The 144,179-nt window shown below is 37.7% G+C and overlaps 5 protein-coding genes across 7 annotated transcripts in view; 2 read left to right on the forward strand and 3 right to left on the reverse strand.

The window, feature by feature from the left end:
- spec2c (protein) overlaps nt 1-5,364 on the reverse strand; it is a 15,830-nt gene extending 10,466 nt beyond the window's left edge. Inside the window, 1 exon segment of the mRNA NM_214604.1 lies at nt 5,254-5,364. Within this exon segment, the coding sequence (NP_999769.1) occupies nt 5,254-5,256 (3 nt within the window). The 5' untranslated portion in view covers nt 5,257-5,364.
- Nucleotides 5,365-37,467: 32,103 nt separating this feature from the next.
- Nucleotides 37,468-47,881, reverse strand: LOC105441899 (60S ribosomal protein L13). Of its 2 annotated transcripts, none has more exons than XM_030975311.1 (4): nt 47,877-47,881; nt 42,140-42,393; nt 40,830-41,003; nt 37,468-37,917 (listed from the first exon to the last, which is right to left on the reverse strand). In XM_030975311.1, the coding sequence occupies exons 2-4, from the start codon at nt 42,383-42,385 to the stop codon at nt 37,690-37,692; spliced, it is 648 nt and encodes a 215-aa protein (XP_030831171.1). In that variant the 5' UTR covers nt 42,386-42,393; nt 47,877-47,881; the 3' UTR covers nt 37,468-37,689. The 2 variants fall into 2 exon arrangements, with proteins under 2 accessions (XP_030831171.1, XP_030831170.1); XM_030975310.1 differs by lacking the exon at nt 47,877-47,881 and adding an exon at nt 43,761-43,799.
- Nucleotides 44,005-62,653, forward strand: LOC587005 (probable leucine--tRNA ligase, mitochondrial). Its single transcript, XM_030975309.1, has 19 exons — nt 44,005-44,097; nt 45,530-45,696; nt 47,036-47,131; nt 47,741-47,869; nt 48,502-48,593; nt 49,063-49,123; nt 49,820-49,960; nt 50,580-50,672; nt 51,088-51,198; nt 54,103-54,280; nt 55,065-55,273; nt 55,651-55,815; nt 56,320-56,605; nt 57,177-57,350; nt 58,210-58,392; nt 58,939-59,102; nt 59,879-60,112; nt 60,683-60,766; nt 61,335-62,653. The coding sequence occupies exons 2-19, from the start codon at nt 45,580-45,582 to the stop codon at nt 61,509-61,511; spliced, it is 2,694 nt and encodes an 897-aa protein (XP_030831169.1). The 5' UTR covers nt 44,005-44,097; nt 45,530-45,579; the 3' UTR covers nt 61,512-62,653.
- A 7,309-nt stretch (nt 62,654-69,962) lies between these two features.
- Nucleotides 69,963-101,596, reverse strand: LOC105445128 (zinc finger protein 423). Of its 2 annotated transcripts, none has more exons than XM_030975352.1 (5): nt 100,740-101,596; nt 81,404-81,508; nt 78,443-78,511; nt 75,241-75,462; nt 69,963-74,555 (listed from the first exon to the last, which is right to left on the reverse strand). In XM_030975352.1, the coding sequence occupies exons 1-5, from the start codon at nt 100,819-100,821 to the stop codon at nt 70,279-70,281; spliced, it is 4,755 nt and encodes a 1,584-aa protein (XP_030831212.1). In that variant the 5' UTR covers nt 100,822-101,596; the 3' UTR covers nt 69,963-70,278. The 2 variants fall into 2 exon arrangements, with proteins under 2 accessions (XP_030831212.1, XP_011678573.2); XM_011680271.2 differs by having other exon boundaries at nt 75,241-75,489.
- Nucleotides 101,597-106,341: 4,745 nt separating this feature from the next.
- Nucleotides 106,342-106,677, forward strand: LOC100890501 (protein PLANT CADMIUM RESISTANCE 3-like). Its single transcript, XM_011680417.1, has one exon. The coding sequence runs from the start codon at nt 106,342-106,344 to the stop codon at nt 106,675-106,677; it is 336 nt and encodes a 111-aa protein (XP_011678719.1).
- Nucleotides 106,678-144,179: the final 37,502 nt, after the last annotated feature.

A 144,179-nucleotide genomic window follows, 5' to 3' on the forward strand; every position in this document is an offset into this window, starting at 1 on the left:
AATCATTTTGTCGCATACAGTGTCAAAAATGTTGCCAGTGTATTATGCGTGGGGGAGGGGGGCTAAAGTATTTACGATCAGGTAGAGCAGGCGCGGATCCAGGATTTCTTAGGGGAGGGGGCCCAACTTTTTTTTTTTCTTGCTCCCGAAAATTTGAAAATCGCGCCGGCCGAAAAGTCGCTCAATGGGGGGGGGGGGGGGGGGGGGGGGGGGGGGGGTGGTATAGAGCACAATTTTTTTTTTTTTGCTCCGAAAATTTGAAAAACGCGCCGGCCAAAAATTCGCTCAGTGGGGGGGGGGGGGGGGGGGGTAGTGAGCACATTTTTTTTTTTTTTTTAACCCCCAAAAAAATTCAATTTGCACCCCCCCCCTTGAGCGCCAGGGGGGGCCCAACCCCCCAAAATCGTAAAAATCACGTGATTTTACATGATTTTTTTCTCAAGGGGGGGGGGCCCGGGCCCCCCCCCCCCCCCTGGATCCGCCACTGAGGTAGAGACACCACGCTGTGTGTGGGATGCGAGAAAGGGGAAACACAGATGTAAATTGACGTGGGGTCCAGGGGGTGGTCGACCCCCGGAAGCTCAGTCAGATGTGCATATCTTACCTGATTGTTTTAACAATTATTTTATTTTTAATAGATATATAAATCAATATAGTACTAAAAATTCAAACAAACTTTTTGTTCCTTCATTTCGCTATAATTTGTCAAGAACAGTAATACAATATAAAGGATCCATTATTTGGAACAACTTACCAGATTCTCTCAAAGTATGTCCGACATTGTCTAGTTTTAAGCGTAATTTTAAACACAAACAAATATCAAGTTACAATGTACTTTTTTAGCTTTTATTAATGCTGCCTGTCCTTTGTATGTGTGTATGTATGTCTTAGCTAATGTAATGTCTATATTGACAATATTTTGCTTTTAATTACTGAAGATTTTACTTTTGGGGTTGTAGAAAAAGGGGACTAGCCTAGATAACCAATGGCCTTTTCTGGTCCTCACATCCCTACTCCACCCATTAATCATGTTTAGTGTTTAATACTGTTGTTGTTGTATTTGTTCTTATCAAATTTTATATATATTGCATTTTATATAATTGTATTTGAATGTTATAATGCTGTAAGTTTGTTTATTGGATGTGAAATAAACTGAACTTGAACTTGATATATTGATACCTCATTTTTGACACTGGCAGGACACTATATTTTTGTTTGATGACGGAAATCATGGTCTGAAGCAATATTTCATTCAAATGAGACACTTGCTAAAGATTAGAAAAATTCAACGTTGACTCTTAATAGTAATGAGTACATTTATAAGGTGAAAAATAAATTAAAATATAATTCACGCGAGTACCGTATCATCTCTTCCTCTCACATATTTCTAAAGTTTGTGGCAGATTCGTTTTGTAGAGCAATAAATATATAGAAAAAGTTGCTTTTTTGAGTCCCAGACTCACCAAAAGCCAAATCTCACGCACAAATTTTGCAAAAGCAGTGAGTAATTGCGTCTCCCAGGTTGGTTTCGGAAGCTGGAGAAGAATTATTTTCGCATCGTATACTGATTATGATTTAATGATTTACACATCTATCCAATCTGTCCATATAGTGTAACATTAACGACGCATCTGTAACACTAATAAACAATGTGCATGAGACTAATTTTGTTTGGTATAATTAAGCGCAGATTGAAGAAAAAAAAATCTAAATGTTGACCGACAGTTCGTCTTCTGCTCACCCAGTCGCGGATCCAGCCGGCGGCAGGGGAGGGGGCCAAAGAGGGGGCCCAATTCGTGAGAAGATATTGAGCTGCGAAAAAGCCAGCCGGTGAATAAGCGGGGAGGAGGGGGGAGGGAAGGAAGGACCAATAATTTTTTTAATTTTTTGTATTGCCCTCGAAAAATTAAAAATCGCACCCCCCCCCCCATATTATCCATGTTTTCAGGCTTCCTGGATTAAGATTAGCAACATTATTACATATTGCACATATATGCTAATTAGATTATTATGCTTATTAAGCTAATTATACTACATCTACATGGAATATCTTCACATGAATTAATTATTAGTCTTTCAAAAGTGATTTACAATGTTGCATTGCACCATTTTTAGGCTTTATAGATAAACAATGACAATGAAGTCCATATATTGTATGCATGCTTATTAGCTCATTATGCTCATTGTGCTATTTAAGACAATTGCATTACTTGGAATCAAAACCTGGTGTCATAAATAAATTCCTCGTCATAGAAAACCCTTGAAAAGTCATATTATCCATGTTTTCAGGCTTCCTGGATTAAGATTAGCAACATTATTACATATTGCACATAATGCTAATTAGATTATTATGCTAATTAGGCTAATTATACTACATATACATGGAATATCTTCTCATGAATTAATGATTAATCTTCCAAAAGTGATTTACAATATTGCATTGCACCATTTTTAGGCTTTATAGATACACAATGACAATGAAGTCCATATATTGTACATATTATGCTAATTATGCTATTTAAGACAATTGTATTACTTTAAAATAAAAATTGGTGTCATAAATGAATTCCTTGTCATAAAAAAAACCTTGAAAAGTCGTATTATCCATGTTTTCCGGCTCCCTGGATTGAGATTAGCAACATTATTACATATTGCACATAATTTTTATGCTAATTAGAAGATTATGCTAAAGGCTATTGAAAAAGTTGCTCAAGGTTGCCAAGCTGCCAACCAAGCTGAATTTACTTCAATACCCACCTAGAACACAAATCAACAAAAAAACCTTGTACTTATCAACTTTTCCAGGTCTGAAAAACTTCTACACTCTACAGGACTACACATGATATCCGAGCCCCTCAAAAAAAAATCAGGGGGCTCCATGATGTTATCCGAGCCCCACAAAAATATCGGGGGGCTCCGTGATGTTATCTGAAAATAATTGGGGGCTGATGATATTTGAGCCCCACCAAAACAGGGGGGTCAAAGATATCTGAGCCCCCCCCCCCCCCCAAAAAAAATATGGGGAGGGGGTGGTCAATGATATCAGAGTCCCGCTAAGAAAATATTTGGGGGTCTCATTGATATCCGAGATCCACCAAATATATTTTGTGGGGGTCAATGATATGCGAGATCCGATGTCTGAGCCCCCCTCCCCCTCCCCAAATAAATATTTATAAAATGTTTATATTTGAATGGTAAGTCTGTAGATTATAGGTATACATGAGTTTCATGCCTAGAATATAATGATAGGGGAGGAGGGGGTTAATGATATCCGAGCCCCGCAATAAGTATTGGGGGCGGCTCAATGATATCTGAGCCCCACTTAAATATTGGGGGCTCAATGGTATCTGAGCCCCTAAGGATTCAATGATATCTAACCCCACCACAAAATTGGGGGCTCAATGATATCTATAAGCCCCGCCAAAAACGTTGGGGGGGGGTCATTGATATCTGAGCCCCCCCCCCCCCCGGTTCCTAAGCCTATGTCTGCGATCACGACTGTATCACCATGGTATCACCTATCTCTAGCTAGCTCTAGCTATAGCTATAGAAATAAAGATCGGTGTGCATTTCTATGGCATGCAACGATGGGTATGATTGGTCAACATTAAACTAACGGTAGTGTGTTTTACTGACGGTACTAAATTAGATAAACAATTGCGTTAATGAAAACTAAAGAGTTTACGTAAGTAAAATAATGGTAAAAATAAGTATACGTTAGCTTTATATCATGTTAGTACCGTAACTGTTGAGTAACGCAAACACTACTATGCAAAATCATTGGATATTAAGTGTACGTTATTGTTTCCTTAGTGATTACCACTATGAACATGACTGACAAAGAAAGCGGACAAAATATACAGTTCCTCAGGTGGACAAAGGAACATTCCTTCACTGCTATTATGTAAAAAGGTGAATATGCATGTGACACCTGTTCTACACATTTTTACATAATAGCAGTGAAGGGATGTTCCTTTGTCCACCTGAGGAACTGTATATTTTGTCCGCTTTCTTTGTCAGTCATGTTCATAGTGTACGTTACTAGTTAAGTTTATGGCGGTGATGGCCTTCCATAACAGTCCCGCAGTATCCGTGAACGCCTTCCATTGTTAAGTCCGCGTCAGTACTTTGCATAAGAAAGGGGTTACGAGGGTGTAGACCCCTTATATGCTTTTCCGTGTAAGTGTCTACGATATAGTTAGTCGACAATGTCAGCAAAATACAAACTCATAAAATGATGATTCGAAATAGATCCATACCTTGCTATAATTGTCGTTAAAGGTACTATGTCCCATTTGCAGGCCAAAAAATGAAAAAGTTAAATTCCAACTGCATTTGAAAGATAATACTTATTTAGAACTTCCCTAAAAAAGGTGGGGCTTGAAAATGTCTTCAAGTGGGAGAATAATGACTATTAGTTGTCAAATCGACTTTAGAGCTATAGAGCCCAAAAGTAATAGTCTTGTTTTTCAGACAATTGTACCAAATGGTCATACGTTTTATGCTGCGCAAAGATTCAATCAGTTTAATCTTGGCCATCACAAGAGGTGGGTTATTGATGTAGACAAACGCTCAGGTACCCTTTACAACTCTTTTCATGTATGTTATTACCAAAGAAGAAAAAAGCCATTCATTCACTCAATAGTGTCTGACAGTGAAGTCTAGCAAGTAAACGGGTTTCCTTGCATAATTTAAATATGAGGACACTGCTAACGTTTAAATTTCACAGATAGGACATACATGACATATTCATAATTCCTGCAAAGTTCTACAGAATTCGAGGTTGGCTGCAAAAGGGACATAGTACCTTTAAATAACAAATATTCCAAAAATCTTCAGAAGAGATTGGCAGGAAATAGTGCAAAATAAGGTAAGTTTGTTCACACCACAAGACACAACTGGCGACAGCTATACAGCGCCCTTATAATTGTAGTTAATTATGTAAAACATCGATAATTCTCGGTATCGTTTTTGTCTGGGTCGCACAGTATATTGCAGCAGTGATCGTTGACCAGATCCGTTTTGCCCAATTACGTATCAACAACCAATGTATGCTACTGGATTCCAACCACAGACAAGCAGTTATGCCTAATAGGTGAATAGAATGACCAGGGTTTCGAGAGGGAAATATGACTAAATGAAATTTGATAAACAGGTGTATTAATACCTCCTAATTATTGAAGCCCTCCACTGTAGACAAGCAACACATTTCAGGAAGGGAAACAAAATTGAATTATGATTTTAACAACTTACCATCTTTAGAAATTGGGATTGGTCCGGCAAAATTGAAGATAGAAAGTAAAATTTCTCTGGAGCTCAGGTACCTATACCTCTCTTCTAGTCGACTTGCTTTCAAGGAGTGGCAAGGGTGGAGTTGTTGTTGTTGGGTTTAATGGCGTTTCCACAGGTCAGTGCGTTTCCATCGTCATTCGATGATCATTCGATGATTTCCGCCAGGCAATGTGAGAGGGCGTAGTTACTGGTCCTCTCTTAATACTTTTACTGTTGGATCGACGAAAGCCTATAATAGCGTTGTGTTGTGCAATTAACAATGTCAGTAAATTGTTAGTAGTTATTTTCTGTATTGTTATTCGGCTTGTTATTTTAAAGAATTCATTAGGAAAGAAAGGATGAAGTGGTTGAATATTAGTTGCGATCAGTTCATTACGTTAGGACGTTAGTTAAAACCTCTCTTCGTATAATGAAGCAATTTATACAATTTATACAATGAAGCAATTTATACCGAGGATAGTACCACTGTCACTAATAGATAATATAGCAAAACGTAACTAATACTCGATATATACTTAATTAATACGTAATTAATGTTTATAGCTGAGCATCACAGTTCATTGTACCTTCCACTGCCTTTTAAAAAAGCTACCACCTTTCCTATATATTCCTCATTTCCTAGTAAGTGACCTAGATTTGGATTTTGGGTTTTTAGTGCTCTATACATTCTTCTTCGTTGCCTTTCATATTTTGGACATGATAATAAAAAGTGCTCAATTGTTTCTATCGTTTGGCATTCTACACATAATCCAGTGTCGTGTTTTCTTATTAAATATTTATAGTAATTCAGGTTACATTTACCAAGCCTGAATTTGTGGATTAATCTTTCGTCCTTTCGGTTCAAACCTTTGATTTTAAAAACATTATTTACATTTTTATTGATGCTATACAAGTGTCTTCCATTCTCTGCTTTATCCCAGAGGCTTTGCCACATGGATTTATAAAAAATATCTGATTCACTTACGAACTCACTTTTGTTTTGGTTTACTATTATATCTGTGTGTTGTTTTTTTTAAGCTTGTTTTGCCAACAAATAATAATAATAATAATAGCTCGTTCTTATATAGCGCTTTTCAGGACCGGAGGCTCTTTCATTTCCTGGTAGGCCGCAGTGGGCTGGTACCCATTCAAGGTTAACATCTATCCCGAAGGAGTTTATAGCAAATAATTTTTCATCAATCTCAACATTTATGCTGGATTCTTTCATATTCTTTATGGCTTCTAAAGCTGATGCTGAATCTGTTAAAATAACTACTGCAATTGGATGATATTCATCTATCCATTCAAGTGCCATTAATATAGCTACCAATTCTGCTCTCATGATGGATATATTGGATGTTTTAAAGCATTTACTTACACTCTAAAAATAGAGTGCAAAATTTTGCTGTGCGAAATCGCTGTTTAAAAAAGTTGGGTAAAGTATTACCCAACCTTGTGCCAAACACCAAGTCCCTAATTCGAAATTTCATTGCACTTGCCATAGTGTCATATCAAAATTCGACTGTGCGCATTTCCGGGGTAAGAAAGTAACGATGCAGATTAATATTTGAACCACGCGTTGGGTAAACACAAGTTTTGACACCTAAACGTGGGTATTATGACACAACTGATGTTAAAAACTATGATTGAAGCGCTAGCGTGGTCGGTCGTTCCGAATTAGCTGTTCATCGAATTAATCGTGTTCAAGATCGACAGAGGATGGACGACTTTGTTCGAAATAGATACGATCATGCACTTGTGTCTTTCCGCAGCATTTATTTGCATGAATGCGTGTAAATCTTCTCAATATGGACATGAAATTCCTCATAATTCTGGACAACACATTATTCGTATGGAGAATGTCATCCGCGATGCAGTCACCTACTGCGAACACGCCAAGCGAAAGACTGTCTAGCCAAGAGAGAGAGAGAGGTCTGCTACTTATACACTACACTACATATAGCATGTACTTTTCCAGCCAACTCCTCGGACAAATTTTCTTTTTATCCAAATCTGTGTAAAAATAAAAAAAAATCATACAATAAGGTTGGGTTAAAATTTTACCCAACTTTTGGGTAAAAAATTACACAAGAAAAAAGTAAACGAGTACCCAGGATGAGTTGGGTAAAAATTACCCAATGTTGTGTCAAAAAGGGAACATGGTTGTCGTTGGGTAACATTTTTAAAATGTTACCTTTTACATTGGGTCAAATATATTGCACATCAGTTGGGTAAAACATTAAACATTTGCTGGGTAAATTTTTACCCAACCACCCCTGTGTCAAATGCATGTTCCCTTTTTACCCTCGTAAAGTGTAAGATTTTACCCAATATTGGGTATCTTTTTTTTAGAGTGTAGGCTTAGTTTTGGGATATAGTAAGCTGCTCCTGTATATCCTTCCTGTTGTTTTGAAGCGTCTGTATAGATTCTTAAACAGTAATTCCATTTTTTCTTAATGACCTCTACAGCATAATTTTTTGATTCTATTGATGAAGAAAACTTCTTAGAAACAAAATCCTTTATTTCTGTATATATACTTGGCATCTTATAGTGCCAATAAGGTTTAACCGTCATGCATTCAGTGAGCTTTTCAATATTCCCTATTTCCAAGTTCCTCAATCTTTTGACGAAAGGACCTTGGCCCATTTTCCAAGAGTAACTTTCATATTGCCAACACGGTAATAAGACTTTTTGGTAGGATGGTTAATTTTAGCTGCATGTAAATAATAATGATATTTATCAATAAACATATTCCTCCTGAGTTGCAATGGCATTTCCCCGCATTCAACTTGTAAAGCCTGTAATGAAGTTAAATGAAATCCTCCAGTTATAATTTTAAGAGCCTAGAATTGTATGGTGTCTAATTTCTTTTTAAGAGAATTACTCGCGCCATCATAGGCTTCACTTCCATAATCTAACACAGAACGGATTAAGCCTTTATAAACATAGTGAAGTATTTCCGAGTTATTGCCCCATTTGGTACCAGCAATACACCTCATAAGATTAAGTCTTTTTTTGCATCTTATTGAAATTTCATTTATATGTTTACTCCACGTCAAGAGTATTATTCAAGAAAGAGTGATAACTCCCGAAATAAAGCACGTGACCATATGCTAGGAATGTTGTTGCTGTTATTTTAGTTAAGGGCGTGTCTGCATATTTGAATGAGATGGAATGTGAAATCTGAGGGCTGTTTGTGCTCCCTGGGGGCGGTGCTATTAACATTTCAATGGATTAACTAGAGTTGTTATCGCTCACAATGGCTATCCAGGGGAAGGCTAGCCTCTTGTCGATGGCCCTCGATCGCGTTGTTGGAGTCCGTAAATTCTGGCGAGCGAAGCGAGTCAGAGAAACCGAGCGCGAGCGCTGACTCGCTTCGCTCGCCAACAACGCGAGGGCCATCGACAAGAGGCTAGGGGAAGGTGGACCCCTGAACCTCATTAATAAAAATAAAATTGGTTTCCTAGAAAACCCGCTGTTATATAAAATCGTCTTTAGGAGAGAATGAAAGTTGTATGTAGTTTAAGCTTCTAACAACCACTCCTGTGGACTTTTTTTTTGTATCCGTTACTCAATTTCTTGCTTTCTGCTGTCTCGAGATCACTGGAGCAAAGAAAGGTAACAATGTATAGCAAGAGACTTATTCAGTGAAGGATTAAATCCTTTTTATCCAGATGGATAACTCAACAATGTGGGCATCATCCCATAATATCAAGCTGTGTCCATTATTAAAGGCGTGTCTGCTATTTTTGAATGAGATGGAATGTTAAATCTGAGGGCTTGTTGTGCACTTTGAAAGGAGCACACAATGGGGGCGGTGCGATTAAAATTTTCAGGGGATGGATTAGAGTTGTTATGATGGCTGGAGAGGGCTATCCAGGGGCCCTAATAGTCCGGGAGCCAGGGTGGAGATCAACCTAATTATAGCTGGAAAGGAAACCAATTTTCATGTGCGCAGATGTAAAGATCGCATGATCGTAATGAATGGAGATCCCGTCCAAGAGGCCCCTTTGAGGCCATCCGTGGCACCGCGTGTCTTTTGTTTCCCCTACCGTAATCCCCTTAATCCCCCTCCGAAACCATACAGCTTCCTAGTAGCACTACGTCCTCCCTTTCCACCCACAGCCCAGCCCAGCGAGCAGGGCGGCTTTTGCTTTGCCGGCCCGTACTTGGGGTGAATAGTGGTGATAACAGTCTTGACAACTTCTAGCCCTCAATCAACAAATGCGCAAACATGCAACACAATTTTATTTTGTTCTTTTATTTAGGGAAATAAACCTTTGGACTACCTTCCAACTATGTACAAATTTCGGAAATTTTCGGAAAATGTCAACAATTAGATGAGAAAATCATGATGATGAAAATCTTTCATTCGCTCTAACTCACGATTTCCTTGGTCGATTTTGCTGGTTGAAATGGCTATGTCTTCAGTAGAGCTATCCGAGAACGGAAAAAGCATTTGATAACTAACAGAAAGTTGCATTGGTCATAATGTGAGTTCTTTATTCTATATGTTATAGCTAAATACATCTTCACTGAACATGACCTAATTTTTGCGGTGCCACGCATGGCTTCAAAGCTCGATGCTTGCATATTTTTGCAAAATAGGGAATAGAGAACTTAGGTAAGCAGATGGCGTTGGGTAACATTTCGTAATATTTGGAATGCCAGAGGGGTACTGTGCATTGATATGGACAGCTGTTGATGGAAATGATAGCTGGAGAGGGTCAAATTTATTTTTGTGAAGCCAAGTTATATATAATCTTGAATATTTTTCCCTCGGAAAATTCTTTCGAGAGGATATCTCCATTCATTACAGCTTCCTGGTTTGTCCTACGTGGTGGGTGTGACCAGAGGGAGGCCCCAAAGGGGCCAATAAAATTGAGCTAGATCAGCTGAAAAGGAAACCATAATGGAACCCATAATGGAACCCATAAGAGAAGATTTGCTGTAGTCTCGAGGAACACGAATGGACAATGCCAGACGTTTTATGCGGTGGAAGGTGCCCGACAGACGCCCCCAAAGGGGTCAAAACATGGAGCTAGATCAGCTGGAAAGGAAACCCCATGAAACCAATGGGAAATTGTTCGGCAGAGTCCACAGATACACAAATGACCACTGACAGACGATTTATAATAATAATATTATTAATTACAGTGCTTTTATAGCGCCTAACACTAACTTTGTCAGAAGTCTCTAAGCGCTCTACAATAATGCAGCATAATTACCCTGGTGGTGGGGAGTGCCTGCCAGACGCCCCTAAAGTGCCCCAATCCCCAAAATTGAGTTAGATCAGCTTGAAAGGAAACCCAATGGAACATAGATGAACAGATTCTCCTTCTCCTTGCGGGACTAATGTGAAAGACATATTATAAGGATTAAACGTCCCTTTCCTGCCCTCCTTCCCGATATGAAGGCCATAAAAAATAAGAGCTCCCTTAGGATTAATTCTTGTGCTACTGTAAAAGTCAATGACGATCTTTTTCAAAATCTATCTATCTTTACCCATGCCTATATAGTACTTATTGTTATTGAGTTATTACAATTCACAAAACAATGTCCAACCAAATGCTTTGTGCAACACCTTTAACAACTTACTTTCTGAAGGCAATATCAGAACGCAACACATATGTTTTTACCATTAAGGAAAGATCCATCTGAGATCAAACGAAACAATATTAAAACATGTCCATTTATAAAACGTAACAGATAATTTTCCAGAAACATTGTGCCTAGTTGAGTTGGATAGTATACGGTTCATAGCCTACATGTAATTCGCTTGAAATGATCCGTTGTACAGATAATTTCCTCATATGATGCATATTTTACGTATATTAGTGATTCTAAACAATTCGAAGAGAGGAAACCAAAAAGTCATACATTTTGGCGGGCGGTATCTGAGTTTCAAATGGAAAATCCCATTTCTAGAAAGTTCATTTCCTGCCCTTTCATAATTATGACGCCTCAATCAGGATAAATGAGACAGGGATAACAAAGTTCTGTTTGTTTAATGTAATGCTTGCATTTCCATAGTTTGATTAAACGAATTCGTTTTCCCTGGCTGCCTGCTGTAGCAACAAACAAAGTTGACAAAAGACTTAACTCCGTTTCGTTGACAATCAGCCATGCATCAAGTCTTTCGTCTTTGTTGTGCATGGCTGATCGTTAACGAAACGGAGGTAGGTCTTTTAGAAATTTGATTTTCTCTTTGAAATTCAGATACCGCCCGCCAAATGACTTTTTGGGTCCTCTCTTCAAATCGTTTTTAATCACTTATGCGTGAAATAAAAAAAAATATGCATCATATGAGTTGATTCACATGAAAGAGGAGGATCTTAGCTTTATAAATATGTGTCATTTATTAATTATAATTGTGATTAAGTTATGATGAAAAAAATATCGGATTCGTTTTTTCTGGGACGTACTGTATATAGCACATTTTACTAGGTTGAACTTACAGAGTATTACAAGTCATGCAGATTTCCACTTGAGAAACTGCTGATATAAAAGCTAAGCACACTTAGCATATTGACTTAATTTTCTTAGCTGCCCATTTCCTGGCAATATAATATTATTGTAAAGAAAAAAAATCTAGCCTGTTACTCCTTTTCGAATTTCTTTTTTCAACCTATCCAACTCATTCACTGTGAAATAAACATAATGCTTTAAAACAATATTTGTGACCGAATATTCAAACACAGTTGAGAAAAAATGTATCTATACAAATTGTATTAAATAAGTTAAAAGGAAATAGGTAAAATACATCCCATGCTTCGGGTCACTTTATGACTGAAAAGTGACGATCGTATTAACAGCGTATTACGTTGTATTGTTTCGGCTTTTATGTATAATAAGCAAAATTATGATGAACAAGTATTCCTATACATGAAAAGAACTTGAGCATGTTTTAAGAATGTTTTTATTTCATGTGAAATTTATTATACTGCAAATATAATGAGTTGATACGTATGATATCAACCAGTCATAATTACGTCATTCATGTTGATACATTATAGATAACCCACAGACCATCTTGAAAATGTCTTCAAATACATTTACTTACATGCACAACACACTGTGGTACTGAAATACCTTCACTCTTACCAAGATTTTTATGGCCATTTTAAGGAATAATGACATACATGTATTACTTGGTATGGATATATAACACAATATCTGACGATTTGATCACCTTTTCCAGTCTGTACAGTCATCATTTGCCATGTTTTTCTTTATAAATAACACTTCTATCATGTTCATGCTTTTTGGTTTCTCTAACTTGGTGAAGTTGTATAGGTGTCAATGATGAAATAAATGTAACAGCTTATACATCACATATTATGATGTAATCACATTGTAGTAGTTGTTGTCAACCTCTGACAAATAAATTCTACCTAAATGTAATGTGGCGTATAAGCATCATGACTACATGTTGAAAAATCCTATTTAAACAATTGTTTTATTTTTATCCTGTAATAAATATAACACTGGTACTTATCATCATTATTAAAAAGTATCAATTTTTTTTTTTTTTTTTTTACTAAGATGTGACAGAGAATCTACGTGATGATAAAGTACAGACATTTGAGACTATATTAACGTTACAATTTCCGCGGAGAGAAGACATTATTTTTGAACTTTAAAGTCTACAAATACCGATTCAGGTGCCTTGTTTTAATGTTAGTTAACCTTTCAAAACTTTTCAAAACTTTCAAACTGCAACACTACATGTATAAACGAAGCCATTCACTGTTACCCTACCCGTAATTCCTTGAATTTTCATCTAGTCAACCCGAAATTACTTATTGCCCATAGATCCATAAGACACCATGGTCCAAACCTGTGGAACTCTCTCCCAGAATATATTAAATTATGTTGCTCCCTCTACTTATTTACGGCCAAAGTTAAAACGATGTTATCTCAATTCAATTCATTTTCAACTCATTTATTTATTCAACCATCAAAATATATATACAATCAAAATAAGTTACATCAAACATTTATCAGAACACAATGATGGTTTGGTGACCCCGGAGAAAGGGGCCACCAATTGAAATAAATAAACAGATCAACAATACTTATACCAAAAAAACACACCATCGAACATTGATATAAACAAGGAAAAAAGAGAAGTACACTTCTTGCAGCAGCAGCAAGATCTATATCTACATGTATATATGAGGGCAAAGAGAGAAGAAGAGCGAACAAGAATATTTTTTCTGGGGCTGTCGTATTATCAAGCAATCTGCTTACAATGAAAGTCCTTCTTCCGCAAATATTTTTATAATGTTTGAGGAAATTTAGTGTTCTTGAGTGTCATTTCATTTTTGAAAATAACAATCGTTATATATATTTGCTTATTTATGATTCATTGTCAGGAAAATACTTTATATTATTATTGTTATAAAAAAAAAGTGCTAAGGTTTATAAAATGGCCCTCAATGTTAATCCACTGCAAAATGCACAAAACGATATGACGTATTGACCTTTAAAATCGGAAAGGGGTTTTAATCTACAAAACCTCCAGCACCTAACGTTTGCTAGCTAGGCTCGCGCTAGCCCACAATGTATGTCATCACATCTACACTTATAGATTTTTGATGTGGCCATGAAGTTTAAATGTATCTTTAATACTTACAGCGAGACTTCCTCCCTTAAAACCAAAACAACATACTAATCCTTTTTATGCATCATAGTGGGGGCTGTTAGGGATATTTTGGTGCAAAAGCACCAAATTTGGCGTAGAGGTAGATTATACCATATTATTACGAACTCTGCCGGACGCCAAGAAGGGCGCTCTCTGGGACTGCCATATTGGGCAAATCCAAAATGGTCGCCATCTGAGTTAACGGTCAAGCGTAGTTCCAAAAGGAAAAGCGCTTGTATAATAATAGTTTATATATTTACAGGGTTGTGGGGGTCAGAGAATCTGATTATAATGTTCTTTCATTGATTTGAGGTCTCCTTGGGGCTGCCATACTGGTCATATTTGGCAAATCCAAAATGGCCGCCATCTGATAGTTATACAGGTCATGTGTAGTTTCGAAAGGAAATGGGCTAGAATGATAACAGTTTATATATTTATGGGGGTTTTCGGGGTCAGAAAATCTGATTATCATGTTCTTATTCCAATTTGAGGTCTACTTGGGGCTGTCATGCTGGTCATATTGATCAAATCCAAAATGGTTGCCACCTCTGAGTAAAAGATCAAGTGTACTTCCGAAAGGAAAAGGGCTAGTATGATGAAAAGTTTATATATAAAGGGGGTTTTCGGGGTCAGAGAATCTGATTATGATGTGCTTGTATCAATTACAGGTCTCCTTGGGGCTGTCATGCTGGTCATATTGGCCAAATACAAAATGGCCGCCATCCGAGTTAAAGGTCAAGCGTAGTTTCAAAAGGAAAAGGACCAGTATGATAATAGTTGATGAATTCATGGGGTTTCCGGGGTCGGATAATCTGATTATGATGTTCTTTTATCAATAAGCGAGTTCGTAATTGCACACTGCACACTGCGCATGCGCCAAAATCGGGAACGAACGATTCCAAAGGTCACATGAACATAAAGAGAGCTGAGAGAGGAACTGTAATTTGTTTGCGTGCTGGCCTTTACTTTGTGAATGATCACATCTGACACATCAGTCACCGAAAATCATTTCTAAATGTCGGAATAGGTTCTTTCACTATGAACATGACGGACAAAGAAAGCGGACAAAATATACAGTTCCTCGGGTAAACAAAGGAACATCCCTTCACTGCTATTATGTAAAAAGGTGAATATGCATGTGACACCTGTTCTACACAATTTTACATAATAGCAGTGAAGGGATGTTCCTTTGAGTACCTGAGGAACTGTATATTTTGTCCGCTTTCTTTGTCAGTCATGTTCATAGTGTTTATAGTAAAATTTACTTGGAATCTGGTCATCGTTGAAGTATTATCGGCATTATCGTGATCCAAGTCCCCAGGCACTCGGATCCACGGACAATTTTTACTCTGAAAAAACATTTCCAAAATTGTATCCACCAAAGCGCGCGTTCAATGGATTATTACTTTAGTCAAGCCAATTTATCTAGTAGGTCTATATGTCATTCACTATTTAAATTAAAGCAAACTATAATTTAAATTTATTTACTCAAGCATTGATTAGGCTGAATAAAAGAATATTATATTTATCAATTTCACATTGCCTTTAACCATTATTGAAGACGAAATATAACTTTCATTAAATTTTGTTTTAAATGATATTACTGATTTATTTAGTCAAGCAAATTTATCTAGTAGGCCTATTAAGAGAAACACTATAAAACTGTCTACTTATTCTTCGTGGTGCGAGTCCCCCTTGCGTGTTAAGATCATCAAATTTCCCATAGGAGGGGACTTACACAGCGGTGGATCCAGCCGGCGGCAAGAGGGGGGGGGGGGGGCTAATTCGTGAGAAAATATTTAGCGGCGACTCAGCCAGCCGGTGAATAAGCAAATTTTTTTAATGTATTTATTTATTATTATTACTATTATTATTATTATTGCCAGTGGGGGAGGGGCGGGCCCGTCTAACACTCTTGTACACGTCATGTGATTCCTGAATGAACTAAAGGTTTATAATTATGATTGCAGCATGAGCTAAGTCCAGCATTTTGTGTGCCAATATCTTAAAAAGAGAGTGCAATCGCCGAAATTTATTGTAATGGTATGTTAATTGATAACAGACATTTTAAGTTTCTCTTCGAATTCTGCGATTTTGTAAGGACTATGGTATTTTTGTTTGTAGCGCTCCTAAATAAGCGATAATATGAGTAGTCGTAATAGTAGCGTTTCAAAGTTTCAAAATTCAATCAAAATTGTCTAGGTTAGTGCAAATATCAAAATACTTCTTTGTTATTCAATGATTATTTTTATTGATTCTTAATGATTTTAAAGTAATAGATCATTGAGTTTTTTTTTTAAATAGGGCCAAACTGGACTAGTTACATAACAAAGAGATTGTTTTTTAAGGATAATACAGTTTAAGCTGTCTGGGTTTTGAAGATAATGCTTTAAAACAAATCGAACAAACTGTTTATTTCTTTATTCATGGTCTATTTCTACTGTTTATCTATTTTCATTGCCAACCCTCGAAAACAAATTTATTATGCATTTCACATAGGAAAGTTTGAATAGGAAAACTATATATATATATATATATATATATATATATATATATGTATGTATACATTATATACGAATTATTTATTGGGCTTAGTTTGCTTTCCAATAGATCCGTACAATATGGCACAGCTTTAGGGGCCTGGTAGAGCCCCTGTCGGGGGTTCCGGGGCGGAGCCCCAGGATGCTCTCGAGTTTATTTGACTTTCAAGAGAAAGTGTCTCTAAGATATAAAGAGAGGTTATTTCTTAAATGAAGTGAAAGGACTCTTGAAAATTAAATAGCCCTTTCATTTCATTTTTGAAATAAACTCTAATCCATCCCTTGATATTTAAATTGCACTGCTCCTACTGTGTGCTTTTTTAACACTCTCCCTGATCTTTAAAGGGTGCTTTCCTTATTTGATCCTCAACAGAAGCAAAATGCTAGGCCACGAACTTTTCGAAGCCCGACCAGATTCAAAGTTTGCTTAAATGGGGGCATTGATGTATGTAGAAAAAACAGGATTAAGATCCATGCAACGCTTCGAAATGTAAAAGAAGAATAAGACAAAATAATAAAGTTGAGATACGACCTTTATGTCTAGACGTTGCATAATGTCAATTCGTATTGGTATTTTATTCCATCTCAGAGTGATTATAGACGTTATTTTTAAGGATAATACCGTTTAAGCTGTCCAGTTTTTTATAAGATAATGCCTCAAAACAAATCGAACAAGCTGTTTATTTCTTTATTCATGGTCTGTTTCTACTGATTATCTATTTTCATTGCCAACCCTCGAAAACAAATTTATTATGCATTTCACAGAGTAAGTTTGAATAGGAGAACGATATATCGATATCTATATATGTATACATATATAATACAAATTATTTATTGGGCTTAGTTTGCTTTCCAATAGATTCGTACAATATGGCACAGCTTTAGGGGCCTGGTAGAGCCCCTGTCGGTGTTTCCGGGGCGGAGCCCCAGGATGCTCTCGAGTTTATTCGACTTTCAAGAGAAAGTGTCTCTAAGATATAAAGAGAGGATATTTCTTAAATGAAGTGAAAGGATTCTTGAAAATTAAATAGCCCTTTCATTTCATTTTAGAAATAAAGTCTAATCCATCCCTTGATATTTAAATTGCACTGCTCCTACTGTGTGGTTTTTCCACACTCTCCCTGATCTATAAAGGGTGCTTTCTTTATTTGATCATCAACAGAAGCAAAATGCTAGGCCACGAGCTTTTCGAAGCGTGACCAGATTCAAAGTATGCTTAAATGGGGGCATTGATGTATGTAGAAAAAACAGGATTAAGATCCCATGCAACTCTTCGAAATGTAAAAGAAGAATAAGAAAAATAAAGTTGAGATTCGACCTTTATGTCTAGACGTTGCTTAATGCATTTCGTATTGGTATTATCTTCCATCTGAGAGTGATTATGGACGTTATTTATATGGATAATAAAGATAAAGCTGTCTGGGTCTTTGAATATAATGCTTCAAAACAAATCGAACAAGCTGTTTATTTCTTTAGTCATGGTATGTTTCTACTGTTTATCTATTTTCCTTGCCAACCCTCGAAAACGAATTTATTATGCATTCACAGAGGAAAGTTAATGATGAAACATATGGGCGCAGGCCAAGATTTATACCCACTTAAGTGTGAATTTGGCGCATCTTCCCTCATCTTCTTCAACCAGGAAATGGACTTCATTGTAGCCTTAGGACAGGATGGTGACATAAAATTGATAAAAGAACATCATAATCAGATTATCCGACCCCGGAAACCCCATAAATTTATCAACTTTTATCATACGGGTCTTTTCCTTGTGGAACTACGCTTGACCTTTAAGTCGGATGGCGGCCATTTCCTGTTATGACCAGCATAACAGCCCCAAGGAGACCTGTAATTGATACAAGCACATCATAATCAGATTCTCTGACCCCGAAAACCCCCTTACTATATCAACTTGTTATCATAATAGCCCTTTTCCTTTTGGAACTTCACTTGACCTTTTACTCAAAGGTGGCAGCCAGTTTGGATTTGACCAATATGACCAGCAAGTAGACCTCAAATCGATAAAAAAAAAAATCAGGATCAGTTTCTCTGACCCCGAAAACCCCATAAATATATACACTTTTATCATACTAGCCCATTTCCTTTGGTAACTACATTTGACCTGTAACTCAAAGGTGGCGATCATTTTGGATTTGCCCAATATGGCATACCCAGAGGGCGCCCTTCTTGGCGTCCGGCAGAAATCATAAAAGTATGGTATAATCTACCTCTGGGCCAAATTTGGTGCTTTTAGAAGAATCTGCACCAAACAACCCCATATTTAGCCCTAACAGCCCCCACTATCATGCTTGGTATAGTCGACATAACGAAGAAATAGTCAACATGAGGAAGGGAAACTATACAGCAGAGAACACTCAACCACATGGTACGGTACCATTTTACCTTACATCATTGCAATCAGGCACTACTTTTCCTCATTTAACATATGTGTTTCTGTAAAATAAACTAAAAATTATACTAAATTATATTCAATTTGACATGGTTATAATGCATTTAATGCTAATTACCTGAATACAGCCGAGATGGAAAGATACCAAATACATTGCATTTCTCCTCATAATTCATTAAAATGATTAAATGTACAGATATTGTAGTTTATTCTATATTATCGTCATTAACATTATCATTTGAATATAATTATGTGATCCCCAAGCAAGCATTATTATGCATTACCATTTGCCCTTAATTTTATTTTATTTAACAAGTTTTTTTTTTTGGTTGGAGAAATAAGTCCACATGGACACCTGCTCATGCTAAATATGAATACAAATTCCATCATCTGTTTAAGCGATAAATGAGTTCTGTTGCAGAGGGCGCTACAAAAAAAAAATTTTGTGAGATAATGAAAAACTGAGTGTCAAATTTGAAAAAACATGCTTGTAATTTAAATCACAAAATCATCTTTTTTTTTATCAAAATCGGTTCAGAGACGGCTGAAATAACAATCAATATAACGATTTATATTGACTTGTGTACCACCACAAATATTAGATAATTTAAAAAAGCCGTTGAAAAAATGAAATAGCGTTTTTTACGTCGTATTTCAGCCAATGCCGATGTTGGCTTTTTTGTTGGCATTTTCGTGTTGGTTATCTTAGCACAACCAGCCGGCCCATGTATTGTTATTTTTCAATTAATTAATTAATTAACGGTCACCGTATTTTTTGTTAAATGGAGCTAAATTGGTATGATGGCGTATTGGCTAAATTTCACACATTTTGAGGTCTAAAATTACCTTCATAGCAATTTTAGGTCCTAAAAGTGCACTAGAAATGTCATAGATAAGAATAAGAGCAATAAACATGCACTTTGAAGGCATTTGTGGTCTGAAAACAGAACTCAATTATCCCTATAACATTATTTCTCCAAACATATAGAAATAGTACAGGCGGTTTTAAAAACAAACACATAACACCTGAAATTCAGGAGTGTTGAACCACCACCTGCATGAAACTATTGAGGACGGGTACATATTGTTAGGTACTCTTGAATCCATTCTCTTTTTGTGGTGTCTGGCATCAGTTATTGTTTCTCCACATAAGCAGGCTGATGTTTACAAGCTTCATATCAATCATATTTTGTTTTTGTAATACATCCATACCAGGGGCGTACGCAGGGGGGGGGGGGGGGTTGGGGGTTCAAACCCCCCCCCTTTGGTATTTTTATGTATGTAAACCCCCCCTAAAAAAACCTAAACCCCCCCCCCCCCCCCCCTTTGGTTTTTATTTTTTTAATTTTTTTTATTATTATTAAAAATAAAAAAAAAAAATTAAAAAAAATTATACCCACGGCTAACCTAAATAAGGTGACCTTACCCCCCCCCCCCCCCCCAACGACAAAAAATGTCAAATTATGAAATTTCGAGACCAAAAAAAAAAAAAAAATGTATCACATTTTAGCGATGTAATCGGTGGTCCCGCTACCCGAATCTGAAAAATCTACTTTGTACGCACTAAATTAAGCCTTAACTTGAGATTTATTTGTCACCCATACTGTCACGAAACAATCTTGAATTAATTCGTTTTACATCAAATAACAAGGATCTAGGAGTTTCGTTGTATAAAACAATGATGCAAGATCATGCATGTTTTCATTCGACACGGCTTCGTGCGATACAGTAGAATCTATACACTATGAACATGACTGACAATGAGAGCGGACAAAATATACAGTTCCTCAGGTAGACAAAGGAACATCCCTTCACAGCTATTATGTAAAAAGGTGAATATGCATGTGACACCTGTTCTACACATTTTTACATAATAGCAGTAAGGGATGTTCCTTTGTCTACCTGAGGAACTGTATATTTTGTCCGCTCTCATTGTCAGTCATGTTCATAGTGATAGTTAAGTTACACACAGCCTCATCAACTCGAGTGCGGATATCGTAAAATGAACGCATGCATCATTTTGTATAATAATCAGAAGATTCAGCCCACGAATCCAGTCATAAAAATCATCGTTTAAAACCATATGAATAATTATGCGTACCAATTTTTCACTAGCTGCAGTCAAAACTCTTCTGAATCCAAGATATAAGATGGCGACGTCGCGTCGTCGATCGGGAATTCAAATATGGCTTGAGAATGCGCATTTTGGATGACGTCACGAAAGCATGCGCGCGCATGCATACAGCCTCACTTTCAAGTTGACTCACTTTTTTCTTCTAAAATGCTCTTATGTCGATCTTGACTCATTTTTTACGACCATGTGAGTCAGTCGAAGCATTTTGCAAATGCGTCAGCTCATGATTGACACACTGGTGAAATATAAATGAGTCAATAGAGACTCATTGGTTGTTACTAATGAGTCAATTTACACCTGACTCACGAAAATTATGCTTAAATGTGTCAAATGACTCACTTTTTGTTGTGGGTGTGGTGATCGGAATTACTATAACAATAAGAAAACGATGACGATGAGGTGATTGTGATAGTGAAGATTATGATGATGTGATTATGGGGGAAGAAGAGAGAGTCAGAGAGACGGATAGAGGGAGGGGATTGAATGGAAGAGCAGAGAGAGGGAGGGAGAAGGGAGATAGAGAGAAGAATTTAGAAGAGGTGCTTAATATGATCCGTAGTGCGATAATACTATCATAATGTAATTACCTATATAAAGTAATGTCGTATTTTTTTAAGCCGTGGTGTCTGCAGTGGAGACGGGACATGTGTTAATTTAAATGAGTTAATTTAAAACCTAAATTTATATCAGTACAAGTTTATCGTCTAGTTTCACTCTGAAGTTGGTTATCATGAGTAAACTTTCTAATCATGTTGAATTCGATGATAAGTCGAAAAAATGGGACAGCATCCAGCGCTTTACCTGAGTCAACCTTGTAAATTTATTAATATTAATAATCAGTGATAATAATAATTATAACAATGATAATAGTTATACGAATAGAAACGAGTTTGATCAGTATTTCATTGCATCACTCTTCACCAATTATCATGAATTTCCCATTATTTTCAAATGAGAGTGATTGTCCAATGTCTTTTCTTAGGTTTTTATCGTAACGTGTTTTGCACTTGTTAAGACAGGTATTTCATTATGGAGAAATCACAAAAGGGAATATTTATATAACAATATCAATGACAACTATTAGCATTTATTGTACAGGAAAACCAGTGCTAGTCTTTAGTAATCAAACTAACCGGGTATAAAGCACTCAGGAAATACCATAGTTTCTTTGCTGAACGGTTAACCTATTGCTTTTGTTCTCACTTTCTAGAGATGAGTGAGTTTCCTTCAAAAATTGTGTAACTTTGTAACAGAGAGAGAGAGAGAAAGAAATACAGTAAGAGGATAACTTATTATTATATGATAATTGATAATCAGCTTATTTCCAATAGGGTCCTCATGAAGAGAGCTTGACCATGAGATCCCTTTGGCATACACGATCGAAAGCCCATGTTATGTCATGGGTAATAACTCTCATTTCTTGTCGTATTGGAAGATGATTATATACTATGACTTGGGGCCATGTGGAGATCTTTTACCCAAGCCAATTATTACCAGGGGCCGTAGCCACCTCCTCCTGGGGCTGAGACCCCCCCCCCCCCCCCCTAGGGAGCATGGTCGGCTAATCAGGGATTTAGCCTCCCCAGTGTAAGTAAGACAAATCAATGATTTTAAAAATGCCATACATTTTATATTTAATTACACAAAATTACTAAGAATTGATATGAATGAATCCTGTTTCTTCTTTTTTTCTAAGAAATTACTTTCCACTTTTTTTTCCCTTCTTTTTTCCCCCTTTTAAAATATTTTTATATCCGTATATTTATTGCTTTTGATCAATAAAAAAAGCAAAGTTGAAAATAATGAAGTAAGTTAGAAGAAATATTACTGCAAAAAATACAACCAAAAACAAAAACAAAAACAAAACACGGAGAGCTAAAATAATGATAGCCATAAAATAATGAGAAAAGAGAAAAGAAGACAACAAAATAACATTAAGACATCAACAAAGTAGACGTTTTCTCCCCACGCCTCGCCAATATAGTATCATTATATCCCTTCTATTCTAAGCAGCTTTTATATTACGCTGATGAGACAAGCGTGTTAACATCTCACATGCATCGCAAACTTTACTGTTCATCTTGTGAAGCTAGCAATTACGGTAGTGTCATTAAGGAAAGTCGTGTTTGCCCCTGGGACAATGTCGCCCTGTCTAGATAGAAAGTAAGCTCTTTTCAGACCAATTTATCAAGCCATCTATAATCATCATGATGACCTAGCTTATAAAAGTAAGCATGCATGTATATCTTACGAAGAGGCACTGTGATATGTACTGGACGTAGTTGAAACACTGTGGTAGATTAGTGAGGGCTATAATGACTCTCATTTTGAGAGGTATAGATTCAGCCCTTGCTTGACGCGTACATCTTATAGGAAGAAAAATCAAATACTTTGGTCATGTTAAAAGGCGCCTAAGCCTCTTAAAAGATGTATTGGAGGGAAGAGTGGAAGGACCTAGACCGAGAGGGAGACCCAAAATCAACTGGGAAGAGAATGTCAAGAACTGGAGTGGACTAAAACTGCAAGAGTGCACCAGCATGGCAGAAGATAGAGTGGAATGGAGAGATGTTGCATCAACCTCCGAACCGGGAGAAGATACTCAGATAGATAGACCTGGCAATGGTACTGATGGTGCAGTTACGTACTAATAAGTGTAGGGCCCATTGGAAGAGCAGTTTAATACTATATAGGCTACACTGAGTAAGACCACACATAATAATTCACCATGCATATTGTTATTACCATCGTTATGTAAAGACATGCACGGTTTATCTTTGAGATGAATTCATGTTCCAGTTAATTCAATATTGCCCCTGACATTACCATACTAGTTCGAGACTTTTACACAAATTTGGCCAAGTCAATATTGACGGAATTAGAATGAAAATTCGGTACAGTCAACTCCACTAATGTCAGTTTCGTTTATCAAACCAAACAACGAAACGGCATTATAATCTTCATAGATTTGGTATACGTACATAAAGAGGGAATTTAATAATCTATAAAGCAAATTCAATTAGTCTAATTTTTCTTTTCTCAGTTTAATGATGTCGCCTCATATTCAGTGCATGAAGTAATATGACTTGTCTACTTCAATTATCATAATATAAATCATCTTTGTCTATAATTAAGGTTCACCTTTAACAAAAATCAAGTACATTGTCTTCTTCTAAAAGCCTGTATGTCAACTTTTATTTAGATCATTCTAATATCGTTCACGTTTATAGTATGCTTAAGATTCCGCAAAAAAGGGGGAAATACTACGTCATTGTATCAGCCTGAACGTTAATAAGGTCTGTCAGCTCTAAATGGAAAATTTACAGTTTGATATATCACACAGAAGAAAGGGCGGGAATAAATTCATTCTAAATTTATCCAATAATTGTTCCCCGTCTCCGTCTAGATTATAACCATACTTCGTCTCTGTGTATCGACTGATTGAGCTAAATGTATTTTGCATGATAATTATTGTGCTAAGTATAGTGAAGTATATCAATATGCAAAATTATCATCTCGGCTAAAGCAGTTTAAATTTGGTATTGCTGTTCCAAACAGAAATGTACAAGCCTATAACTACTTCGAAGTCGAAGTCCGTAATAAAAACCGTAAGTAACTCAACGTGGTAAGAAAGCAAAGTATCAGAGTTTAAAGCTTGTATTTTAACAACACCATCTATACGTGTACGTGAACATCAATATCATATTGTTTAAATTACATAAAAATGATATGCCTATGAGAAATTAAGATTACAAAGTGCTCAAGCGCTCCCTGACTTGAAACAAATGCCATAAACCGATTAATGAATAAAACAGTAAATCTATCTACCATCGGTGTCTGTACCGAGGGTGGAACCGTGTGTAGTATAGGTAAAAGAATGAACTTGTAACAGGATAATAATCATACCGACAAATTGTTGTCTTTCCTTTACTAAAATTGTCCTATATACATGTATATGCGGGATACCTCTCTGTCCATTTCGATATTAATTTCATGTTCTATTTTCTCTTTTTTACCTCTTCTATACGCGACACTTTTGCCACAAGCGTTAGTTTGCTATTTAGAGAAGTTGCCACCTGTAAATCATTTTCATTGTTCATACACGAACATGCCCCAAAATCAGAAAATAATTGTTTACTTGAAAAATATATCCTCGCCGTTTACCGCCATTCTCATAGAATTTCCCTTTATACCCGCCTATTATTATTGTTATTTTCCGTTTCAAACTCTTCATGGAATTTTCCCAGGTTCCCATTGACTTTGAAATCTCTCTAACCATAATTTTCCTTTCTTTAATTTTCTCTATACCTGGATACATGTGTCAAATGTACGCAACTTGAAACCACAAAGCTTTTACAAGACAAATAACTGACAGCTTTCACTGAATTTTTTTAAAAAGTTTATTAAACTGCAAAAGATTTAAAGGAACTGTTGTGCTCTTAGATTATCGCACTCTGCAAGGTAGTTAAACAGAAGATGATATTACTATGCATACCAATTCAATGTAAGTTGTTTTAAAGGCGACTTGTAAATTTGCCCCCTCTCTCTCTCTCTCTCTCTCACTCGCACACTCTCCCTTTATGTCTGTCTCTGTCTCTGTCTCTGTCTCTCTGTTTCTTTCTCTCTCTCTCACTCTGTCTCTCTTCCTCTCTCTCTCTCATGACTGAATATCAAATTTAAAAATGCCTCCAAGAACGTGAGTCTAGAATCTTATTACACATGTTCTTTCATTATAAAGTGCTCTCTTTCTTTCTTTTTCCATAGATCTATAATTTCCTCGCTTTACCCACGGATAATACAATGCGCTATATGAGAGCGATTATTTCTTCAGGTAGTGCCTTATACGGTACAACAAATGAAACATTACAAAGTATTTATAGCGAGGTATGTGTATCTGATATCGCTAGAATATCCAGTAGGCCTATGTAGAAAAACTAGAAATATAAAAACATTAATACAAAGAGAAATAAAATATGAAGATGGTAAACAGTTCTTCAAGGGAACATTAACAAAAGCATTGGATGAATAAAGATGCTAAATTCATATAATACCTCATATTCTATGATCCGATCACCTGATATTTAGTCGAATATTGCATAAACAAAGAGGATGGAGGTCCAAAACTGAATAATAATGACGGCTCGCCCCCCCCCCCTCCCACACCCTCCAACATGTTTAAACCATGTATGCATGACAAGATATATATACTATATATTTTTCCTTTCCTATTTCTCGCAGCCAATTCATTATGAAGATGAAATTTGTAATGCATATCTGTTTCGCTCGAAGGTGTAAAAATGGCAAGAAGAAGAAGTGGTCCTATATGAGGCACTCACGTTAACATGTGTCAGTACGTCACGGTCTATGTATAAATACGAGAGATTAGATATTTTTGTTTGTAATCCTCTTCGATGAATTTTGGATTGGGGTGAAGCGAATTTTTTAAACTCCTAAAAGTGACCCGTGACAAGCATAAAAAACAATGAAAAACGCTGATCTAGTAGACTAAAGACTGGTGCCCATTTCACACATTTTTAGGTCTAAAATTACCTTCATAGCAATTTTAGGGCACTATAAATGTCATAGATAATAATAAGAGCAATAACCATGCACTTTGAAGGCATTTGCGGTCTGAAAAGAGAACTCAACTATCCCTTTAACGCGACTTTGGTTCTAATGATAAGTTACAGAAGAACGAGTCAGTGATTGACTGTATTACGACCGCAATAAACACTCCCCCACCCAACCTCGGATTGAAGATCCGTTCTCACCGTCAACCCCTCCCCGACCCCCAACCCCTTTCCGTGTTAAAATATGTTGTAATTAAAAAAAATGATAAAACAGATTGAATTAATTCTATAACAAACCTATTTTTTTTACTTCTGTTTCTGTGTAAATCTCCTTAAATTCTAAATTAAAGCAATGAAAAGAAATCCATTGCTAACATGTCAATTTTATTAGACCTAGTTTTGACCACTCAGAAAAAAGGGAGGCATTTTCAGGTCTGTGCCCCCCCCCCCCTGAAACCATATGAGCATGCGTTAAGAACACACTACAAATACCCCCACTTTCTTCGGCATTGTGCTCCAGATACTAATGACCTATTTCTCACAGTTTATGTTTGATTATTAGTGTAGTGCGTTATTCAATATTCCAATGTAAATCACAGTCGTGCCATACGTAAACTCGATCTGGGCCTTCAAATTCCGGGAGGGGGGGGGGGTAGTCGCACGCCGAAATCACCCTATGCTGGATGCGCCCCCGCCACTCCGCAACAGTCGGGTCAAGAAAATTATTCTGAATAGTCGGTGCACGACACAAGGGGCCCAGATTATCTACATAAAATAAAATAAAGGGGGAAGAAGAAGGGAAAAAAAACATAAAAACCCACACTTTATATAACACGTTTTCTTCGTTACTTCCAAGTACGTGCAGACCGATATCAGAATGAGCTTTCTTCACGGGCGTGTTATTAATTTGTCCAATCTAAAGGTTTTGAAATTTCACGCTTGCCTATCAGACTAGGAAGTACAGCGTGAGAAGCTGGAATAACGAGATTGCTACACGAAGCATAATAGCTTTGAGAAAAATACAATATTGCACTTTTTACATGCATGTACAGCACAGTACAGGTAAATAGAAAATGGAAAGAGGACTGTGAGATTCAAAACAAGATAACATGAAGTCAATACTGAAAGGTTGAATAGAAAATAGAAAATTTCCAAGAGGCAATCCTGTAGAAAAAATTGAAGGTTTCAGTGTAATACATGTAACTGGTAAAAAAGTACTATAGCCAGTTTCAAACCTTGCCGGTTTGATAGCTCCAGGGGCGGATCTAGGGGGTGGGGTTCGGCGGTTTAACCCCCCCCCCCCCCCCCCTGGGCGGCCAAGTGAGGAAAAAAAGGGGGAGAAGAAGAAAAAAAAAGTTTAAAAAGTAAAACAGAAAAACCTGGATCCACCACTGCATGGGTCAAAGCCTCCCCTTGGCAAAAAGCTGGATCCGCCCCTAAGCTCAAGACTGACCCGTTTCTCGGAGGGGGAAGTCTCGGTCTCGAACGTTCAGGTTCCGGTCTCGGTCTCCGACCTTGAGGTCTCGACTACAACACTGTGACAAAAGGTTTAGCAATGTATTGTAAAGACGAATGATTGAGTGATCACGATTGTACAGTCAATTATTGATTGCACATCATGTTCAGTTGCTCCCCCAAAAGTATTAATAATGCTTGTTTTAAAAAATTAAAAAAACAAGAAGCAAAAGAGCGATTCATTGCCAACTTATCTTTGTGTTATGGTGCCAAGGTATGATCTATACTGCCCTTCCATGACAAAACAGCATAACTGACATTTTTTGCAAAATTAAGTTATTTAGTGAGGGCGACTCAGAGCGTCTAGTTACACATGTTAAACTAAAATTTAGGGTTAAAGAATACTGTAAATACCCATTTTGATAAGTTAACACTGAATCAAAACATTAGAACACTTCAGCAAATTGAAATGCACATTTCTTCCTATATCTCAGAAACACACTAAATTAAATGTCCGTTATATGCTATATGTGCTACACTTCCTTAAAGGTAATGCAAAGTGTTGGGAAATTTTGAAAAATTGGATTGACAGTAATTCTTTAAAATGTTGATATATCTTGATGCCTCTATGGATGGATTATAAGCACTAAAAAACACTTCTGCTTTAGAGAAATTGAATAGTCACAAATTTACCGGTGCTCCCGGTAAATTTCAAATATTTCAAATAATGCCTAAGGCCATTCCATAGTAGCTGCGACCATGACAATCTCACAAAATGCATTTATGATATAATGTCCAAACGGGAATAGCAAATCGGTCGATTGTAGTAAAAAAAAAAAAAAAAAAAAAAAAAAAAAACATTGTTTTACCGCGAAATTAATATCAGGCTTGAGAGGGCGCTATACAACATAAAGAGTGTTTCATTTACAATTTGATCACTTTAGACTCAATTTTAACCGCGACAACGATCATTGAATATTGTAAAATCGCATATGCTTGGTTGAGTGAACCAAATTCATGACCCCTTACCATAACTTTGTAATACCTAAAGGTAATACAAAGTTTTGGTATGGGGTCATGAATTTGGTTCAAATGAACATATTGGAAACATATGTGAGCCTACAATATTCAGTGATCGTTGTCGCGGTTGAAATCGAGTCTAAAGTTATGAACGTGTCAATAATAAACTCTTTATGTTGTATAGATCCCTCTCACGGCCAAGGTATTAATTAAGCTATAAAACAATGTTTCTTGACTAAAATCGACCGATTTGCTATGCCCGTTTGGAAATTGTATATCACAACTACATATTCTGTGACTTTCATGGCCGCAGCTACCATTGTACGGCCGTAGGCGCTGTTTGAAATTTATCAAAATTTACCGGGAGCACCGGTAAATTTTTACTTTCAATTTTTCTCGAAAAGCAGAAGTGTTTTAGGGGCTAAATTTTTTATTGCCCTTAATACATCCACAGGGGCATCCAAATATATCAAAATTGTAAAGAATCACTATCCACCCAATTTTCGAAACTTCCCAAAACTTTGTATTAACTCTAAGAAAGTCGATTATTGCCCACATGGGCCTCAATCACATGACCCCCCCCCCCCCTCCTCCCTTTATCAAGTAAAAAAATGTATAATGTCTGTATATTGATCTGTTTACTATGAAAAGCAAGATAAAAATTGTACCTCATTGGAGTACAGAAATTGATCAAGTGACAACGAGAAGTGGAAAGGAAGTGGACTTCTCTCTGGATCCATGAAATGCCACTACTTGAATAAAATTTAATGAGGATTTTGTTTAGGAAAGAGTCAGTCTATATCGTAAAAAAATACCAGGAGGTACGTTTCTCCTATCCTTCTTTCATTTCTTTCTTACTCCAGCTCTCATTTTTATTTTTCCTTTTTGTTTGCTTAAAAAAAGGGGGCATGGTTGATTCCAGCCCCTATTAACATTTACTCAATGCAGTGGCGGATCCAGGGGTGGGCCGAAACGGCCGCGGCCCCCCCCCCCCCCCTATTGGCGAAGCAAAAAAATTGAGAAGGAAAAAAGAGGAAGAAAAAAAAGAAGGAAAAAAAGGGGGAAAAGGAGAAGATAAAAGAAAAGAGAACAAAAAGTAAAGAAAAGAGAGAGAGAGTTCAAAAAAGAGGAAAGAAAAAGAAGAGAGGAGCCGGGGAGAAAGCAAGACAACGAAATGGCACTAAAAATTAGTGACAGTAACGACGAATAAGGGAAAGACAAGGGGAAGGGGGTGCGTGAAGGCGGATGCATTAAGGGGAGGGGGGGGGGGGTGACTGGCCGTATTCTTATTTTTAGGTTATGCGAAACTGAGTCGAAATTATGCTTCTTTTCAAAACAATCTTAGCATGCTTGTTTATGTTAAGCCGGAGTGCATGAAAAGGTTAGTGTAGAAACACTTCTGAAAAGGCCGCGCCCGGCCCCTCCAAAGAACGGCAGAATGGTAATCTATAAATTATGGGGTCATTCTTGATGGCTTGGGAGTCGTTATTAAGGAGGGGGCCGGCCCTATATACTCAAATGGTTGTGACGGTAACGATGAATAAGGCAGAGGGGGGGGGGGGTCGAACCCCCCTCAAATTTTTGTCAAGTTGTCAAGTTGGTCCTGATGTGTATAATGCGTAGACCAGGGGTTCTCAAACTTTCTCTTTGACGGTCCAGAAGCGATTTCTATGAAAGCTGTAAGGTCCGAAATGACACTTGTATACTGAAGATAATGAGGCTTGTTTTTGGTCTATATCTGATCCAAGGAGAATTGTTACAGTTTAAAAAAAAACAGAACCGCCAGTGCTTCCACTCATTTAAATAGAGTTTCCTGAAAAAGAACACCCAATATCCTGGAATTTGAAAGAATTTTCTTAAAACATTCAAAATGCCTCTTACGTGGATTTCTTATTTGGATGAATCGCTATGACGTTTTAATATGTATCAATTATTGAGTGGGCTTATTTTGCTTTCTAATGGATCCATACAACGTGGCAGAGCTTGAGGGGTCTGGTAGAGCCTTTTCAAGAAAGAAATTGTCTTTAGGAGAAAAAAAGAGGTTATTTCTAAAATGAAATGAAAGGGTTATTGACTTTCAAGAGAGAAAATTGTCTATAAGAGAGGAAGAGAGGTTATTTCTAAAATGAAAAGAAAGGGCTCTTGTCAAATAGCCCTTTCATTTCATTTTTCTCTCGAAATAAACTCTCTTTCTCTCTTATAGACAATTTTATGAGATGGAATCTTCAATCTGAAGCCTTTTTGTGCTCTTTGAAAATGGCACACTGAATGGGGGCAGTGCAATTTAAATTTCAAGGGATGGATTAGAGTTTTTATCGCTCTTGAAAGTCAAATAGCCCTTTCATTTCATTTTAGAAATAAACTCTAATACATTCCTTGATATTTAAATTGCGCCGCCCCTATTGTGTCCTCTTTTTAAAGAGCACAACAGAGCCCTCAGATTAGGCAGCAAGTAGCAAAACAAACCCGTAACACTGGACACAACATTCAATGGGATGATGCCCATATCATTGAGTTTGAAACGCACTTCTGGTCAAGAATGGTAGAAGAAGCATCTGCATAAAAAGGATGAATCCTTCACTGAATAGGGATTCTTGCTATACACTTTTACTTTTGTGTAAATAATAAGAACTCCACGGGCGTGGTTCTTGGAAGCTAAAACTACATATAACTCTCTCCAATTTTGCAGGGGGAGAGCCTTTGTCGGGAGTCTTTAATAATAAAAGGGATAAATCCTTCACTGAATAGGGATTCTTGCTATACACTTTTACCTTTGTGTAAATAATAAAAAGTCCACGGGCGTGGTTGTTAGAAGCTTAAACTACATAAAACTCTCTCCAATTTTGCAGGGGGAGAGCCTTTGTCGGGAGTCTTTAATAATAAAAGGGATAAATCCTTCACTGAATAGGGATTCTTGCTATATGTTACCTTTCTTCGCTCCAGTGATCTCGAGGCAGCAGACAGCAAGAAATTGTGTAAATAATTCGCTGTTGCCGGGAGTCTTGCATGGGGCGGAGCCCCAGGAAGTTCTTGAACTTTAAAAAAATTAGGAAATTCCAAATAGTCGTCATGAGCGATAGAAATTGTAATTTCCTCCTTGAGAGTCGCATACCCCCTTTCATTTCATTTTAGAATTTAACCTCTCTTTCTCTCTTAAAGACAATTTCATATAACTTCTGTTTTCGTATTGTTGTACTTTCGTCCGCAGACTACTTAAGCACATGTCGAGCCAACTCAGTCGGAAATGTAATATGTAGGCCTAAGTGTAAAGTTAAGTTTCATGTTCTTCCTTTTTTCTTTCTTTCTTTCTTTCTCTCCCTCTCTCTGTCTCTCTCCTTTTCCTCTATCTTCTTTTAAAAAAAAAAAAATCTTTCTTTTCTTCTCATTTTTCTGTGTGTGACATGCGTTGCGCGTACGTCTATCAATGTCTTAATATGGTAGATTTACATTTTGATGTTTCCCTTTGTAGGTGCACCTTATATTCTAGAAAGTGCCCTATTTTGATGGTGCCCCCCCCCCCCCCCATGTATTGATCTCGATAAAAAATAAATTTCTCATTAATTCTATTTCCAATATATCTAATACTTGCACTAATCTCCAATTAAAAAAAAAATCGTCTACTTTCTCTCAAGACAACATTATATAAAGGATTCATTAATGCAAGGCTATCACGCGAGTAATCTCTCAATTTCTAACTTCCTGCTTTCCTCATCTCCCAGTCTCCCTTGCTTTAATATTCCTCGTTACTTCCTTCCAATTGAACTCCAACTTAATTGATGTTATACACTGTATCTATTCTTCAACTACAGGTAGATGCAAATGTTACTCAAAATCCATTATATAAATCACACTCAGGATACAGCCAATCGACGAGAATTGCTTCAATCTATATTTTACATGTATCATTAATATATGGTTTTACAATGGCTATGGTGATGAGTTGTCTAGGTAACATGTTGATGTGTTTGTTAAAATGTATTACCATGGTGCACCTTCTTGGTTACAAACAAATTATGTGTATGTATTAACGTAAGTTCGTGCCTTTACATATCACAGTAGAAATCAATGTTTTATATTTGATGCAGAATAATATTAATATTTGGAGATTAGAAACACAAACAGTTTCCATAACCGTTCAAGTGTTTCAAGAAAAAGTTAAGAAAACTTTCTCCTGGATGTTCATTGGAATTAATCGAGAAATTCCCCTCGCTAGCGTGTAAATAAAAATACGCCGGCCGGCCATACGTAAATGGCAGTGACGGTAACGACGAATTAGGAGGAAGTAGGGGTGCATACGTGAACTACAAGCGTATTGGGGATGATCATACTATCATTTTAGAGTGTGCAATCTGGGTCGGAATCCAGCATAATATATTTATAAAAAAAAGAGGTTCACATAAAAGCACTCATGATAAAGCCGCGCCCGGCCCCTACAACATCATTTTGGATTTTCAGATGATGGGCGGGTGGCAGGGGTAGGGGGGCAAATTTCGCCCCACTCTTCAAGTACCCCCCTCCCCAAAGGGCCACTTTTACTTTGTAAAGAAGTGCCCCTTCCCCTTTTTAACTCGGATAAGCGCACATTTCATCAACACATGTGCCCCCTTTCCTATCTGATAAGGGCTATTTAGAAAAATGAGGCCCTTCATAAATAAAAAGTGTCCCTTTTCATCTCTGGTAAATGACCATTTTCATATATGAGAAGTTAATTCTTTTCACTTCAGTGCGCTCTTCACCTCCGATAATTGCCCCTATTCAAATCTGAGAGATGCTCGTTTTACTTTGAAAAGTACCCCTTCCCCTCCTGATAGGTACTCTTTTCATCTATGATGAGTGCCCATTTTCACCTTTGCTAACTGCCCTTTTATTTTGAATCGTGCCCCTTTTCCTTTCTATTAAGGGACCTATCCCCTTTTCATAAATGCCCCTTTTCACCTCTGATAAATCAATTTCTGATGGATGCCCCTTTTCCGTCGACAAATGCCCATTTCCCATACTCATAAGTGCCCAATCTCATTTCTGGTGAGTGCCTCCTTTCAGGTGTAAGAAGTGCCCAGTTTAAACCTTGATAATTACTCTTTGTACCTTGACACATGCTCCTTTTCTTTTCTAATAAGTGTCTTTATCCCTTTCGATATGTGTCCCCTTAACCCCTCATCATCAGGCACGTAGGCACAGGGGGGGGGGGCACGTGCCCCCTAACCTGCTCATCATTAGTCTTGCACTAATTTAAAGCGACTAAGAGTAATTTCCCCTAAAGCTTGCTCGCTCGCTCGCATTTATAGATGATACAATTATATGTCACTTTAAAACAAATGTTTTTTCAGTCTTCCGTGATGCTTATAACCCCATCATGATTTGGTTTTTTCCTTTTTATAAGATGTAATTTTTCACTCTGCGACCTCACAGATCTTACATTTTTTCTCGCTCGCAAATGAATATTCAGACAATCACACTCAGCCGAAAGTGTGATGCTTAAGCAATAACTTGTATGATATATAAAGAAAAACAAATATTGAAATCGTCCCTGATAATGGGATCACAATGAAAGGGTATATACCAATGTCTAAAAAAATGTATATTTTCGCCTTGAGATTTCGCTTTGTAGGTGCCCTTTTTTGTTGGTGCTTTCCACTTTGGAAATAGCTCCGCCGCCCTGCTTACGCATTAGCGCCAGCGTTAATTTCACGCTTGCGCGCACAGGGGGTGTCTCTGTGCGTGTGTGTGTGTGTGGGGGGGGGTTCCTCTCTAGCTCTGAAGCTGATTTTTTTTTTTTTTACCTAGATTCGTGCGATTCGGTTAATACTTTTAGAGGGAGTCTGAGGGGTGATGTGCCCCCCTCTGAAGCTGACATTTTTTTGGATTTTTGAAACTTTTTTGTCCCCTTTCCAAAATAATTGTGCCCGTTTGTAGGTACCAGTACACTATTAAAGTACAGTGCTTCTAATATGACCTTGTCAGTATTGGTAAGTTTAAATAATGGTCTGCGCGAATTTCGAATTTCCGGCCCCCCCTATTGGAAAATCCTGGATCCGCGCCTGCAATGCATAATGTAATGTCTGACCTTCACGATCCTTTCCATAGAAATGTGAGGCACTTAGTAAATGATAATCTTGTTTTCAATCCCCCATCCCCTCTTTTTTTCCTCCCTTGTTTCAAGTTCATTCAGTGCAGACCCGGAATGTGTTTTCCATCATTTCCTGTCATGTTGCAAAACAGAAATCTCAAAAACGTGAGGGGGGGGGGAATGGTGTCAGTTGCATTTTCCTTGTTTGGGACTGCAAAACAAAAAAAATGTATTATTCAGGGCGGTGTCTCACAAGTCCTTGAAACGTTTCAAATTTAAAGGGACTTTGTAACATTGTTCAGATGAAAGAAAATGGTGCTAAAGTATTGACTTCAATGCTAGATGTACAATCAAAGATATATGAAAGTGTGATTAAAACAGACCATTATAAACGATAACAATTGGGAAAATCTGATCTGATCGATTCCTGAATTCTCCCAACTATATCATTATAATTTAATTTTAGGTGAATGTAAATTGTCACAAAGCAATGAATTGGCTATACCATTCCAAAACAATCAGTGTTGAAAGATTTTAGAAATTCTGTTTTATATCTCATTTTCATGAAAAAAAGGTTGGAAAAAAATCTTTTGTGGGTCGAGAATTGTTTGCATGTTAGAGGGTTAGTACATTAGAAGGATTATAATAAGTAACAATTTATACAAAAATTACGCAAATTTTCATCAACCTTCAACAATGTTACGGGTTCACTTTAAATATTTTCACGGGAAGTCCATGAATATACACTTTCAACCAACGAAGTGGCAAACATACATGCAAGGTACTCAGGGGCGTACGCAGGGGGGGGGGGGGGTTTGGGGGTTCAAACCCCCCCCCCCCCCCCCTTTGCTATTTTTATGTGTGTAAACCCCCCTAAAAAAAACTAAAACCTCCCCCTTTGTTTTTGTTTTTTGTTTTTGCTTTTAAATTTAAAAAAAAAAAAAAAAAATTATGCCCACGGCTAACGTAAAGTGACCTTACCCCCCCCCCCCCCCAACGAAAAAAAATGTTAAATTTTCAAATTTCGAGACCAAAAAAAAAGAAAAAAAGTGTCCGCTTACCCCCCTTCTTCTTCTTTGGTAATAACATACATGAAAAGAGTTGTAAAGGGTACATGAGCATTTGTCTACATCAATAACCCACTTCTTGTGATTGCCAAGATTAAACTGATTGAATCTTTGCGCAGCATAAAACGTATGACCATTCGGTACTATTGTCTGAAAATCAAGACTATTACTTTTGGGCTCTATAGCCCTAAAGTCGATTTGACAACTAATAGTCATTATTTTCCCACTTGAAGACATTTTCAAGCCCCAACTTTTTTAGGGAAGTTCTAAATTAGTATTATCTTTCAAATGCAGTTGGAATTTAACTTTTTCATTTTTTTGGCCTGCAAATGGGACATAGTACCTTTAAAGGTAATACAAAGTTTTGGGAAATTTTGAAAATTGGCAGAATAAGTGATTCTTTACAATTGTGTTATATTTGGATGCCCCTGTGGATGTATTATAAGCACTAGAAGATTTAGCCACTAAAACATTTCTGCTTTCGAGATAAATTGAATATAAAAATGTACCGGTGCTCCCAGTAAATTATGATAAATTTCAAATTATAATGGTAGCTGCAACCATGAAAATCTCAGAATATGTAGTTGTGATAGATAATTTTCAAACAGGAATAGCCAATTGGTCGATTTTAGTCAAGAAACATTGTTTTGTAGCTTAATTAATATATTGAACTTGAGAGGGAGCTATACAACATGAACAGTTTATTATTACAATTTCATCACTTTAGACTTGATTTCAACCGCGCCAACGATCACTGAATATTGTAGGGTTGCATATGCTTCCAATATTCATGACCCCATACCCACACTTTGTATTACCTTTAAATGATGTCTCAAAGAGTTCAAGAGGTATTTCATGTATGGCATGCATCTCTTACACCTCCACATCACTCTCCATCCCTCTCTCTTCATCTCTCTCATCTTGACCCTTTTTCCTCTCAAACCACCTTCCATTTCCTCTCATTCAGCCTCATCATGCTGTTGTCTCTCAGTCTCTTCACTTCTACTTCAGTTATTTCTTTGTTACAGTTGAACCTTGAGAACGAGGAAAACTGCCTTGCAATCCACTAAACAATTTTTGTTAAATGTTACCTATTAGTAAAACAAACATTGATTTGATTTCAGTGACAACAAATATTTAACACAACATCATGACCCAAGGCTTCACCATAGTTATTTAAACCATAACCATAACTATTTCACTTTCAATCAGGCAAATCGTAGCACGTTTCCCACACTGAATCAACTACAAACACATTCCCACACTGAAAGACAACGCAACGCATACATTTTTGCCAGTGTATCTTCTGTTTATTGAAAACTGCAGGTCTCAATAAGGCAATCTTGTTATGTACACTTCTTGGCACATCTCCAGTGTGAACGTCGAATAATGTGATCGAATCTCACTCGACAACAGGATTTCACGAGGGCTAAGTATATTTGGTGTGAGTTCAATTGTGTTTGGAGTTAATGGTGTAAGTAACCAGTGATGATGAGGAGGGGGAGGGGGTTTACTTCTTGCCCTTGGGCTTGTTCTGGGCTTCCTCGGCCTCCTTCTCCGCCTTTCGCTTTACCCTGAGTCCAAAGAGCTTCTTGTTGGAGCGGGCCATACGCAGAGCCTGGTACACGCTGTGCTTCTTCTCTTCGTCGCTGATGGCACGGGCCTTCTCGCGCTTGGTGACAACCTTGATTGGCATGACGGGTCCCTCCAGTTGAGTGGCCATCTTAAGCTCGGCCTCCTGTTTATGATTTTTAAAATAAAGAAAAAGTCATGATTAATGTCTCATTTCAGATGAAAGGTTGAAGTCTATTGCTCTATTTATATATCTTTTTTAAATCGGTTTTCAATCCTACCATTGGCACATGGAAAACAAAAGCAAACCTGCGAGAAAAAATTGGTGCATCAAACTGTCTAAAGTGAGACCTTTTTCTTTTGATACCCTTTAATTATTTATGTGTACCAATCACCTAATACAAGGGTACAGATAGAATCTATAATATCAACTTACAAAAGAAAAAGAAAAAAAAACTTTTATCTGGCACTCTAATTGCTTACGGATAAGGAACATGAGGAAAATAAAGAATAACGCAAAAGAGTGCACATGGAACCCAGGTTGGGATTGGGTTCTCTGCAGGCTGTTGGGTGGGTGCTTCGAGTAGTCTACTCACAAGTCCCTGTTATCTTAATGGAGTGTTTTGAAACTTGCAAATCTCTTTACAGAAGCAATATTTGTGGCTCATATTTTGAATATGGGTCATTCCATGGGGTTGGGTCAATTTTTGTGACATACCAGAAGTGAGAAACTAATCCCCTTCTCTCCTGTCAACTGTAAAAATGTTTGCTAAAATTGAGTTTAGCATAAGACTAGATGGAATTCGACTGCGCGCAGTCGAAAATGATGCCTCCGTCATAGAGCAAATTTACAAACCGAAACGGAAGAAATTTTTCAAATTCAAGTTCAATTGTAATCCATTAACATGTTCTCAGAATATCGTGATTACAAGCAATTTCTCATATACATATATGACCCTTTGATCTTTGACCTCATGACCCTAAAATCTACTCAGTTCATTGACTCTGCAAGATTTCCTGAGTTAAATAGTAATCCATCTGTCAGTTCTAATGAGAATGCGTCCACAAGCTATTTTTGCATACATAATGAGCCCATGACCTTTGATCTTATGAACCATTCATTGGCTCTGCAAGATACATAAATGATCTAAGTTTGGCAGGAATCCATCAATCTGTTCTAATGATAATACGATCACAAGCTATTTTTGCATACATAATGAGCCGCATGACCTTGACCTTTAGCTCATGACCCCAAAATCTAATCAGTTCATCAGCTCTGCAAGTAACATACATGACCTAAGTTTGGCAGGAATCCATCAATCGGTTCTTGAGATAAGGCGATCACGAGCTGTTTTTGCATACACAATGTGCGCTGTGACCTTTGACCTCGTGACCCCAAAATCTAATCAGTTCATTGGCTTTGCAAGATACATACATGACCAAAGTTTGGCAGGAATCCATCAATCGGTTCTTCAGATAACGCGATCACAAGCTGTTTTTGCATACATAATGAGCCCTGTGACCTTTGACCTTTGACCTCGTGACCCCAAAATCTAATCAGTTCATCAGCTCTGCAAGATACATACATGACCAAAGTTTGGCAGGAATCCATCAATCGGTTGTTCAGATAACGCGATCACAAGCTGTTTTTGCATACATAATGAGCCCTGTGACCTTTGACCTTTGACCTCGTGACCCAAAATGTAATCAGATTGTTTTCCTATAGTGATACACACTATCACTAAGTTTGAAGTTTAAATCTCCAGTGGTTCTTGAGATATCATGATAACAATCTCAATGTATGGAATTTCATAAGTTGACCTCTGTGACCCTTGACCTTTGACATACGTGCTCCAAAATCTAATCAGATCGTCTTCCTATGGTGATACATACTATCCTTAAGTTTGAAGTTTAAATCTCAAATGGTTCTTGAGATATCGCGCTAACAAATTCAATACAAGGAATTTCATAAGTTGACCTCTGTGACCTGTGACCTTTGACCTACGTACTCCAAAATCTAATCAGATCGTCTTCCTATGGTGATAAATACTATTCCTGAGTCTTAAGTTTAAATCTTAAATGGTTCTTGAGATATTGTGATAACGGTCAAACGGGACGTACGGACGGACGGACGTACGGACGGACGGACGTACGGACGTACGGACGGACAACCCGAAAACATGATGCCTCCGGCACCACCTTCGGTGGCGGAGGCATAAAAAGCATAGCCAACTATGATTACAAGTACTCAAGCTTCATGGTGAATCAATATTATAGACCCAAAGGTTATGTAATGTTCAAGGTTTTACTGTACAACCAAATTTGACTGATTTGACTGTAATTATAAGTTCATTACTGAACAATTTGAAATTGGCTATCGATAGATAGAGGGATCTCATCTTTACAACATTCATAACTTTCTTATTACATATCCGATTCCTTTCAAACTTGTCCAATCCTAATACTCTTTACTTTTTTGCTTTCATAGATCATACAAATTAACTTTAACAAATGTTGGAATGCCCTTTACTTGCAACCTTTTAAATATACATTGACAGGACCGAACCATAGAAAGGATGCAAGATATTTGTCCTGTAAGAGAGATTTTCAAACTGTCCCTAGATCTACACATCAGATGGACGAGTGTCCGTCAGTGTTACCCAACCTCTGTTTGACAGTATTCTTCTGATGTGCTTGTAATTCTAGCTTCTAGATAATAACTGATAATGTAAACTTACAACTACAACTATCAGTCAACTACCCAATCATTCGACAGCAACACTCACATACATTCCAAATCTGTTTACCCACATGTTGTGTTCCTGGACAGGTTGGGTATCCAGACAGTTAATTTCAAACAGTAATTTGAAGAAGTTTACAAATTACAACCAATATTTCCTGAAGTCTTTCAAGACTTATGTTAGACAATCTTATAAAAGCATGAAGAATGGTTGGTGTTGGTTGGTGTTATTTGATGCATGATTTTATTTATTTTTTATCCAAAGGGAAAAAGGAACTTTATTTTTGTAAAGCAGCTGAACACCCCACCACCCCCCCCCCCTCCCACATCATACTTACATCACTGTCTCCCTTCTTGGGTTTGCTCAGCTTCTTGGGGAAGAGGATGAGCTTGGATCTGTACTCCTTGAGGCGCTGGACGTTGGCCTGGAGCCCTTCGACTGACCTGTTCTTCCTCCTGTGGTCAACAGAGATGCCGATGGTTGGGGCATACTTTTTGTGGATACCAGCAGCCTGTTGAAAGATAATTGCAGAGGGTCCAATTAAGCAATCTAAAAAATGATGGGTCATTCTCTGATAAGGGCAACGAATATCATAACGCAACACATATGAACAAGCTAACTGATAAATAATGCTTCTATTCATAGTTTCCTAACTTTATGGAAGAAAATAAATGAGGAAAAGAAGGTAAGAATCAATTACTCCCGTTATTGATCAAACTAAATTTGGCTGTGATGAATGAAACCGAAAGGCGCGAGACAATTCTAATCCTACATTTCTAAACAGTATGAAGAAAGACTGAGGAATCCAAGATGAGAATCAACGATTCCCCTGATTTCAACCAGACACAAGTGGTCATGATAATTTGTGCTATTCACATTTACAATGGAAGCTTGTCGTGATAAGGTGAAAATTAAGTAAGGCTATGCACAACCGTGTAATGAGGTACCCGAGTACACTCCCAGGCTTACAAGCGAATACTCGAATATTCGGACGCCATGTTTTGGGGGTGTATTGGGGGTGTTTTGGGGGTGTTTTTTTTGCCCCAACCATACTAAGGGGACCAGTAATCCAAGTCCGTCTCCGAAAACTCACGCAATTTTACTTCGAGTTGCAGTTGAAGGCACCGATTTAATAATAATAACACATACATGCCAACATTTGAAAATCAGAAATCTGTACAAATTATGCTATTTAAAAAAAAAAAGAGGAACAATCCTAACTCTCCTTTTCAATACTACAGACAAATTTGTACAGGAAGAGGAACACCTGCATTAAAATGATAATTATCTTCTCCCAAAAAGAGGAATGTTCCTCTTTAATCTGAACAGTTGGCATGTATGATAACAGTAAACAATGCTGTTTTAAAAACCAAAGATGGCAGAATAATCCATTTTCCTCCGAGTCTAAACAGAAATCTGGACATTTGGTCCAAGTTTGAGTTTGACAGTGATTGAGCTTGGAAACATTTTTACTGACGGTACCATGCCAGCGGTCGAATATTCGAGTACAAGAAATCGTACTCGAGTAGTTGTCAACAGTGCGGGTACTCGAGCATTCGACTACTCGTCGCAGCCCTAAAATTATGTGTTACACATGATCTGTAAACTATCTGTCTCGATGAAGAATGAATCTAAAAATAAATTTACCTTGAGCTCCTCAAGCGTGAAGCCACGTCCCTCCCTCAACTTGGTGTGGTACTTGAATGTCTGACAAGTAACCTGGGGTCGAAGAGGTCCTGCGATGGGTCTAGGGGCGATCTTGCGGGCCTTCTGGACACGGTTGTTGTGTCGTCTCTTCTTGCGGGCTGGTTGGTCAAACCACGTCCTGACATAGTTTTGCCATTCCTTGCGGAAATGGACGTTTGGTAGCACTCCGTTTCCCTTGGGACTCATGGTGAAATCTGCAAGGTAAATGAATAATAAACAGATTGTAACATTTGAGGAACTTGTTACATGCTATTTATTTGTTAATAATTACCATATCTGCTTTTTTAAATAAGGTTTTTTTAAATAAGATTCACACACAAAACCAATGCCATGGCCTCCTGATCATAGAGATGCAACAAACTGTTGTTTACATTTCTTTAGGCCTTTTGGGAGACAGTCTCGCAAGAACATTTTCTTGTTATTTTTGGAGTATTTTTCGGAAAAATGTTGATAATAGTATACACTTTTTCACAGGTTTCATGGCAAACCGCTGCACAATACAAGTAGATCTACATACCGATGGTGGGTTGCGGGCGGGCGCGCGCCTGTGTGAAGTTATCTACCGTAATGTCTCAGATCCTCATGACAGTAGATAACTTCACACAGGCGCGCGCCCGCTCGCAACCCACCATTGGTATGTACTTGTGTTGTGCAGCGGTTTTACCGTGAACCCTGTGAAAAAGTGTATACTAATATCAATGTTTTTCCGAAAAATGCTCCAAAAGAACAAGAAAATTGACACAAAACGGGTAATGAACATAACAACTTTTAACTCATGATCTTTATTAGGTCAAGGACATTTAATGAATGTTTACCTTCATTTTGAGTATGTTTTAGTAGGGTATCCCCACGCCGAAGTTATGGGTCAAATTTTGGATAGGTTTCTGAACAAGTACCCCCCCCCCTTCCAAAAAAAAAAAAAACACCCACAAGGGCAGGCCACAGACACTGCCAAATGCAGTTTATTCAGTCACAGAGATTTCATAGAGTGGGGGCTTTTGTACAATTATTTATGATGATCCCCAATTAATGCTCTAAAACATAATGTTTAGGCTATGTTAACACGAGATGGGGAGTCATTAAAAACAGTCAACACAAGTGTGCACATGCCCGTGGCTGAACACCATCACAAGTTTCAATTATGATTCATGTCGTCACTTGTCAGTCTGTCTCGGACAAGAGGTTCCATGATTCATAAATGGCCTGGGCAAGCTAGACTTTTGTAGTTATGGACTTGGTTATGAATCTCGGAAAAACTACATTTGAGAGGCGTGGGTAACGTGTCAATCGACTGCTTATTCTCACTGCAGGGGATGGGATCGGACAGTAAACTCGTACACATAAGTCAATGTATACGCTCAATCACCAACGCGATCGAGCAGTGGTGATACATGCCTATGTTTCGTTAGATTTAGTCCTTTTCAAATAGTCATATTTCACACTAAAATATGATTGTATGTTGATAATAATCACTGTATTCATTTAATGTAAGATCTTAGTTAAACTCATTAGATTGATTTAGATTTATAACGATATTCATAGAATGTTTTTCTCAACTAACCCTGCAATACAGCAGTGCTCACAGAAAAGGAATCGGAGTTAGGCCTACTTGATCCACAATTAAGATAATTGTTGTCATTCTCATTTTTCCTTTATAAAACAAAATTTGATATTCTTATCATAATTTAATATATTAAATAAGTACTAATACAATTTATTCAAGAATTATTAATATTGAATTTTATTTTAATTTGAGTTATAAATGAATTGATCATTGTTTCTAAAATTCAAATTGGCACTATATTAAAAATGGCAGCCTCCATGAACATAACTTAAAATCGTGTCGAGAAGAAATACAAGAGCTTATTTGTTGATAGATTTCACCCAACGCAATACAGTATGTATAGTGTATACTATGAAATGTTAAGAATAACAAAACATGAAGAGGTCCCAGTTCCACTTTTGTACATTTGGAAATAATCACTCCTACAGCGATGGAGGTGCTATATAAATGGCCTTTGTTTCCCCTTTTCAGAGAATACTTCCACCTGTGTATCATGGAGTGCACTGAATGTGAATGAATGAATAATGATTAGACCTACATAACTTTCATGAGCATGATGTACGTATCCAGTATTTGGTCTCTGTGTATTTCAAAATTTATTCTGCAATGACCTTTATCTGCTCATGCTCAGCTCAGACTGCAACCGTGAACTGGCTTATAGGGTTGAAGAGGTTATCAATTTAAAACATATTAGGCCTGGCGTAGGAATAGGATAATATAATTGGCAGTGTGCATGCATATGTGTGGGGATCCAGGGCTGCGTCTCACGAAACCATCATAGATCTAAGTACAAGTTCAACGACATCCTATTGAAATACGTGTATTAAGTTTTACACGCATTTCAATGGGATGTCGCTGAACTTGTAGTTAGTTATTACAGTTTCGTGAGACGCAGCCCAGGCTGCCAATATTCCAGGTTGTGTTATTTTTTTAATTAAAAATTCTTTAGACGTCTTTCTGCTTGACGTTGGACTTGGAGGAATTTTTTCTCTTTTGACTTTGGTAATGTTTGACTTTGAGCTTTGGTGCTCTCCTATTAAAGCCTAAGGATTAGTTATAATTGGACCTCATTACAGGAGTGCAGATCAGCTCCTCCACTCCAGCTCCAATTCTGATTTCTGTGAAACTAAGTACCAGTAAGACTCGTAGTAGTAAAAGTAGTAGTCTCAGCAGAGCATATCCCTGAACAGAATGAATAAACTTTTTTCTTTCTAGTTCGCTATGTTTATTTTGCACTAGAGCAGCAGTGAATTTGTGACACATTTCTGCATATGTTTGTTCACATGAAAAATTGCAAACATTAAGTATAAGTTATCCAGTTTAATGTTTAGCAATTTCCTATTTGCTAGATAGTATGCATGTATTTTGTTTAAGGGCAAATTAAATTGTTTAGCTCTGCTGCATATGTATTGAGATTGTATTTGCAGTGCGAACAATTTCTTTTTACAAGAGCCACTAAAAGCAGCTTATCTGAATCCCGTCAAAGCCACTTGGGTCAACGTGGGAGTTGGAATCAAATCTACTTTGATAGATCCACCCTCCTGTCTCCTGTGCAAGCAACAGGCTGGTACTGTAGATTTATTGGATTAGAATCCTGTACCAGCCCACAATAGATCCAAAATGGCATTTTTTATTGTAAGTAATTAACAAAAAAATAGTGAAGATATTAGTCAATAATGGCACAAAGGATGTTAACTGTAACTTCATATCATCATAGGAAGGTCAAACTTCCTATAATATCTTGTTATAATTTGTTTCACATCTGATCTGAATCTTTTGGAACAGCAGGAACATCTACATTGCAACATAGACCTACATGTACATGATGTCACCCTGGTTGAATTTCAATTTACGACATTTGGTCCAATCAACCCAGAGATCGCGATGGCACAAGAAAGTACTGAGGTGCCTCTATTCCAAAACAGGGGTTTGGGTAAGAAGATATACTCTTTTGATTACTAAATATGTTCATAGTGACATGCATATAGACTGAAAGAGGGATTTAAAAGTCAGAGGTTTGAGGGAATTGTTATGGGGGAGAGGGAGAAACTTTGCTGAAATAAGGACAATGTTTATTCAGGACTATTTAACATTTTGCACTGTAAAATGATGATGATTTTAATGAAACTGGTACACAAATATGTGTCTCAGTTTTAACCCATTTGACACAATTCTTTGTCATTTACAATTTATTTCACATATAGTTTCATTCCTGCTGAATAATCAAAGGATTGATTCTGTCCCAGCAAGACATTTTACTCCATCGATGTTATAATGAAATACATGTGTAATAATAAAAATAACATTTATTTAATATTTAATACTAATGTTTCTCTGTACGGCCTGTACCTAGAGACTTCTACTGGAAAGTATCTGTAAAACTTACCTGTAAATATCTGATAAAGTTTCTAGAATTCCTTAAGTATGTTGACAGAACATTGGAACATGACATGAATATTGACAGATGGAATATAAGGAAGATATCACATCTATACTGTTGAGGTCCAACATTTTTCTTGATTTAAAGGAAATATGTCCCATTTGTAGGCCAAACAAATTTAAAAGTTAAATTCCAATAGCATTTGAAATATAATACTAATTCAGAACTTACCTCAACACAGAAGGGATTGAAAATGTCTTTTTGTGGGAAAATAAACAAGACCGTTAGTTATCGACTCGAATTTAGCTAGGGCGCTCGTTTGATTAAATAGTCTGATTTTCAGATCCTCGTACCGAACGGTTGTAAGTTTTGTGCTGCGCAAAGATTCAAACAGCTTAATTTTAGCCATTACAAGAAGTGGGTTATTGATGTGGACAAATACTCATGTGCCCTTTACAGCCCATTTTATTTACCGGTATGTTATTAGTTTATTACCAAAGACAAAAAAATGTCAATTAGTCACTCAATAGTGTCTGACAGTGAAGTCTAGGAAGTAAGCAGGTTTCTTAACTTTCCTTGCATTATTTGAATAATAGGACAAGTTGCTAACATTTAAACTTTAAATTTCACACATAGGACATACCTGACATATTCAAAATTCCTGCAAAGTTCTACAGAATATGATGTTGGCTGCAAAAGGGATACACTACCTTTAAAGAAGCACATGGTGCAATTGTTTGGTTTGTTTGGTATAAGATTATTTCTCTCTTTGTGAAATGTGAATCATATATGAAGGTAGACAATGAAATCTGACTTCCACCTTTTTACGACGAATGCTGAGAAACAGTGATTTGTTTATCCTTTTTTTCCCCCACAAAATTTGATATAAAAGGATGGTGACTTTACGATTGAAACAAGAAAGGAGCTGGAGAACTACTGGAGGGACCATCTTGCTCTACAAAACCAGCAATCCTCATTGAGTAAACAGGTGAGATCAGAATACATTTTGAAAATGATAGTAAGAAACTTGAAGAATAGTATTTTACCAATAAATTCATACTTGTGCAGACTGCCGAGTTGGTATAAAAAACAAAGTCAGTTATTTTTTTAACATCACAGATTCTCTAAGTCACTTACTTAAAATTCAAAAATTATGATCACGCCTCCAATCTCTCTCTCTCTCTCTCTCTTTCTCTCCCTCTCTCTCTCACCTGAATCTTACACCTTGACTGAGTTAGCTCATGAGTTATTTCCAATCCACTATGCCCTCCCCTCTCTCTCCATCTAGTCTGCACACACAAACCCTTGTCAGTCGCTGTGCTTAACAGTGTCTGCTTGGTGAGACTAGGCCGACTGCATACTGGATAAGCTCTGTACTGTAGCAGACACAGCCAGAGACTGGCAGAGCTGCAGTAAAGTGTCACATTAGAGTCTGTGCCTGCAGACTACTCTCCATCCCCTTCTTTCACTCCGTATTACTCTTCTTTTTCTCGATACATGAACTCTCCCAGCTTTTTTCAACTTGCCAGTCAGTTAATGATGTACACTCTCAAGATTTTAATATTCACCATGTTGTCTTGTTGGTTCTTTGTTATAGGATGACCGGGACAAGTTCTACGTCTTGTCCATGTTCCCGTACCCATCGGGAAAGCTTCACATGGGGCATGTTAGAGTGTACACCATCAGTGATACCATAGCGCACTTCCACAGACTCAATGGAAAACAGGTAATACAGATCGGAAGATTAGAATCTTTAGGGAAAACCCAGCATGAATATCAAAACTAATCACTTTTGCTTTATGTTAACTTTTCCCTCTGTATAGTTTTGTTTGTGGTGTTTTCAAAATATAACTACCTACCATCTATCGGGTGCCAGAAGGGTATTTATAAGAATATGGCTCTGAGGAGTCTGTAGAATGCTTTTAGTCATTTTAGTGACATTTTATTGTTTAAAACGTAAAATGGAATGAAAGTGAAGAGAATGATAGCCACCTTTCTTGAAAGTTCTCTGAGAAACTTTCTTTAATTTGCCTACAAGTTTTTTTAAATCTCTACCTGATGTAAACATTAAATGATCAAACCCTATATATTTCATTTAAAGCCCGTCTGTACTAGTTTGGCTAGGAGGGATTAGACCACCCAGGGTGGTCACTGACATGTGGCTATCTCATCATCTCAGCTCTCAATTAACATAAGAAAAAGAGGATCATAAGGGACCAACAGGCACCGCTGAGGCATTGTTTTCTATATAGAGGGAGCAAGTAGCTACAAGTAGTGCAGTGGGGCTTTAAATGATCAAATTTATATATTCCCCCCCCCCCTCTCTCTCTCTCTTTTCTCTCTCCATCTCTCATCAAGGTCTTACATCCTATGGGGTGGGACTCGTTTGGTCTTCCTGCAGAGAATGCGGCAATTGATAGAGGGCTCCAGCCTGCTGACTGGACACACAGGTAAAGATAAATACTACAGAAATAGAGATCATGGATTGGATTACACATTTTTGAAATATTTTAAATATTATTTTGCTCTAATTCATGCCTTAGTGCATGAGAAATGAACTAATGTCCTATGATATTATTAGATATATCAGAAAATTGGACCCAGTGTTTAAAAGACAATAACAGATATTCCAAAGAGCATTGGTAATCAATTTTCTAATTTATCTATACTGCATATGAATGTTAGATTATATCCTTGTTTATGTACATGTTTCTAAAATATGCTCCAAAAGTCCAAATTTTCACTAATGAAAAATTTCAAGCCAGAAATGTATTACAGTATATGTTTTCAACATTTTGAAAAAATATGAAGATATTAGACACTGATAAGAAATATCATGACCTTTTCATTTCAATTTGCTGCTATTCAAAGAGCTAAGGAATATTCTATTTACCATTAATACTGTTTTTTCTTTATTAGTAACATCGACTACATGCGGAGGCAACTCAAACAGCTGAGCTTTTGCTTTAACTGGGAAAGAGTAAGTAGTAGTACTGGCATTCAATAATTTAAAAGATTATGTAACATACAATGGAATTATCAATAAGTGTATGAAGATGAACTTTCTGTAAAAGGTTTACAGAAAGGAATGCTCCTGATTTATTTCATTCGTAAGATCATAGAGTTCTGATACATTCAAGACCACTCTTTATGATGCCATGGATAAAAGTTGATGTCTTTAAAGACTAAAAATTCTGTTGTTGTACAGTTTATTTATACAGTTAATAAGGGATATTTTTTTTTACCCAATTTTTTTTACCCTCCAACAGGCCATTTTATTGAAAATAAATCTTTGATTAACATATTTGAATACATGCACAAATGAATATCATATAATACTTCAAAATAAGATATACATAATGAATATCAACCATAATAAGCGATGACTGAAAGCATAGCATATTGATAATACTAATATGATAATAATAATACTATACATACAGAACATGAAAATACAAAATATTTAAAACATTATTTATTTTTATTGATGTGTGCAAATGTTCAGCTGACGAATCCATTTTGTTCTATTTAAATATGTGGAAATAACTCTTTAATACTAGACTGAAGCATCATGAGAAATCAGGTATTGGTCAAAATCTTTATTAATGTCCTTCTTGATTAAATGGCTTGATTAAAGCTTTATTGTGCTTTTCTGAAACTGATGTGATTTATTCAGGAGGTCACAACTTGTTTACCAGACTACTACCGCTGGACTCAGTCCATCTTCGTAAGGTTGCTTGAAGCTGGTCTAGCCTACCAGAAAGAAGCCGTCGTCAACTGGGATCCTGTGGACCAAACAGTGCTGGCAAAAGAACAGGTAGAAATTAATAATTTAAGTTAGGAAGTTATGCTCATTTACAGAATCATTATGCAAGAAGCAAATATATGCCAAAGGAATCTTAAAGATTTGAGTTTCGCACGGACTTAGTGATCTTATATTTCAAACATTCATAACTTCTTTACTATTGGTCCAATTCATTTCAAACTTTTGCCATTCTGTTTTTGTTATTTTTCTGCTTTCAAACAAATCAACTTATTACAAGGGTTGGATTGCCCTTTAATAATTTTATGACATAATGGTCGCGACGGGGGAACTATTTCAAAACAAGAGTTGTTGCTAGACATTATGATGTAGGTTTAGCTTGGAGGTTATAATATTTAAATTGCTCCTACTTTAGAGCTGAGATAGAACCGAGAACCAGTTTATTGAAATAATATATGAGTTGATATTGAGGTTATATTCAAAGATTTCTAACAAAGTATATTTATTTAGTTTGGTAAACAGTTCTGTATTTCAAGGCAACAACTCAATGCAGATGAGGTGAATATCCAGTCTAGTGCAATGCCATATCTAGTTTGTGAAATCATGTTGAGATTAAGTGCCAACATAGATGAGATGCTTGTATTTTAACTTTTTAATCTGTTTCAACGTGCAGGTGGATGAGAATGGTTGTTCATGGCGGTCTGGGGCTAAGGTTGAACAACGACTGCTGAAGCAGTGGTTCCTCAAAATGACACATTATTCCAAGGTAAGGATAAACAAATTATCTTTGAATAGACCGGTTTACTAAAATACTATACGTATATTTTGTAAACTTGACGACCTGCCAGCTTTCCCAGTGCTTGCCTGACATAGCAAAAACTAATGTATGCATACTAGATTCCAAGTCCAGGAGTTTGAAAAGGGTATCTGGTAGAGAGTTATTGCTTGAATGATTTCAGTGCCTCCAGGCACCTGGGCTAAAGCTAATGTAATTTCAGTACTTTGTAGACATATTAAACAGTAAGGATCCCTTTGGATGAATATATGCACAAATATAAATGTAGCTCTTAAAGCGACTGCATCACTTAAAGAACTAAATGTGATCATGTATGTGCATGGTGAAGAAAAAAAATTTGCCCTATAATCAGGACTCGCTGCTATTTCTGAATTTAATTTGACAGTCTCTGCTCGAAGGTTTGGATGATCTCCCTGACTGGCCTTCGGGAATCAAGAGTATGCAGGCTAACTGGATGGGAGATTGCTCTGGGTGTGCCTTCAGCTTCAGACTACAGGTGAGATGAAATGGTGATCCTGTAAGAGGGGGCAGGTGGTACGGACTCTGAAAGGGTAGAGGTGGGAACTCTGGACCAAACACTTGCACCATGTGCTTCTTTAAAGCATAACTTCTTTTATACTTTTCTCATTATTTTTTTTCTTCAAATCAAGAAATATGTTGGACCTCAACAGTATAGATGTGATAAAAACACAAGGAGTTGATGTACTGCTATTTCTGTGTATTGGCCAGCAGACAAGCTACCATGCTGATCTTTGTATCACATGACACCTGCAGCACCTCCTAGTTGGGATAAGAAGCAGAATGCAGGGCCTGGCTCAAAAAGCCTGCTTGAAATCAAACAACTCACAAATGTTCACAATACCTACAGCACACAATTTAAAATAATACAAGAACAAAATAATGGATGATGATGACATAAAAGCAGGACTCTTCTTATTTCTCCCTTTACCTTTACTTCCTCTTACATTATATCTACTCAGAAGTAGATAGCAAAACTTCCAATATAGATATATATATATAGAAAGGTTTTATTGAACAAATTCCATTGTCGCAGTCTTACAACTGAATTGCCATTGGAATACAATTTAAAAGTACATGTATTTACAAGTTAAAAGTACAATAGTCTTAGGACTATGACCTAATATATATAAAAAATATCATATTAAAACTCTATATCAAAATTTAATGAGTATGGAAAGAAAGAAGGGGTGAATGAGGAATAGGAGCAAGGAGCAAGAATCAACAAAAGGTGAGAAAGGATTGAAAGGAAAAGAAAGGAAAGGTAAGTAAGAGGAATATATCAAGAAAGATGAGGTGAAAAACATGTGTAATGAGCCTTCTATTAATTAACTTTAAAATGTACAGATCCTCATGGCTTGTACTAACAACCAATATATAAAACATGTATACAAATTATTATACTAAACTTTTGACAGGAAACATCAAGTATTGTAGTATTGTAGTTATGAAACATCTCCAGGTGGTCAAATTCAAACATAGTACAATTGTGAAATTAAGTATGATCAAAGATATCAGTCGTGCTAAACGTACAGTGAATTAAAAAGACTTGAGGCTAGTGAATAGAAAGTCTCGAAATAGGCGGAGGAGGACATTAGGATTAGATTACAGTGTAAAGATTAAAGCGTTCCAGTAGGAATTTAAAAAAAAAAAAAACAAGCAACCTGCATGCTATTTATACTGTCCATTTCTTTTGAAATTCATTTCATTGTAATAACTATTTATATTTGAGTGTAATCAATAATCATAATTAAGTCATTCATCAAATAATGTTTCACTCGGAATGACGATTTATCAGCCTAACAAGAAAAGGCAGAGCACTGTTTCTGAACCTTTCCGTTCTGCATTTGATTTCTCTCAGTCTATTGCTACGTCGGAGACGTTGGTTTTGTGCTTCAGGCAACCAGTCTTTGAAGTTTCTTTGAAGCGATTCTGCGAATTTTAAGGATAGTTTGTCCCTTCTTTCACTCAGTGTTGCAAGCTCAGTCTTCTGGAGGGCATTTCTGTAGCTCACATATTGGTCAGAGAGAATTATGCGAAGAGCCCTTTTCTGGATCATCTCTATGTTATTGCTTTGCTGCACGGTGATACCAGAGTGCCACAGAGGTACGCAATACTCCAATGTAGGTCGTATGTACGAGGTATATACTGTCAGCAAATCTTTCCTTGGAGCATTAAAGCGCTTCAGAGATCTAATCAAATAGAATTTCCTCGACGCTTTCTTGATGATTTCGTTCACATGACTATTCCACCGGAGGTTGGCCTGGATAATAACCCCAAGCAATTTCAACTCCTTGACTTCTTCAAGAACATTGTTACACAGCTCAATGCGTGGAGAGGTGATGGCCGCTCGTGCAAATGACACTTGCATCACTTTGCACTTTGCTGGATTTAGTCGTAGTTGAGTGTCGTCACACCACAATTGGAAATCAGTTATTGCTGTTGCGATTGCGCTTTCATCACGCATCTTGCGACTCTCGGCTAAAGTCAGATCGTCTACATACTTCCATCTCCTGGCCATCGGCGTTGTGGCAAGAGCATCGTTTATCAACACCAGGAAGATGAGGGGGCCAAGTCGGGTTCCCTGTGGCACACCTCCACTAGGCATCAAGGATGTTGACAGAATACCATGGTATACAAAACAAATTATTATAGAAACACTTTTACATTTACACATTTACACATTTACATTTACTTTTGAGTACTGATTCTTGTTGTTTCTAAGTATCGATTGTAACAGTAAATTCTTTATTTTTTGTTTTGTTACGTTCTCTAAACTGATTTGTACCAAAATACTTTGTTTAGCTGTTTAAGGGGTTAGGCTCGACTAGCACATGTATGTGCTATTATCTGGCCCCTTTTACCAACCCCAATAGTTTCTCTTTCTGTATATGTAATTATTGTATAAAATGTGTGGAATGTATTGCTGTTGGTAAATAAATCAAATCAAATCAATTTATATATTTTGTTATAAGTCTCTAGTTACCTGATGCACCAGCATTCAAAAACAGAGTATTTATCTCCTCTTTAATTTGGCCCATATAACATTCATTATTATTAATGATGCTAAAAGAAAACTGCACATCATCAGGTTTGTTTTCAGTGAAGTTGTCAGTTTTTTCTTTCTTTTAAAGAGTAGTGAAAGGAGATACTCTCCCAATCATACAGCCAGGTTTATACTTTAGGAACAGGATAGATTGACAGAAATGATAAGGTTGATGATCGAAGAATGGATAATGATTATGGTGGTGAATGAGATCCGAGATACAGAATAGAGAGAGAGAGAGAGAGAGACACTGAGAGAGAGAGAGAAAGAAAGAGAGCAAGTGTATCAATAAAATATACTTTGTTATGTTGATGTTGTTATGGTTTTCTTCTTCAGTTACCAAGTGCATCAGAAGAGTCGATATCAGTCCACACCCAGTATCCAGAGCTGATCTATGGGGCATCACATGTCATCTTAGCCCCTACCCACACTCTACTCAAGAAACCTGAATTCATCCAGAATCTCACAGAGGAAATCAGGACCAAGTTAGAGCAGCTGGAATCTGAAAGAACAGGTAATGCAGGATATAGTTCAGGGACAAGCCTTCGATAGGCCTTTGGCCTTTGTTTGCCCCCCCCCCCACATTTTGATACTTCTGTTCTGCTTTGTTATTTGTTGGAATTTACTTTGTATTGTGTATGTTTGTAATTGTGATTTTTATTAAATGTGCAAATAAAATTAATTGAATTGAATTGAACATTCATTTCATACCTCACAAATGAATAAATTCATAAAATACACTTTTAGAGTCTAATCATTATGACATTTGCTTGTTTGATAGTGCATTATTCTCATGAGACAGTCGCCAGTAGAAGCAGTATTTTGTAGTAATTCCCATAATGAATACAGACCATGTACTTCATGTAGTAAAGAATGCACTATTCGTCTAATAATGGTGTTGAGAAGACATGTACTCTATATGTTTGTAGGTACAGAAGCAGTAGACCTACGACTTGAATTTCTGCCCAAGGGATGTGATAAATGATAACTATTGCCTTTCCAAAGGGCATTATCAAATAATTTTGTTGTCGGTCCTTTGATCACTTGATCATGAGACCACTGCTTTTCCACTGAGCCTTTGTGCCTCCTCAACAAAGGAACATGAATATGTCTATGAAAGTAAAAGAAAAAAAAGGGGGGAGGTTACAGGATGTCAGGGTGAGGCTGTCATATCTTGTGCCATGATCCCTTTCAGCATTAAGTTTGCTTCCTGTTGTGAAGATCTAGGGCTTTAGATCTTATTTTTGAAGAGTTGTATTTATCTTTAGCTATACCAAAATGTTCTTACTCCTTTACAGATGTAGATCTTGGCGTCCAAGTTCTCCATCCCTTCACACAGCAGCCGGTGCCACTGTTTGCCTCAAGTCGTAAGACCTTTGAGGAGAATGTGGAATCCCATCTAGGAATCCCTTGCAGCGGAGAGGAGGAGGATGTAGAGTTTGTTCATCAGCATGGCATCAGCTATGAGAAGGTCCTTGATGGTGGGAGGATTGTCAACTCCGATCAGGTACCGGTACCTTAACTGTCAATTTTTTCTTGAATTTCTTTTATGGTAGATTTGATAAACTTGATCCAATTAATGAAAGTATAATTACATATAGACTATCTCTCTCTCTCAGAGGTATCACAGAGAAAAATACTGCACAGGAAAGATTCATTTGATGAGTAATCTTGATTATAATCATTGCTATTGAAATGGATTCTTGACTGCTAGATTTAAAGCTATGATAAAGTATGATACATTCAGCTTGCCTACTTGTTTTAGGGGGATTTGAAGGGCAACATTTTTCTTTAATTATCTTGTCTACAGTACAGTTATCCTCTTCTCTTTTTCTCAACTTTATTGCTACCTTTAACTCATTCTTATTCTATTTCTTGATGTAGCTATCAAGGTTGTCTAGGGATGAGGCCAGGTCCTCCATCATGGAACATGCCAGAGAGCTGGGTATAGGTGGTCACATGACCAGTCCCAGGCAGTTTGATTGGCTGATATCAAGGCAGCGCTACTGGGGTACCCCGATCCCTGTCATACACTGTCCAACATGCAAGGTAAAAAATACTCTGCAGATACTGCTGCGTAGGTTTGTCACAGTGGATTTAACCTTCAGTTTTGAACACAAATTTGGCACATCACACATTTCACATATACTCCAGCTCAAGAACTGTAAGGTGTAGTATAATCGTTATTTGACGAGTTAATAACAAATTGCTCATTTGTATTCACATAATATATTGAATAAAGTAGAGGAGCCTGGTAATAACAGCAGCTGAAGCCTCCAGTAATTGTTCCATTTACTCATTTAAAAGAGTTGGTAGCTAGGTAGGTTTAGGTCAAGATGTTAACCCATGATTACATTGACAATTTTGGGTGAATTGGATATGGAGTAATTACGCAGTTGGCTAAGGATTGAATTACATGGAGAGACATTGATTGGAAAGGGATGGATAGATCATTATCAATGGTGAGATAAATTGCTTTCAGTAAACATTAATAGATATAATTTGAATACAAAACAAGGAAAATCATAATTTATCATGTCATATTTCTTTCAGGCTGTTCCAGTTCCACACACCGAGCTTCCAGTGACCCTTCCCAAGCTGGACTCCCTCTCAGGAAAGGGCTTGTCCCCACTCGAGAATCAGGCAGACTGGATCAACACACGGTGTCCAAAGTGTGGGGGAGCAGCGAAAAGAGAAACAGACACCATGGACACATTTGTGGATTCTTCCTGGTACTACCTGAGGTACACTGATTCAACCAATCAGAAGGAAGCCTTTGGAAAGGAGAATGCTGATTGGCTGCTGCCTGTAGATGTCTATGTTGGAGGAAAAGAACATGGTACCTGTTAATATTAGTTCTTTACATAAGATATTACTCTTGTTCCAATTCTACGTACTTACTTGTAATAATGAGCTCAAGAATCGAGAGAAAAAAACACACGGTAAAACAAGAGTATTATAGATAGTTGCTGCTTGTATCTGTTCCCAAAACTCAAACCTTTTTTCTCGGACCCAGACCTTAGGGAGGTATCACAAATCTGTGACACTCTGAATTAAAGAGAAACCAATTTGAAATAAATCATGCAGCTGTTTAAGAAATTAAGGCAAGATAAAATATGACATTTTTGCTTCTTTTCATTAATCCTCCAGTAGAATGTGCATTTTATGGAAAAGGCTAACCCCAAGCAACAACAAACAAGTTTTTTTTTAAAAAAACGCATTTTGCTTACTTTATCCTCAGTATAATCTTTTACCTAATTAAATGATTATGTGAGAAGAAAATAATATATAGCAGGCACAGTAGAAACTTCCTCACAGCTGGAGGGGGAATTTATCATAGTATACATCTTTGTTGTTTCATAGATAATTTTTACAGAGGTATCACTTATTATCTCTCTCCTGCCATACAGCTATAATGCACCTGTTGTATGCTCGGTTCATCAACCACTTCCTGCATGACCAGGGGCTAGTAGCCCACAAGGAACCTTTCAAGAGGTTACTTGTCCAAGGACTTGTGATGGGGCAGAGTTACAGAGTGACATCAACTGGGAAGTATATCACGCCTGATCAAGTAGATCATTCAGGTGAGTAAAGTAATACAATATTATGACATTTTAGACTCAGATGCCAAAGCAAAGATCTATCTAGTCAGCTTTAAGCAAATACATCGGTAAGCTTCTGAATGTGTTTGTAGAGAGCCATTTTCCCTTGTTAGTGCTTATCATTTTGTGCATGAACTGATTGTAATAACAGTAGTATTATATTTGTCTATAATAATGCATAGTCTCAAACTGGACAATTTCTCTGTCTCTGTGCACCGGCCTTCAAAGTACTTTTGGAATCATCATATAGCCAAGCTTTCCTGATACATTATTTTGCAAGTTGATTTTACATTTTTAAAATTTTATTTAGAGTGCATCTTAGCTTGCAATATCTCTTCATCGAAGATAATTATTTGAAGCTGATATTTGAAAATATTTTCCCGCATGAAAGCCTGACTTACAAGTACAGAGCAAAATACTTTAATATTTGTGTTTGGTCCCCATTCGAATCACAAAGGATAAACTCCACAGTGATTTAAATACAGTGAAACCTGTATATAAAGCCCACTCAAGGGAAACCTGAAAAGTGCTTGTTATAGAAAGGCGGTCTTTATGTACAGGTTTCTCTAGTACAGATTTCAATGAGAAACCGTATTAAAGGAAAATGAGAAAAAAAAAGTGACCTTTATAGACAGGTGGTCTTTCTATACAGGTGGTCACTAAAGCAGGTTTGACTGTAATATGATATCACTCACTTCACCCATGTACATGGTTCAATGAGAAACCATATTCAAGGGAAATGAAAAAAAATGTGGCCTTTATAGACAGGTGGTCTTTCTATACAGGTGGTCGCTATTAAAATCAGGTTTGACTGTAATAGGATATCACTCACTTCACCCAGGTTCTGCACCAGTCCAGAAGGGTACAGGGGAGGAGCTGGCCGTCAAATGGGAGAAGATGAGTAAGTCAAAGTATAACGGGGTCGACCCTGAGGGCGCTATAGAGGAGTTTGGCGTAGATACTGTCAGGCTCTTCATCTTGAGTGGTATACCACCAGACCTGGACATGATGTGGAACGTAGAAGGTACATAAAACATCATGGCTGCATAATTTGTTTTAGCCTTTTATTCATTATCTGACACATGTATAGTTAAAAGTTATGCAGATTCGCGTAAGTTTCATGCTTCAAAATAATTAAATGACAAATGACACAAAGCTGATTTGGGGGGGGGGGGGAGTTTACAGGATGATGACCTTACCATGAAATTAAGTATGTTTCTAAGGAACATCACATTTAGTTTGTTTCTAAAAGGAACATCACATTTAGACGGAGTTGCAAAATTATTGAATATGGCGAATACAATAACACTGATTGTATAAGCATATATCATTTTGTTGTAGCAAAAGTGCAATATTTTGGAATTTCTTTTTTCTGGAACTACAGACTATATTTATATATAACATCAGAGGACCTTGAGAAATGTGACTTTTACCAATCATTTTATGTATTTACTTGGAAACCATTTACCTAAAACCCTTGATTGAAAGTAAACTTTACTTTACTAATCTCTATGTATGTATGTATGCATAGATTAATTTTAAAATGAATCTCTGTGCTTTTGTCAATTAGCAATAACCGGAGTGGTCAGATGGAAGAACAGGATGTGGGGACTGGTGACCAGGTTTTATGAATTGAGAAGTGACAGTGAGAGAAATGATACCAGTCTTGACAAAGAGCAGCATGTCAAATTAGAGAGAGATCTTGAAGTCCAACTCAACAAGGCCATTGAGGATGTGAGTGATGTCTACAGTAATAAATTTGATTTACTCTTTTAATTGGAGGTGCGATAGTTCAGTGATAAATTTGGTTCTTCCAATTTTTGCCCAATATAATTTGATCTTGCTATGACGATATTGTAAATTTTATGGTAAAATTAATCCGTCCTTACTTTTGGCAAAGACTGGCAAAAATTAGATCAACAAATCTGATTTTCCTCCTAACATTGTTAATTCCTTTATTCATGTTCCATATTTTATTCTTGATTAAAATTTGTATCACTATCTCATAGTAGTTCACCTTAACCTGAGTTTTAATTGTCAGTAAATAAGTTAACATTTTCATTCGAGATCTATTAAGAGGGTCCGAAATCGACATTTAAAGATAAACTTGAGTTCTGGTAAAAAAAGAAAATGAATTCTCACAGAATCAAATGAAACTTACACTGAATGTTCAAGATTACAAATAAATGTCATTTGCCAAACAAATTTGGTAGAAAGTGTATACTGGCTGAGTATTGAGCATAGAAAGATAAGGAAATCAAGGTAAGTAGGCCTGACACCATTTGTGTAGTCCCATATATATCTTTCTGTGTACAGTGCTTGTTACTTTACCAAGACTGGGTCAAATTTATTATAATTTTGATGTCTCAAGAACCTTGCAGTACACACCAATACTTATATGCTCCATGATCAACTTTTTCTGATCCATTTCACACCGTTTCTTTCACAATGCAATCGCATGACCAGAACTCAACTTTATCATACCTATTGTCATATCCACCTTTTACCAGGTAACAACCCATTTTGGTTCCGACTACATGCTAAGTGTGGCGATCAGTCGTCTGATGACCATGACCAACCAGCTGAGAGCATACCCTGATGACTTCATCAAGAACTCTGTAGCCTTCCAGGATGCTCTAGGATCCCTCTGCATCATGGTAGCACCCATGGCTCCTCTCATAGCCAGTGAGATGTGGCAGGGTATCGGTGGGGCTGGTTACGCCAAAGACAGTAGGTGGGACTGGGTAAGTTCAGAGATTGGCAAATAAAATGTTACAATTGAATTAATTGACATTCTCTTTGGATAAGGATTTTATTATCTTATTTTCATGAACATTTCTAATAAAAAAAATTCTGTCGGTCTTTATTTCTAAGAAAGACTGTTGTTAGAAAAACTTTCAAATGATAACATTTTGAGGACTGTTGACTTGAATTTAATAGATAACCTTTATTTATGGATTTATGAGTGTTAAATGGTAAAAACTTCATTTCACACTCTACATTTTTCCTGTGATTATTCTTTAAGTATACATATTAGACAAAAAGTGGGACACATTCTTTTAGGTTCTGAAAAAGTTCCTTGCCTAGTGTATCAAGTGGATGAGGTTTGCCCTCCTCAACAAAACTGCATTGTATATAGTCTAAAATACCAGCATACCTCTTGATAGGACATAGATGAATGAATCCAATTTCAGACTTTCTAATATATTGGGTTGCGAAATTGCAAAAGCAGTTGCCTTGAATATTCATGTTTATAAAGCTCAATCATTTTCAGAGTTTCATGGACTGGTGTCACTTATATTATGTTGATGTAGACAAAGACGGTGCTTGAGCAAAGATGGCCATCAGTCACCGAATGCAACCAAGTCAGTTTGGATACAGTTGAACTTGTAATTAAGGTGAGTATACTCTATATATGTGTGAAATTGTTATGCTACAGACGTAAATGAATCAAATCTGATTATGTACATTTAGGAACTGATTTTGATGTCACTATCCGCAAGATATGTCTTGGATTTAAACGGGGGGCTGACATAATCAATTTGTAGGCAAAGACAGAGAGCTGACCTCAAGTCTAACACTTATATCACTAAAAGATGCCCTCATGTATGTGTATTAAAAGAGAGATACAACCTGTACTAACTTAGTTCAAATCAACATAATTTCTTAGTTACTCATCATTCCAGTAGCAGAAAAAATGCATCATAAAACCATGAAAATATAATGTAATAGAAGAAGATCCACTTTGTCCTCTTTGGAAGAAAACACAGATACTTTTATATAATGGATATTGATCACAGAGCAAAGATTTTATTGATGAAAGATTTCTCTATAATCAAACAGGATGTGCATATAGCCAATGGGTACGAAGCACCAAAATTTGAGGAAACATGTTTATGCAGTGAAAACAAAGTTGTCTCTACTAGACCAATACTAAGGCTTTTGTGTTGTTTTTCTCTATGCCAGATCAATAACAAGACGAGCGGGAAAGTTTCTGTTCCAGCATCTCTGTTGGAAAACAAGGAAGAGCTAGAGCGTTTCATACTGGATAGTGAGCTGGGAAGGAAACAAATGGCTTCCAAGACTATCAACAAGATGATTGTTGCAGCTAAAGTACCCCTTGTCAATTTCTTGACAAGGTGATGTTCGGACCAAGAATATTTTTGAGAAGTTATTAAACAGATATCTAGAAGATTATTGAAGCAGCTAGCTTCAAAAGCTGTTCTGAAGATGGTCACAAAATTTAAAGATCCTCATGTTGATGTTAGGATGCCACCGATGTCAAAGACTATCAAGAAGGTGAATCGTGCAGCTAAGGTACAACTAATCAATATCTTGACCAGATGATAGGAACTGACTTGCTTTCAAAGCTATCCAGAGACCATTGTGGGAGCTAAAGAAAGTAAAGCTTTTAGCAAATTTCTTGACAAGGTGGTAATAGAATCTCACTGAATTGAAGAGCTATATAGCAATGAAAGTGCCACTCGTCAGTTTCCTGACTAGCTTGTGATGGGACCTGACCGATTTCAAAAGTTATCTGGAAGTTGATTGAAGCAGCTAAACTTCTTGACCAGTGTGACAATATCATGGAAAGTTTGTTTGTTTGTTTTACCTGACTGCTAAGAAAGCATGTGTATGCTTGTAACTTAAGCAACCAGGGGATGATGGCTTTAAGTCCTCTCCGAGGGACTTGGTGTGAGAACTAATGCCTTACCAAAGGGCACTAGTGCATTGACTTGGTTTCGACTCCGGGACCTCCCGGTTAAGAGACCACTGCTGTACCACTGAGCCTCCTCCAGAGGACACTACAGTTGGTCAAAAAGTAGACACAAATTTTCCCGTCATTGAAGTTTATAATGTACAATGGCTCTTCCTACCCAGGGAGCATTGGGGGTTGGATCAATTGAATCGAGGCATTCATATATGTTGCTTCTTTAAGTTTTCTTTCTACCCAGGTATCCAAGGTGATAATAAATTAAACTGTTTTATATCACAGTTATTTTCGATCGCAGGTCATTAATAAATGTCTCATTTAAACTATTTCTCTTCGGCAAGTACTCATGGTCGCTATTTTGAGTTTCACTTGGACACAATGTGCCAGGCAGCTGTATCCAATTTCTCAACAATTGTTTCTGAAACATTTAAAGCATCATACAAATAATGCATTGCTCTGTTTGCATTTGTTAGAATAAGGGAGTTTACAGATAGCACATGGTACAAATGACCCCAAATATCCACAGATCTTTTACACATGGAGAAGTTCCACTTTGAGCATCTTGGAATAACAACTGCCAAAGTCCTAGATGTGCTTCATGAATACCTTTTGTTTGACCTCTTGAAAAGAATACTTCCACCTGCGTATCATATAATGTACCGTTGGTGCATAAATGAATAATGTTACATAACTTTCATGAGCGCATATCCAGTATTCATCTCTGTGGGTTTTACCATTTTGGTACAAATGACCTTTATCTGCCCATGCGCAGATTGTATCTGTAAACTCCCTTATTATTACATGAGGCTAATGTTGATTGTATCTGCTAAATTTTGTTTGATTATACTATTTCTTATACAACTATGCAAGAGGTACAAACAAATAAATGTATTACATTTCCTGAATCTTAATGTGTTGCCCAGTTATACAGTCACACTCCAGTGTATGTAATTATACTATGCAAATGCACACTATTTAAAACTTACACTGTGCAGTTAAGCATATCACATGACTCACAATCAATTGTTAGATAGGAATTCACATAGCTATTTAATGATATAATACATGTGTGTCCAATTTCGTCCTGCACTGTAATTTGGGTGTAGAAGGTTAGGTGAGGCAGCATTCAATTTTCTAGGTTTTCATGAAGAAATTGTGATGTTAATGATAAAATTACACTGCCTGTGACAAAGGATTGTAGTAGTAGCAAATGGTTCACATCTCAAAATGTTTAAAACATATGCAAATGCATATAATACATTCTAAAGAATTATAATAATATATTTATTGGTTCCAATATATCTTGAGGTCCAACATTCGCAATTTGTATATGAACTACTTAATTAAATTTGTAGAATCTGCAGTCCTGGTTAAAGTAAGTAACGGGCTGTGATCATTAGAACTTAATGAAAGTAATGATAGCAACAACCACTTACATGTTTATTTTGTGCAATATATATTTACCCATTAAAGAGTAATGTGCTTCCCAGGAACAGAAAATAACAGTTTTTGTTTTAAATATAACCATTGCTTTGTAATTGTTTTTTACTGACCTATTTTTTTCATGTCACAGTATGTTTAAAAATGATGTGGTGAAAATCATTTTTATAATAAAAAACACATTTCATATCTTGAACAATGTTTTCATCTTTTCTTCATTTTCTCTGCGAATAATATATATATATCACCTGAGAAAAGAGTATGAATTACATGTTCTATATGTTAGCGGATGATTAAGATATACACTGTTATAGTAAAGGTCATTTGTTCAGGTGTTTTGTTTTAGTCTGCCCGAGTTGAGTTGTGTCAGAATCATCCCAGTTTCATCTTAAATAACAGTATGCCCTTCCCTAAGCTTTTACTTTTTCATTTTGCCAAAAGTTATCAATTTCTTTTAATTTTGAGATATATATATATATATTTAAAAGAAGAGGGTTAACAATTTCTTACTGATTTACTTTAAGCTAAAGATGTGATATATCTGTAAATAATGTTTTCACCAACTTTGTTTAATAATGCTTGAAAACGGTATTGAGGCCCTTAATAAAAACAGTCACCATCTTTCTGGAGATGAATCAAAATATGTTGGCATTCTCAACAGACGAGATCCTCAAACAGTTTTTCCGAGGGTAACAAATGTCTAAAAATCTGGGGGGGAAATCTTTCCTCCTTTTTGGTGATGATGTCAGACCGGCTAGACGGAGATGGGTTGGGCATGATGTGTTACTATGTGATGCTACTGTCACAGGAAAAAATAATATTGTCGTGCATCATCTAAGATGGGATATCTGTACTTTCACTTCTCCTTGACTAATCTCCATGGAAAACATGTGGGTTTTATAGCGAATCGCGTTAGGACGATGTAGAGGGAAAATGAAAGGTATATACACACAGAGCGGCATTGACTTGCAGTATCTACAATTAACCCTCCCCTTTCTCTCTCTCTCTCTCTCTCTCCCCTCTCTATTTCTCTCTCTCTCTCTCTCTCTCTCTCTCTCCAACTACTTACCTACCTACACCATAAATTTTACTTTTACATATCTCACAAAGTATCCCTCAGAAAAATATATTCATTCTGCCACCGCCGAATTGACGGGACATACTAATGGAGAATTAGAAAAAGGAAGAAAGAAAGAAAGTGTGTGTGTGTGGGGGGGGGGTGTCGTTGTTTAGCCTGTTACTTCCATTCATACTTTCTCAGGTTATTTTTAACATTAAATGCCCGAAATAGAGAAATACTAATGAATAGTTGTATATAGAGGGAAATTACTCAATATCATAGTAGCTATTCTATATATACATACCGCGCGGTACAAATAACAAACTTATAGTTATGGGATAATTTCAAAGTAATTTAATATCTTTAGGTCCACTCCACCCCCCTCTCCCCTCTCTCTCTCTCTCTCTCTCTCTTCCTCCCCTCCCGTCATGTACTACGCCAGTGTATTATTAATCAGGCCAAACGTGAAGCCCCACATTTTCTTGAAAGAAAGAAAAAAACTATTTCAAATGGAAGAGAAAAGGCTCCTCATATTTTCAAAATTACCGAAAAATATATTAAATGTGTGACAAACAGCTAGGCCATAATTTTAAAGGTCATCACTTTTTGCATTTAGCCGACGAAACTTTATCAAATTTTTATAACAGAAGTTTAAAGGGGAGGGGGTATTTTAACAACCGACACACCCCTTCTGCGTCGCCCCTGTCTACCCATGGCCATCTTGCTATTATTGAGGCAAGCTATATAGCCAAGTCGAGACAGATAGCCTTTCGAACGCCCAGCAGAGAGATCAGTAACAATAGTCTGGGACGCCTGTTTTTTTGCGAGTCCCGCGGGATCCGGGATAAATGACATCCAATTTCCCCCTTCTCTCAAGTCGCGGCCGGGCCCTCGGATCGAAGGAAATAGATCTTAATACCATCCAGACAAAAGGGGTTTAGGATGACTCTGCTATCACCCACTGGGGTCGAGGTTGCTTGGTTTGAGGGGTGTGCATTCTATCAGTCTTCCCTCCCTCCCTCTGTCGAAATGCCCCCCTAGTATCAGCCCCCACCCCCTCCCCCCCCCCCCAATATACACACACCCTCTATGGGGAGTTCATGCTAGGATCTTGATGAGACGCCCTTGGACGCCCACAGGAGTTTTAGCGATTTTCTTTTTAGGTCAAGTGACTCTCATTTCAAAACCTTTTCCCTTTAATGCTTTATCATAAATCCTCATGGAATAGTGATGATGTTGATTTCCCTTCGATTCACTACTATTCCCTTAAGTTTTGAAGGTCAAACACTCAAAAATACAATCCAATTTATGGACTTGCACAAAGTTTTCACAAGTGTAATTTCCGAATCGGTTCTTATTCACTCTGGTATTAACAAATAGCCATTTGAACTAAAACGGGTAAAACACATGCACATCATAGTCAAAAAGGTATGTTTTGCAAAGGAGAATTAACAACATATGAATAATAATTATCCTGAAAGTTTAACATCAGTAAATCTGCGTCTTTTTTGTTAAGTCATTGACATTAGAAAGTGATGAGATATAAAAGCGAACTAGAAAATACCAATAAGGAAGACTGGTCTTGTATATCAAGCGATCGCTTTACAATGAAAAGGTTTCGGGTTCGATTCTGAGATAATCATTTTTCCTATATTTTGTTATATATTCCTATATATATTATTATATATTCCTTTGAGATGTATAGTTGGGTTGAGTTTCTTTGTATTGATTATGTGAACTGAATGTGTTCACAGTGTTTTCACATCGTGAGAAGTGACACACCAAAATGTGGATTTGGAACACTTTGATGTTTTTTTTTATTTATGTGAACAGATATGCAGTTTACACATTCTTGAACATAATTACGTGATCGAAATGTCTAAAAAGAAAGTATCGATCTTCATGTCTTGCTCTCACCAAAAACTCGTATGTACTAACATTTAGAAACATTTTAATCTCATCCATCTTTTGCTTAATTCTTAGTGCTTTACTCACTCACACGCATGAAAGAAATATGAAATCACCATTCCGTCGTGCATTTTAGAATTTTCATTGCAATGAAAGTAATTGTCAATTGTAGACATATTTAGACATACCATCACCGAATGCTACAATCGTCATAAGGTTTAATATCCATGTCCATATTTCTATTCATCTTGCGTCTTTCCATCTTGCGCGCTTACTCCGTGGGGAGTCGGTGCTGTATACAAGAAGCGGCTTGGGCTGCCATTCAAAATCCACCATGCATAATTCAACATGGGGAGCCATGGTGTAGCATGATGCAGCAGTTTATTGCTAAATTGTATTTTATTCGTTTTCTCGCTCTTAAAATGCATTTCTTTTCCTTCCTAAGAAATTAAAACGAGCCAAGAAGTAATGCGTCCCAAGGGTGTGATCTGCAGAAGGGACTAATACGCCTTGCCGAGAAAGCGAAAACATATATAAGGATCTTTATTCTATACCCGAGCCTTTTATCGTCATCTCGTCATGTTTTCTGTCTTTCCCGTCATTTCTTGGCTATTGATCTGTTGGGACCACTGATAGGTTTGTTGTGAGGGGAGGGAAAGAGGTGGCGCTCGGGGAGTCCCGCCGCGTGCATTTGTGTTGACGTAAATGTCAGCTTTTGCATATTGCAGCCATATCTTTTTTTAAATTTTTTTCGCCGTCAACATATTTCTGGCGGGTTGGGAGATGGAATGGACAGAATTGTTTATAGGAGAATAAAAATAGAATAAAATAGAATACACGATGGAGAAGTGTATATATTGACATGTGACGGTAGAGAAACAATTTAAAATCCGACTTCCGGAGTTTCGTATGTTTACTTTCCTTTCCTTTCTTTTGTTTTCTACATTCGGCTAATCGGCTTTATATATATATTTTGGTTTCATACCACGGGTTTTGTGAATATTACATGTGTCAGTGAGCAATATGCTGCACCTTGTATGATACATTGTATTGATATTCATAAGAAAATACATGTACAGTTCACAAATAAAGTATTCATGCCCTTTGTAAATTTTATGTTTATTGTGCTTTTCATGAAAGATGCTCGATTGGTTAAATTGGGGCCATCGTTGGAATACTTTTAAATGTAAGCTTTTTTAGGTCGCATTCTTAAATATAAATCGAGCCAAATCAATTTTTTCACATACATATATATATGTAACTTAAAAATTACAAAACTTGTTAAGGATACGAATAATTTAGTTGTGAACTGTATATACACTCTTCATGCCTATGGAGACCGTTTTCTAATTTGTGGTTTATTATTCATGCTTAAAAACTGAAACCTTTGTTATATATAGTGTATCACAGTCGCAATAAAGCTCTTTTCACATTTCTCTCTCTCTCTCTCTCTCTCTCTCTCTCCCCCCCCCTCCTTTCTGTGTATGTCCCTCTTCTTTCCTCTTACCTCTCTGATCTTGCTAAAGACCCCCACCTTTCTTCATATCTCTCCTCTTGCTTATCATGCTAACCTTTATCTATTTACATGCACATGTTTCTCTGGTCACCATTACTCTTTATATATATTTATTTTTTACAATCTCTCTCCTCTCTTGTCTCATTTTTTTTATATATATATTTAAAAGATTGTATGTCGTTCTTTTTCTCTCTCTCTCTCTCTCTCTCTCTCTCTCTCTCAGTATTTCAATGTTTCTCTGTTGATCTCAATGTGCGTCTCTCTCTCTCTCTCTCTCTCTCTCTCAGTATTTCAATGTTTCTCTGTTGATCTCAATGTGCGTCTCTCTTTCTCTCTCTCTCTCTCTCACTAAAATCATTATGTTTCTCCTCTCTCCCTTGGCTATTCATCTCTCTCTGTTATCTGTTACATTCCGAAAAGGAATGAATATATTCATTCAAAATTAAAAAGACGAGGACTTATACAAAAGCAGGCATAATGAATAGTTGTAACATCTTCTTTTTTTTTACTGACTAGTAAACTTATGCAACACCTTTTGTCAATAACAGAAGTACATGTACATGTATATTGAATACTGCCTGTCTTCAGTCCACAGTGTAACATTATGTGAGTAACGAACATTTGTGAGTGTATAACTCACGTCAATTTACCTAAGAAATTTGGGAATATTAAGAACCATATTTAAACAAAACTCTGATATACATTAAACTATAAGGCATTATAATCTTTAATGTTTACATCATGACCTGATCAAGTACACAGATTCCACTGATAACAAAAATTGTTATACACGGTATTCCTTAAGGTCATCTATCTCAAAACTACACGTCTTCAATGTTGAATTGATCAAAAAAGCAGATTATAATGATAATAAAATTGTTATATACGGTGTTCCTAAAAAATATATAACCAAAGTTCAAAGGTCATAAATGCAACCATGATTTTCCCTAGGTTCGGGAAAATCAAAAGTTGGGGAATTAATGTCAAAATTATTCATTTGATTCATTATCCGTTCAAAATTTAACGAATAGGCGACATCTGCCCTTATCTCCTTCGACCTTTTCAACGTGCCAACCTCCACCCTCGACCCACAACTGATGACTTCTACATGTCCAGTGGAGCTCTTCTCCTTTCACCAGAAGTCGATATGCAGAACATCTCAACATTTCAGCAATTCACACATTGAAAAATGTGAGAATAGCTATCAAATGTTCCTTGTTTTATAGTCGTGTGCTGGATACTGATTATGTTACACTACATAACGTAACAGTATACTCATCCAGAAGTCTGCCTATGCATATTAGGATGTGTGGAATGCCATTCATCTCAGCAATTCATTCAGTCACACCACATTTGGAAAGCGAAAAACATTTGAGAATTATTGTTGAAATGACATGGACTCGGTCACAGTGTGACATGTGTAACCTTCAATTTTACATAAGGAATTCAGTCAAACCAAAGTCTTGAAACAAAAGGTGGGTTATGTACGTCACTAATGACGAAAACAATTTTTTTTCAAAGTTTCAAATGAGAGCTGAATATTTATTCTTTACTTCTGTTTAACACTTAAGATAAGAAATGTGCATTTTGTAACAATAAACGACTTTTTAAATTTGCTTACCTATTTTAGGAACACTCTAACCAATAACCTGAGAACGTTAAAAACAAAAACATAATAGAATAGAAAAAAATATACCAAAAACAAACCACCACTTTTCTAAATCATTTTAAAACTATACTATAATCTGCCAAATTATGGTTTCATATGAAATTATTTTTATAATCAGAATACGGGAATACGTGTATATTTGGGGTATCTTGAATCGTCCGAAAAGGGCGGAAACGAAATATCTCCCGACATTATTTTGTTCAAATAACATGCTTTCAAGACTTTCTCATAATAGGGGTAGGGGAGGGTTGGACTATGAAAAAAAAGTTAAAAAGCTAAATTGTCGTAGTATTTTATTCAATGACGAAATGGATAACTCCGGCTATTTTTTGCTCTGAGCCTCTGAGCATTAACATTACGATATGTCATCAAACCTTCTGAAAGTTAGGCTAAAAATTTTAACAATTAGCAGTATAAACACAATTATATAAACTCTTTTTGTCTCTCTTACAAAATACTCCGACGGAAATAATTGTTTACAATATGTATAAATCTCATACAACTTCACCGTCGAGCATCACTGTTGTTTAAAAACAACAATGACAGAACCAAGTATACTACACAACGATTAATTAAAAACATATTACAGCTTCAGAAATCAAACTATTCTGACTGGCCGTGCTCCACTGATACCATGGCAACATCTTGACTACTACTGACTTCTTGTTCCACCGCCCCGGACCCTCCTTCACCCATGCTCTCATCCATGAGCGCTTCCTCTTCTTCGTCATCTAGATTATCGGGAACGATGGTGGGTAACAAACTGCTCTGGATCTTGTGGACCTTCTTGAGGTGACGCCGGAGGTTCTTGGCCAGGGTGAAATTATCCTGGCAGATCTCGCATTGGTGCGTGGACGTCATACGAGACTTAGAATGGGTCCGCATGTGAACCTGTACGTGAAACTTCCTGGAGAACATCTTACCGCAGTGAGGACACATGAACGGGCGGACGCCGCTGTGAGACTGCATGTGGACCTTCCGATTCTCCTTGCGTGCGAATCTTTTGTCGCAGATTGGACATTGGTAGGGTTTTTCCCCACTGTGGGAGCGCATGTGTATGGTGAGGTTCCGGGCGAGCGCAAAGACCTTGTTGCACTCGCCGCAAGTGTATTTCTTCCCCTCGTGGTGGATACGCATGTGACCCTGAAGGTTGCTCAGACACGGGAAGTTCTTCCCGCACTTGGTGCAGTCATACGTCTTTGGTTTCTCGACTACTTCGGCCTCAGAGTGAACACGGAAGTAATGGTGTTGCATTTCCAGGACGGACTGGAACACTTCCGGGCACACTGAGCACTTCACTGTCGGCTTGTTGAGGTGAAGTTTCATGTGGTTACTGAGGCTGAAAAGTGATGCAAAACTTTGTTTGCATTCCCCACAGTTGAACTTGCTCTCCTGGTGGCACTGTGGATGCGACTTGGCATGGTTCATCAGTTCCGCGGGAAAGAAGAAAGACTGGTTGCAATTCATGCACTTGTGGTGTCTACTGTCCATTCCATGTTCGATAGCATGTGCTTGAATGTCGTTGGCACAACTGAACAAAGCTCTGCATATTGGACAACGGTACTCTTTATCTGGATAAGAATGTTCTATGAGGTGACACTGGAGTTTAGCAGGAGAATCAAAGACCTGGCGGCAGAGTTTACACTCATGTAGGACACCTTCTGCGAGGACATGAGACGTCACATGTAGTTGGATCTCTGCCTCAGTGGCAAAGGTCTTCTGGCATTTGATGCACTGATATGTTTTCCCGGTGGAGCTGCCGACAGCACTTGTATTAGCCTCTCTGTTGGATGTTGACTGGCTGTGGACCTGCATGTGAATCACCAACTCTTCCTGTGATTCAAACTTGACCCTACAAACAGTACACCTATGCACTGCTACAATTGAATCAGGGGTCATTTCTCCGTTGGATTTTGAAAACTGTCCACCAAGCTGATTCATCGATTGCCCTAGCTTTGTGACACCATGAAACTGAGCTTCAAGGGTTGTTTTGACACAACGCATACAACTGAAACATGGCCGACCATCACTGTCCAGCTTTGGTACAACATCAGCTCTGCTTGCGAATGCCTTTCCACACAGATAACAAGGATACAGCTCTTGACCAGACAGCGATGATACAATCTGTGTGTGATGGCGAGCGTGCAGTTGCAGCTCTACCAAAGACGTCAACTCCTGAAGGCAAACTAAGCAGCGAATTCTCTCTGAACCTAAGGATAAGTCAACATTGTGTCTCTGGGTGTGATCAAGGAATTCTGCTTCAGAGCGCAAGGACTGATGACACACCTGGCAAACACAAGGTTGCTGAGGGCTTGCAGAACGAGGCGACATTGCTGGTGATTTTGATCGAGCGATTTGGGCTAAGGTTTGTTTCTCCTGCATACTGTGATCATTCAAATGCTTCATCATCTCAAATTTATATTTGAACTTCTCTGGACATATCTGACACGAAAATTTGCCCTTGATATGGTCGGCAATATTGATTGATTGAGTCATCTCCATTTTGATAGTTGCACTTCTTGCCTTGATGTTGTGTTCCTGCTCCCGATGCTTCTCCAAAAGTGATTTCAAAGGAAACATGACATCACAGATCTGACAAGTAAAACATCCAGCCACTTCATCGGTAACAATGTCTTCTTTTGTCTTTGGACTTTTTGCACTGCCTTCTGATTTTATTGAACTTTTCTTTGCACTATCAACCGAGGTCCTACCATGCGCTTCCTCAGGAGTCTCTGCTGGTCCATCAGGTTTTGCAAGAGTACTGCTTCCACCGACATGGTCATGTGCTGCCTGTAAGTGGATATCAAGAGCCTCTTGTGATCGGTAAGGAGCATTGCAGAAGGGACAGCGTAACTGATTTGAGTGTGTAGTGAGGTGGCACTGGAACTCAACATCGGATGCAAAGCTTTGGCTGCAGAATATGCACTTAAAGGGATGCACCATTTTGAGATGTTCTGCTTTTACATGATTCAATAGCTCTGCTTCAGCATTGTACACCACCCCACATTTAGTGCAGCTGAAGATCTTGAATTCATTACTGTGTTTTACAGCAAAGTGCACCTGAATAGACACCTTGGAGTCAAAGACCTCTTTGCAGAGGGAACACTTGAAAAGATGATGAGCATGAATTTCAAACAAATGCTTCTGGAGCTCATCAGGCTTTTTAAAAGATTTCCCACAATCTTTGCACACATACTCCTTAGACACAGTCTTAAAGTGGGTCAGGACATGAACAATAAGTTGTTCCTTATTAGCAAATTCATTGTGGCAGGTGGGACAAGATGCCTTTGTCTCTTCAGCGGTTGATCCTTCACTGCTCTGAGATTGGCGTTCTGGATCTTCTGGTGGTGAAACTGAGATGGAAACAGGAGCCGGTAAGGGGCTGGTCGCTGGCTCTTTCTTCACCACTCTCATTTCCTTTACATCCTTGGTCACTTTGAAAGATGGAATCGAAATAGGAGGCGGTGAAAGTTTGTCAAGGTTAGATTTCCCACTAAGCTGATCTTTAAGGATACTTCCAGAGCTTGAGCTACAAGTAGATTCTGAGTTCAAGTAAACAGGAGTGTGAGAGCTCTTGTGGAACACTTCAATGTGAAGCTGTAGCTGCTCAATAGAGTCAAAGAGGTTTTGCTTGATGCAGTAGGGGCATGGGTACTTCATTTTGTCTAAAGGTTTACAATGGCTTCTCTTCATATGTTCTTGGAGGTATCTTTCATTGGGGTAAGCCTTGGTGCAATGAGGGCACTGAAGCTTGGAACGATCCTTGGCATTGTCAAAAGAATTATGGACATTCCGGAAATGGTCCATGAGAGCTACCTCACTAGGAAAAGCTGCGTTGCAGTATGGACAAACAAGTTTGCCATCTTCCCTGTAAGAAATAAGTCCAGTCATAGAGTGCACACCTTTGACATGTTCATGTAGCTCTGTCATCGTGCTGAACTTCATTGTGCAGTATCCACAGATGAAATTGCAAGCTTCATCCCCACTTTGCATGTTTTTCGCTTCATTCTCATGAAGGGCCGAGATGTGCTCTGTCAGGTTGAACAGACTTGGGTACTCCTTTCCACAGTAGTGGCAGACATAGCTCTGGGGTGTGGAAGGAGACTTGATGTGGATCTGCTGAATGTGTATGCTCAACGATTCTGCACTTGGAAAATCCGTCCAGGAGCAGTGAGGGCAATTCAAGGATGTATCTGGTGTTCCACTTTGACTATTTGGCTGGGATGAGCTGGAAGGCTCGATCTTGATGCTGTGATTGCTGCTTTCCTGCACATCCAACACACTTGGTCTCTTGGATTTCATGTCACCATCAGGATACTCTACCACCATACCGCTGCTACTGGCATGGTGAGCCATATGCTCATCCAGTTGTTCTTCTGATAAGAAATAGACAGAACATTGATCACACTTGAAAGCAAGATCTTCTTCTGGGCTGGACTTACTGCAGGTGTTCTGATGGAGCACCAGAGCCCTACTGGTTAGAAATCCTCGGTTGCAAGTTGAACAAAGCTGCAGGCTGGCAGGCCCCTGTTTCTTCACGCTTCCTTTGATATGAGTCTGGATATGAGTCTTGAGGTGGTCGCTACGGGCGTAAGCCGCCTCACAGTAAGGACAGTGGTACTTCTTGAAACCGGTGTGAAGCTTCACATGCCGATCCAGACTCCTCTTGTGCTTGAAAAGGCGAGCACAGTAAGTGCATTCAAAGCGCAGCTTGTCTCTATGGCTCTGCTCGTGAATCTTCAGGAAGCGAAGCCTTGAAAAGGACTTATCACAGTACTGGCATGGGTAGGGTAGAGAGTTATCGACTGCGGAGACCAGTCCCTTGTGTTCAAGTCGATACTGGGCATCTCCCTCAACATCACCAGCAATCAAACTGTCATCTGTAATGACGAAATGTAATCAGAAGAGATGTTAAAAACTACTCATGGCATTTGGTGATCTTATCATAATTATGCTCCCAATGGAATCATCATATCTGTGATCTAAATCTGTGTACCAATCAATGGAAATATATTCCTTTCTGGGCAACTGAAGACAATTCATCTCACTCGGTTGGCCATAGAGGAATCCCTCGAGAAGTGACTCATGAAGAAATCACGTTCTATATTCATCGAAATGAGTTACCAAGATGGCTTGGTGTCATATAGAAATCAATAGATAAATACAGCTAGGGAATCGATTGCTGAAGTTGACCTTATTCAACAGCACAGGTGAAAAACAACACGTGAAATGCAGGTAAGTAATAAGTATATCATTCATATCAACTTGGGTATTTAACACATTTTCTATTACTTTCCTTGATTAGATACGGGTTAGATAACTTGTTTTCATGATAATAATAAAAAATGAGATGAAGAAGAGAATGTGAAAATAGGCAGATTGACAACCAAATTGGGTGCATCACAGGGCTTTAATGAACACATAATACTGAATACTGAATACTGACATAACCCCTCAGTTAGTATACTGGTCTATAATTATGAAAGTCTACTCGGACCAAATGATGCCATCTTCTGAATGATTTAAACAATCATCATCAAATAACAATTCATATTTCAAGCCTACCTGGTTTGCAGTCTTTGTTCCTATGATCCATGAAGTCCGTGATGCTGTTAAAGGTCTCACTGCAGACATCACACTTGTAGATCTCTTCCTCCTCATCGTCGTTCTCATCCTCGCCATCTTCCCCGTCGTCATCATCCTCATCCTCCTCCTCCGCTGTGTCACCAGCTTTGTCCGCCCCATCAGATCCACCATCCATCTCCATGGTAACATCTACTGCATCTCCTAGCAACCAGAGAGAAAGAGTGTTCCCTAATGAGTCGAATTTGTAAAAAGAATATACATGAAAGTGGAAGAGAGATTTACTTCTCCTAACTTGGCATCACTCCTCTTTCAATAAATATGTTAATTTCTCTCCTCTAATTAATCCAGATGGTGCTTGAATTGATGTCAAATAATTTTGATAGTTTCGTTCTTTTTTACATCAGGTAATACCAGACTCTTTCTTTTTAAATCTGTCATTATTTTGCAACCATCCAACAACGAATAATTACAGCATTCTGTTGGAATATATTGATCACAAATTGTGACTAAACTAACGTTGTCATAATATTAAAGAATTTGAGCACGGCAAAATATCAAAAAGTACCCAAAATCATATGAAACCGATTCAACAAAACAAACGGCGTTTAATCTTTCTGTTGAATGTGTTCTTGGAGATTCTATATGTTATTTTTTTTATTCGATTGTGCAACTGTCGCATTTTGCTTGCGATCCTTCATTTGTAAGAATATTAAGAAGGTCAAAATCGATATCGGAAAAGAAGCTTCAATATCATTGGGTGCCCTCGCGCTCACCAACTTGAGATATCTCTCATTATCGCATTATGATTACTGAAAATTGGGGCTGTGACAGGGCTTGGCGAGTAATAATTCATATCACTAATGGCATGCATCATCATTCCAAAACATCAAGCAAAATATCGTTCAACAATGTTCCCATCATCCCATCCCCCCTCTTGTCCCCTCTTTCTGCATTCTCATCATGTCGCGTTGGCTCTAACTGTCTTGGGAGACGTTTTCATCAAAATTCAAATCGCCTTAACCAAGTTGAACGTTTTGGAGCGGGATGCTGCATGAGACATGCAACTCAGCACTTCTATCAAACACTATTATTATATCCCCCATAACTCCCTAGCGATGAGCGGAAGTCATATCTAGAGTGGTTGATGCCTCTACCACATGACATCATCTCACATCTCGTATCCCATAATTCCCTCGCTTTCTCCTGGGAGATCGGTCACTGGGGTAATTTGGTTCAAGTCATTAGACGTGTTTGCGGGCTGTTTTCTTCCTCACGGGAAAGGCGAGTGGGAGGCACATAAAAAGGGGACAAGACAAAATCACCAGCTCTTTCTTTCTGTCTTCTAATCGTTTGATGTGTATTCGGAGATGACGATTCACTGAAATGCATGAGGAGATGCTAGGGTTCGTACGACTGTAAGTTTTGCGCATCCCATCGCGCTTGATCAACCTGAAGAAAATCATTTGGAGGTGGGCGCAAGATCGAAAGCATTGATCATACTTCTGACATTTTGCAAAGAGAATCACATGTTTTACTTTTTACTTCGCTGCTTTGGGGGAATTTGTTAAGGTAACCCTTCCGGAAGGAAGGGAACATTCTAGCATTGTTATCCGGCGCTTTCTCTCTCTCTCTCTATCTCTGCACGCCTTCCTCGAAAAAATGATTAATTTGGAGAATGCTATACCGGCGCAAGGCTAAATTTCCCAATGGACAGATAATAAGAACCGCGTTAGCATTTGAGATATTAAGTGATAACATTAAGTATTCTATTATTTTTCATCGAACTGAATCATGAATCAATTTGTTTTCGCTCTTTCCATCAAATGTGTTCTTTAATCACGGCTTATCTGGAAAGGATGAAAGTTTTTGAAAAAATACACCAAGTAGTAAGTTGAGTGTGCCCTTATTGTTGGACCGGCATAAATAATTGTGGAGACTTATGCTTTGAACAATAACCAGTTCTAAATGAGCAAAATTACGCCCAAGGTTGATTGATATACATATCATTTTGCCTTCGTCGTGGAACCTTTTAAACAAGGCCATGTCTTGCAAAGTGTTTCGATTGGTCCAAATCGATTGCAAGTCCCCGAGTCAATGCCACATATACATTCGCATCTCTTTTCTATCACACTAGAGCCAAGTTGCGATCGAATCGGATTGCTAGCAACTGTTTACAAGACAGTGCCTGATATAATAAGTATCATGGTGTATTGCGTGGTGATTGTAAACCGTACGAAGGTAAAATCTGGATATTGTTTAAGGACAATTAAGACAAAAGCTTAGTTTTGTTTAAAGTGGTGGGATAACATGTGACTGGTGCAGAAGACTATAAATATTGCAGCTTGAAGCTTGCAAACACGGTCGCCATAAATCCCCCGACCCTTAGAGACCCGTGCCCTACGCGGCACCGGACGAGGATGCCCTCCCTCCATCAGTATAAGCAGCATCACCCAGTGCGCGCGCAGAGGCAAATACGCCACTGGAATGAAGAAGTGGCCACGAGGAGTCGCCCTCTAGTCTCAAGATTCCAGATGTTTAGAGGTGATTTTTTAGAATGGATACATCTATCTTCTTGACACAATGCGAGAAGGCCTATGACCTAATGGAATTCCCCATGATGACTGAGTATCATTGGAATTTGTGACGTCTCTTAAATACTTTAAGTTTACTTCTTCAACATGTAATGTCATTTATGGTTTCGATTCTCCTCCGAAAATATCAAACACTTAGAATTTCCATAGCATCAATATAACAACACTGAAAAGGGGACATTCCAATGTGTCTTAACTTGAACCATAAAATTGGTGACCCGTTAAGAAGTATGTTCTACTGACAGTAAACAGTCTTTGCAATCATTTTTTAAATAAATTCTTTAATGATTCATTCAGTATGCCCCCCCCCCCCCCGTCAAACTGCCCATTCGCTTACATTCTTTTAGGCCTCATACATGCAAACTGATATTCTTTCAAATTACAAAAATACATCTGTACCTCCAAGACTAGTACCATAATTCCCACAATTCCCGTGGCGCTTCATCTCTCCTGGGTAACGACTGATCAAAATGGAACCCGACTCTGACCAAACAACGTGCCTAAAAATATAATACCCATCGTTCATGCACTGGCCAAGCAAGACAGTTGGTTGGTTGGCTATAAGATTGGCCATGCAGCTATACACTTACCCGCAATCGTATCGTTGCCTGTTGGTGATTCATTTGCCGGGTCGTCGGGGAGTTCCCCTGGGGTTCCTTCTGTAAGAGAGAAAGAGAGAGAGAACAGTCCCAGAGAGGGTTAGCAAGATGGCCTCATGTCTCCCATTAATGGCATCTGAATCATGCATTATACACCGAGTGGACTTCAATCCATGGAGAGGGAGGGCGGCTGACACTATTTCCTAATGGATGTTCCTTTGCGTTTTTATCTTCCCGAAGAATCTAAGGAAAACAATATTCTCGTTTGAATAATGATACAAGATGACTGGATGTCGTGTAGGTCCACTCCTCAAAACTGATGTCGGTCTTTACGTTGGATGATCAGTGGGGGTGTGCCCGTTGGGAATTTATGTGCTGAGATGTCATGTGATTCATACTGACAGAGTGGAATTATTCAACAAATTCTCTACACTTCCGAGGCGAGAACAGACAATATTAGTATGTTGGCTGTAAGACGGAGAATACCGAGTTACATGCATGCTAACTAATGATGAATTCAGACACAATCGGGACATTAACTCAATATTGCTGATGAGCCTTCGGGTGAAACAGACTGTACAGCACTTACTAATAAAGTTGAACCTTTCCAACTCCTATATATGTATTTATACTGCTGTAAGACAATATTCGTCCGTAAGCTTGTTATTATGTTGCATTTCTCTCTATCTATTAACAAAATGTATGGATCTATGAAAACGAATATTATGATTGTTCTTGAAATCTAAACGGCTCACTATCACGTTTCGGTCTCACATTCTACTTATCAACTGAAGTGTAGCGAAAATTATGCGACTACCTGTAAATGTTATCGACCCCTCTAAAAATGCCTATATCCTGAATGCATGTAACCTATTATGTCGGATGGCCCTTTGCAGATCCAAGGAGGAGAAGGGAGGAGGAAGAGAGAAAGAAGAAGAAGAAGAAGAAGAAGATGTCACACCTGGCCCATCTGGTATCCCCAAGAGGCTGCATTCGACCCCCACGTTAAAATCAAACATCCATAAACAAACTTAGCTTTGTAAGGACAGCCTTAATCACATAATAAACCAAAATATGTCTGATCTTCTTTAGGGGAAGAAAAAAGAGAGAAAGAATAAGAAGAGGAAGAAGATGTCACACCCGGCCCATCTGGTATCCCCAAGAGGTTACATTCAACCCCACGTTAAAATCAAAAAGCCATAAGCAAACTCAGCTTTGTAAGGACAACCTTAATCACCTAATAAACCAAAATATGTCTGATCTTCTTTAGGGAAACTGATGAAGAGCAGAGGAAGAAGTACTCCAAACATCTTTAACGTGGGATGAGTCAAGGCTCGGAAGCTGCCAAGATTCCGCATCCCTAGAGACGGGACGAAATGTCTTTTCTGGAGGAAGATGGGGAGCTAGACATCCCAGGAGGGATCAAACCCTGTCAGCTTCGGGCTTCGAAAGGAAGGAAATATCCACTTAGTTTCTTTTGACTCACAGATAATGAGAACCACTCACAAAGTCTCTCCCTCCCTGGCTCGAAACACCCCCCTCTGAAACTTTCAGTGATGTTCTTGAGGCCTTTGTTTCCCATCTAGACTTGGATGGGTGTGAGACCCGTAAGGAGGAACCCCAAACAGCCTGCATCTTCCTCCGTTGGGCAAGCTTAATTGTTGAGGTTTGGTAAACAACAGTGTATTGTTTCCATCAGGTTGGTGCTGGGATTCATTATGCTGTATCCAGTGGCGACACACCCAAGTAATGACCCAACGATCCTTCTTTAAAAATCCCATTTATCACACGATTTATATATATTTCTTGTTTTGTTACAACAAAAATTTGATCGATACATATTTAGCTAGAAAGCACCCTAAATTTTAAAAAAATTATTCAGTGCATAAATATTTGATAAACGAATAATCAGTAGGTGACTATAATGTTACTACAGAAATAAAAACAAACGACGATCAATATTCTCATAATTTTTACGATTTCTAGAGGACCGTTTTTATCGTCAGGATTCTGTTGGGTCATTATTTTCTTCGATGTCTAATCTAAGGCACCTGCATTGCTTATATTTCTTTATTTAATCAATCAATCAATCACATTTATAACAGCGCTCTTGTGAGCATGAGCGACTCGGTCTTCAAATGAAATAATAAGACAAGATATTTATCAACACTTGACAATCATAAAGAGAAAGAAAAGAAGAAAAAAACACTCTGCAGATACGGATTACGGAATCAGCAGGCCTCATTTGCATGCTTGTAGTTTTGTCCAAGATGAATTATTCACAACAAATCGCCCTTGTGGGAGACATTCGTATGCTGTGCATTGATCAATCGGGTGTGGTGGGCAAATATCAATATAACCTGCCATATCTCATAGTGCTTTGAAACGGCGGTGAAGTTTGTTCAAATGTTGTCTTTTTCTTTCTTTTGCGGCGGGGCAGGAGGAAAAGAGAAATGGTGCACGAATCCAGGAGGAAGGTGGACTGATAACATGGATAAGGGGAAAAATAAAGGTGATGGCATCAGTGAAGTTTCATTTTTGTCACGCTTATTTTAAAGGAATGCATCAAATTCAATGTTGATGCATTATACTCGGTGCAATGTTCTTTTTTGCCCTGTTTGGAAAGTTACAAAATTTGTGAAATCATCCCTCGGAGGTAACTAGTTTTTTTTTTTTTTTTTTTAATTTCGGGTAATGGTTCTGAAGCTACCAAAGAAGTAAAATTTTATTTATTTATTTATTTATTTAATTTTGTTGTTGAAAACTAGATGACATTTTTACTACACCTTGTCAATATTTACTTGTAATATATTATGAAGTTTACATTGCAAGTCCATTCTTTTATTCAGAAAAGAGAATATCGAACTGTTAGTATCCAACACGAGTGTTTATTCCCTATAACATGAAAGTTACATTACAACAAAATGTGTCTCCCAGTATATATATACCCACCATCCTGACTGGCAGTCTTTTCGATGGCAACATCTCCTCCGTTCTCCTGATCGCATCCTGTTGCATCCTCCAGAGATGGTTGTTTCTCATCTTCACTCACTTCTCCTGAAGAGAAGAGACAAACAGAGGGAGAAAATAGAAGTGTTAGGTATTATCATCAATTCTTAATCACTGCGTTCTGGTGCTGGTGAAAACTAGGTCGAAAGTAGGTGGAGAGTCAAGAGGGCTGACCCGATTGGCAATTTTGTTCCACTAGTAAACAAGTCGTTTAGGAACACACATGTATCTCCACATTGATGAAGCACGAACACAACCTTCTCTGTCAAAAGCTACATAATTAATCATTTAGAAAAAACAAGGATTTTCGTACTCAATTAACGAATTAAAATTCGTGATGAAGCACGAACACAACCTTCTCTGTCAAAAGCTACATAATTAATCATTTAGAAAAAACAAGGATTTTCGTACTCAATTAACTCCCCCCCCCCCCCCCCCCTCCCCTCCCCACTCCCCTCTAACACGAAACGGTATAGCGGCTCCATTAATTTTGTATCTCACTTTTCATGAGCTGAAACCTTATATATCTTCTGCCCTTATACAGATAAAACGATATCATACACTATAATGGCGGTATTAAAATGTAGGAATGTCTTTTAACAAGATCACTTAGTAGGGAAAAAACAGGTCGGTTCATGATTGATGGAGTCGTTATGACAACATTTTAAGTAAATAAACCCTCTACGTGCGAAGAATAAAGTCTAAGATCTATAGTGCGATAATGAAAGCAGAAGATGACATGGATGGGGTCTGGGTTTCAGCATAGTTCAGTCAGCGTCCAAAATGTCCTCTTCAATCACCACCTCGCGGAAAGTTTATCAATCAGTGGCGTATCCAGCATTTGGGTAATGGTGGGGTACTTGCCCCCTCCCCATTTGAGGGCCAAGAAAAAGAAATAACTTACAATGGGTCCACGGCACGCGATGCTCCCTAAACATTCCGCCCTCCTCTTCCCCCCCCCCCCCCTCCCCCACCCCTCACAAAAAGAAAAGTGTGAGCAATCCTGCCCCTGCTCATCAAGTTCTGGATTATCCTATAAATGCCAATGATCATGATGATCAACATTTTCCATCAGTATCTCTTACCTCGGGTTGTGAAATTCAATGGAGGATAGATAGAAAAATTATATAATTTCTTATTTATTTTTTAATTGTATTTATTATCTATTTATTCACTTCTTATATTTTTAAAGGGGAGCACATGTTCGCCAATAGTGGTGGTCTTCAGAGAGGCCCTGTTTTGTAATATTAGAAATACGATGAAGTCACCGCATTATTTTCATGGCTTTTTACAATCATTAATCAATCAACTATCAATCAACTATCATGAAAGCCATATTCTGATTAAGTTCACAAATATCTTTCAAGATATTTACATTTATGTTATTATTACTTTACTAATCTCTCAAGAATTATTTCAAATGCAGAACAAGAAAAACCAAGGAATCAATATTTTGTTAGAAGAGAATCCAAGGAAGATATCTACTCATCAATCATACACTATTTGGCATTCAATCTTACGTATACATCATACGTATTTCTATTATTATTTCCAATTTTTATTTACCTAACCAAGCTACGGGCCTATATATCTTTGCAATGCCTCCGGATATAGTTAATTAATATGCAATAAAACCGTCTTTTCTTAGCCCTAAATATATTCTTTTCCTCATCTAGATTCTTGAATATGTTGTATAAGGTTTTTATTATTCTTTTCAAAATATTTTTTCTATAAAATAAATAGATGGATATATTTCATCAATTATATTGACTTGATTATCAAAGAATCTCCGATTCATTCTGAGATTAAAGAGAAGGTTGAGTTCTGGGAAGAGGTGAAAAATAATTTGTGAGCGTTATCATTCTTATTATGCAAGTGTGGAAGAACATCAGATAAGACATGTTCCCTGAAAAGCATGGCTCTTCAAATGCCTTCATATTCTAAATATGTCATGTACATCGTAAAACTCGGGGGTAGGTTTTTTACGCCAAGTGTTCGTGTAGTCCCATATACATCTTTCTGTGTACAGTGTTTGTAACTTTACCAAGACTTGGCCAATTTCTTATCATTTTGATGATTCCAGAACCTTGCAATACACACAAATTCGTATATGCTAGACGATCAACCTTTTCGGGTCGATTCCACACTGTTTCTTTCACAATGCAATAGCATGACCAGAACTCAACTTCATCTTTAATAATTATATTAATGATGATAATAATAATAATATGTCTTGTTTACACAGGGTAGCCTTAATATAATTAATACTGTTCTCCCTGACCCCAAGCCCATATTTCTAATTCTTTCCAGTTTCCACAATCTGTTATTCTATTTTCTTTATGACTCTATCCGACCCTGCCTAAACCCCCCCCCCTCTCTCTCTCTCTCTCTCTCTCTCTCTCTATCTCTCTATCTATCTCCTCCTGTCTCTCACTTTCTCGTATCCTTGGATCACTTTTTATCTCCTTTATCTCTAAACTTATACTTTTGTTTCCTTTCAACGTCTTCGTCTAACCATCTCCCGAGTATTGAAGATAAGATGAATTTCATACTGAATTATTCAAAAGAAATATAGATATCAGATCATCTTTGACAAGTGACGGATAACTTGGAACTTTAAGCGGGAGAAGGCGTAAGATTAAAGAGGAACGTAATGTCTGCCTGGAGTATACAGTAGTCACTCAAGGATGACGTATTAAGCTGTAATCATAAGGACAACGACCAAAAAAAGGTAGGTTAAGACGTATATATGTCATAAATCTATGGTCAACGATGATCTTTAGTTTAGATTACAAAATAAATTTCAAAACTTAAGATTATTTCTGAAAGAAATGTCATCGCTAACAACTTGAAATCTTTGTTTTCAAAAGTGAATTTAACACGTAGACACTGATGACAAAAACAGTATAATTTAATAAGCAAGAAATTATATCGGCTATACAAGTTATCGTACAAAAGTCGACTTTGTAACAACTGAATTTCAATTGTTATATCATGGACCTACGTGGTTATATCAACCGATCAAAAGAATACCATACCTTACTGTATACGTTAAGAAAGAGTAAACATCAAACAAACATTGGATATGAGAAAAAGCTGCTTTCCATTGCGACATTTATACCAAAAGAATCCTTCGTCTCTTTCCAAATCAATCTTCATTTTTAGCTGAAAGTTGAAAAACACCTTTTGTTCATGATACAATTCATTGTAATTGTTGACACCATTAGGTCTTTTTTTTTTCTTACAAAAAATAGTTTCTTATCTACATCATCACGAATCCGAGGCAGGCCCTCCCCTTTACCCAGCATGTCGCCATCTCACAATGCCAGACCCTAGACGCAAATTAGAGCAATTATTGTGCTCTTTCTAGCAGCCAGTTTTTTAATGTCCTTTGTAATGCCCCAGTCAGACTGGCTGACCGACTCTGAACATCGACCAATTCTTGGCCATTCATGATGATGTCATATTTTGATCGGTCTGTTGTCGGTATCGTTGGTGTGTCTGGGGCTAACGGGAGGTACCCCTGCGGTGCCTTTTTCCTCCCTAGCAAACAATAATCTCAACAGGTAGCTTCACAGGTGTCCAGATCGCACATTGTTGTTGATTCCGTTTCTTGAAGTTCAGAGCATTTGTATTTTTCGGTCTTCTTCGCTTTATGTATTTCCATTATGTTTCGCGAACCGCCCCCCCCCCCCTCTCTCTCTCTCTCTCTCTCTCGTCTGAATGTGTCTGTTTCTTTCTCAGCCCCTACCTTTTCGCTTTCTTCATACAGCTCTCTCTCTCTCTCTCTCTCTCTCTCTCTCTCTTTCTCTACCACTCTCTCCCTTTGAATTGCACACATTTTCCATAGCCCCATGGAAAATGAAAATGTATTTTAATCATTGTCGTTGTCTGAAGCCCACAAAGCACCGACTTAACTGATGAAGATTACTGTGGGGAGTGGGGGAGTGGAGGGGGGGGGGGCAGGAAAACTTGAAAGTATATGACAATGACAGATATTAGGCATAAGCCTCGACGTATTGCCGATCAGAACTTTTATTATGTCACAAAGGTAATAAAAATTACCCCAACACCCTTTAATAAACGTCTTATTGACAATATCATTTCTCAAGGTCACAACAGTTCAGTTTATTCATGGCAGTTTTTGAGGCCTCGTTATTTATTGATTAAAAATAGTTATAATTTTACTTTTTTTCCAAAAATTAAAATGAAATAGAAAGTAACACCTCGCAAAATTACATAAACTGTCTTGAATCGCAGACTACGTCACACAGAGGGAGGCAGGAGCCGCTTGCAAGACATATTTCAAAAGAGCTCACACTCCATAAAATATAAAATCTCCCCCGCCTCTTGTTTTCAGGTGTCCCACTGCGAGCGCTCAACAGCGTGCTGACAGGGTGCCCCAGGAACGTTCCACTAGGTCTGCATGGGGTGGCAGGTGCTGGGCGAGGGACCTCGCACCTCGGTGGACTGAGGGTGTCATGAGCAGCGCTTACAGAGGGTGAATGTCTCTTTTCGGTAAATTTCCATTTTATTACCCACACTTCAAGAGAGAAATTCATTACAATTTGCGATACATGACCTTGAAACACAATATCCATTAGCGTCATACAAAAACGCTCAAAGAATCATTTTTAAAATTCATACAGTTGCAGAGTTCTTTCTTTTTTAGTGAAAGCGGATATTTTCTAAGTTTCTATTGACATGTTCAGCATCGCACTTCTAATGCTCGTGTACACTGTACAGCTGCTAAAATAAACAGTAATATTTTTTTTAATTCGGTGAGAAAACATCTGTCTGTGTCTCACTTGTACGTTCCTTACATGAAATCGAGACGAAATTAAAGTACATTTATTTAATGAACTTGAACCTGATGTGCTCCTAACTTCACAGAAGCCCCCCCCCCCCCACACACACACACACAGACACAAACACACACGCACAACACAAATAAAACACCACCAAATTAACTGTGGGACCCTTTCGGGGTTGAGCCTTGAGGGCTTTGTTAATCTATTTTGGTATAATTCAAACAAAATTAATGATAAGAATTTAGAGATTTATTGTATTTCAGTCCACATTATTTTGCTCTTTTTGTTGGAAGACAATACCTATGTTGCACGACAATACCTATGTTGCACCCCACCCCCTCCCCCAATTTCTGGAATGTAACTCGCTAAGAAGTATCGGAAGGGCTGAAAGACCTTTGACAAAATTCATATACAAGTCATGTACCAGGATAATAAACCTTTTCTTTCAAACCCTCCCTATTCTGAGGAGACCTGGATCCGCCCCTGATTAATATATGCCTCCTAACTATACAGAAATAAGTATGCTTAATCGTCCAGTCTCGAAACCCCCCCCCCCCCTCCTCGTCCCCTCGACAAGACCTGGCTACGCCCCTGTAATGCCTCCCAACAATCTGCATCATCTGGTGATAACTGATGGTATCGCGATGGGTGTTCACCGTCATCAATCTATCTCCCACCTGGATGCTCGTTACAAGGGGAGCTCATTAGCGGATGAAAGAAATTGATAACGATTATCTGCCTTAATCTTTGGTTGGTCGCATTATCATGAAGATAATCTTTGGTTGGTCGCATTATAATGAAGATTATTTTGTTGTCAATGTGCGCACTATTGTCTTCCCATTCAAATGAGCAGACCCCCCCCTAAAAAATACAATTCTACGATAATGTTTCAGAATGATTGGATATGAGGAGAATACATACCGGTTATTAACGATTATCCAGCTTATTTCATATTTCATATCTCATTTGTTTATTAGTTTGTTGTTGCATGTTGGAATTACGCAAACTTGTCGGTATACAACCTAAATCAAGGCATCCCATTTCAGTTTGGATTTTGCTTCCTCAAAGAGATGAAATGATTTGACAAAATATGGAGTATACATTTCACAACAAAATGAAAATAATCAAAATAACAATTCGGCTCATGGGGAAATGAAACCTTTTCCACTGCCCATTCTGCTTGTCATAAACATTTCATCCGTCGTTTATTCAATCATAACGGATTTCACGTTCTAATTGGTCCCCAGTATTTACCCTGGGTATTGGGTGTTGATCACAGTTGTTCTGTAATTCAGTGAAGAAGTATCAATTAGAGGACGACACCACTTTTATAATTATGTTGAAGAATATTAAGGTAAATTAGAGCTAAAATTAGAACTCATATACGTATCAGACCCTTTTGCCACAATATTTGTATTTTGTACACGTATCACGTGAAAACTCCTTAAAACGGTTATCAAAGCATTCAATAACATCGAAAACGCCCCTTCACCCCCCCCCCCCCACAACCAACCCTCCAGCTACCCCTCTTCTGCATATTTATTGCACTATTCAAAGTATTCCAACAATGTTTCCACATACATAACGGGACGTGGCATCGTGTTTCCGTGTGTAGAAGGTAGGTATACCTTCACCTCTATAGTACCTATCTCACAGAGCTACCGTCCCCCGCCATCCACAGGGGCGCCCCCATGGGGCTACACACAAAAGGGCACAACCACTCACGCTAATCCTCACCCTTCGTCCCATGGGGGCTGAGGGGTCGTCGCCAAAGCACACAGACAAGACCCATCAAACCTTCTCGATATGACTGTATTGTACACGAGAGTCACTTGGCCTATATACAATTTTCCACCCCACATGCACGTTCGTTTTGGGATGTAAAGAAAGGCAGTTGTCGCAGGTCCAGCAAACATTGGTTCGTGTCCCCTGTGACGTGGTGGAGTTGGCGAGGGGAAGCAGACCGCTCCTACCCTCTCGAAACCAGGGGCTCGGTTTCACATCACATTGCCATAATTTGGCGTTTCTATTGTTGCTCAAGTGCGTGTGAAATGCAAGCGCTGATTTAAACAAATACAACGTCGGTGCTTTGTGAAGCCTCGTCCTTTTTTATATTTTTCCTTTTATTAGAAGCGAGTGGTGGATATGGGAATGTGTATTTAGGGCTTCAGCACGATTAAATGTATTCCTGTTAAAATTTCTTGAATCGTAATAATGTTATTTATACCCGTCAAAGCAAGCAGGCCTATGTCCTACTTAATAATTATCGATTTAAGAGGGAAAGGGAAAAGATTAGGGTTTGTCCAAAACGCCCCCTGAACATTTTCTTTATTTATATTGCCCTTATCATACTGTACATAATGCTAATTCCACGGATAATAGAACATTATAATCCGTTAAAGTAATACAATTTTCTAAGGGGCAACTCAAAAACCATTCTTCAATAATATTTCACGTGATATAGACCATACGATAACCTATAGCTCAAGTATAAACCAGCTGCCACTTCAGTTGTCGCATAAACTTGGACAGGAAAAGAAGCTAGAGCGGGGGGGGGGGTGTTCGGGGACAAGAAAATCACTTCAGCATCTATATTTTTAATTCAAAAGCAGGTTTTTCTTTCTTTTTTCTCCCTTATTTTCGAATGGTAGATCCCTGTCCAGGGGTGAGAGTGAAATGGCAGCAGCAGCATCGAGAACGGCTCCTCTGGGACTCCCATTTCTGGGGACCCCATTTCCATCATCCAAAAAACATCTCCACTCTCCCTCTCTTTCCAATATTATTTCCCTACTTCTAATCAGGCCCTCAAGGCGTGCATCAACTCAGGTAGCCGCCACGGGGGCTTTAGGACTCCCATGGGGGGCGTCTGTTGCCAGGTAACCCTCACATCTGCCTGGCACATTCGGCCTCGCACGTAATTTGGTCCGTTACCGCTGGGACCCGTCGGAATGACGTTGGCAACTCCGCGGGGAAATCTTCCCCAAGACCCTCGCATAGCAACAGCCCTCCATTATTCAATCCTGCCGACTCCCTGTGGAGATTAGGGCTTCTCTCACACAGTGGAGAAAGCAAGAAGAGAGAAGAGGAGGAGAGAAGAGAGAGACAGAGAGGGAACTCAGGCGAGCAAGCAAGCAAGCAAAGTCTTGGCGGGAGAAAAAGAAAACTGCAATTTAGATTTGATGTCTTCCCAGGGGAACACCACGATAGAATTCATCCATTCCACTTTTGAGTTTCCCATTTCTCCTGATCTCCCACCGATTCCCCTGGCGTGGTTGAGAAAATGTAATTTGCAACAGACTGAGCAAGAGAAGAAAAAAATAAAGGACGGGAAAAGAAAATGGATGGAGAGAAAAGGCAGATACCACACTAGGTCAGGTAGAAGAAGGTGAGTTGGAAGAGAGAGAGAGAGAGAGAGAGAGAGAGAAAGATTGAAACAGCAGGAGTGAACTATGGGTTGTTTGAAAGCCTTGGCTGTAAGGAACCCCCTGGGGAGCACAGCAACATAGCTTTTCCTGCCTGTCTTTGGTACCTCTCTGCGGGTTGTCTGTATCCACCTTCACTGCATAAAGATAATGGGCCTGGAAAACACATCGATGTATATATTATATAGCACACGTTGAGCACTATACAAGACCACGTCCACGACAATATAACAGAAATGCATTACATCATCAATGTAACAACAGAAAAATCATTCCAAATGTTGTACGCCAACGCCCCCATTATTACGAAGCATTATGTGCCAGTGTCTGAAACAGCAACTCAAGTAATGCTCATAGTGTGACCGAGAGAATGCGGAATAAAAAGAATTGTTCCCGTCAGCGCAATGGTGGACCATGGGTTTATACATTGTATGTACACCCTCTGCAGGCAAGTATTAATCCCAAGTATTAATCCCAAATGATATAAACCAAAATGCACAAGTTATAATATCACAAGATTATTATTATTAAAACAGAAAGAGATGGGACATCAAAAAGGATCACCCTTGATGAAGAGCACGGAATTTGAAAGGGATAGGGTAACTTTGTCTCAGATTCTGAAACAAAACGCTGGATTTAGCTCATGCTGCAATGATAATTATAAACCTTTACGTCAGTCAGGAACCCCAAGAAATTTAGAAGCCGATTGCCTGTCTGATTATCAAGATATTTATGATTGGAAATCGAAATTTAAAAATTTGTTTTCCTAACGGTTTTCATAATACTACAGTCTATTGGGGGAAATGAGTATGGTAAAACCGGTCACTCAAAGATTTTTACTTTTTTTGAGGCACTTGATGATCATTTTGAAGCGCAATTTGTTTAGGGCTTCAATATTACACCATATCACAGACATTAACACGTAGGGCCATGCATCTCAGATTTAACTTTGTTAAACGATGCCTTTAAGTGCCCAAAATCTATCAAAACTTCCTGTAGTATCTTGAACAACTGCACAATTAGCATTCCATACTTTCTGGTTGTCATTGGTTACTCGTACAAGAACAATGTATAGTGTATTGTAATATGACCTGTACAGAAGTTGAACAGAGAATACACACACGTTATCAACCATGTAATTGAAGGCTGTTGTGTCGTCCTTTCGGCTGTCTAAATAAGGACCAAAATATTACATTTGGCGACGAAGATGTGTGATTTCGTCATGAACCTGAACTTTCATGGACACAGTCCCTCGAGTCACTGCGTAAGTTACTTTGAGAACATTTCAACATGAATTTACCCCAGTTTGAGCGTTTTGAGTGCCATGATGATCTCGCGACCGTGGGTGTGAGATGGGGAAAATACGTGAAACGGCTAGAGAACTTTTTCACTGCATTTGCTGTAACAGACGATGCCCAGAAGCGAGCGTTGCTCCTGCACTATTCCGGTCCTGATGTGCAGGAAATCTTTGAAACACTTCCAGACACAGCCACATCTTACTCTGCTGCCATTAAAGCGCTAGAGAAACATTTTGTTCCGTCTGTTAATGTGGAATATGAACGTTATCTGTTTCGTCAGTGTAAACAATTGAACAATGAAACTGTTGCTCAGTATCATCTCCGTTTGCAGAAGTTAGCTTCATCATGTCAATTCTCGGACAAAACTGCGGAAATCAAATCCCAAATCGTGTTTGGGTGTACATCGCAAAATTTGAGGAGGTACGCACTTCGTGAAACTGTTACACTCGAAAAACTTCTTCATACTGCCCGCACGTTCGAGCAATCTGATCAGTATGCAGCCGAGATGGAGAGTGCTACATCTCGAGAATCAACTGTCGCTGCTACGCGTCATGACAAGCCCTCAAATCCGAACTCTGTCCAACGCAAATTTCGCACTCGTGGAAAACAGCAAGCGACCAGACAGAAAGTCACATGCAGGAATTGTGGTGGTCGGTTCCCACATCCCGCAGATAAACCCTGTCCGGCAAAAGGGGTTACGTGCCATTCTTGTGGAAAATTGAATCATTTCCAGAAGTACTGTTTATCTAGACCATTAAAGTCCAATTCTATCGCAATTCATACTGAACATACAGCAGCATGTCAATGCAGCTGTACTAGCTCTCCGCAGCCTGAGCCTCAGCGTGATCACCAACCTGCTCAGCATAGTAAGGAAGAGCAAGCTGAAACAAAGGACTATGTTTTCAATGTTAATTCTTCTTCAGCCAACGGACCGTTTGTTCAGATTGTGGTCAACGGGATCTCAATTTCAGCTTTAATCGATTCTGGTTCCTCAGTAACGATTGTGAGTCAGAACACGTATCGTTCGATTACACCAAGGCCTCATCTTGACGCGCCCTCCGTTCCTGTGTATGCGTATGGAAGCACAGTCCCGCTTGATGTTGTTGGAACATTCACCGCATCTGTCTCGTATAAATCGAAAACAGTGGAAACAAAGATATTTGTTGTCACGCACAGTGGTGATACACTGCTGGGTTGTAGCACTGCCACTGCACTTGGTCTCCTTCATATCGCGTACAATCTTCAGCTAGAGCAGTCGTATAAGGATCGTTTCCTTGGTATTGGCAAACTGAAAGATCACCAATGCCATATTCATGTTGATGGATCCGTTCCTCCTGTAGCAATTCCCCACCGAAGGATTCCCTTCCACATGAGAAAGCGAGTGGAGCAGGAACTTGACAGATTGCAGGAACTTGATATCATAGAACCGGTACATGATACACCTACTCCGTGGGTTTCTCCGATCACTGTTGTCCCGAAGCGTAACAGTGATAACATCCGCATTTGTGTTGACATGCGTCACGTCAACAAAGCTGTGAAGCGCGAACGTCACATCACGCCAACTGTTGATGATCTTGTGTCTGCTTTGAATGGTGCCACAACATTTAGCACTTTGGATCTCAACTCGGGCTACCACCAGCTAGAGCTTGATGAAGAGTCTCGTCCGTACACAGTGTTCTCAACTCATGTCGGACTTTTTCGGTACAAACGACTCAACTTCGGGCTCGCATCTGCATCTGAGATCTTTCAGCACACCATTCAAGCTGTTCTTCAAGACCTACCGGGTGTCTTGAATATAAGTGATGATATTCTTGTGTTCGCGAACAATAAAGCGGACCATGACATTCGCCTCAAAGCTGTACTCGAACGCCTTCGTGAGGTGAACCTGACCTTGAACAAGGACAAATGTGTCTTTGCTGCTGACCGTGTCACATATTTTGGTCACGTTTTCTCATCCAACGGCATTAGCGCTGATCCGAGAAAGATCGAAGCCATCCGAGCGGTACCTGAACCTCGCACCGTGTCCGAAGTCCGCAGTTTCTTAGGCATGGTTAATTACTGTGCCAGGTTCATCCCTGGTCTGGCCTCGATTTCAGCACCTCTTCGCCATCTCACTAAGTCGGATAGTGAATGGGAATGGGGTCTTGCCCAAGCCGACGCCTTCGCTCAGATCAAGCAAAGAGTTTCGCAACAATGCACCATGGCATACTTCAATACGGCCAGCACCACTGAACTTATCGTTGATGCCAGTCCTCATGGTCTGGGAGCACTTCTTGTTCAGCATAACAAGGAGAACACGGTTCCTGTCGCGTTGGCAAGCAGAGCCCTCACAGACGTTGAATCTCGATATTCGCAAACAGAGCGTGAAGCCCTAGCCATCACATGGGCTATTGTCCATTTTCATGTGTATTTGTATGGTGGATCGTTTGTAGTCACAACTGACCATAAGCCGCTAGTATCGCTCTTCAACAACTGTCATGCTAAGCCACCGCTCCGTCTTGAAAGATGGATCCTGAAGCTGCAAGCGTATGACTACACCGTCCAGTATCGTCCTGGTCAGCATAACCCCGCTGACTACCTCTCGCGACATCCTCAGCTATCGGTGATGAGCGTATCCGATGATCAATCCATGGCGGAAGCTCATGTTAGTTTTGTGGCATATCATGCAGTTCCGAAGTCAGTATCAATGTCCGAAATCGCTGAAGCCACAAAACAGGACCCAGTCCTACAGCACGTCATTCGCACCATCAAGAACAACAACTGGCATGACCTTCTTGCGACCTCTACTGAAAACCAATCAAACAAACAAACACAAACTAGAGCCTCCAGAAATCTGGTTCAGTTTTATAAATATTGCTCTTCAATATTACGGAGTTGGAAGTAATTTATAAGGTTTTATAAAGAGCGAATTCCAATTGAATCAGTTTAATTTTCTACGTTCATGCAAAGAAAATATTTTGTACACTTGGCTATTTTTCAAAAGGGAAAGAAGAAAGGAAAATGTAAAAAGGTGTTATTTGTTGCCATTATATTGTGTTTATGAATGAATATCAGTTTTGCACAGTTTGAAGGTTTGTACATGTGTATTTGCTGATTGCTATGTTTTATAATCTATGATATTTGATATTTGAGTTCATATTGTTCGATGCTATTGCCTCATGCCTACAATGTATGACAGAACAGTCAATTGCATTTTTTATGCTTTATTATACTGAAACAGACTTGAGTGCTAAGAACAAGATTTTTATGCTAGCAAACAGTTATTGACCTCTGCAGGTCATAGGTAATTTTGATCTGTTGATATGAAAATATATCACTACATAATCAGCTTATTTCAACCATGAATACTTCCTAAAAGCCTAATTTACAACTTTTAGAGTTCACATTTTATTAGATGGTATATTGCTATATGCATAAGCTCTGCATGATCTCACAAAGTGAATTATTTCTTGTTTGAAGTGTATATATGTAATACTGGCTATCCGTAGCAAGTTTTGTCTTATGCAAGTTAGTTATTTAACCATTACATGTGTACATGAGTTCTATACATGGCTTTGTGCAAATTAGCTGAGTTTGGTTATGTTCAAGTTTGGTTTTATACTCTAAATGAGTTACAACTTGTTTTGATGTTTTTTCCAAAGTTTGTTCTTACATGGTCTAAAACACATTGATGAATGATTGTTACAGTTTGATGATGTCAAACAAGCCATAGAAATAACAACAGCTACACTGTGATTGACTTATCTCATTATAGAATGGTTTTAATCCAGGTAGGGAGGATTGTAGTATCTTGAACAACTGCACAATTAGCATTCCATACTTTCTGGTTGTCATTGGTTACTCGTACAAGAACAATGTATAGTGTATTGTAATATGACCTGTACAGAAGTTGAACAGAGAATACACACACGTTATCAACCATGTAATTGAAGGCTGTTGTGTCGTCCTTTCGGCTGTTTAAATAAGGACCAAAACATTACACTTCCAAAGCTCTCAGGGCTAATACGGGTATGACAATGACCTTTGGCATGAAAAGCGTTTTATTTTAACATTGCAAATAAAAGTAGTAATTACACACTTCTGTGAGACCCTGGACATATTTTGTTCATTCGTTGATGGATTGTGCAACGTGTCTCTGGTGTAATGTAATACCAGGGCTTTGTCGTAAAAAAAGAATTGACATCAATCGCAAGTTATTTGCAATTGATATCAATCGCAACTATGTTCAAAGGAGATAGGAGACTGCAAACTTGCGATTGATTGGAGGACTTACGATTAATTTGGATCAATCGCAACTCTTTGTAAGACGGGGCCCAGAGTGTTCGTCTCATTTAGTTCATTTTTTGTTTTTGTTTTCTTTTGATTGTCTTCCATGATTTTCAGATTCCAAAGTGTAAAATGAAGTCTTTGAACTGTCAAGCAAATGTTCACAGATTTAAGACAAAAGTGCCCCAGGCCACATACACTACAAACAGTCCTTTTTAGGACTACACACATTCAAGAAAGATTACCATAAGTCCTTTGCAGGACTACCCCCCCCCCCCTCCCTCTCATGGTGCAACCGTAAGCCTACTGTATACAAGAAATCATATCTCTAACGTTTTCTATGGACCAAAAGTAAACGTAGTGATCATCAAAACTAAGCCCATCATGATTTTGCTAGTGATATCACATTACTAAATATAAGATATTAGGAACTTAAGAAGTTTCATCAACAATAATCGATTTCAAACTCACGATTGAATTTCAAATTTTACATCCCAGCGTCATGATGCGTTTGATAAAGTAACAATCCCATTAATTACTTTCCATTCGTTAAAATTATGCTTTGTTATTGTTGAAAATGTTGAAAATGTCTACATTTCTATATCTTTAGATTCAAAATCAAATGTTATTATCTTAAAATAAAAAATATTAATTTTAAACCAAATTAGACTTCATGTTATACTTTTGTTTTTATTTGTTGTTGTTTTTTGTTTTTTGGGAAATGAAAGCACGTTAAATACATAAATGAATATTAAAAAGGGTTGAAACAGATTCCAAAAGTTCTTCCCCAAAACGCTTCAATGGTAAACAAATTCAAAGTGTATTGTTGGTGCCCCCATCCCACATCTTTCAAACAATTCCAGGTAGGAATGCTCTCCATATTTTGCGTGTATAATAAAATAATCAAGAAGTTATCACAGAGCTAAACCTCTGTGAAAACTGAAAACTCATTTGTATAGTAGCTTAAAAGCATGTCAATTCATGAAAACGTACTATGATGGGTTTCAGATTAATATTAGAATTATTGTGATAATTCATTGTGTATATGAATGGTGAATATAACTGATTGTTTAACTGTGATAGTAGGATACTTCATTGATTTTTACCTTCTCTTCAAAAGAGTTTTCCCTGAGCCCCATAACTATTTAATTAATGAAATAATGCATGAAAAAATCACCACGAATGGAATCTAGCTTCAACGCATCAATTGCTGCTATGTCGGGTTATCCTCTAGAAATTCAGGACGTCTTCAGTCACTCTGTTTAAGAAAATTTCTTTCAATATCCATCTATATTACATTACTTGTCAATGGATTACTATCATATTGGATCTCTTGATTGTCGGACTGATTTACTTTTGCTGGAATGAATGCCTGATTGACTATACCAGTATTTTGTTAAATGGCCGATGGACTGACAGTCAATCAATGACTGACTAATTCCATCCCAACCGCCCTTTTTAGTGATTGGTAGTATACGTTGATGATTTATTGAATAAATTGGTGATTGACTATTGATTAAATAACTGATACACTTTTGAATTCAATAATAATATTGATAACCTATACTTTTTCAAGGCAGCGTACGTTGATTGATTTAATTGATCGAATAAATGAGTGGATGAATGACTGATAAACTGATTAATTCAGTTATTGATAAAGTAACTCTTGTGAGTGCTTGGTAGAGTACGTTGATTGGTTTATTGATCGAATGGGTAACTGACTATTGACTGAAAGACTGATTCAATTATTGTATACTTATTCTTTGAATGACTGATCGTAAAAGTTGATTTTATTATATTATTGATTATGCCTGATTAAGTAATGAGTCTAAGGCAGTGGGGCCCTGCATGGACAACACACCAGCAAAGCGGCAACTCTCTCGTTCATCTGAAACGGATCTTTTGCTATTTTCATAAGTGCATAATTAGTTATGAATGACTGATCGACTAATAATTTATCAATTGTTTCCTCAGTCGCGCGAATGAAGGAATTACCCACGAGTGATTGATTTCTCAATTGCCTACTTGCGTTGGCTGACCGACTGACTGATTGGAATGATTAAAAAGGAAAAAACGTAGAGCGGATCAAGTCATCAATAGACCATTTTCGTAATGTAATAAAATGTAATGCACAAATCTTTGTTAAGGTACATAATTATGTCCCATATACATGTATGCAGGCCCCAAAAAATAAAAAGATTAAATTCCAAAGGCATTTGAAAAATAATACTAATTTAGAACTTCCCTCAAAATAAAATGGGCTTGAAAACGTCTTTGTGTGGGAAAATAACGACCGATAGTTGTCGAATGGGATTTAGCGAGCGCGCTCGTTTAATTAAATAGTCTGATTTCCAGACCCTTGTACCGAATGGTCGTACATTTTGTGCTGCGCAAAGATTCAATTAGTTTAATTTTGGCCATTATAAGAAGTGGGTTGTTGATGTAGACAAAATGCTCATGTACTCTTTACAGCTCATTTTATGTAGGCTATGTTATTACCAAAGAAAAAAAGAAGTCAGTCAGTCACTCAATAGTGTCCAACAGTGAAATCTAGAATACAAGGACACTGCTAACGTTTATATTTCACATAGGACATACGTTACGTATTCATAATTCCTGCAAAGTTCTACAGAATTTGATATTGGCTGTAAAACCTTACATCCAATCGGTTTTCTGTATGTTTAACCCTTTGGGTACTTGCAATTTTATAGCTATGTCTATTGTCTAATTTAATTCATTTATTATTCACTTGATTTATTTTTTTTATATACCTTTCTCTTTTTTTAATTACAAACTTGATATTAATTGAATTTGGCTGGATATATTAATATTTATAATTTGTTATGGATAATGCGTTATACCACCACTCAATTTGGGTTTTACTCTCTTTCAAAATCTACTTTCCAAATCGTTCTTTACATGATTTTCTTCAAGTTAAAATTCATTCTGAATTGTTCTGAACGATACGTTGATGTCAGTTGATATATGATTATTGGTCCTGTGAAGTCCCATGTACCTTATAATTATGTTTAAATGCGATTGTTCTTGAGAGTTATTTTCTTGTATTTATGTACTTAAAATGCCAATTTATACAGTTGTATGGTACAAAGTATATAATATATACCTACATTGTGAACCATTTTTAAGTCTGTCTTTTTATTGTATGAAATCCAACTCATGGTTGCAATAAATAAATGAATTATAATCATTTGCAGCCAACACTAACGGTATAGTTCAGTAGTCAGAATACAAATCGCATATAATAGCTGTTGCTGGGTAGGACAAACAATATGGCTTGTTCTACATATCAACACTTTATGTATGCAATTTGCATTCTGACTACTGAAATACATTTATTCGTAACAGGTGATTCAAATGATTTGTAATATAGCTTTGTGCATTGAATTTGATTACACTACTAACGTGGTCCATATCCTACTTGCTTTGACTGACTGATTTTAATGATTAAAATGAACAAAAAGGAGAGCGGATCAAATTATCAATTCACTAATAGGAATGTCAGAATACAAGGACACTTCAAAGCTGATATTAACAAATGGAAGAACGTGTGAATGGGTTGTCGCATAAGCCTTTGGTAGTCCAATAGTTCCACGAATGGATTTTCAATCCTTTTTTTACATGAACTTTTGTATAACACCTTCATAATACGCTTAATATGAAGCGAAAACTCTTCTGTTTGAATAATGCCCTGACATAACCCTTTCGTAAAAGCCGACACAAATATACGTCATTTGAATTATTTCTTTTTCAGCTAAGTATTTCTTTTTCAGCGAAAGTTATATCTACTTCGATATCATGAGGGTTTTTTTCTCTCGAAGATCTCTTCTTACTTACGTGACTGACTTCATTCACAGTAATCATCCCTAAATGGAAGATATTATCTCAAGATATAAGTTGATCAAATTTACCCTTTTAAAGAAATTTTAAGCGAGAATTACGTATTTAAAAAGGTTGCATTTTCAAGAAATAGGCCTAAATGAAATATTATTTCTTTGAATTAAAGTCAGACATCTACCCAATCACAACACAAGTGCGTTTGGTTGAACATCATTGTTCAATAAATAATAGAAAGTACGTATACTAGACTGCGTCTGCATGCAGGTATATTTTTCGTGTTATTTTGTCAATATTATATACTGCTTTGAACTTGAAGTGCTTTGTGTCTTTGCAGGTTTTACCTATATATACATTTTTGCGCAGCTGATGGCCGTCAAACACAACATAAGGTTAGACTAATGTTTTGGGGTTACGATTTTTTAGAGCTGGTTATATCTCTCAAACGCTTTACATGTTTATTAATTATCCTCATCACCATATCAAAGGTTATTTTTATAATAATTATGATCATGTCCCATGTGCTTTCGTTCTTCCTTGCTTTTCTTTCTCTTTCTTTCTCCGTCTTTCTACTCTCTCATGTCCTCTCTTACAATTATTTTGACTATAGATTTTGTAATACTTGGTACTTGGTATTAAGGTACTTGGTTGGGTAATCCCTTTGGCAGCTCACTCAGGAAGCTATACTGGGATGGTAGGTGAGGCGAGAAGTGCAGGAATGGTGTGTGGACAAAGCACTTGTTAATTTACAGTAAAATATATGTCCAGTGCAAATTAAAACCTTTCACTTTACCAACTGCTTCATCAATGCCCACTTGAAAGGTGTCAAGGAATTATGTTTACTCATAACTCCAATTTTATAGGCCTATAATGTCGCATCCCTATTATAACCCCCTTTTCTTCTTGCTATAATTCTATAGTGCATAATCTAAAATCTTACTCGTTTGTCAAAGGGTGGTCTGTAATCCGCAATTTTGTCTACAGGGGAAAACTAGAGAAAGACTTCTCCTATACCTACCTGTATGGAGGACAGTAGCTATTTATAGCTTTACTGTCCTCAATAGTCATCACTCTTTGACCAGAGAGAGCATCTCTGGGAGTTTGACCACTCGCAAAAGATCAAGGATTTGTCAAGAATAAAAACAACAGATAATACCATACCATACCATACCTTCAAAGCTGTGTTCAGAGACGTGTTTCTGCTGCGTTGTGTAGTACGACTACTACCAAAGTATCACATAATAATGCTCTTACATCATATTGTGCACAACAGACCGAGACATTTAGAATGTCTATATTAATGATGGTTACTTAGTAATTTATCCATTAAGGATTATATGCCCGTGTGTTTATGGCATGTAAACTATATCCCAAATGTAGGATTGCAAAAGTATCGTTACTTCTCTTTGTACTTGCATTGTAATAAAGTCCTAGTGCCCGGATACTACAAATCCAAAAATAAAATGTGTATAGGCCTAACCGACTACCGACATGGGCTTCGGCGCTTGACAAAATATCTATCGGTTTAGCTCATGGATTTAGAGTAAATTGATGAATATTCAATATAGGGCCAATTAATTCAAACTACGAAATATCACTGTATAATTATATATTAAACATGACTTACTTTTGAGCGCCCTGGGTTTGGACTGTTTCCGTCGAGACGACATGCTGGTTGGCGCGAGTTTTATTACTCTCTTCTTTCTCATTAGAACAATCTGTCTCTGATGGCGGTTGGAAAGAGAACTCAAACAAAAGTCTTGGATCGAAAAGATTGAATACTGCCAGTCTCTTTCTCTCGTTTGTGTTTTTGAAGAGTCCCTTTTCGAAGAGAGATGATAATGACTGTATGGTGTTATGAAGATGCGGAAGATCGATAGTTAATTATCGTTCTGTAGCGTTTGTCGTCTGTATCAGAATGCGTGCCGAACATGAGTTGTAACGTAAGCAGAACTTCCAGAAGTGTATCACTAATTGATATCAGTGCGCAAAATGAATGTGACCTCAGTGGTCTCCGACCTTTAGTATAACAAGAAGAGCTAAGTTACATCAGACAAATGGAGCTTCAACTCCCGAACGGGAAGTTCGCAGTGAAAATCGGGCGTGACCGTCGCTGCATATGGATGCACCCAACCCATGCACTGCGTGGACCTCACCGAGGAATAGCGGGAACTCAGTCGACACTCTGCCCGGCGGTTGGGCGTTGATCGCATCTCACGGTGTGTCAGGATATGAAGTGGCTCTGCTGGAGAGCTTAGTCGCAGCTGTCCTTCTTTCCGCCTGGCATGACGGAAATAGTGAGACGCTGTAGGGTTCCGCTCTGTGGGAGACTTGGCCATAATGCTTTGGAGTCCCTAGGTAATTTCGACGAGAACAATCTTTCTCCCTTATTCTCTTTTTCCTCTTTCTCTCCTGTGAATCGAATCTTTTTTTACGCTCTCAAATGGTATCCTGCTGTGATAACCACGCATGCTCCTTGGACGACTCCATTAAATCTAGGGAGGGGTGCTAAATTTAGATAAGTAATAAACAATATTAATATTGAATTCAAATCAGCCATGTTTTGAAACCTGTCATTAAAAATTATTCATTAACATTCTTAAAATGGTAACAAAACCTCCATTAACAACATTCTTGCAAAAATTATAAATTAAATTAATTGTGTTGACCCTCTAAAGAAAGTAGTATCATCCGGTACTTTCCCCTTGGGATCGCAGGATTCTTACCCCGTCATAAAAGGATTTGGTCCCCTCAACTCTACGGCTCCCTCGGGACGGGTAATGATCCTACGGTAAAAAATGACGGGTCCCTGGACAGCCTTGCGGGATGGACAAGCATGCTGAAAACAACCTCTATTTGATTGCCCGTTCCATCAGTACAACGGGTAGTGAATACAAAATACAGGCCTCTTTCTTTATCGTAGGGGTTTACAGACAGTATTATCACAAATTTACACGTATTGCACGCTAGTGAAAGATAGAAATACAGGCTAGGTTTTTTCCTTTTTGGTTTATAAGTGGATTAAGATACCGTGCGAATCATTTTAGATTGAAAACGTAATAACAAATGGTATTTATTACGATCAAGAGGTAAAGGATCGACTTAATTTGTTAATTTGATGTGATTCTAAATAATGCTCATTATCAATACCAAAAAGAAAGAGGAAAAATGAAGAAAAGAGATAGAACAGGCATTATCTACATATAGTACAGTTATGAAGAAAAATTACATTAAATCAAAATCATAAGAGTAAAGGTTGATGATGGGCTTTGTGACAGCTTTTGGTGAGGTATCTGGAAGAAAGAATTTTGCTTGCATGATAAAGATTATTGAATTGTGACAACACGGGTAGACATAATGGCCCGAATTCACAAAGCAAGGTTTGAGCTCAAACCTCCCTTCGTTTCGCCAAACCTCCTTTTGTTCTTTACAAACCAGGTTTGTAAAAAACGCGTAAAACGCGTCATATGACGTACGAAAACCAAGGTTTGTCGACAAACCTCCTTTGTGAATTCGGGCCATTAGGGTGATAAATGTGAACTAACCTTAAATGGAAAACAAAGGAAAAAATGACATCCACAGGAGAAAGAGGGATCACAAAAAGAAGAGATCATTTAAGACAGAGAAAGCGATTTGTTTGAGTGTTTTTTTTCCGTATAAAATCATCACAAACTACATGTACACATACAAACATAAAAGGAATATACGGCGGATAGCCCATTTCAGGCGTATTAACAAAATACGCTTTTAATTTTGTTCTGCCATGGGGTCCGGAAGGGAGAGAGATATTACGAAGGGGGTGAGGGTCCAAAAATGTAAATTGAGAGCCCCTATAGCTACTAGTAGTGTCCTAGCTACTAGAGTAGATTGGCGCCATCTCGAGGTAGAAGATAGCAAGTGTAAAATGTTTTTATTTTATTTTTTATATTTATTTTTTGCCGTCTATCTAATCGTTTCCATCTCACTCCCTTCCAATATCTGTCTCGCCTGTTCATAACTTGTTGTTCGTTGTTGTTTTTATTTACGTATAATCAAATCAGATAAATACATACAAAGTATAATCACACAGAGGAAAAGGATAAAATACGACTGGTGGCCTATTTTTATCTGCAACTACACTGTTGGTCAAAAAGGTGGAATAATTATTTTTAACCCAATTTATGGAATGATTTTGACCATGATTTATTCCTAATAGATCTAAATAATAGTATACATTCTCAGATTGTATTGAATAATAATTGGCGAGTGTTTTTTTTTTTTTGCGTGACTGCTAAAGCATGTGTAGGCTACTACAATGTTTATCAACTAGGGGACCTACGTCTTTAGGTCATAATTAACAGTAAAGTTTTGATCATGGAGCCTCACAGTTACGAGGCCATTGCTTTGCCACTGAATCATGACTGTCCGCAGCGGGGGCCCCCACAAATTAAAAAAACAAAGAAGATGCAATACATTGTTCCCCGGTCCCCAATAGGAAAAATTCTCTGTGTAGCCATGCCACGAAACTTCATCTCTGTGTTTTAATAAATATTATTGAATTACATTTTCATGTTTATGGTCGTGATACCAAAATGGTTAGGGTATTTGAATGAATTTGCGCTATAGCTAAAATACGCAATTGGTAAGGTATCCTTTGACCAAAACAAAATTTGGACAACGGAGTTACAATCTTAATAACGTTTATTTGATCGTAAAGCTTATCAAACTGACTGCTAAAATAATAACATGTGTCGGGTAAGTAATCTAAAGATATGTTGGACCTAGGAGCCATTCCAACTCCCTGGTTGGATAGTCGCGACGTCGGAGATTAGACCGACCGAGTTGACCGAGTTGGTCACTTTGACCGAGGAGTACATTTCAATGTCGCCCTCTACAGTGCGACTCTTCGGTGCATACCGCGATCTTTATTTTTGTTATACTCATTTCTTTTTCTTTGAGTTCTTTATTCTCGATAGAATCTTGCGGTTAGTAACTAAACCCAATTGTCTTTTCTCCGATTTTTAAGTGAGGAATCATTTGAAATAAATTTTGTATACATGAACTTATCGATTATTTATATTTCATATTCATTCTTTTTATATTTGGTTGTCATTAGGCACATATAGGAAATGTATTTACCGAATTACAAGAGGCTCAAAAAAGAAATTATAGCGAAACCGATATCTTAATCGCTTTTATCACATTTCGCTGGGTAAACAAAAAAGGAATGATGTATATCCTCGTTAAAATACGAAACAATGCAATCTGTATATTACTGAAAGTGCAAAAATCGAACGATTAAAGTAAGGACCTCACCAGTGGCGTCATAGAATAATTTTGAGGGGGCTCGGGGTCCTTTGGGGATTCTTGCATTTGTTTTGTACATGTGCCGCTCATATATATATATATATATATATAATAATTAAAACAATTGATATAAAATTCCTTGATAGTTCTCTTCTCTTGAGTTCTTGAGCTCTTGAGAGTTCTCGTGAGAAGAGAACTCTCAAGAACTTGTATTTCAATAAATTGTTTTAATCATTATTTGTATACGATCATCAACATTAAATTATTTCTTATATAACATGTAAGAGTCAAATATATATCCATGTTGTTTTAAACATTATTTGGAATATAAGATGAGATACTTGCAGTAACCAAGCTTAGATTAGAAACAAGGCCTTCCCTTGACTAGCGGGATAAGTAATATTAGTCTCCCCCCAAAATCACAATAATAACCACTTTTAATTCAATCTGGCTGAATACAACCTAATAATAATAATAATAATAGTTCGTTCTTTTATAGCGCATTTCAGGACCGAAGGCCCTCTCAAATCGCTTTACAATGTACAATGTACGTTTACATAATAATTACATAATAATTACTCGAAGCATTCATCAAAAGGGTTTTCAGAGGTCTCTTAAAAACTTCAACATCAGTCATGGAGCGTAGAGACACTGGGAGAGCGTTCCAAAGTTTTGGTCCACCACATGCAAATGCCCTGTCACTGTTGGTCACTTCAGGTCCTATAGAATGATCCCTCCTAAGGCTTAGAATTAATTAAAATGGATATTAAGGGAGACTCCTCATTCGGACGCCAGTAGGAATTCAGTGTCTTGCCAAGTTAAAGTATAAATATTAGGGAACAATACTTTCTGGATTCTTTTACTCTTTGAACTTTTCTCTGTGCCATTCTCCTGCTGCGTCGATAATGGAGTAGGCTACCAAGTTCTCATACCAAGCTACGTTTGTATCATCGATATAATTAGCTCGAACTGTTCTATTTTGTCTTTAGACAATATCCTCTTATCTGTGTTTACCGAGTTCTAGTATAAAACTCTATCTACCGCTGATAATTATATTAGACAGTCGTAATATTCTTCAATAAAATAATTTTTTAACATAAATTCATTGTGACTGGACATTTCATTCCTGTGTCAGTGAATACTCGCTATATCCACGCTATATCCGATTCAACGACATAGTAAGAGTGTTACATAATGAAAGGAGCCCCTTAACCCCCCCCCCCCCCCCCCCATTCCGAACTGCTATAGATCCTCACTTTATTTATTTTTTAATAATTACTTGGTATGATATTGGAATAACTATTTTTTTTTTGGAAATTATTTTAGCGTTCATTCAATGCAAAAATAATCAGAATGACAACATAAACATAAGTTGTCATAACCAACGAAGTTACGGTTCCATTATTATGCACTGAGATTTCTATACTGCTATCTACCCCATCTGCTATCGATTGTGCTTTTCCCACCCGAATTATAATCTGGTGCGAAAATCCTCAATGGTATGCAAAATGGAAGGTTTTACGAATAATATGTTTTTATTTGAACAGTATTAGAGTTCTGAAATTGGATTTGAGATGGATCGATACATTAGTGTTGAAGCGTTGCAGCTGCGGCCTGAGTTGACCAAGCTGTAGCGCCCAGGTACTGCATTCATTACCATTTATAGAATTAATTATGCGTGACGTTGTCAGAATACGGTGTCACGATTGGTCGAAACATCAGCGATCTCCCGCCACGGGTCGGTCATGCGCAGGAGAAAGCAAAATCTGCCAAATCGTTTGTGGCGAACAATACACGCCCTTCTCTTCGCCTGCGCTTCTCGCTGTCAACGGTATTTCTATTCACTTTGAAGGTAGTTACCATTCCGAACACCACACAGGCGAACTCCACGCATCACTTTTTCTTTTCGAGATAACTAACGGATAAAAAAATCAACATCCAAAATGGGCGAATGGAGCAATGGAATCTGTGGCTGCTTCAGCAACATTGGCATGTGTATCTTCACCTATGTGGTACCATGCTACACCCAAGGAAAACTAGCAGAATCTCTGGGCGATGACTGCCTGCTCTGTGGTATTTCTCTGCTGGTACCCATCGTCAACATCTATGCCCGTGTCACCACCCGCGGGAAAGTTCGTGAAAACAAGGGCATAGAAGGAGGCATTATTGGCGATCTGCTCTGTGTCTGCTGCTGCCCATTCTGTGCTATCATGCAGGAAGCCTTGGAGATGTCCGTGTCTACTCCTCTAGGTGCTGGCGAATCCATTGCCCGTTCATAAACCACGTGAAATCTTCTTCAAAAATCAACGAAATTACGGTACATTTTTATCATTTGCAATGGAAGCCCTGGCATTGCAGCTTCGTCAACGCATCAGCGCGGGCTCAAAAGACCACGCCCTTTATCAGTACATGCTCAACGTTTAGCTGCATTGATACGTTTTAACTATGGAACTGGAAGTTCGACGGCTCGAAAGGAATACTGGTTCAAATACCACATCTCTGGATTTATTATATAATTCACTTTTAACTGACTTTCAACTGAGAGGGTTGCTTACGACTCCGAATCTGGAATGATCTGCATCCAACAACAACGCACGGAGGCCAGGGAGGTTGCAGTGCAGCTGCCGTTATTTTGCGCATCATGTACTACTCAACGATGCATGGAGAGGATGAGTTTGAGCGGGTATACTTTCTTCTCAGGTATCATCACTCGCACCGCACGTCTTGTCAACTCGTCAACTGCTAATGATACGATATTCGGTGGACACGCTTGCCCGAGAATTCATCCTCCTATCCTATAGCACGATGCAGCTAGCAGAATTTACACCACTATAATCATGAGTGAACAGCCATGCCTTTCAATTTAATTGCCTACGGATCAAAAAGGTCATACCCACGCGGAGCGGCTGCCAATACGCGGTGCTCAACGAAAGAAAAACAAAAAAACAGCCCTAAAATATTGATTTCTCTCCTGCGGGAGTATTAGGGGCTTTCACAAAAAGGGTTACACACTCGCGATGGTCTGTTTGGTGGAAGAGCAAAATCTTGTGGTTTTCATCCAGTAACCTCATGACCGTCACCCGTTGACCCTAGCACCCCGCCCCCACGCCAACGCTCTCCTCATTCATAATGACCGTACCTCGAGGTCAGCATCTCGACGGGATAGCATCATGAAAGAATTCGAGATGAGCTCGATGTAGGAGTTCATTGACGCAGAACCCAACCCCCTTTGGAACTTTTATTTTCCCCGTTTCGTTTCTGAAGTTCAAGTTTTAAATATCTGGACTGGTATTCAATTCGATTCTTAAGTCAAGAATTTTACTTAAATGGTATATAATTAATATATAGTTGAGTAAAAAATGGCTCCTGAAGTTTTACATGTACTTCAACTCAAGTATTGAATTGAATACCGGCCCAGGTCATTATTTCTCATTCTGTCAGCACGATTCTATGGTGACTTTTACATTTTATATTGAAATATACTGTAGATGAGTACAGCATTATTGTTTAACCATGTATAAGGATGCTACTGATTCCTATGAACTTCCTTTTGTAATGAAACGCCTTTGCTTCCAATATAAGACCTGCATGATAACCATGAATACCCCCTCGTTGGTGGTTGAATACTTTGTAGTGTTCGGTGATATATCTTTTATTATATATAAAAATGCTTATTCCCTATAATGGTTTTGATAAAATATTTTGTATTGCTTTTGAGCTAATGACTGTGGATGTACCCTGCTGTGTTGTGGCCTGTGGGGGATAGTCAAATGTAATTTTATTCCAAGAAACTCGCAGCATACCTGCCAAAAGCAATTCTATTGGTTTTATGACAACTGATTATTCTTAATTTTATTCCATACTCGCTGTTAGCTGCCCATTTAATGGGGTAAATCATCTTTACCATGAGCAGCTAGTTTTTTCTATTGTATGGTATCTCAATTAATTTATGCATATTATTGTGCCTTTGGAGCTTCCTCTCAAATGAACGACAGGTACTAAGAACCAATCAGCCTTTGAAACAAAATCAGGTGAAGAAAAAAAAATTCTGTTACATTCTGTAATGATTACAGTAACATTTTAATTGAACCATGGACCTACTTGGTCCATGATTGAACAAATGGCCTGTACGCCTACTATTCTGTAGTCTTCGCCTGTCATCACATAAATTATTGACACAAGTGACTAAATTTCGTATCATGTTGTGTTCGAGCTGATTATTAACGTAGAAATAAAGCGTTATGCAAAATTATCACAAAATTTGAATTCCGGTCTTTCATCAGAAATTGTCATTTTTCACTGAAAATATGTTTCGATCTACAAGTACCTCGGTACTATAGGAATAGGATAGGTTTCAGAAAGTGACTGATCTGAAGGTAATGCTTTACCTTTTTTAAAAGTACTATTGAATCACTAGCACGTGAACAATTTTTTAGGGGAAAGGTTTTGTTATCGTCTTGTTTAGATACTGAAAATAAGGTTCTAAAACCTTGATAGTTTTGTTCGTTTTGTCACGTGATCGTTTTTTTTTTTCAAAATTATTTTCAATTTTTTATTTTACTTGTCTTTTTTAAACTATTTCTGATTACGAGTGTATCCCATAATATGCTTGTATCTTGATGAAATGGGCAAAATGTGACTTTGAGGTGGACCAACTGAATATAACTTTTCCTCAGCAGGGTTCAGAATTCGTCTGAAAAGAAAAGAGGTTTCCTGGGAAGGCTGAAGCTGTTCTGAATTGATTTGGTACTGGTAGTACATGCATGTCGACTGCAGACAAATCCAGTTGTATTGAATCATGGTTGAATTGACTATCATAATGGATTTATTCGGGCATAATGATTTACACACAAACGTCTACTCAGGCGAGAGATCGAACATCTCTAGCATCTGTTTAGTGTTTTGTTCGATGCATGTATGAAGAAGTGTTTGTTCGCACAGTAGACCGGTTTACTATCATATTCAAATTTAAAGATGCCTTTCCTGGTGACTAGTGACGCGTTATTCACATAACCTGTTATTAATGAATGAACTACAATACTTGGAGTCCAGTCTGTGCATACATTACTTGTTGCTATGTCGGACAAGCATACAATTTGAATATGTTAGTAAACCGATATATTGGAGAGGGGCCGTGACCTACTATTGAAAATGGTCCTCAAAGTACTAATCAATTCCATTTTCCCTGTAACTACATGTCAGGAAACTATTAACAATCTATATATCTACACTTTTGATGGAAGTGTACATTTTTGTAATTTTCTTTTGAATTGTATATTGATGCCTTCTCCGTCGATATTATCACGGATTAGATAGGTTATTTCGTATTGGCAAAATAGGCTGTTAAAATGTACTTTACTTGCCAAGTTTTATGAGTGAACGAAGCAAGAAAGTATCAAATGGATGACGTATAATTAGATGAGATGATGTAGTCTTGTAGTACTATAGTATAGTAGAAATAGAGATCATATATCTATGATGTTTTAGTGAAATTGTTGACATATTGTACTGACATTTTAACTTTTGATCATGGATAATCTTTCAGTGGAAATCAGGAGAGCATTTGGGAAAGGGTCGAGAATCCGATGTTATTTTGTACTAATCAAATTGTATTTCTCAATTCAATAAAGGGGTAAAAACGTACATATGCTGTGATGAACTTTTTTGTAATTTGTATTACTGTGAACTGTATGTAGAGGCAGGGATGTGGTAAATATAGTGGCGTATCCATTTCCAGACGTTAACATGTTGCAACCCCCCCCCCCCCCCAAAAAAAGAGGGCGGATAATACATGGGTTGTCCACGTGCCATAGAAATGTGTGCAATTTTGATTGAGATATTGTATGGGGCGGACCCCCCCCCCCCCAAGTTCTGGAGGAAGGAATAGACTTGGGCTGCTTGTAATTATACCGTAGAACCTGTGTGCAACTGTTGCTGATATTTTTTGGTTGGGTGGACCCCCTCTTCCCCCCCCCCCCCCTCCAGTCAGAAGGGCAAATCTACTTTTGTTGGTGGGAGGGGCGAGGGGACACACCGTTAAACGTTACGCTAGGATGGATACGCCACTGATATAAGTAGACTATAATGAAGAAAACAATAACGTGAGTGTCGGAGTAATGATTGATTGATGTGATTGTGATTTGTGATGCAACAACCCCTCCAAATATAGAGGTTTAGTTGGTTATAACCACTCCATCCCATACCATGAAATAAGAATAAATTTCAAACTGAAAATTAAACTGAAATATAAATTATAGGATAAGACGACTTTCAAGTTTTCCAATTAGGCACTCCATATATAAAGCCGATTAACTTCACTGGCAGTTTAAACAGGCCCGATGTCACTGTTAGCCTGCTGGTGAGAATATTATGCTTTTCAGTTTCAGTAAAATAATAATAAATAAAGAGTTTGTTGGAAGAAACCGAAAGACAAGCATTGTGATGCCCTTCAAGGTTATAAAATAGTGATGTGGAGAAAAGATAGATATTTTGGTGAATGGATTGAATGTTTAATTTGTTTAAAAAAGCGGTGATCAAGTGCACCAAATACAGGCCTAAAATGAATTGGAATTTTCTTTTGTTTGGAGTAGAGCGTGTGAAGTGTATTGTACCAGGGAGATGACATGTTTCCGTGATGTGAGGATTTGTTTGAACGGGGACAAGGCACGCCTAGCTTTGAATGAGAAGTGTGTGGGCGTATGTTTGTGATTTCACATTCAGTCTTCATTGTACAAACACTTTTCAATCATCGTAGACAAACAAAGATCAAGTATTACCTGGATGAACATATAAATATTTTTAACAAAAGTATTACCTGGATGGTACATGGATTGATTCAAGTATGTCTTTTCCGCCATATACAATTTCATACTTTCACGAGAAAATGAACAGAATTAGATTATGCGTATATTCGGGAACATTTGTAAATGATATAACATTTTAAACGTTAGTTTACTTTTCAAGGACAATGCAGCCCTTGTAATAAGTTCATTTTTATGAAAGAAGAAAAATAAGATGGACAAAAAACAAAATGGTGAAGGTTTGAGCAAAAATGGGCCCAATAATAAAGAAGTTATGAATGTTAAAAATATGTGCTCAAGGGCCCGAATTCACAAAGCAAGGTTTGAGCTCAAACCTCCTTTTGTTTCGCCAAACCTCCTTTTGTTCTTTACAAACCAGGTTTGTAAAAAAACGCGTCATATGACGCGTTGTTTTTTGTTTTTTTTTGTCGACAAACCTCCTTTGTGAATTCGGGCCATTAAGTCTGTACGAATCTCAAATTAGCAGTTGGGTCAGTGGATTGTGACGTAGTCGCGGATAACTTTCTCGTTTGTTGTGTACAAAAATATCAGAAATTCAGAACACGCCCGTAATACTGGACACAGCATCGGGTGGGAAGATTTGAAAGGTGCATTTCCGTTTGGTCTACACCCAGTACGTCTACTACCCAATTAATATTTTCCCATATGGTCTACACACAGCCCGTCTACTATCCACATGTTCTCATAATCATTTCGGCATTTGGTCTAGTTTCCATTTTGTAACACCAATCAGTCCACTACCAATGTGGTCTATACTCTATGACTCATTTGGTATAATAATTGCCAGTCGGTCTAAATCCTAGTTCGTCTAATGCCCAATGTGTATACTATCCATATTGGTTTAATAATCATTTAATCATAAATACAAAATAATCATCAAATGATTATTAGACCTTATGGATGGTGGACAAAATGGGCATTAGGCAAGCTGGGAATTGGACCGACTGGCAAATAGTCCAAATGAGGGATATACCATATGGGCAAGACCAATTTGATAGTGGACGAACTAGTTGAAGACGAAACGGCTATAAACCATTTGAAACAGACTTCTGGTCCAAAAAATGTGAAAGAATTCATCTGGATTAAAGGGACTATGTCCCATTTGCAGGCCAAAAAATGAAAAAGTTAAATTCCAACTGCATTTGAAAGATAATACTAATTTAGAACTTCCCTAAAAAAGGTGGGGCTTAAAAAATGTCTTCAAGCGGGAAAATAACGACTATTAGTTGTCAAATCGACTTTAGGGCTATAGAGCCCAAAAGTAATAGTCTTGATTTTCAGACAATTATTGTACCCAATGGTCATACGTTTTATGCTGCGCAAAGATTCAATCAGTTTAATCTTGGCCATCATAAGAAGTGGGTTATTGATGTAGACAAATGCTCATGTACCCTTTACAACTCTTTTCATGTATGTTATTACCAAAGAAGAAAAAAGCCAGTCAGTCACTCAATAGTGTCTGACAGTGAAATCTAGCAAGTAAACGGGTTTCCTTGCATAATTTGAATATGAGGACACTGCTAATGTTTAAATTTCGCAGATAGGACATACATGACATATTCATAATTCCTGCAAAGTTCTACAGCATTTGAGGTTGGCTGCAAAAGGGACATAGTACCTTTAAAGGTAAATTTCTTTCACTGGATAGAGACAATGGTTTGGCAATGGAAAATTTCAACCATTCCTTGCGGAGTGAATATCAAAAACATCATTCATTTAATTATATTCACAAAAAATCCAAGACTCTTGGCCTTGAATGGAAAGAGCAAGAAAATCGCTACGCCCATTACGACTTACCATATTGTACCCTGCACTCCTGTAAGCACTTGAGGTGAATATTGCGGGTACTTTTACATAACTGAACATACACTGTATTTTACAACAGAGAAGGCACAGAAACAAATTCAGTAGAACCGTTCACAAATTATTCACAAAGCCAAGTTTAGAAATTGAATGCATACTTCCTAAACTTGTAAGATACGCTTGACAAACTCGAGGAAGAAAAAAACTTGTTTGGTGCCTTGCCCGCTATAGCATTCGTTATGGAACCGGAAGTATTCCATAGGGGATAATAGATATCTTGATCATCTAGTCATGACTATCCGGTGAAGTACATTACTTGTATTACTTTTACTTGTTATCAGTTATATTATCATGGTCCAAATTGCTTGTTGCGAGGTCGGACAAAGATCAGTTTTTCTGAGTGTGACCAAACTAAAAAGAAACCCCCATTCGTTTAATGTTCTGATTATTGAAACAACTCTAGGTGCATCAAAACGCAAAATGATATAATTCCCTTGGGATATATGTTATGTAATGTTGGCACGCTTTAATCGCTCTCCCTGATTTCCTTCAACATTATCATCACTTCATCAGCATAATTTGGAAAGCAAATCATTAGTGATCATGCGACGGTCTTTTCTTTAAATCTCTTTATCAGTCAATATTTACACAATAATGTAATTAGTGGACACGTATAGTTTCATAATTCAAGTACCATCGCTCCTCTTCTTGAACGCATCGCGTGTCTTATTGCTGTTCCTCACTCGTTAGAAGTGTGTCATACTAGTAATAACCTTGAATTCAATGTGATACGAAGAAATCATAATTATTTCCTCAATTTGACTAAATGCGAAAGTAACCTGCTTAATTATATTAACATTATAATCAATTAGTGTTAACTATGAAGTGCATGTTATTGCGAAATTCAACATAATCTGGATTTTACGACTAGTTTTGTTTATCTCATGAAGTTCCTGTTTCATAAATATCCACAAATAGAAGCCATGTAATAGCACAAATATGCAGCCCATTGGGATAGATATTAAAAGTACTTTTGAAAACCCTTAACGATTATTCTTTTATTCTATTCTTGTACATTTCTTCGACAATTATTACTTCACAATTTTTAAGGAAAAATACAATTATTTATCAGGCAAGAGTATTCTAGGTCACACCTGACTAGACACCGTTCATTATTCTGCTAGATTAGTACACAAGTTGTGATTTTTTTTTTTCTTATGATAACTTGGGAACAAGGAGATTATTCCGGTGAAATTCAAGTTGAGGTAGTGATGAATATTACGCTATCATGAAAACAATCATACGCTAAGCAGGGGGCACTGAATTATGTTGTAGCAGATGATGAACAGTTACTTTGAGCCTGCAAGCCAAAGAAAACGTCACAGAGATGTCCCTGGCCTGTCCATTCACATACAAACCAAAAGTATCTATATAGGGAGGAGACCGTAGCTGTGTTTCATCCGTGCACACAAACTGTTGGTATGATTTCCAGCTTCAAGTTCAGGTTGATCGAGGGTCAATGGGTTGATGGAAGGATGCTCTGGCCAATGATGAATTTGCTCTTGCAACCATTACTCGGGGCTTTATTTCCTCAAGGATATGTTGGGTGTGGTTTAGGTATAGGGTTAGATCATGGGACCTAATACACAGTGTAGTTCTTGGCCACTCCCCTGGACCTCATATCATATTTCACAATTTCTTGCTGTCTGATGCCTCGTGATCGCTAGAGCGAAAAAAGGTAAGAATGTTTAGCAAGAATCTCTGTTCTCTCCCCATGCACCCCTTCCGTATAAATAGGAGTGGTTTCTAAGACAATCTTTTGTTGTATAAAATTAGAGAGAGTGTTTATTGTATCTAGCCAACTCCCTGCTCGAGCGAAAAAAAGGTAACAATGACATATAGAGTAAAATGAAGCCTCATCATCTTCGGTATTCAAGTGTCATTTCTAATCTCTCCCTGGGATTAATTGCTCTAGTAAAAAAAAAATTAAACATCACTTTATTGTTCAAACTTGCACAACAAAGGAAAACAATAGCCCAGGACAATTCCATTTTACTGGAAAATGCAGGGCATTAAAAGTATATACACGTAGATATACAGTGAATAATGTTATATAACATCAACAAAAATTAACTAACTAATAGTGAAAGCTGTGGAGTTATGGATATTCCTAGCTATAGATGAAATAAGAGGAGCTAAATATTGAAATTTCATTTGATATATCAACTTAATAAATACGAAGCATACATAATGAGTATTATAAGAGTGTGATTTGAGTTAATGTTTAATACAAAGAGGATTCTATCAGTGCCAGGCAATGAAAAGAGGCGAGCAGTAGAAAGAAAAATGATAAGATTGGTTACAAGGTGTATTAACCAATTTGTGTGTGTGAGTAATTATATACTTGAAATGCGAAGGGGAATTTTGGTTTCCCATTTATTTGCATTCTTTGAGAAGTAGATGACAAACGAAGAAACAATAGATAGTTTGGATAGAGTCTGTCGAACTTGTTTCAGATTGACAGGTTTTCCAATTTCTTTCAACAGCTGCTTTAGCCTCGTCACATTGGCCTGTATATCGGCAACTAACGGGCATATTTGTTCGATTTATATTCATGTGCCTTAACTACATTCATTTCAAAGGGAACTGACAATTCAGGCCAGACTATTTTTTCAAGTATCTATTGCATAAAGCATCTAGTAGTTTTAGATGAGTATCAGTGAGCTCATTGACTGTGAGGTGGAATCTCAGTGATGACAGAAAATAGTAAGCAAATACTTTCAGTTTGAATTCATTACGTACCAGAGCTTTATCAATATTTGTAACACCGACTTCAATCATTGATTTTACATACTGATATTTATCATCTGATGAGTTGTCATACGATACAAGTGAACCTATAAATTTGAACTCTTCCGTTTTGAGGGTTTCAAGTTCGATATTATCTAAGTGAAATTTCAAGTCAGTTGATGAACCTCCAGATATTGAAAGGGTTCTACACTTTCTCTGTTTCAATTTTAAGCCAAGTGATGAAGTTCGACTGGAGATTGTATTCATGAGTCGTTGATGGGTTCTCTTATTACCTGTTATTAAACAAAAATCATCTGCAAATGGTGCAGTGATGAGCTTTTGGCCATCTAGCTCGTATCCAAATCGGCTGTTTTCCGACAGAACTTCAATTATTGGATTGAAGCAAAGGAGAAAAATTATCGGCGATAACGAATTCCCTTGAAATATGCCCTTTTTAAAACGAAACTGTTGTGAGTTCCATTCTTTAGTCGAAACAAAACCATTAAGGGAAGAGTACAGGTTCATGACATAATCAACAATCGGTCTAGGAATATTATTACGATTAAGACTGTACTCAATAAGATCATGCGGTACTGATCCGAAAGCATCTTCAAGATCAAACCAAGTAAAGTGTTCCGTTCTACGGGACTTTTTCGTGTGTTTAATAATTTCATGAACCACTGTATTGTGGTCAAGACAACCAGAAATACCATGCAAGAATCCCTTCTGGACAGTGCGATCTACAAAATCATTATCAGTGACAAAAGTTTCAATTCTATTATCAAGTATTTGGTGAAATATCTTGCCAGTCGTACTTGATAATGCTATCATTCGAAAATTCTCAGGTTGGCTTGTATCACCCTTTTTACTCTACTCCGAGACCAAGATTGTGGGGGAACTGGGTTGCTTAAAGGTAAAGACCAGTTATGGTCATGCGATTGCATTGTGAAAGAAACGTTGTGGAATCGATCAAAAAAGGTTGATCATCTAGCATCTAGCATCTGCAAGGTTCTGGAATCATCAAAACGATAAGAAATTTGGCCCATTCTTCGTAAAGTTACAAGCACTATACACAGAAAGATGTATATGGGACTACCCTATATCTTTCACAGACCATGAGAGAAACAAATTTACCAAATATATGAATTAGTAGACGGTTTCCCCGGCAAATTTGTTATCATCATGTATTAGTCAAAACATATTCTTTCACATGATTGGTAATGAGAGCTTCCATTTCATTTTTTGAAATTGGGGCGTTTCCAATACTGGTCTTTACCTTTAATAGTTTACTGTAAAGTGTTGCAAGAAAATGATGGGTACATGGCAGTTTTTTAAGCATACCGTAATATATACCATCAGGACCTGGGGAAGAATGGGAACTTTTCCTTTGGAGAACATACTTAACGTCCTTTGGTCTAATGGGATCTGTATTAAAGTCCGAAATTGGGTTCTTGAGCGGAGGAATCCAAGATAGACACTCGACGGTGACTCGTAACGTGATTTGATAGTAAAAATATACATCGGTACGATCAATAACACCTTTTCATTCACCCTACCAGCATGATGTAATCTGTCTTTTGTATGGTCACTAGTTCTTTGAATAATCCCTCCTTATAGGATTTCGATCAAAATGATATTCTTATAATAATCCTTCCTTAGAATAAGTTGAAATGCGAAAATTCCTCATGCTCAGTCACGCTCCTATATTGTTGATTGACTTTCCCTAAAAGTATAATAGCAGGGAAAGTATATTCTCGGGGTTCTTTTAGTCTTTGGACTTCTCACGCTATCTTTCTCCATCTCTCTCTCTCTCTCTCTCTCTGTCTCTGTCTCTCTCTCTCTCTCTCTCTCTCTCTCTCTCTCTCTCTCCTATGCTCCTGCCCTCGCGTTCATATAGTAGATCTCCTACCCAGCCACTTCTGTTGAACTGTTTTATTTTTCAATCAATATTCTTCTATCTGGGTATGCTCCTGCATGCGGTCCTGCCGATCAAGGAGTACCGAATCCCTATACAATATATATAAAACTCAATCTACCGCTGATATATCGGTCAGTGTTCAATAAACTATTGTTTTACGTTTATTCATTGTGACTGGAATTATTATTTATTGTGACAGTTAACACTCGCCTTGTCTACGCTACGAGTACTATCAGACGTCATATTTTATAAAGTGTGCTTCATTTTAACGAATGATATAACTTGGGAGAGAACAAAAATGATAAGAGGTCGCTCATTGTTTATATACAAAAAAATGTTAAGATTCAAAATCGAGCAACTACGGTCCCATTTCATTGATAAATCAATCATTTCATTTATTCATTCCTTTCAATTAATTTACTTTTTCAACCAATTTCAGAAACATGGAGAATGCATGAATAATTCAAACATCACTTATTTTTTTCTCTCAAATATTTGTCCATATATTGAAATGGGATTTTAAGGTTTTCGTTCCCCAAAAAATCGTTTAGGCTGAACTCCAGGCTAGATTTCAAGTTATTTGACACCCAGTTCACACCTCACAACAAACGGTTGGCTGACCCTAGTATGATGTGTCCTTGGTAATGACCCTGGTTATACAAACTAACAAGATATTTCGACGACAGGGCAGCTCTGGCTGGCGTGGTGACCTTTCAGTTGTGTGTGCCTGGCATGACAAGTTTCTCAATTTATCATTCTGCCTCGATTTGCCTCTCTCTCTCTCTCTCTCTCTCTCTCCCTGTCTATATTTTCCTCTCGTTTTCTCTCTCGTTTTCTCTCCCTGTCTGTATTTCCTTCTCTCCCCCTCTCCCTCTCTCTCTCTCTCTCTTTCTCTTTGTCTGTCTTTCTCTGTGCATGCCTCTCTTGCCACCTACCTCTTTTGTTTGGGTGTGTGAGACTTTAAAATTCTGATAAATGAATAGCGCCTAGTAAGCTGTTGCATAAAAACAGGAGGCTAAATTCTTGTTATTCTTTGACAAAATGTGAATTTATTCATTTATTTGGCCTCCAGATAAATGAATGGAATAAGATTTTGTCAAAGAAAAAGAATCTTTATAAAAACACCTCAAATTCCAATATCCCCAATGTCATAATAAAAGATAGTTAAAGATAAATATCCCCAGTTGTTTGTGAGGGCGCGTGGGTGTGTGTGTGTGTGTGTCGTACATCCTCTCCCTCTCTCTCTCTATCTCTCTCTCTATCTCTCTCTCTCTCTCTCTATGTGGGCCTCTGTCTTGATGATATCTAAGGCACTCTCAGTTTATTTCTCTCCTGTCATTTATATTAAAGGTACTTCGTAACATTGTGATGGTTGATTTCACAACTCCGTTGAATCAGGATGCAAAACACGTACAATTATGTTTGTATGTATGGATTATCCAACTACGACTACGATTTTCCCAACCGTTTTTCCATGAAAAAAGACATAAAAACAGCCTATAAAAAAAATTGTCAACACTTAAATGTCTGGAATGGAATGTAGAACCAATTTATTGCTTTGCGAGATTTCCATTCACCTAAAATGTAATTAAATTGTAATAATATAGTTGGGAGAATTAAAGAATCGATCGGATCAGTTTTTCCCAATTTGTACCATGAATAATGGTCCGTTTTCGCTCAAATTTTCAGATTATCTTTAATTGTACATCTAGCATTAAAGTCACTACCTTAGCACTACTAACTCTCATCTGAACAATGTTACAAAATCCCTTTAACGAAATTTCATATGCCTCGTGACTTGAGTCTTACAAATTTATTATCTGAATAACCTCGAAATCTCTCTCTCTCTCTCTCTCTCTCTCTCTCTCTCTCTATATATATATATATATATATATATTGCCCTTTCCCACTATCTTCTAACCTCATTCAAAACTGATTTATTTTTCATTACCGAGCCAACCTATCAATTCCTTTTGAAAGTTGTCCAGGCATGCTCCGCGCCATTTACCTCTTTCACCTTGGGCTATTGTACAGAAACAAAACAAAAAATGAGCGAGAAAAAAAATCTTGTTATCCTTCCCCTGGCTGTGGTTGACACAAACCAGTCACATCAGAAGGAAATAATACTAACGATAATACATTTATTCTGTCCCATTTAAAGGTACTATGTCCCTTTTGCAGCCAACCTCAAATTCTGTAGAACTTTGCAGGAATTATGAATATGTCATGTATGTCCTATCTGTGAAATTTAAATGTTAGCAGTGTTCTCATATTCAAATTATGCAAGGAAACTCGTTTACTTGCTAGACTTCACTGTCAGACACTATTGAGTGACTGACGGGCTATTTTTCCTCTTTGGTAATAACATACATGAAAAGAGTTGTAAAAGGTACATGAGCATTTGTCTACATCAATAACCCACTTCTTGTGATGGCCAAGATTAAACTGATTGAATCTTTGCGCAGCATAAAACGTATGACCATTCGGTACAATTGTCTGAAAATCAAGACTATTACTTTTGGGCTCTATAGCCCTAAAGTCGATTAGACAACTAGTAGTCGTTATTTTCCCACTTGAAGACATTTTCAAGCCCCACCTTTTTTAGGGAAGTTCTAAATTAGTGTTATCTTTCAAATGCAGTTGGAATTTAACTTTTTCATTTTTTTGCCTGCAAATGGGACATAGTACCTTTAACGGGCTAAAGAACAAAGTTCGATTTAAATGATTTTCATGGACTACTTACTGAGAGCATACAAATTGAGGAAAAGGGTATGGAATATTCTAACCATGCATGTATTACATGGCCAATTCCAAATCAAGGAGAATTATGTTGGAATTCTAATTATTTTGACCACACTCGAAAAGAATATCATAATGAATGTAATTTCAATTCTTTTCTCTGCCCAAAACACTGAATATCTCCCTTTTACAATTATTTTTTGCTTGGCAAAAAATTGTAATCATTATGCAAAGAATTTTTGAAATGTTCAGCTACAGTCTTCGGAGGTAAATAGAGATAAACGTTTTAATAAACGTAACTACATAATTATAGTTGTTTATCACAAATCTTCATATTGACACTGCATAGTATGCTCCAGTCGTTGCATACGTACCAGCATATCAAATTGTAATCAGGCTGTCTGCACTCTGCAGGCTGGCTGTCTGTTCACGATGAAATTGTATATCACTCAAACCAGCTGGGCCAGGGATTTGTGGATAAATGCGTTCATAATAATTGGCAATACGTTTTGATTATAATGTTTACGTGCATATGTGCTGGTTCGTAACATTACGAATAAGTTGAAAAGAGAAGGAAAACAGGACAATCCATGATAAACAGTAAATCATTTCGAAATGACCAAAACATTGTTCACTTTTCCTCAAACTGTCATCAAACTGATTCCTTGATTTTTTTTTAAAGGTAAAGACCAGAATTGGAAACGCCCCAATTTCAAAAAATGAAATGGAAGCTCTTATTACCAATCATGTGAAAGAATATGTTTTAACTAATACATGTGATAACAATTTTGCCGGGAAGCCGCCTACTAATTGATATATTTGGTAAATTAGTTTATCTATTGGCATGTGAGAGATAAACGCATGTGTCGCGCACGTGTGCGTAGTCCCATACATCTTTCTGTGTACAGGACTTGTAACTTTACGAAGACTGGGCCAAATTTCTTATCGTTTTGATGATTCCAGAACCTAGCAGTACACACCAATACTTATATGCTAGATGATCAACCGTTTCTGATCGATTCCACAACGTTTCTTTCACAATGCAATCGCACAGGCGCGTACACAGGGGGGGGGGGGTTAACCCCCCCCCCCTTTGGTATTTTTATGTGTCTAAACCCCCCCCCCCCCATCACCCCCTAAACCCCGCCCTTTGGATATATTTTTTTTAATTATTAAAAAAAAAAAAAAAAATATTCCCATGGCTGACCTAAAAAGGTGACCTTACCCCCCCCCCCCCCCCCCCCCCCCAACGGAGCCAAATGTCAAATTTCCAAATTTCGAGACCAAAAAAAAAAAAAAGTGTCCTCTTTCCTATTTCTTTTTAGCTTCAAGTCTTCTGTATGTTTGATACTCAGTCATGATTGCATTGCCAATTGCAGATTCCTCACATCATTAGTGATCCCAACGTTTAAGGAAATCTTGTATTTTTGTTTAAATCTCTTCCTGATTGTATCCAAAACGTGCAATTATAATATGTTTCACTGATTTTTCTACTGTAATTTAAGCCATTCCCATATCAAAAGTGATCTCAACATTTTTAGAAAGTCATATATTCTCAATCTCTTCATGATTGTACTGAAACACACACTACGTTTCACTGATTTGTCCACTTGCTAGATTAGATTCGAAGCCAATTTTCTATGATTTCCCTTTCAGTAAGAAAACCTAACGGAAACACTTTTCCGTTATTAGGTGAACGAGGATTGTTATCTTTAACAAAAAAGTACAACCGGATCTCTACAACGAAATTGAAAATAGATTTCATAGCCATTATTGCAAACCCAAAACGACTCGTATAAAAGCCCACCTGTATTCTTATCATGCTTACACATAACATATAATAAAATATTTATTATTGACTATATGGTATTGCATGCATTGTTTTATGACAAATTTATCACGTATTTACCAGTCGTGACATCACATGAAGTCATTTTGTGTCATAACTTTATTCTTTTATTGGCTCCTAAACCAAATATTTGCTTCATCTTGCAAGTTTCTGTTTGGTTTCAGGAAAGATATATATATATTTATATATATCTGTATGTGTGGTCGATCTTATGCCGTAATACACAATCCAAGAAGCCAGCCCGTTGTGCTGGAGAAACAGAGAAAGAATTTTCGTGGAAAATCTGGGGGACAATTCCATTGGACGAATTTGTATCGTAGTGCGGGCTCAATTATAGTATTACGGGAGGGAGCCTCGATCGCTACAAGGTGGATAGAATGTGAATTAACAAAGCCATACATAACGGGAAGATTGTGCAATGAGGGTGTGTGGGGTGATCCTATGGTTCTATTATCTTCCTTTCAGACTTACTCTTCTTCCTTTCTTTTTCGCTTTCCTTTCTCTTTCTTTCTCTCTCTCTCTCTCTTTCTCCTCGATCTCTTTCTTGACGTTCGATTGAAATGAAGGGGAACGTGCCCCCAATCCCCCCATGACCCCTTACATGCTTTAGCTATACCACTGACTAGTTCTGAAGGCCGAATCTATTTCATTTAAAACAAAACAAAAAGGTGTTTTTTAAGTGGGTGTCGGCCTCCATCTAACGGAAGGTGCCACTAATATTCCCAGGATATCAACTTGTTAACATTTCCGACTACATGTACTTTAAACTTATGATGGGCGATTAAGGGGAGAAGAAGGGGAGGGGCATTAATCGGGTCAAATCACCGATGGTAATCATGATTTTAAAAAACCGATGATCACATGTTGATTACAGTAACTATGATGTTGACAATAACAATGCAATAGTGATCCATTTTTAAATGCTTGCGTTATTATGATTGAGGAAATAAAAAGTGAGAGAGCGGAAATGGACACCAGTAAACATAATGTCATAAACCATCTTCATGGAAATGTTGTATTTGTCACAGAGATTTAATTTCATAATTTTTTCCTTTGTTAGACGTGTTGGGTCGCAATATGCTAAATTTAGCTCTGTTCGAAACCATTTAGATCGAGTGCGATACATATAGAAATACTCATAAGATAATTTAATTCTCGAATGAAAGTAGAAATTGATACTCGTATAGAATTCAGAATTCAATTGACAATAATTTTCACAATTACAGGTAGTATAATGGTTCATCTTACATGCCTGAATGATGCCACATCCAACATAAAGGCATACCATTTGGCGTAGATTGTGAATATTAGTTTCAGAGAGATAATGTGACTTAAAGGTAAAGACCAGTTATGGTCATGCGATTGCATTGTGAAAGAAACGTTGTGGAATCGATCAGAAAGGTTGATCATCTAGCATCTAGCATCTGCAAGGTTCTGGAATCATCAAAACGATAAGAAATTTGGCCCATTCTTGGTAAAGTTACAAGCACTATACACAGAAAGATGTATATGGGACTACCCTATATCTCTCACAGTCCATGAGAGAAATAAATTTACCAAATATATGAATTAGTAGGCGGTTTCCCGGCAAATTTTTTATCATCAGGTATTAGTCAAAACATATTCTTTCACATGATTGGTAATGAGAGCTTCCATTTCATTTTTTGAAATTGGGGCGTTTCCAATACTGGTCTTTACCTTTAACAGTGGGAATCAGTAATCTTTACAATATTAGTACTACCATCACGTTTAGGATTTAATAGGTACAAGGCTGTATACGTATAGATTCAGTATGCGGCTAGTGGCGGCACTGGTATTTTGAAAGAGCTGGATCGGGGGGGGTGTGGGTGCATTGGGAAGCAGAGGGCCAAGGCCAAAGAAAGTGTTGCAACGCTACAATAGTTATTACAATGCAAGTCAAAATCAAACTTATAAATGTACTTTTCTCCAGAGTATGGTGGCAGTATGGGGGTAGCAGTAGCAGAGTCTCGGTATTTAAAAGGGAACTCTATGCAGGAGGGTATTTTACCTCACCAGCCCCCCCCCCCCCCCACCACCCACCCCCGGCCTTCCATCAGGTTAGAAGTTGCTGGTTGACCTAAACTTATAAGCCCTTCCTGTTTCCGCCATGCATTTCATCTGATGGTGTAATTGTTTGATATCAGGGGGTGTGTCACATCAATTATTTCTACATGTATAAACTGGCTAACTTTGGTTTACAATAATATTGGTCAAATATTATATTGACTAATTAATCAATTTATTCATTGATTCATCATGTTCATGGATACATTGATTAATAAATTGCTTGATTTATTCAGTCATTTAATATCTTACCGATTGAATTATTGCCTTGATAAATTGGTTAGTTGATTTCTTGATTAATTCCCCACGAATAAGGATATTCAATACAATTATTTTTGCAATGACACATTGGATATATAGATGCAGGGGAAAGTCCGTAATATTGTCTTTGGGGAGTTTTAAAAAAGAACTGTTGGAATTTAGGGAAGAAGAAGAGAATATTGCAGGGAGGTCAGGTAAATTGGCCTTACATTTACAGAAGTGGGAACCGGTGAAGCAATGTACATGAAGCAGGCCCTGATTACATACATGTATTAGCATAATCTATCCTAATCATGACCGTGATCAAGGATCTTGTATATAACATCCTGTCAAGTACGCTTAAAGGGCAATAAATCCTCACAGTATTGGTCGTTTACTTTAATGTATAACCTGGGCGAAAAGGAAATAAAATGACCGTTTCAGGAGAAAAAAAATCGGACGAAAAATTATAAATTTATTATTATAATTATGATCATTTCAATTTCAGATCACTTCAAATATACCGGGGGAATCTCCAATGGGGAAGGTTGTCATGATATATGATGTGAAGTGCGTAGACCTCTCCCAGGCCCCCCCCCCCCCCCCAATTCTTTTTTGTCAGTTTTTCTCTTCTCAATGGTGAAACCTAAAGTAGACATTTCCGTCGCGCAAGGACATATAAAGATAAAGTGTATTGAAAATGCAACGCTTATCAAATCAAGAATTGCGTTCATTCACTTTAAAAAGGGGGTATTGCCCTATTGTAAAAGTCACTGTCAATTTATCATTTTTCCGTTGTTAAAAGCAAAAAAGACTATGCCTCGATTTTTAAGATCAACAGAGATATTGCCTAGATACATACGTTTTATAAGAATAAGTTTTTGAAGACACTGGGGCAACCTCGAAAGTGTATAAATAACATTAACCGTTGTTACACTATCCTTCACACTATGTGGGGGGGGGGGGGGCAATCGATATCAGTAGTGATCAATATAATCAGGTCAAGAAGGTCCCCCTAAAAAGAAAAAAACAATAAAAGAGCTTTGCATGAGTGAATCACAAAGCCATGACTGTGAATGGGTTCAAATGGAGCCCCATAAGATCAGCCAGGTCAGTCAGGTGTGTTTCTTCGAATCTTATGCCTTGAAGGCAATATATTACCTCGTTGCAAAATGTCCCCTTGATGTCTTTCATACGATGTACCCCTGCCCCCAAACAACCCAAACAGATTGAAATTAAAAATTGAAATTAAAGTCTAAAATTGTATTGATTATAATCCAAATAAAAGGGTCATTCTCATTTTGTTTTTGACAAAGGATATTCAAAAGTCATAATTATAGTGGAACAAACGTAATTGATTGCAGATATCATCGTTGGAAATAAACAGAAAACTAAGGCAAAATGAAAGTACTGCCCCATGTCTATTGTGGAATATAATACAAAGATGAACATAAATTACACTTCTTGTGATTTTTATTACGATATCTTCTTTTTTTTCCTTTTTTCAGCGAGATAATATACAACTCAATAATTATGATAATTAAGAAAGATATATATATATATATATATGTTTTGTATTGCTTAAAGATAATCTTAAGTTCTGTTAAAAAAAGAAAATGAATTCTCACAGAATCTAACGAAACTTACACTGAATGTTCAAGATTACAAATAAATGTCATGTGCCAAACAATTTTGGAAGAAAATGTATACTGGCTGAGTAATGAGCATAGAAAGGAAATCAGGGTAGTACCAGCCCCGACAACATGTGTGTTGTCCCATGTACAGCTTTCTGTGTAAGTGATTGTTACTTTACCAAGACTCTGCCAAATTTATGATGATTTTGATGACTCCAGAACCTTGCATTACACACCATAACTTACATGCTATATGATCAACTTTTCTGATCCATTCCCACCTTTTCTTTCACAATGCAATCGCATTACCAGAACTCAAGTTTATCTTTAAGTTTAAACGTGTAGAGTCATTCTAAATATTATGTTAACGAAGGATAATGACAATCAAAGTTATGGTATAGCTTTTGAAGACACTGGGGAAACCTAGAAAGTGTATAAATAACATTAACTGTTGCTACCTTACGCTATCCTTCACACTATGTGTGTGTGTGTGGGGGGGGGGGGAATCGATATCAGTAGTGATCAGTATAATCAGGTCAGGAAGGGTCACACACAAAAATCATCGAACGATAAAAGAGCTTTCTTTTGACTGCAGGGATGCATGAGTGAATCAGTGATTCAAATGGAGCGCCATAAGATCAGTCAGGTGTGTTTCTTCGAATCTTTTCCCATGAATATTTAAGGAAGGTCGTCGGCTGTCTTGAAGGCAAGATATATCCTCGTTACCATGCGACTGTCCGCGCTTGATGTCCATCGTACGATGTACTCCCCCCCCCCCCCCCCCTCGATAAGCCAAACAGATTTAAATTCAAATTCAAATTGAAAAATGTATTGATAATAATCCCACTAATAGGAACATTATTATTTTTTTATATCAAAATTAAAGTGTAACAAAGGTAATTGAGTTCAAAATAAAAATTACAATAAACTGAAAAGGTAACAAATAAGATACTAATATTACAGCCCCCCCCCCCTCCACGCAATCCCCATGACCCCAGTGCCCCCTCAGAATGGCTATATACATACTATTGGATCTAGCACAAAAGAATGCAATGGTCATGAAAAATTGAAATAATTAAATACCATATTTTTGTTTATTTTGTGAATACATCCATTTCCTTATGTGTCCTAATTGTGTTTCGATAGAAACTCTTCTTTTTTTAGATAGCAAAAAGCGAATCAGATTTTTTGAAGGGAAAGAAAATTGTATTTCTGATAGAGGCATGTGTTGTGATTTTATAAGTATTAATCCGTTAGTAGGGATAACAAATATATATGTTTTCCTTACGTGGTAACCTCGGTTACAATACCAAACAATTTTCTTTCTTCGTCTGAGCAAAATAATTTACTAAAATAAGTTTAATATGACTGGCTTAGTAAGGCTGTCAAGATCCATCATCAATATTGTTACTTTGCCAATATTTCACAACTCATTTTTATCTTAGCTCGGTTGACCGTCTGCTCAAGCTTTTGCTTATAACGGCGACCTTCTGCTTTCTTTATACACGCAATGGCCCAACGTATAAATTTACTCTTACTCATGTATTATACATTTGTTTCTATATTTTCTATATTGTTTGCATACCTTATGTTTTATATAATTATCCATATTTGTTGTATAACTGCTTTTGTTTGATTGCAGAAAATAAAGTCTTTGAAAAAAAAATATACCAAAATAATTCCACGACATCATATTAGACAGACTTCATGCGATTCGTCTTTGATCAGTGCCCTGTATGCTAAAGAGTTGCGAATGATTTAAATCAATTGAAACTTAAAATAAGCCACAAATGTGTACTTAAGAGATAGGAGTTTCGATTCAGTTCTGGTTGACATTGATTCGAATCAATCGCAACTCATTTATAAGCAGGGTCCTATAATGACTGTAGACTTAATCGATTGTGGTACTCTACACCGTCTAACGATTTCTTTCACAGTCGATTTTTAAATCTAAACTAGTCTTATTGTGACCCCCATGCGTGGTAAGATCAGGCTGAGTGAAAAGAAATAGAATGCACGAACTCAATATTCAACAATGCAACGGCAAACATGAGTGAATGATGATGACAACTGTCTGGTTTCGATTTCAAAGGGCCCATGCAGTAATTATCTGCTGCAAAAATGCTAAGGAATTCTAAAATGTGTAAACATTCTCGATATGATACATGTATTTCTTTTATTTATTCTGAATAAAAAGGCATCTCATTGTCATCTCTACACACTCAGTCCGAATAGAAATTCTTGATTATTTTGTGTGACGGACAAGGCCATCGATGAGGCAAAGAAAATAAAAGGTATGAATATGTAAAATGCTGATTTCGACTGCCTCTACACTAGTGGTAATAGCGAGTGGGGGATGGAGAGAACCCGAATGCGAGTTGGATAGATGCGGAAATAAAAAAGGCCATCGATGGAGGGGGTGTAGAAGGGGTCGTATCAACTTCTTTTCACGTTGCCTTCCCTATCTTCCTAAATCTCTCTCTCTCTCTCTCTCTCTCTCTCTCTCTCTCTCTCTCTCTCTCTCTCTCTCTCTCTCTCTCTCCTCCTCCCTCCCTCCCACTCACTATCTCTCTCTTTTCCCAATTATATTCGATGGGGAGGGGGCACGCCCCCGTACACCCAGTAGCTACGCCGCTACTCGCACATAAGTGATGCTCCGAATGTTGGTAATGTTCGTGATGCCATGTCCCCAACGTCGAATTTAATTAACATTTCCAGAAGCAGAGAACTTAACCTTCACTTCCAAAATGCACAGCTGGGTTTTTATTGCTCTAAACTTCCAGTCTCTCTAATGACGTAATGTCCTGCTGTGAGCATGAACGTTATAATATTAGGAAGGGAGTAAAAATGTAGCCACCCCTTCAACTTCATTACCGTATGTTTGTCTGCAGGTCTGTATGCAGTACATGAATATAAAATTACTAGAGACGGTTAATCATCCCAAACGATGATATGACTAATGATGATATTGTACCAGGGGGTGCTTCACAAAGATCCTAAGTAGAACGTAACTCTAAGTTGGACTTAAACATGATGGAGATCCATTTGTAGCCTTAAAATTAGTTATACTCAAAAACAAAAATTCAAGTATTTTAGACTTTTCATAAATTCCACATCAAGAACATGCAATCTCCTTCATGACAGAAATATGATGATTTGAATCATATTTTATGCCTTTTAAAATAACTTTTACAAAATATTTTCAGAGATGCTAACGGCTTTCCATAATTGCTAAGTCCAACTAAGAGATAAGTTCAACTTAGGATCTTTGTGAAACATCCCCCAGGTGTTGTCATGAGTCCTGCTGATCATAATAGGAAAGCGCGATGTCTCAGTGGTAGAACAGTGGTCTCGTAACCAGGAGGTCCTGGGTTGGAAACCAAATCGATGCGCTACTGCCAATTATATTATGGATATTCCTTCGTATCACTTAAGCTTTACATTAAAATCCATCAAAGGATATGTTCTCTTAAACTTGAGACATAACAATGTTTCAGCTTATAGATTGGGTGCAAACCCCTGTTGCATTTACACAAGACCGTGATATTGTATAAATTAATATAACTAATCGTAATTATTGTAGGCTAGTCTAGTCTGGCTTTCCAAATAAACAAATCGAACTATTTCGAAATGTCACGATGGATTTAGGCATACTGACAAGACTGCGTGGTATTCGATTGTTCGACCGATGCATCAAATGAACATTCCCGTGTCTCATAGATTGAATGATTGCTTTTTTCCCCCAAACCAAAAGCGTTCGGGAGTAGCCTTGCTTCCAGAGTACTCATGATGATATACTTCACTCTTGCCCACAAATTTAAAAAAATGTATTGTTTTTTTCTTTTCATGAAATGATTGTTGCAATAAGGTTTACTCTTGCTGGAAAGAGGTCGTATCTTCTCAGAGCCTTATTGATCAGTCTCTGTATGACCCTTTAGATTGATCTGTCACGACGAAATGATAATCTCACAAGCATTGAAAAGACGTAATGACAAAACGTTATTATAACGTTAAATATAGGCAGCAGTGAGTGTAGATAGTGCGAAAGGGTATGATGTCCTAGCATCGGTTAACGACCAAAACATGAATAGAATAGCTAGAAAGGCGTTAAGAATTATACATTTCAATATCCATTTGCAATATTGTATTCTATGTATTTTAAAATTAGCTTGTAAATTGTGAACAATTCAGCCATTAACTACTTCCTACGATTTGTGATAAACCGTGAATAAATAATAAATATATGCGTATACGCCCGTCTGGCTCTCAGCAAAATTCTCTACACACTATGAACATGACGGACAAAGAAAGAGGACAAAATCAGTTCCTCATTCTACCCTCAACAATTGCTGTGGTAGACAAAGGAACATCCCTTCACTGCTATTATGTAAAAATGAGTAGAACAGGTGAATATGCATGTGACACCGTGTTCCACACATTTTTACATAATAGCAGTGAAGGGATGTTCCTTTGTCTACCTGAGGAACTGTATATTTTTTCCTCTTTCTTTGTCCATCATATTCATAGTGACAGGATACATAAAGGGATATTCTGAGAAGCACAAATTCTCGGTTGACTGGAAGACAGACTAACGTAGGTATGGCAATGTCCTTGATACAAGTATCACAATTACAAGAACGCGATATATCAGTATTCCATCTCGCTTCAAGTGTCATAATGTCAAAAAGCGAGGATCATGTTCGCACTTGAACATACTTGAACAAGTCGTTGAGTCGTATGACAAGGAAGGCTATAGAAATGTATGAATAAAGAAAGATAGAGAGAAGAATACGGACGAGGAAGAGGAAGTTGACTGTATAGGTATTTATTTATACATGTATATTATCCTGATTACATATACATGTATAAATACATTTATATCTACTTTTATGTAGCCCTACATACGTCACAGAGATCCTTTATTAGAATAATAAAGATCTTATCTATTATATGCAGTGTTTAGAATGTTTATGGCCTGCGTAGACGTGCCGTAAAGTACTGGGGGCAATATTTAAGATTTTCTATTTGAAGGATAATTTCGAGCTTGCATGAATCTATAAAATACATTATTTTAAACATATAAATATATAAACGGGCATAAAGAAGGGAAAACAGGTATTGTGGTAAGGTGAACAAAGCAACCGTGAAAATGCTGTGAATTAAAAAAAAAAAAAAAAAAAAAAAAAAAAAATATATATATATATATATATATATATATATATATATATAATCCCTTGATTTGCTTCAATATGATCGGGACATTCCAGAAGACCGACAGCCCACAAGACCGACAATGCCGGCCTCGTGAGAAGTAAACATTGCCAGAAAAGATGCCAGAAGCCTCCGGGAGACCAAGCATGTCGGTCTTGTAGGCTGAAGCTTTTCCGATTCATTGGTTCCTGGACTGCATCAACTTCTTTTTAAAGGAAAAACAAATTGCGAACACAGTCATGAGTATAATTTGATTCGAATGATTATATCTAACTAGAATTTTACAAGATATTCTTTAGTAATTAATCCTGTTTGCTTAATATAAAACATTATATAAATTATTTAATTGGCAGACGTTAAACATTCCCAAAACCAGAGGTAATCACAGATTTATGAATCAAACTCTTACAACAATATGATAATCATTGTTCTGTTATCGTTATCTGCTAGCTATAAATGCGTGCGTCAAACAATTCACAATAACATTATTATGTTGACAGTCCAACGCCTCTACATGCTTATCACACGTAGTTAAGATACCAGGTTTATGACGAGGATCAACGTCTGACGAAGATATTTGTGTGAAAGTGTGTGTGCGTGTGTTTGATTTGATTTGATATCCATAGATATGAATATATGGGCATTAAAAAAACTCCTCCTTCACGTAGCCAGCGTCAGGCGCGTAGCCACGGGGGGGGGGGGGGGGGGGGCTTCATGCCCCCCTAAATTTCCAGGATCGGTTGCATTTTTAGACCCCTTTTTTTTTTTACCTCGATCGATTACATGTGCCCCCCCCCCCCCCCCCCCCCCCCAACATCAAACTCTGGCTACGCGCCTGGCCAGCGTAAGAAGGAGCCCGCGTGTTCCACATCTCCTTTGTAGTCAAATTTGTAATAATGAATAAATAAAACACAAATGAATAATTAAATTAAGAAAGAAAGAAAGAAAGAAAATGGGTGATTGAATGCATGAATTCATTGGTTGACCCCCCCCCCCCCCCCCCCACGCCCCTAGCCATCCAGGGCACCCGATGCTGTCCTGTATTTTTCATTTCCTGGAGTCGCTACCGCAATATTCTAAGGAATCAATCACTGTCTTTGATTATGATGATTCGAATAAAGGTGTAAAGTTTGCACTGTTGTATTCTAAAAGATAACAGTCTAACAGGGGTGGAACCAAGTTTCTTTGTTAAATAAAGGGGGGAGGCAAAAATCCGACAATTTTTGTTTGGCAAGCGGTAATAAAAGTTTATCCACTAAAAATGAAAGGGGGCACATTTTCTTCTGCGCACTCTTAAGCTATGCCACATTTGCTGTATCAAGGGGCACAGGCCGGTTGTGCCTCTGTCTCTGGGCCCATTACATCGAAATACAAATGTATTCCTGTTGGTGTGCAGTCCTGCATACATCTCGTATTTTGATATGTAAACTTCTGAATTTGTTTCATAGATTTTTTAATACTTTTTGAAATATTTGTTTTTCAAACTTGCTAAGCTCCAGCCCAAAAACCTCCAGATCTCATTCCCCTTGTGACATCATCTGTCAGTCATCAATGAGCTAACTTGAGAATGTGGTATGTATCTTTGCCGAAGTCGACCACCTGTTACAATACGTAATACAATAGCAACATACAAGTTGCTATGCCAGACGTGCTGTAGCATCATCAGGAAGACAAAGGCAATGATGCTGTATTGTACATTTGTATGGAAGCATGCAATTCTATCATGAACGTGTGCGAAGCTGGGGGAAATTATATACCATTGTCTATTCTAGAATATTAGTTTAAGTCTGACATGTCTGATTATGTTGCTATTGTTGTGGTATTGTAACAGGTGGTCAACTTTGGCAAAATTACATGCCACTTTCTCAAGTTAGCTCATTGTTGACTGACAGATGATGTCACAAGGGGAATGAGATCTGGAGGTTTTTGGGGTGGAGCTTAGCAAGTTTGAAAAACAAATGTTTCAAAAAATATTTAAAAATCTATGAAACAAATCCAGAAGTTTACATATCAAAATATGAGATGTATGCAGGAATGCACATCAACAGGAATACAATTATATTTCGATGTCATGGGCCCTTTAAACACGATCCTATACAAACTTTTGATATCAAGCATGGGTGAATGTGAATCCAATCATTCCTTTGATGGATGATCGTTATCGTCGGATATGACACAACAATAGGAACAATGCTTCTTTGCATCATGGACCTACTATAAGGCCATGTTTGCATACATAACATGCTCGATAACGTATCGCGTTATTTGCATACCCTCAAAACTGAATGCTGACCTTTCCTTTTAACAATATTCTATAGCACTGTGGATTCCGATTTTGAACTTTCATACAAAATAAATACTTGCTAAAAACCTGACAATTTCGTCTACCTGTGCTTTTAAATATGACGTAAGAATACTTTGCTAAGATCCTCCCCAATCATCAGTGCTCCGTTCTAACAATTTCAGTGTATCGATAATAATTGAACAATTTTTATGATCGCTTATAAATATTAAAAGGGAACATTTGGAAAGAGGATCAACCGCTTAAATCCGCCCACAATAGCTAATTTAAACGGACATGTTATACCTTGAACTTTGAATTCGCCATATAGCGGATTCTCGTAATGTTAATTGAGATGAACGCACGGTTTCTAGTTGAAAAATAGTGCATTGGCCTGTAACGATGTATTGTATCTTAACCATGTTAATAGCCAGAATGAAAATTTCATTAAATAGATGTAAGGGAAGGTGGGACAAAAATGTTGATGATACAAAGATGTTTATATGGCGCTTAATACATCGATGATGTCTCTTAGCGCTTTACTTACATGTATATATTATTACCCTGGTCATCGGATTCAGGCTTGCCGTCACAATGTATGCACACTCTCCACTCCCTGGGAGCATTCCAGCAAAGCTCCATTCACAGACGCTCACAATGCTGAGCAAACTACATACCCGCATCCTACCAGATACCAATTTAACACCTGGGTGGAGAGTGGTAAGTGTAGATTAACGTCTTGCCAAAGTACGTTCGTACCTAGCTGGGATTTGAACCCCGTAATTAATTGTCTGACCAAACAATGCACCATATATGTATTTTGAAAATTTAAATTGGTTCATTGTCACAAAATATGCACTGGACATGATGACTGTAGTGCAAGGACTGATATTATTCAATTTACAAAACAGAACATACCAAAATAATATCAACACGAAAATCGAGTGGTGTGATTCACACGTATGTATCCCTCTGTTAGAAAAAATATTTCCATTCATGCAAATCGTGTGCATTCAAACATTTTACTGTACATAAATCTTTCATAATAAACTGAATAGAGGATACTCACAAGCAGGCGCGTACGCAGGGGGGGGTTTGGGGGTTAAACCCCCCCCTTTGGAAATTTTTTGTGTGTAAACCCCCCTAAAAAAAACCTAAAACCCCCCCCTTTTGGATTTTTTTTTTTTTTTTTTTTTTTAATTATTAAAAAAAAAAAAAAAAAAAAAAAAATTATTCCCATGGCCGACCTAAAAAAGGTGACCTTACCCCCCCCCCAACGGAGCAAAATGTCAAATTTCCAAATGTCGAGACCAAAAAAAAAAAAAAAAAGTGTCCTCTTACCCCCCCCCCCCCCCCCCCCCCCCCCCCCCCCCCCCCCCCCCCCCCCCTTATTCAGCGGTCGGCTGAGTCGTTGCGATTTTTTTGGACCAAAAAAAAAAAAAATGTGTCCTCTTACCCCCCCCCCCCCCGCTTATTCAGCGGCTGGCTGAGTCGTTGCGAAATTTTCGGACCGATTTATAAATGTTAAAACCCCCCCCTTGAAAAAATCCTGCGTACGCGCCTGCTCACAAGGCAGTAAAATAAATTTTATGTCCTTAATGGTGTCAAGTATGGTTTGTGGCTAGGCACTTGATAACGAAGCATGAATTTGATTAATGACGGAAAATGCCTCTCCAAAGCTATTACTTGCAATATAATTGTATAGTTTCAAGTAACATGTGAATATAATAGTTTGTGGTTGGGTACTTGATAATGAAGTATGAATGTGAGTAAACACGGAAATTGCCTCTCCAAAGCTATTATTCCTATTTATGAGAGCATACCTGACGCTGAACATTCAATGAGCCGTCCCTTTGTCATCACCATTAGTCTACATCAAATACATTTTTAGAGGGTTAATTGTCATTAATTTTGGTCCAATGTAGTTTGACCCAATTGCCTTTTGGTCTAACATCATTCCATTCCATTCTCACATCACTTCGTCCATTACAATTTCAAAAGGCAACGCACCTTTCAGAGAATATTATTTTCTACACAGTTCCATTCAAAGAAATAATGATTTTATTTTCTTTCAGCGTGTTCAGTGATTCTTTCCGAATGTGTTGATAACCATGATAACGGAATAATCATGTTTAGAGTATCCGCAGTGTAGTGTGCACTGGAGTAGGTACTGCTGAAGTGGCAACGATGGAGGGGGGGGGGGGGGTGAAACCAAGATAAAAGGGAGAGGGGGACGAGAAAATGAAAAAGGAGACGCTCCTACCCCCATCCCCTCTCACACCTTCCCCCGAATAAATGATGATAGTCACTTTTGTGTAGCGCTTAAAGATGAAGTTGAGTTCTGGTAATGCGATTGCATTGTGAAAGAAACGGTGTGGAATCGACCAGAAAAGGTTGATCATCTAGCATATAAGAATCTGTGTGTATTGCAGGGTTCTGGAATCATCAAAATGATAAGAAATTTGGTCAAGTCTTGGTAAAGTTACAAACACTGTACACAGAAAGATAGGACTACACGAACAAGTGGCGTAAAAATCCTACCCTGGATTTTTACGATGTTACATGCCATATTTAGAATATGAAGGCATTTGAAGAGCCATGCTTTTCAGGGAACATGTCTTATCTGATGTTCTTCCACACTTGCATAATAAGAATGATAACGCTCATAAATTATTTTTCACCTCTTCCCAGAACTCAACCTTCTCTTTAATACTACGTTTCGAAGCGCTTTGCATTGTCATTATTATAAACTTTTGTCAGTGTATTAAAGATAAAAGTGAGTTCTGGTAATGCGATTGCATTGTGAAAGAAAAGGTGTGGAATGGATCAGAAAAAGTTGATCATGTAGCATGTAAGTATTGGTGTGCACTCCAAGGTTCTGTAGTCTTCAACATCATAATAAATGTGGCCCAGTCTTGGGAAAGTAACAAGCACTGTACACAGAAAGATGTATATGGGACTACACAAATGGTGTCGGGGCTAGCTTACCTTGATTTCCTTGTCTTTCTATGCTCATTACTCAGCCAGTATACATTTTCTTCCAAAATTGTTTGGCACATGACATTAATTTGTAATGTTGAACATTCAGTGTAAGTTTCGTTTGATTCCGTGAGAATTCATTTTCTTTTTTTTTACCAGAACTCAAGTTTATCTTTAAAGGGATCCGGTAACTTTGTCTCAGATTCTGAAACAAAATTCTGGATTTAGCTCATGATGCAATGATAATTATAAACTTTAGGTCAGTCAGGAACCCCATGACTTTTACAAGCCGATCGCCTGTCTGATTATCAAGATATTTATGATTGGAATTATAATTTTGAAAACCGTTCGCCTGACGGTTTTCATAACACTACAGTCTATTGGGGAAAACGAGTATGGTAAAACCGGTCACTCAATGATTTTTACTTTTTTGAGGCACTTCTTGATCATTTTGAAGCGCAATTTTTTTAGGGCTTCAATATTACACCATATCACAGATACTGATAACACCGTAGGGCCGTGTATATCAGATTTAACATTGTTAAACGATCCCTTTAAGTTGCTAATCCGCACATGGTAGTGCACACGCTACGCTCCCTGGGGAGTATTACGGTCAAGCGCCATTACAAAACGCAAACATACCAATCCAACCGTTCGCATACTGCAGGGTACCCTGACTTAGTGGCGAATGTAGAGTTATGTCTTGCCAAGGGACATTGGTGCTGTGGTGGGACTCGAACCGTAAACCATGCGATCTACAGTCCACTAGACCGCGACACCTATATGGCATTGTCACGTCCAGTTCCTTGCATCTAAAAATATATAGCAAGACCGGCCACTCCCCCCCCCCCCCCCCCATATTACCCTTCGTGATGCCCGTGCCCATGTTGAGACGAGTTGGCTCAGTGGTAGTATAGCGGTGCCTCGTAACTGGGAGGACGCGGGTTCGATGTGCTTGTTTCTTTCGGGAAAGTATTAATCCTCATTACTAATTTCCTCAGAGATGACTTAAAGCCGGCTGCTTAAGCATAATTATAAATATACAATTATCATATACATTACATTCTTTCTTAGCAGTCATGTAAATAAGCCATCAAACCAACCAATCAATCTAAACATGCATGGTAATATTATTAGCGCATAACTCGTAAAGCCCGCATCAATACTATTCAGCAATAAAGAAATGAAAATAAAGGGGGTAACGATTTTTTTTTCTGTCGTTTTAGGTAGGAGTTTACACTGAGAATCGGGGGTCTACGAATGCTCAGGAAGTGAATAGCAGGGGGAAATGGCCATCCTCGTTAACTTTATGTACTTAATGTGATCGGGTCATTGCGTATTTGCCTATACCAGCACCCGGGTACCAGCATAAATCTTTTACAGAGCAAATATGGTTATGTATTGTGTAACCATATTAGCTCTGTCTGTGAATACTATGTAGGCTTAGCGTATCCTGCAATGCAGCAACAAACGTGCAGGGAGATATGACTGCATGGTACAACTACAGCGTAATTGTTTTTACTATAGCCGATCATTACCATATACAGTCAATGCTGATATTGCAAGAGAAATTATATTGTTATTATGCTATTTCATCCGTAGAAAATACCGTACTTATCAATACCGCGTTCTCCTCTTGATTATTATAATTATAGGGTGCATTGATTTAATAATCATAATGGTAATTTTTTTTTCTCTCCATATTTTTCCCTCCACGTACAGAGATTTTCATTTGCAACAAATTAACAAATGTATTCAAGGTAATTTACATTTATAATATAAATAAAATTTACTACTAAAGATACTACTAAAGAAACTGTTGAGTAGTTAACAGAAGTCATTGAGACAAACATAATTATTCTCAATTATGTATTTCTGATGTTCATGCAAAAAATGAAGAAAAAATACAAAAGACATATCATAATAATAATAATAACAATAGTAATAATAATGATGATAATCATACAATTTCAAAGTTTTATTACAAACTGTCATTTGTCACTGATGACTAGTTTTGTGAAAGGGGGTCCTGGTGCGTCGGTGCTAACACTGGTATATAGCAATCATATTATGTAGAAATATTGAAGTATCAATTAGACTTATAGAGGTAACACGATTAAATATATTTAATACACTCAAATGCATGACGAGTTTAGATGTGTTACGTATAATATACCGGAATTGAGATGATGATAACATACGGTACTATATAATTATAGTATCAGTCCTCCCTCAAAATGTCAGCTCTAACGCATGAACAGATCGAAAGAGACTTTCATCAGTCGTGATTAAACTTTTCGAATACAATTTCTATCACAAAAAAGTAAAAGCGGCATACAAAATCATAGCCAATGCCGAGATAATGTTGCGACAGGATTTAGACTTAATTAATCGTGCTGTATCGAATACATTTTGTGGTTTCTCCTCTCTCGTTGCATGTATGGAAATCCTTTTATTAGCCGTAATGAAAACACTTTCTATTAAACGCTATTACAGACGGACAGTACAAAGAATATTGCCACCGCCGAGAAAATAATATATGTTGCGGTATATCACAGCAATAGCAATACAGCACTGCAGGCCTAATCTGTAACGAATAAATGGCGCGTGTTCATTTAGGTGACTCACGGACCCGTAATGGAGTGAGGCCTTCTTCGAATGAGAAGTAAATTAACCGTCGAACATAATACGGAGCCGTGGATGATTCAGATAAGATGGATGGGAGAATGAAAGAGAGAATGGGATTGGTTATCAATGAAGCGAGATGAGGGGACCCAAAAGGATGCATGCATCTGATGACATCATTGAGAAAAGGAGGGGTGGTGTATCTAGAAGGTTGCCATATGTTTCATGAAATTCTCTTTTTAAAGATTATTTTTATCAAATTAGGTGCTCGTCGATGCTTTGAATATGTGAAACGACAGGGTTGATGCTATGGCATACGTAGCAACTCAGCGTTTCGTATTCAAAATGATTAACTTAATTCCCCTTAATTTTTAATGAGATTTCTCCGATGCCCCCCCCCCTTCCCCCGATTTGTCATGCCAATTTAACTAATTGACGGAATAATAAACCTATAATACCAATAAAAGTCATGGTTGGTTGCTAATAAATCTGGATAATGGAGAAAGTGATTGAGTGTGTACAATATCATTTAGATATTTCGTTAGAAAACAAACGAACAAACAAACAATATTCATTGTCGAAAAATAAGTGTCCTTTTGATGAAGCATTCATCAAAAGAAAATCCCTGCTATCTAGTTCTTTCACGTCAGATTTCTTCTCCATAAGTTTACACTCGTAGGATAAAATGGCAAAACCTTAGCAATTTAGACTGTAAATGTGGGCGTTGTCTTTAGTGTTCACTATGTGAACACCTTTCGTTAGGATAATAAGATTATTGTGGATGTGACGAATACCCAAACTATATAATACAACGACATGCCTGACTTCCAACAACAACAACAGCAACAACGGCAGCAGCAGCAGCAACAACAACAACAACAACAGATGGATGTTAATGGAGCGCATACAGAGATTGTCTAGCAATTTAAATCTCCAATCTGCACTGACCATTGCATGCTTTTGTTATGGGGTTGTCAGCTCTCCTAATGTATAGGAAGAGAGAACGAGAGAGGAGGTACACAGATGGAGGGAGAGGAAGAGAGAGGGAGAAAGAGAGAGAGAGAGAGAAGTGGGGAAGAGTGAAAGATGGAGGGAAAGAGAGAGAGAGAGAGAGAGGGGGGTAGGGGAAGAGAGAGGGAGAGAAAGAGGGGATGAGGGAGGGAGGGAGAGGGGGAGGAGGGGGAGAGGGGGAGATGGGAGATGGGGAGGGAGGGAAGAGGAAGGAAGGCGAGAGAGAGAGAGAAGGGGAGAGGGAGTAGGGAGAGAGAGGGGGAAGGAGGGAGTGTATGTGTGAGTGGGGGAGGGGTGTCACAGCGTGCGATAGCGAGCAGCGTCCAATAGATTACCCTTTTTCAGTCTCCAAGTAGTCAGAGTATCTCTTAATAAAGTAGAAAGGGCAACCCTAGCATAATGACTTCATCTTCCTAATCATACGTGACACCTTCACAATACGTTCACAACCATGCATTTTAAAGAAATAGTCGAGTACTGGTCGTGCGATCAGATTGTGAAAGAATCTGTCTGAAATCAATAATGAATGGTTGAGTACGAACTGATGTACACCGTAAGGTTACAGAATGATCACAAATGAAAAGGAATCGACTCAATCTAGATGAAGAGCACAAGCACTACACACAGACAATTACATATGGGACTACACACATAAATTCTGGTCCAAACTTTTCACTTGTTTGTTATCATAATATTTGGAGTATAATTTATTATGACGAGCGCTTTTGAACAGCAATCCTTCCAATGAGACGTTTCTTCTATAATATTCTTCCAATTTGACATGCAAGTAATGAGAAAGTTCACACATTATGATTTCCCAACTCTTCCAGAGGGATCTAGTTGGGGGGGGGGGGTTATATTTTAACATCACTCCCGCTCTAATGATGATGCAATGAAGGGAGTGAGTCAAATTGAAGATTGATGGTTCCGCATTACAGATTCCTGCATAATTAAATGTGTATAAGGCCACTAGGTTGCATCGCTGGAGCATTCATTTTCTCTAGCTCATTAATATAAACGTTATCATGGTTATAAGAAACGAAGACATCAGTCTCGTGAAATCACTCTTTTGGAACAGCCTTCCTGCTTCATTAATGTTACACCATTGGAAATGAAGAAATCGGTCTTCTGAAACTTGCTTCCTTGGATCAACCCCTCTGCCTCATCAATGTAACGAAATTGGAAACGGAGAAATGAGGCTCATAATATTATAGCATGTTTTCCCCGAAGGAAAGGAAACAGATGTCTTTGTTTACAATGTACATGATGAAGATATATTCTCCACTGTTGGATACATTTCCTAGACTTTCATGGGTTTGTGAAGGTTGTAAAATAATTTTGGGATATTTATACACCTTGTCCAGTGGTAGATTATCGTGGCCATTAACATGTTTTTTGCATGCGCCCTAAGAATTTGATGTAATTGAAATGACACATTTATCATAGATATAATTATATTGATGAAAAGAAAATGATTTTATTTTCAAAGTGGGAAGAGAATGGTAGAGACATCTAGAATCACGAATATATCCAAAATAATTAGGTGATTGAAAGCACTTTAAAATTGGGTAGGGCTATTTTTCACTTTGTTATATTTTGTCTGATGTAAATGTCGGATGAACACCGATAAAGATATCAATGAACCGTGTACTTAAACAAAATGTCAATACTGCCATTGAAATATTGAAGAAGATACTTTATTTTCAAACTCTCAAAGGTATTAGCATTTTATATTTTATTGATGATGCCATTTCTCCAGATGAATCTTCTGCAACACGAGGAATTCGTCGGTTTCCAAAAGTTTCTTCTAGATGTTAAATAAATTCTCTTTCTCGGCTTAGAGAGTAACCATTTTTTGTTAATAGCAATACCTGACTCCTCTTTTTTTTTCTTCTTGTAAACCTTACATATCAAAACAAGAATAGCCGAGGCGATCAACAATGTCGGCCTGGCGGGCCTTCTGAAAAGTTGAAGAGACCAAAAGTCCACGAGAGTTTCGATCTTGCACTGGTTGAACCCAAGCTACGACACTGCATTGCGATGTGACGAATTACACAAAAAATGAATGATCAGTTTTTTCTAATCCTTGAAACAAAAACAAATAATCCTATTTTGAGCTGTGAATAAATATTGCGAAAGGCAATAATCATGTTGAGATGTAATAAAAAGATAGTGTCCAATGTTTTTCAAAAGCAGGATACATCGTCAGCGCCCATTGATACCATTATCGATAATGGATTGCGACGAGAACTGATAATCGTTCATGTTAATACAAGTGTGGTGGGAGATGGTCGAGTGAGATAATGTCAAATTTGGATTGTTCTACCCACACACTCATCAAAAGCAATTTTTTTTTAATGCACATCGCTTACATGACGATAAAAAAACACGATATCATAATCAAACTCGATAGTAAATCGTCAGCACGATTACGACTGTCGTCTGCAATGTGTCATCATGCATGCATCTGTCTTAATTGGTTCTTTAGATTTAATGAAATGCACGCTTGGTTGGTGTATCCAATGAAGAATGGAAAAGGCGTGTGCCCCTTTTTTTAAAGGTCCATAAAAATAATAATCGATCTCTCTCTCTCTATATATTTTATTACCGTTCTGTCCCTCTCTCTCTCTCTCTCTCTCTCTCTCTCTCTCCCCCCCCCCCCTCTCTCTCTCTCTCTCTCTCTCTCTCTCTCCCCTCTCTCCCTCTCTCTCTCTCTCTCTCTTTTCTCACACAATTCCCTCGCAATAAGTCGCATTATGTCACTGAATAAATGAATGAGCAAGCGTGAGGTATACTGCGAAGTGGCGGGTCGGGGAGGGGGCACAGGGGGCACGTGTCCCCGGGAAAATTCACTCTGGCATATTCACCAAATGCTATAACATAAATATTCTTCCTAATTGTAGTCCCCGAACAGCACTTTAAAAAGTGTTAGCCTTCCAGTGTGTATTTCATTAAGACTAATATTATATTAATGTTTCATTTGGTGTATTGATGATCTGATCCGTGCATTAAGCAATCGTAGTTAAGATTTCAAAGTGATAACAAATTTCATGTGGTAACAGAAAAACAAGGATATTAACGAACTGCAAGATGATACTTGACAAGCTGGAAATTAATCTACGTCACGTAAGGATGGGTGCAATAGAATCAAAGTACAATGACTTTCTATAAATTTTTCATCGAATACCAATTAACTATTATTTTTTGTTTTTCAGTTTGAAATAATAACCCATTGTTTATTGGGGTGCTTGGAAATCTCAAGTTTCAGGATGTACCGAAGTGCAAAAAATTTTTCCGTACAAAAATGGTAAGATAATACTTCAGAGATGTTTTGTAGTCGTTATCATTTTGATCATCTTTTTATGATTTATTATCTAAATATTATTTTTGAACAATGAAAATATGAAAAACCAGTTGGATCCGGATAAATTGAATAACGAAGGAGACAGGGAGAGTGAGAGAAAGGGGAGAGAGGGGTAGGGTACAGGTATAATGCTACAGGTAGAGGCAGTCGATGAGGAAATTGTAAGAGAGAGAGAGAGAGTGAGAGCAGCATACATACAAATGAACAGACAGACAGATAACCAGACAGGACAGATAGGCAAACAGACCGAAATATCGACAGAGGGGGGGGGGGGGGGGGGGGGGGGGGGGTTCCGATAAAGAAAACAAACAGATAATCAATGAAATGAATCTGAAGCAGAAAAACTGGCGGGATTCTAATTTTCCTTGACAACTTTTTGTGCAAAAAACATTCAATTTTTCTCCGCGTCCTTTGCAATCTGGGCAATATAT

The sequence above is a fragment of the Strongylocentrotus purpuratus genome, unplaced genomic scaffold, assembly GCF_000002235.5.
Source record: "Strongylocentrotus purpuratus isolate Spur 01 unplaced genomic scaffold, Spur_5.0 spur5_scaffold_8, whole genome shotgun sequence".
NCBI classification, from domain to species: Eukaryota; Metazoa; Echinodermata; class Echinoidea; order Camarodonta; family Strongylocentrotidae; genus Strongylocentrotus; species Strongylocentrotus purpuratus.

What these genes read in the sequence shown, in the direction of transcription:
- LOC105441899 (XM_030975311.1), bottom strand. Translation starts at nt 42,385, where the DNA reads ATGAGTCCCAAGGGAAACGGAGTGCTACCAAACGTCCATTTCCGCAAG. An exon ending in TCACGCTTGAGGAGCTCAAG is followed by an intron (nt 41,004 to 42,139) that starts GTAAATTTATTT and finishes ATCTTTCAACAG; the next exon opens with GCTGCTGGTATCCACAAAAA. An exon ending in CCAAGAAGGGAGACAGTGAT is followed by an intron (nt 37,918 to 40,829) that starts GTAAGTATGATG and finishes AATCATAAACAG; the next exon opens with GAGGCCGAGCTTAAGATGGC.
- LOC587005 (XM_030975309.1), top strand. Translation starts at nt 45,580, where the DNA reads ATGTACATGATGTCACCCTGGTTGAATTTCAATTTACGACATTTGGTC. An exon ending in AATCCTCATTGAGTAAACAG is followed by an intron (nt 47,132 to 47,740) that starts GTGAGATCAGAA and finishes TCTTTGTTATAG; the next exon opens with GATGACCGGGACAAGTTCTA. An exon ending in GCTGGAATCTGAAAGAACAG is followed by an intron (nt 54,281 to 55,064) that starts GTAATGCAGGAT and finishes ACTCCTTTACAG; the next exon opens with ATGTAGATCTTGGCGTCCAA.
- LOC105445128 (XM_011680271.2), bottom strand. Translation starts at nt 100,821, where the DNA reads ATGAGAAAGAAGAGAGTAATAAAACTCGCGCCAACCAGCATGTCGTCT. An exon ending in AAAGACTGCCAGTCAGGATG is followed by an intron (nt 78,512 to 81,403) that starts GTGGGTATATAT and finishes TCTCTCTTACAG; the next exon opens with AAGGAACCCCAGGGGAACTC. An exon ending in AGGCAACGATACGATTGCGG is followed by an intron (nt 75,490 to 78,442) that starts GTAAGTGTATAG and finishes TCGACTCATTAG; the next exon opens with GGAACACTCTTTCTCTCTGG.
- LOC100890501 (XM_011680417.1), top strand. Translation starts at nt 106,342, where the DNA reads ATGGGCGAATGGAGCAATGGAATCTGTGGCTGCTTCAGCAACATTGGC.